General features: G+C 39.5%; 1 protein-coding gene across 1 annotated transcript; it reads left to right on the top strand.

Annotated features, from left to right (window-relative positions):
- The first annotated feature begins 71,943 nt into the window (after nt 1-71,943).
- On the top strand, nt 71,944-142,424 carry LOC118806392 (potassium voltage-gated channel subfamily H member 7-like). Its single transcript, XM_036567809.1, has 15 exons — nt 71,944-72,019; nt 73,544-73,774; nt 97,241-97,396; nt 109,714-110,139; nt 112,805-113,019; nt 116,716-117,141; nt 122,671-123,070; nt 124,383-124,582; nt 125,395-125,647; nt 131,792-131,997; nt 132,091-132,175; nt 133,315-133,518; nt 136,409-136,571; nt 140,026-140,206; nt 141,339-142,424. The coding sequence occupies exons 1-15, from the start codon at nt 71,944-71,946 to the stop codon at nt 141,660-141,662; spliced, it is 3,546 nt and encodes a 1,181-aa protein (XP_036423702.1). The 3' UTR covers nt 141,663-142,424.
- Nucleotides 142,425-144,179: the final 1,755 nt, after the last annotated feature.

Raw genomic sequence — 144,179 nt, 5'->3', positions numbered from 1 at the left:
TCCATGTTCTCTCCTTTTTCCTTTTCTCACACTTTTAGAATTTTCCCTATTCCTCTGTTCCTTCTTTCTTCTCTACACCTTTTTCTGCTCCTCTCTTGCCCTTTCCTCCTTTCTTCTCTTACTGTCTTCCACTCTTTTTTGCACTTATTTCCTCCCTCCTTCCTTTTCATCTTCTCTTTGCTCCTTTACTCTTCTCTTGTTATGATCTCATCTCAATTCCTCTCCTCTCCATGTTCTCCTCTTCCTATGCATTCTCCTTTCTCTTCTACTTCTTTCTCTGCTCCTCTTTTCTCCTCCTTTCTCCATTAATCATCACTGTCTCTAGTCCTATTCTTTTTTCCTTTCTTCTCCTCTCTACTCCTTTCTTTCCTATCCTTCTTCCCCGTACACTCATCTAGTCCTCTATGTGCTCCTCTTTACTACTTTGTTCTCCTCCTTTCTCCTCTTACATCTTACTGTTTTCAATCAACCTTTAATCCCCTCTTTTCTCCTTTCCTCTTCTCTTTTTCCTTCTCTTCTCCTCCCCTCTTGCATTTTACTGTCTTACTATCAACCACTCTCTAATCTTTTATATTCCTCATTCTCCCCCTCTTCCTATCCCCCACTCCTCTCCTCTCCTCTCCTCTCCTCTCCTCTCCTCTCCAGAGTCTGGGCACTGCTGCCAGCTCTCTGCTCATCTGACCAGATCAGCAGATGGTCAGCTACGTTCGGGGTCTGAGGAACAAGCTACCACGCAAACATTAGATGTCATTTTGCATTTTTAAATACACATTCGCCCCCTCTGCCCAGCCCCACCTGCAGAATGTCAAAGGCAGATAGCGAGGAACAGCAGCCACGGGTGCACAGCCCCCTATAATAGATTTATTTTGAAATGCCATCTTACAAAGAGCATGGGGGAACCTGTGCTAAATGAGGACAGATAAGCAAATCAGAAGCAGTCATGTGTTTGACTATATGAAACTGGCTTTGCAGAATGCACAAGTAGCCGTTCTTGTGTTGCGTTATCTATTGTGTTGCACTAAATTCATATTCATGTGCATGGATGTATATGTCACTTTTTCTTATGTTAAAAGCTCCTGTGCCACAGAGGCAGCAAGTATAGCAAGTACGTTTGACATATACAGAACGTTTTAAGTAGTTGGGAACTAATAATAGATGAATAAAGGCAAAAAGTTTTAACGTGATGAAAAATATTTTTAATGCTGAAGCATGTGAAGTGCGAGCATCCATGCATGCATGCTTGTGTGTTTGATATGCTGCCCTCATGCAGGGGGCCAGCAGGGATGTTTCACTGTCAGTGGATCCTGTCAGCTCTGCAGCCCATCCTGTGATGTTTCCTCTCTTTTTTTTTCCTTTCTTATACTCTACAACACTTTGTATGATAACCTTTTCCTTACCGAGTAACCCCTTCAGTTTCATCAAATCACAAAACCCTAAATATATATATTTTTAAATCAAGAAAATCAGGACTATTCTTTAAAAACCTTGCGTCTGTCTACTCGCCTCTGAATTTAAACGTGCAGGTCATGTTCACAACACACACTGCAAATCCTGCCAACATATCAGCCTGCTTTGACGAGCTTCTCCGCTTCAAGTATTTTGGCAATAATATAGATCACAGCGTCTTTCATAGCAGCATCTTAAAACCTCAAATGAGAAATCAATTGTAAGAAAGAGCGAGGTTTGAAAGCTTCCCATCATTTCAGAGCTGTTTAACAGCCCTTAGCCCTTAAAATAACACTACGGATAAAAGAGCGCAAGAACGAGAGCAGTCAAAGCCAAATGAACGAAGAAAAAAGAAAAAAAAAAACTCTTCTTTTCTAAAAGCCCAAACTAGGAGATGTGGTTTGGGGAGGGGTGTTTTAGGATTGAACAGCCGTCACTCTCTGTAAGGAATTCCATTCATCTAACGAGACTCCTCCAAATAGACGCAAGAAGAGCAGGATTCTGACACGCGTGCAGCGTGATGATAATTGCCTTTAAAGACAGAGGAAGGGAGAAAAGAGGGGAGAGGAAGGAAGATAAAAGATACGCACTAAAGAACACATTAGGCTGAGGGAGGGGCGCTAGGCCGCAGAGGCTGCTCATATAAATAGTCATGAAATGAGAAGTTTCTGTGGATTGAAGTCGGAGAGCAATACTCTAGGAGAGGCCAGCAGGCCAGACCAAATAATCCTTGACTTAGCGTCCCATTCTGAATCCCATATTAGCTACAGAGATTTTAATGTAAATATGCCATTACGCTGTCATTACAGTGATCAGTCCGTGTGCCGCACAGGTCAGCGCAGCCACTGTTAATTTTGCAGGCAAAAGCTTTTTTTTCTCTCTCTCTTGAAATGTTAATAACTTTCTATTAGTTAATGTAGCGTGACTAAAATTCAAATTAGACATAATTTATTTTAATATCTGTGACTAGCTAGCCTGACCATTTAGCAATGGTCTCCCGCAGAATACAAGATTGTAAATTGGAGTAATTTGCATTGGATGGTTGAGGCCCGCCTTGTCTCTGGGCTTTGCTATTGTGAAGTCAGGGATGATTCATTTCTCTTCCGTGAGGTACAAGTGTTCTGAATTGAATAAAGCCAACCGTCACATTTAATATACGTTGTTATGAGAGGGTTAGAAATACTGTGACGTTTTAGGGTGGATGATGGCACTGGAAGATTGCCCTGAAGACTCAGGGTTACTATTACACAAAAATAATCATTTTATATTTTGCATTTTTAATTGAGGCAGATTATTCAATGTTCTCAAATTATGAGGTATTTCACAATGATCCATGTCAATGTACTGATATATTTCATACGTTTAACGTTGCAATGTGTTTTTAGAACATTATTTTCTTGTACATGCAAGACTGCTTTGATTTAAAAAGCATAACTTTAATAATTTAGCAAAAAGTTATTACTACAGTGTACATTGCTTTGTACTGCAGTATGCGATACAGTGGTTTTCACAGTTGCATATATTTTATTGTTACTGTTGCTGTTTCTGTCTTTGCATTTCAGAACAACACCTTGCAGGCTTTTATGTAAAACTTTTATTCTAAGCAATTTTGGACCATTTCTATTTCTATAAATGATGTAAAAAAAAAGAAAGTAAAAATGGAGATATAAGGTTTTGTTTCTGACATCGATGATTTGTGCATGTTGGTATTTGTTTCTTATTCAGATCAGTGACTGTTTCTTCTTTATCCAGCTGGGGGGATCCAGCTGATGGGAAACAGCTGGGCGAGAGGAGGGGCCCTCCCACTTCAGACAGGGCTGGCTAAGATTTGACAGTGCCCTCTGAGTGACAGCTCTGACCTCCACTGGCATGTGTGTGTGTGTGTGTGTGTGTGTGTGTGTGTGTGTGTGTGTGTAGCCGCCAGAAGCAGAGCGGACTGTGACAGACCTCCAGACCAAAGCACAGGATGGTACCAACCAGCCTTCCAATACAAACTGCAGGACTACACCATCTTTCTCTCTGATCATCACTGCAAAATAAAGCTTGGGAGAATTTGGCTCTGAAAACATAATGTTGAAAAATCCCTTAAAGCTGTGTTTCACATGTTATGTAAAATTAATGAACAATGAGGATGCATATCAATTACAGCGTGTTATACTGACAATTGATAAGCATTATTGTATACTGAGATTTCTGAACAGGCCCATATTCTACTTTTTCCTTTTCTTTTTTACCCAACTGTTTGGGTTTATGTACGAAAAAGTCATGAATCATTTTCACATGATCATTTTCCAACCTTTCTTTATCCCACAAATTAAACAGGCCGGTTTGTTGCTGTGCCTTTAACATTGATATATTTATAAATTAGGTCTGTTATGATTGGCTGGCCTGTACTGGCCTGTATTGTGCCTCATTCAAAAAGATCTTTGTTGTCAATGGGTAAGACAAACATCTGTAAGCTAAATACATGTATATATGTAAATTCATAAGTTTTTGTGACATCACAAATTCAAAGTTCTTAATAAACTCAAAACAGGCTGTTTTTGCAGCTGTTTTTCTTTTTTGGGAAGTGATAACTTTAACAAAGCTTACATACTACATCAGACTGCTTTATTTAAAAATCATGAGAATTATTTAGTTTTCCATGATTTGGGGGCTCTAAGCATTGTTCTAAGGAGTAACCACTCAGAAAAGCAATAAATAAATCAATATATATAGGAGTCACTGTCCAAAGAAAAACATGTATCTCCATTTTTGTTTTTCTACATCATTTGAGCACAGCAGCTGCCCTTTACATTGTGAGAAACTTTAATGATGAATGGACAAACAGATATATTCCAAAATAAGTAAAATCTATTTACATTAACTTACATTGAAAGTAAAGAAGGTTTTTGCCCTCTCATGTAATATATATGTTGATCTATCCATTGTAAAATTCACACATTGTGAAGAGCAGCTGGTATTTAAAAAAAATGGAGATACTAGGATTTGTACAGACAGTATTGACATTCATACAGATGAGTTTTGTTTTTTAAAATACATAATCATCATGGTTGTTGCTTTTTAACTCTGCAAGTATTGTAGTAATTTCGTGGTTAAATTTTGGTTGAAAACAAAAAGGTTAAATACTTGAAACACAGACTGAGTATGAGTGGTAGCTTGACCAAAGCATTTCAGTCAGATGTTAAAAAACAGCGGCAAGACTCTTTACTGAAGGAGTCACTGTAGCACTGCTATATGCAAGATAGAATTTATATAAATGACTGTCACAAGCTTGAAATTAAACATAGAATGTATTTCATCTAGAAGAGCAAAAAAAAGTAAATGTGAAACTTGTTAGTTTAGCACAAATGTAGTATTAGAAGCTAGCAGAAATTAGCACTATTGTCATTTTTTCTGCTCATTTTAAATTGTTTTGACATTTATCACCTGAATTGAAGGTCTAGCTCTAATATATATATATGTCATGGCTGTCCAGAGCAAAACATGTATCTCCATTTTTGTAGATTTTTATGTTTCTACATCATTTTAACACAGCAGCTGTTTACACTGTGTGAATATTTCATAGTGATTGGGCCAACAGAAATTCTTCAAACTTACTCGGAATAAAACCTCTTAACATTGACTTTACATTGTCTTTACATTTACATGAAAGTTGAAAAGGTTTTGCCTTTTTCTGTAAAGGGTATTTTGGAGATACACATCTTTCTCCACGTATCTGCATTTTTGTTTTTAAATTTTTTTACAAATGCTGCTGCTCTTCCAATTGTGTCAAAATTTCATGAGGAATGGAGCAGTAGAAATGGTCCAAAATTACTTGACATAAATTATTTCTCCATTAACTTCCCTTAGAAGTTAAATGTGTTTTTACTTCTCTTGAAATATTATCTTTTTGAAGACTGGAAGTTTTGTTCAAACAGTAATGATGTATAACATACAATATACCAATCTAGTACTCAGTGCATCATCATCTTCTCCATTTAGGGAATGTATGTGTATTAAAGGCACATCTAGGGACAAACACTGCAAATTAGCATCTAATAATGAATGTTATGAATTACATCTGGCATCTGACTATTCCTTGGAATATACTCATGTGTCTGCTCCCTATTACTTAAATGTAAAATATGGCAAAAGAATCATAGTATCCATTTCGTACATGAATCATATGATTCCATGTAAATGATGCCCTCAGTATTAGAGAGACCAAACTTGTTTTTTAGCAAAACTGAGTTGTGTGTGTGCGTGTAAGTACACAGAGACAAACCACGTACAAAACAGATGGAACTGGGTTCTTTCAAATTCCTTTGATTATAAAGAGACTGGCCTGAATTCTGTTTGCTCCCAACCTAGACAGACACCATTCATCCAAATCTTTGTGCTGTGTGATATGAGTGTGTGGGAAGCAAATTTTATATTACTGTAATACAACTAAGCCACTTCATAACATCATGTTTGTAAAGAGTTCTTTCTCCCAGATGGTTGCAATGAATTGATTGACTGAAAAAGCAGCTGCTCCAAGGCTTTGTGAGCTTGCTTTGACCAAACAGTTTGTCTCTGTAAGTGATTTCAGATGTCTCTCTGGGAAAGCTAAGCTAAAGAATGAGAACCAAAAAGGGCCCTTTAAATTTCACCTGACAGCTGCAAGCTTAAGCAGACCTGGGGCAAAACACACACACACACAGACAAAGAAATGTGAACATGCATGCACCCACATGCACCCCTACTCATGCACCCACACATAAACAAAATAAAGAATTACAAAACATTTAGCTTCATCTTTTTTGCGAGGTGAACTAAAGGCACTAGTGAAGGTGAGTCAACCACAAAATTAAATAATGTTTGCGTGTTTTCTGTATTTTAACTAAACCACGTCTGGCATCTCTGATTACCCATAGAGAATGGAGAATGGAGGTGCTGTTTTGTGTGAACAGTGACGGCTCCAGCCGATGAGTCAGAGGGCTCGAACCATTCCTCCGGTGCCTCCTCAGACGTGCGGCTGCTCCTTAACATTCGCCCGCCTCATCTGCATACCAGTCATATTCTTTCTGAAGGATTAATCACGCTGCTGTTTTATTTCTCTGAGCCACGCTCTGCTATATGGTTTTGTATAAATTGCCAGATGCCACAATACAACTTACTGATTAAGAAGGTGTTTGCTTTTATATAGTCTGTACATTGTAGGCCTATGCCTAAAAACAAATCTGCATTGATATTAATATTAATGACTATGCTAATGAGTTAAGCTTGATGCGAGGGGGGGCGGAGGTGGAGGGACAGTTATTCATATTAGATTCATTAATGTAATGAATGCATGGAATTATCAGATACTATGTTCCAGTGTCCTTGGTATGCAATGAGGGGTTTAAGACTAAATATATGGGAAGATAGGAGAGCCTAAGCTTTGATAATCTGCGCCGGTGTATAACGTCTAAAGTGCACTTGGAAAAGATTTAAGAGAACGTGTAATGTTAAACATTAAACAAAACAGGCAGAAATTGAGTTCATTTGCATCAACCTCCTCTTTTCAGATGAGCTAAACTGCTTACCATTCAAAGATATCGCTCCAATAGGCCCCAAATAGGAGGGTGAAACCAATTTAACTACTGGCCACCAAAGTCGTTAGCGGAATGATCTATGTTGAGATTCTCCCGGTGTAAGCTTCTTATCAAGACTGCTGTGAAACACACGCCATTCCGTCCTCCCCTCAGAAATTCCGAGATATAGAAATACAATGCATTTGACATTTTCAAGCTTTGGCTTTACTTGTTAATTACAAACTCATTTCAGATTGAACTTGGGGAACTTAATAAGTACGTATTTGGGCTGGAGAGTGTTCTTAGCTGTGATGGGGGAGAGAGAAAAGGATCTTGGCGCCTGCTTTTCACATGAGCTTGACTAAAGGTCTAGAATTCTGGGTCATTTTATTTAACTCCTAATCAGGAGCTATTCCAGGTGGGTTCCTTTTAAGGTGATTTATAGCTTTCATATTGCTGCTTAATTTCTATGCGCTGTGAATTCATGCTCTTTTCATTTGCGTTAATATCACAGAACTCGCACTGCATTATCTCCCACCATTAAACAAAACGTGCGGCAAAGGCGCTTTGGTAAATTGACTGAGGGTCGGGCTGTGGAAATCATGTTCTGCAGCAGGCTGAGGGCATCCGGACCAGCTTCTCTCATGCGGGACACTCATTATTTTATGCACTATCCCAAGAACAGGCAATTAACGCAGCATCCCAGACCACGCGTAAGTAATCAGATTGTCTTTAAAGAAGGAGACATTTCTGAAATTTCACTACTCTTTTGTTAAGACACATCACAAAAGCTTTAGAGCATGAAAACATGTGAACCTACCTAATAAACAAAGTTCAACATACACCACTACATACATGACACCACTTTTCAAAACAGTGCATTATGAATTAATCTGCTTTAATACACAGTAAATGGAGTCATGCCATGTCTACAAAGCCACGAGTGGTCTGAGTATCTGAGCAGCTTTTCCACACCTCAATTAGAGGGACTTTCACTACCTTTAGCAAATTAAGATATCTAGAAATGGATCTTCTGACTGAAGTGAGCTAAGTGTTATGTTCATAAATGTCTAATTAACAGGGTTCCCTCCTGTGGTTTTTCAAGCTGCTGTCAGATGTGGTGGTCTGGCCCTGCTAGCCCCTCCCATAGAGCAGGCGAGCCCGTGACTAGTGCTGCTGGACTGGGAGAACACTATAATTTTACTGCCATGTTCTCCACCACACCCCCCTCACTAATGACTGGTGGAGCTAACCAATCAATTGTGTTGCTATTAACACTTTAATATCAGCAAACGTTACCCAGTCACATGAAACAAAAATACTCTTTTGCCTAATAGTAGGCCTGTTAAAAAGTTAAAAATCAACTGTCATCTTTACAAATGAGCCTCCCGCCTCCACTACACACACACATGCACCCCCACACATGCACCCACACACATTATATTCTTTATCCAATAAATATCTTCTAAGTACTGCAGTATGAAGCTTGATTAAAAATAAACATTCTATATAATTCCACACTGTGTTTACTTCAAAGCCACAAAACGCACAATTTCTGTTTCCTTTCCTTCAAGTCTACTTACGTTTGTATACTGCAAGGCATTTATTAAATGTGGTTAGTGCTTAAATTAGAAGCATTCAAATATTTACTTTGAATAATAAAATAATGCCTCAGCATCTAGTAAATATCAAATCATTCAAGGAGAGATAAACAGATTTTATGAGACTCTATTTTATCTTAATAGCCTAATAAAAGGTGAAAAGAGTGGAGTTTATTTTTGAGCTAATTTATTTCCTCTGATAATAACACTGGGGTGTGTTTTCTGTAATGTGATTGGCCTAATGTTCATATAAAAAACCAACACTGATCACTTTGATTAAATGAAGAGTTTTCCTCACGTGGGACGGACTTAAACTGTTAATAGCTGAGTTGTTAGTTCTTTATTAAGATGTATAAAGCAGCGTTGAGCTCGCGGTGGCTCCTCGCGCGTGTCCTGTGTGTCTGTTGTAAAGTGCTGGGCTCGCGGGCTCTGAGAAAGTGGCGCTCACTCTTTAAGATGGATGGGCGGTTGCTGAGCGCGCTGTTTATTTAAAGCAGGGCTGTTGCTGCTGAAGGATAATTCCGGGCAGCGGTTGGTACCCGGTTTAGGGGGGGAGAGGAGGACCACCGCCAGGCGCGTGACACTGATAGAGCGCGCAGCCCCGCGTCGCCAGATTCATCTTTAGCCGAGAGAAGCGAAAGCACGCGCACCCGCGCCGACTCGAGGACGCGACTGCGCGAGCAGCGGCTTACAAAGTGTTTCTCAAACCGAGCCGCTGTCCCGTATGTAGAAAACTAACCAATGAGTCAGCCTTCTAGAGTGACCCAATGCAGAAATTACACCAATGCATTGTAATACTTACCCCTCCAACACCTCCAGAGGACATGAGCACTAACCTATCCCATAAAGCACTGCAAATCAAACCAAAACACCAAAGTTAACAATCCATAAGTCAGAAAAAAGGTACTGCATTTCCTGTTCATCAAGGTGCAAACAACGTAAATGTAGCCTCAAAGGTACAAGAGTGGTTTTAAGGTCCAACTATGTACCTTAAATAAGTTTTGTCCAAGGAAAAGGTATGTATTTGTACATTTTCATAACCTAATGTTTTAAAAAAGAACAATAAAATAAATAGCCTGGAGTGAAAAGAGGGTGTATATAGTAGTGAAATATAGTATAATTGTGTTCCTTAATTAAAGGTACTAAAGAGGGTATTCCACGGGCGTGATGTATGAATGCACAACACGCCTGTGGAATCTAGTAAATTTACTTTATCATCTTTTTCTTTCCTTTACCTTAAAAATCAGTTAATATTTTAAATTAAAAAAATGTTTAAATCAAAAAATTGATTTGCAAAGACAAGGTGATATCAAAGCAAGTCAGTCAAGGCTAGTTTAATTAGTTATAGCCACCCTAACTGATATTGTTAATTAAGAATGCAATAAAGTTGAGTAAAAGCAACATAGCATTACTTAAGTCATGATAGAGAACCTCAACTGTGCACCAACTATCATTCTCAGTATCAGATAAAAATCATTAACGATAAACATTAACAATGTAGGCTCATAAAAACATTGTGTTCAATGATTATGACTTAAAATGCCCGGCACATACTCCTAACAGACAACAGCAAACATTCAGAATGCAAAGTTAGATAAAACGAAAATATTACAGAGTGTTAAAGACAATATCAATTAATGATAAAAAGGCTTTTGCCCACCTTTTTGCCAAGACTGAGGTTGTACCAACTGTAAAATATGGTGCAGACCACGGTATACAGTTAGCACTGGTACATTTTAATTTTTTCTGCTTTTAAATGTTGAAATATGTAATGTGTTGTCAAGCTTTTGGTTAACTTTTAGACTATTTGCCAGTCAGTTAGCAGTTAACTTGCTTCTCACATACATATCTGCCAATGCTGATACACAGATACATAATTTTTAACAAAATAAAAAAACTGGGACTAAATCTACCTGGATTAGCATTATGCAGAGAATGCTTGATAATTGTCGACAACAAAAAAATTAACTCGAAATTGCTGACAACCACAGCAGCATTTGTATATAGATTTATCACTGGTACTTAAATATTTTTAAATACGTTCTACATTCTGGTGTTTTTAATTAGTACGAAGTGTAAGATGCTGAGAAGCTTTTGTTAGCTCCCAGTCCCAGTTAGTTAACAGTTAACAGTGACACCTACACTATTAAAGCTGTACACAGTTTGTTTTAGTGTGATGTCACAGGTTTATTGGACGTGCTGAGTGTCCTAATATTCCAGTTAACTTTTACAACTGTTAGCCATTTGTTTGCTATTAAGTCATTTGATGTTTAAACATGTATTTCCTTCAAATGCAACATCAAAAGATTTTCCAAAGTGTTTAGTGCACCAGTGCTCTAGTAAATCTTGTCACTTTATTTCCTGGTCATCTCACTCACTTTCACTCCTTAGACAGTAGTTCACTTTGCATGGCTCCTTTTGAAAAACAACCACATTGTGTGGGCATTGCATTGTAGTCATGAGCTTGGGCTGTCACGAGATGTTATAGCAGGTTTTTGTAACAGACACACAAAGCCCAAAAAAACCAGATGAAACAGAATGGGACCAGGGAAATTCCCCAGTTTTATAACATCCCTTATAGCTGACTCCTTGCTCTGTCGCTGGGCCGTTAATGTCAATCACACTGCTCGCCTGTTGCTGCTAGGCTTTCAGCCAGGGCATCTCTAGCCATGGGCCAACTTGGACATGTAAAGGAGGCCAAGCTGCGGTGTGCGTATGATGTTAGGAAGTGCATATGTATGTATTTAAGCTGCCCTCTGCTGTTCACAATCTCAATGACAAGACAAAAGGATAGGAACAAAAGAAAAGCAGGGAGCTGTTGTTCTCTTGTGTTTGTGTAAGGTAGCTAACCCTCCACTAGACAAATAAACCTGCTCACACAGACAAGAGAACCCTGCCATGCAGTCAGTTAAAAGCTCTGTAAGCTACAAAACAGCTTCAAGCTTGAATTCCACACTAATATTACATATTTTACAAATTTAATGCAAAAATGTGGGCCAAAGCATCTAGAGGTATCCATGTACACATAGCATGGTTCAGAATAGTGGAAGGCCTGATGCAATATACATTCAGTTATAGTTTATTAGTCGGCCTGTCCTTGTGCAATATATGAAATCCCATCATGGTAAAATTACCAGTGCTACATGAACACAATGAGTTTGTTCGGAGCCACTTTGTGAGCAGTATGTAATGCAGTGTGTTCTCTTCATGCGGCGAAGCAGCTCAATTCATGCACTGCGCTCTGTACAATACAGTGTTTATGCAGTACTTCCAGGAACAGAGCACTTTATACAGTTTTCTATGTATGTTACACAGCATGATCTATTTATGCAGTGCTCCCTGTAATACAGTAATGTGATTACTTAGAATGCTTTTATGCAGCACTCTCTGTATGTAACATATTATACTCTGTCTATGCCTTATTCTCCAGATGTAAAGCAGTATTGTTTGTGCAGTATGCTGTTTGTAATTCTGTATGCTCTAGTTAAGTAGCATGTCCTGTATGTAATGCAGTATTCTGTTTATACAATATGCTTTTTATGTAATGCTGTATGCTTTATTTGCACAACATGCACTGACGATCCTTTTGGATCTCTATTCCATATGCTTGATTAACTTAGATTTTCACTTGTTTTGTATTTGATCGCACATGCATGTTTACAATATTTTTGTAACTTGGAAATTAAAACATTTTAAAATTTATATCATGCACTTCTGAGGAAATATTGACATTTTCACTAAGAAATTTGAAAATGCAATGCATTCCTTCATGCACATTAATGCACCCATGAAGCAAGGATAATTCTCAGGAAATATCTGGCCATTTTAGCCAGTAGGACTGAAACTGATACTCATGAATTTACAGAGCGGAGAAACGTCCCGATGCTATTTTTCCTCCCCTGTAGCAATGTAGCGGCTGCGTTAAGCACCTGTGGTATTGTGTAATGTAGACTGTAGGATAAAAGCGCTATTACTGATAGGGCTGATTGTAAACACAGGGATCAGGATTTCTCTCTGTGTAGTGGACAGCAGCCTCAGGCCACTTTATGTCTGCAGAATATTACTCTTACAAGCGTACACTCTGAGCTTCCGTCAAGGACACAAACACACAGACATTTTTCTCTCCAATGGACAGTGGAACCGCATCATTATGGTTTGGCTGTATTATTTAATGCTTTTAATTTCAAACGTTCTGACACTAGACATTGTGATGAGTCTAGGTTAAAGGGTGCACAGGTTGGTTTAAGTCTTTTGTTGCCACCTTCATCTTGGCTGGGGTTATTACCTCCTCCTTGAAGCTACAAATTTGACCCTAATAGACCTTTTTTTCTGACAATTAAATTATTATTGTGCTGTTCATAAATGTGTGCACAGAATTCTAATTAGGGTCTAGCTTTGCAGTTGTTCCATATGCTAACTAGGACAGCAAACCTCCACCCCCAACAACCCCATTACCATATCATCTGAATGCAGTTACCTGACACAATTGGGAGGAGATGTGTGGGGACGATGCGTCAGCTCCATGTATATGTTGGCATGAAAAGTCAGCTACACTCAAAGTCAAGTGGATCTTAATATGTCTAAAAAGGCCTGAGCCCTGCCGCTTTACTTCACAAAGCTTGGCTGTTTTAATATGATGGCTCCTTTAACTGGAGACCCTCTTTAAAGACGAAATTGTGGTTTTTAACCTCAGAATATTATCTTCTCTCTTCTTCTGTTCTTTGTACAGGCTGTGGGCAAGAGTCTGGGAGGAATTTGGCATAGCCCATACAGTGCGGTCTCTGATAATCCGAACTCTTTAAGCGCTGATAAGACAAGCAATTTAATGTAATTATAAACTGGGTGGCACAAATTGTGCTACAGTATCTTTAAATGGCGTAATGTAGTGAAGTACACTGGCGATGGGAATCACGCTCGGAGTCTGCTCACAATTACCTCCTGGATGACAATACGGCTGTAGAACTAATTTTGCTCAAAATTTGACATTATCAACATAATTGGCTCTTACTGAAAGCTTGCGTGACACATTCATCAAATCGCTGCCTGTAAATACGGCCACAGAACGCATTAAGAGGCAAGGCAAACACCACTCATCTCCGCAATAAATGCTGTTGACTAACACTATCATTACCTCCAAGCTTAATTACTTTTTGCTTTTTTGATTTAATTGCTTCAATAAAAAGATTCTGTAATGCATTTTTAATTACACTGTCCAAGTGACCTATGTAGAGAGAATTTTACAACAGTAAGCCAATAATTAGCCTGTCACACAGCAGTTAGCGGGTATTGTCTGCTTGTCCTCTTCCTGGCCTACTCCTGGCACGACCAGCAATCGGAGCCTGTTGTATTTTAGGTCCTGTGCCTTCCTTTTTTAAAAAAAGAGTCTGACAATAAGTGCAGCATGAGAAGATACGGGCTGTCTAATTTGGGTTGGTGTCAGCTATTCAGGGCCTCCGGTGTGGGAGAGCCTCTCTGGGGATCAGTGGTGACAGCAAAAGCACCCGAGCTCCACCAGACCTCAGTTTGAACTGCAAGTTCACTCACACTTTCAGATGGTTCAAACTTCAAGAACAAATATTCACATTTTAGAACTAGTCTAATATCCTGACTATCATCAATAATGTTTGCTATTTTGGCATACCAGTGGTAAGATTTGATCATACATACTCAATTAAAAAATAGGGTGATTATTGGCAGGATTACATTAAAGCAAGGATACAGTGTGACTCTTACATACCATGTTTTTTGCCTTTGGTTATCTCCACAGCCTACCTTAAGTATTGGGACTCTTAGGGAACAGTTTCTACACTATAAAAGAGTTAAACAAACCCCCTAAATAAAACTCCAGTAACAATAAAAATATGTTTTCTCAATGACGGCACAAAACCTGTTAAAAATACTTTCACTGCCTTTTACTGTAATTCAACACTTTTACTAGTTCAACTGACACAGTATTTTACCATAGTAATAGCAGTAACAACCATTAAAATAAATGCAGATATCTGTGAAATAAAGCTAATAATTTGTTTTTGTAAACTTCTGTAAATGAACTAGAACAGTGTTAAAATACAGTATATGTATAGCTTATTTACACGCATTTAACTTATTTTTCCACAACAAATGGGTACTGACCATTTAATTTGACAGCAAATTGAGAGTGAACATACTTTTTTTTTTTACACTGGCCATCAGTAAACAGTATCACATTGCACTGATGGCAGCACTGAGTATACTCTGCATTTCAAAGAATAATAATAAATTACAGCATGCAATTTTGTAATTATGTAGCATGTGTTTGTATGTTTTAGGCATTCTGCTTCATGTATGCACAACTTATAAATGCAAACACTGGTGTGGGTTTCCTTCCTTTTAATAATGCAAATAAAAGTGACTTGAGTACACAAAGCTGCCTGATAGGGGGAAATGATATGTCTTGCTAAAAGAGCATTTTGTTTGTTTTTGTCCAGGAAGCAATTTTTAGTCATTTAAACTCCTGTATATTCATTTCTACAGCACTTAAGTGAGCACTGAGTTAAGTATTTATTGTAATGTATGTACTGCACTTACTGAAATGTATTGCAATGCGCTGTGTTTAATTCTGGTCCTTTTTTTCTAGGTATCAACATGGGATTTTGTTTCTAGCAATATCTGAGCTCAGGACTAGCTTTCTCTCTAACTTATTTGTAACTAGCAAATATACTTTCTCTAGGTAGACAAAGCACTTTTTGTAAGTCGCTCTGGATAAGAGCGTCTGCTAAATGCTGTAAATGTAAATGTAAATTTTTGTGACCAGAAAATTCAGTGAGCAGAGGACCCATGTGCCTTATTCTTTCTTAAAACTGTAGTTTTTCTGTTTGCTTTGGGTTAAGTAAGAGCTTTTATTGAAAAGTTTATTTGAATATACAGTACATGTCCTTTATTATATCATCTAGGGGTAACAACAGCTGAGCCCAAAGTGCTAGCCCATACAAACTCATAAGCGGGGCTATCAAGTGCCAAAGCACAAAGCACACAAAAATTTCCTATCTTTTGTTGAATCACTCACTACAGAGTTCCAAACTGCCTCTGGAAGTCTGGAAGCAGTATCAACACAAGGAATGTGTATCGAGAGCTACATGAATATATTTCCTTGGCCGAGCAGCATGAACACAAGCCTAACTTCACTATGTACAATACCAAGTGTTGGCTGCAGTAGTGTAAAGCATGCTGCCACTGGACTCTGGAGCCGTGGAAACGTGTTCTCTGGAGTGATGAATCACGCTTCACTATCTGGTAGTCTGGCTGATGAATCTGGGTTTGGCGGATTTCAAGAGAACACTACCTACCTACTGCATGGGCTGGGGCTGTTTTTCAGGGTTTAGGCTTAGTGCCCCTGTGCACAAAGGGAGATCCATAAAGACAAGGTTTGACGAGTCTGGTGTGGAGGAACTCCAGTGGCCTGCACAAAGCCCTGTCCTCAACCCCACTGAACACCTCTGTGATGAAATAAAAAAACGTCAATTGTGAGCCATGCCTTCTCGTCTAACATCAGTGCCTGACCTCAGAAATGCTCTTTTGACAAAATGGGCACAAATTTACAAAGACACACTCCAAAATCTTGTGAAAAGTCATCCCAGTTGAGTGGAGGTTGTTATAATTGCAAACGTGGACTAAACTTCATATTAATGCCCATGGTTTTGGAATGGGATGTCCAACAAACTCATCTAGGCGATGACCTATATTTTCAGAGCAATCTGTAAGTAATGGAAAGTTTTCAGATTACATTCCTTTAAATTCAGTAGGTTAGGTTGGATACAACACTTTTAACAGAAAAACAGTAATCTGTGCAATTATAAACATTATGTCTGCACTTGTAATTAATTCTTCTTCACCTTCAGTAGTGTTTTAAGTTTACTTTAATTACTTTTATTGTATTATTTGCTCTATGTTTTAACATTTTATGTCTTAATTTTTGTGTGTTGCTTTCTTGGCCAGGGCTCACTTGGAAAAGAGATTTTTTAATCTCAATGTGACTACCCTGGTTAAGCAAAGGTTAAATAAAATAAAATATTCACCACGATCTTGTCTTGTATTTTGAACACTATCATTCTCTGCTTTTCTGTTGGCAACATGATGTTATCATGATTTGCTGCTATTTCTTACCGCATCTGGTCCATTCAACATGTAACTTCCACACAATGTAAAGAGTAGCTGGTTTTGCACCAAAAAGCAGGGGAAGCCAGACACTGAGCAACTGAGCAAGTGTCACACACAATGAGGGAGTTAACTTTCTAAGAGATCAACGCTTACGTAAGTAAACTCACACATTCATTTCTAGCTACCCCACTCAGTGAGTTCCATGTGCTTCCAAGACAATCACACCACACAGTTCTTCATTTTCAAGCTGCTCTGGACTACAAATAACATGCATCGTTGATCAAACACACACTCACACACACACACACATATACACACACATACCCCCACTCACACACTAATGTGGCCACAGCAAGCTGACCCTCACAGCTCCATATTCCTGAATATGATTGTTGATATAATAAATAAATCACTAAGGGGGGTTTGTAGTGCTGGGAAACAATGGTTTGTGCTCCTGCTGATGTACTGACTATTCATGGAATAGTCTCAGATCAGTGCACACAATCTGAGCAGAGCCGCAATAGAGCGCCATGTCAGCACACAAGCCAGCTTCTGCCTGTTTGTGCGTGGACTGGGTGACTGCTGGTATAGCCACTGCTATACCAGCAGTCTCCCAGTGGAGGATAAACTCAGCAGGAAGCCTCTCAAATGTTTTTGAAGTCTTAAAATGGTGGCCACATCAACCTTTGCCCGTCACCCAACACAACACTCACTAGCAATACCATAAACCTCTGTTTAGCCACGTCCTGAAGGCCTTTTCTCTCTGTCTCTCAGACCCATACACATTTACATGGACCAGTGGCATAGCCAGAATTTCATTTTAGGAGGGGTCTAGTTACAGCTTGAAGGGGGCTAGCTAGCAAGCATTAATGCTGCTTTCAAGTCATATATGAGATGAGCGCACATGGACAGCACCAGAATGTCATAATTAATAGTGGGAAACTCTTTTAATGAGCCTTGAATTTCTGAGTTGGGGGCATGTCAACAAAAAAGCACTGTTAGCATCTGATAGTTGTATTGAAAAATGGTTGTATTTTAGTTATGCAACTGCAACACATGCAGGCTGGCCTGGAGCCTAAAATCTTTTGTGCAAATGCTATGCGAAGCTTCTAACCAGATAAAAACATCACTTATCTAATGCGCATCCTCCGCTCTTTATTTTGTTGCAGATACGGCAAACTAAACCTACTTTCTTTGACAACAGAAAAAGTAAACAGAACTTCTCAGGAGGACATGAAGGCAGCATAAGTACTAGAGAAGCTACAGTGAGGATGAAGAGCACAAACTAACCAACTTCATTATAGCTAAATCAGTAGAAAATTACCCACTCATTACCATAATCAGAAGGAAACATTTTTAATGTTAATCACATCATGACTGCTCACCTCATGTTTAACTGGCTAGCGTTACAGTTTGTTACTATAACAAATGACAACACACTACAGCAAGTAAAGGCTGAGCACTAGGAGTAGATGTGTAGAGTGAAAGGCTGAAGACAGCAATTTTCATGTTAGCATCCACAGAAACATTCTGAGGATCTAAAGAGAGCGCAACCAGCATCCTATTTATTTAATATGGAAAAAAGGCACAAAGATGCAAGACCTCTATATACACTATGCACTATATGTCTAAAAGTCTATAGACTTGTGCTTATCCAAAATTTCTTCTTTTTAATTTGGGGTTTATCCCCTCTTTGCTGCAGTGACAACCTCTACTCTTCCGGTAAGGTTTTACACAAGATGTTGAAACATTTGATACCAGTTAGATATAAGAGATATAAGATACAAGATATAAGACATAAGAGAAGACATCAAATTTACACATCAAGAGTGAACATTTAAAAGGTTTTTTTGATATATGTTGTTGAGAATGGGCTTGATACATACAAGTAAAGTCAGTGTTATTAGGAATAATACCAATTTCATTATGTGCCAGCTGTTATTGTTTTTAAAATTGTTACAAATGGATACAGAGCATTTTGTAATGAAACTTTATTTATACTGTTTAACTAAAAATCAATATAAAGTGTAAACATTTACAGAGTATAAATATGGAATCACACAAAACATAGTCTTTATATAACCGTTTAAACTGCAGGCTCTTTACTCAGTTATCATTAATAACACTTACCATTCTGTACTACACATTATTTGTAACTACTGTGACTCTAATATGCAGGATATGTAGTAATGAGAGTGAAAATAATAAGCGTGGGGCCACATACTGGCCATTGATGTTTAAGGGCCTTAATATGCAATTCAAGTTTGAACATCAAGAGCAAACTTTAGATCAGTGTCCAAACTTGTCCTTTGTTAAATTTCATATTGGTACATCATTGCTTTCCATTAATTTAGAACAATGTGTTGCAAGTTTGGAGAAAAACTGAAAAAAGAGGAATAGAAAAGAAAGTGAGGTATGGAAATGTTCTCCTATGGGTGGTACAGTGAGCAGCAGCAGTAGTAGCATGGAGAGGGTCTGACCTTGTTATTCTGAGATGGCACTGGCACACCGCCATATTGATTGCAGTATTTCTGGGCTCTTCTCCACTATCTCCAGGTGGACTTGCGGGCTCTGGTCCCTAAGAACCTCAAACCAAACGGTCTATCTCTTAAAGGGGGAGGGGGGGCGAAAGAGTAAGAGAGAGAGAGAGAAGAAGAGGAACAAGGAGAGGAAGAGCAGGCCTGCTGTGGGACTGGGAGAGGAGGAGGAGGACTGTGGGGGGTGGAGGGGGGAGTCCACGTTTCATGCTGCGATGCTCAAGAGCTGCCGAGAGCATGGACAATTAGAGGAGTCCCCAGTGCCTCTTTGCTCTCTGGCTGCTTGGTGGGTTGCTCCACGGGCTGCTGGCAGAGGTAGCAGGCACCGACCAGGCCCGAGGCAGCAAGCTGGGGGAAGCCTACTCTCCATAATCCACCCCCCCACGCATCCCCATGAGGCTCTGAGGCCCTCCCAGCCCTGAGACCCTGCGAGAGAGAGTTGGGAGGGGGCAACTGGAGCTCATCTGGACAAAGACATGATCACTCTTTCTCTCAAGCTATAGACACTGACCGACACAGATTGACGTCCAGATTTTCCACATAATGGCTGCAGCTTTTTGTTGATTTCAGTTTTTATATTCTTAGTGATGAAATGAAAACTACACAAATGACAGAAACGACTTCAAGTAGTATTTATTCACTGTGCTTAGAATGTCGAATTAAAAGATTAATATATATATATATATATATATATATATATATATATATATATATATGTGTGTGTGTGTGTGTGTGTGTATATATATATATATATATATATATACACACACACACACACCCATTGTTATAAACCTATTGCTTGAAATCTACCTCAACGTGCTAGAAGCACTCAGCGCCACATTCAACTTCATAAGAGATTCTTCTCAGATTCAATGGAAGTAATCTTTTTTCTCTGTTTCTTTAACGATGCCATTTCACTGGCTATTTTCATAATATCTCATTTAGTATGTTGAGTCAATCATCTCAAATTGAATGTCTGCGTTTGTCATCTGAAGCGCAGGCTGAGAGCAGTCCCTCTTGGTTCCAGAGCCTGGGAGGCTTAAAATGAGCCCTGCTCTTTTTCTGCCTCTAACCAAACTAGAATCAGTTCTTTAAATTCCCCAGTTCCATGACATCATTTAACATTTCACCATCTATCTTTCTCTCTCTCTCTCTCTCTCTCTCTATATATATATATATATATATATATGTATATATATATATATATATATATACACACACACACACACACACACACACACTCTATAAAACCACGCTGTTGTACAACACAGGCTAAATTGCCCCGACTGAATATGACAACAGCCAAAACCATTGCCCTAATTAGGGGGCTACATGCCTAAGAATGTGCAGTGAAACTTAGTGCAAATGGGGAAAGGTGCTTTCATCCCGGCGTGGCTGGCCGTCTCAGTCCCTTAATGTATTACCACCAGCAGCTGCAATCACCAGAGCCAAATCTAAATGCTGATGATTCAGGAGAGAGCGGGCGCGGGCCGCTGCACAGCCACACGAGAGGTGATTTAAAACATTGGCTCTAATGAGGCTGACCGCTGGCCGTCTGATCTGAATGTGATGGTGGAAATTAGATGAAGGCAGGGGTCAGGGAACGGCGGCAGAGAGGGCAGCGCACAAACGAAACACACAGGACAAGTCTACTGTCAGCCGCTCTGTTTACCTCCGTTCAAGTAAATAGCAGCTAGTGGCTTTCCATCTCTGTACAGATGAGGTAATCAATGTGTTTGTGGCCGGGTGTGAGTGAGAGTGTGTATTGTTTGTTTGAGTATGTGTGTGTGTTTTGTGAGAGAGAGAGAGAGAGAGAGAGAGAGAGAGAGAGAGAGAGAGAAGGAAAGAAAAACATGGTCATATGTTTAGGTTGCGTGTTTTCACCAGCTGAGAGTTTGCTGTTTGTGGGGCCACAGCAGGTAGAGAATAGATTGCCTCGGTTCACTTCTTCAGGCTCGCTATCTCCTGCTTATGAACCCTGTGTACAAACGGCACATATCACACTGCCTACCCAGCAGCATGAACACCTCAGAAATGCACAATTAGAACACACCTGCCAGGCCCAACCCCGGGAAAATCTTCCCTTATGATTAGAACAAGAAAAAATATGAAAATGTGTACGGCTGGCTCCCAAACAAATCAACTGTGATTGTCAAAAATGAGCAGGACAGGATACGTTTATTTTTATTTCGCTTGTCAAGCAAAGATTTCGTCGGGTGCAATATCTGAAGAGATCAAAATCAAAAACTTCAACCAAATCCATTAGGAGCATTTCAACCATATCATATCCAGCCCAAGCAGAGCGGGGAGAGCCAGCGGTCTAACCTGGAGCTGCAGACGGACGGCAGCTAGCTGATCCCTGCCACAGTGATTGACAGCTACTGACCACCACTCAACTGGCCCCGGCTTCTCCACTCTGCTGAGCACAGCAGGTGCCGCGGAGGCTCGGGGAGATTCACAATCAACTGGACATTACAGAGATAAACAACGTTCACGTCTGAGAGGGCTGGATGTGAGGCACGTACTGCACACTTCCATCACACTGTGCTGCAGGGTTCACTGACTCCACTGTTTCAGAAATTGCAGGATGGATTCAAACTGAGGTGTGGACCTTATTGTTCTGTTTGGTAAAGGTGCAGAGCCAAGAAAATATTAGTCACAGTGCAGTGGGTTAGGCTTTGATGAAGGCTTTAACATCTGTACGAAATGACGGGTTTTACTCCAGATGCCCTTAATGAAGTGCGATCATTAGCCGAGGTGCAGTGTAATTATTTGTACAGTGTGCACTGGTGAGATGCTGTGTATGGATTATTTTCGCAGCATACAAAGGCTTACGTTAATCAATGAAGTGTTACCGGATTTAATTTGCAAAGAATTAAAGAGGCCATTTTAAGCAAAAGCTAATTTTCCTCACTTTGTAAAATAAAAGAGCTTGATATAGCATTAGATATCGATACAGTATACGAGATATAGTTTCAAAACATACTGTTCACTCCCCAGTCCATAGAGTCCATATGAGAAAACTAAACTGCAAAAACAGCCTGTTTTGAATTAACTGTTTTTGTGATGTCACGAAAAACCAAGCCATTTACATACATCCGCCTATTCAGCCTACAGCAGGTAAGCTCCATTCATGCTAAGTTATATGTGTTTCAGTCTGAACTACTTTTTGAATGAGGCACAAAACAGCGCAGCCAATCACAACAGAGGTCATTTACATATTATTGCTATATCTCCAAAATGATAACTTTACAGTAGAAAGAAAAAACATTTTAACTTTCAAAAGAAGTTCATGTAATTTTGGACCATTTGTGTTTGTCCTTTCATTGTGAAATTTTAATACAAGGCAAAGGGTAACTGTACTTTTCAAATTATGCAAAAAAATGAAAAACATTAAAAATGCGGATACAAGGTTTTTGTGAGAGGGGGCCGATATATCAGTCTTAAAGGCATAGTAACAGAAACAGCCTGTTTAATTCTATGGGATAAAGAGAGGCTGGAAAATGATCATGTACAAAATACTTAAGACTACTTTTGGAACCTAAACACACATAGACGTCATAGGCAGACCCAGTGGAAAAAGAAAATACAAAAAAAAAGGATATGGGCCCTTTAACACAGAAAGGCAGGCAAAATTGTTGCCCTTCAGTTGTTTTTTATTTATTTTTTTTTTTGGTTAAAATACAGCAACAACACATTTCAGATTCAGTGTAAGGACAAGGGAGATGTCAGCCATGTTTCTGCAACTAGGCCTATGGTGATACGGTTTGCTCTGTGTGTTTTAAGAATCCCACCAATATTATTTCCCTTATCTTTATATTTCATGTGCTGATTTCAACGTGATGCATTGCACAACTTCAGCAGTGTTTGTCCTTGAAACTGATTTTAGCAACCTAAAATAGCATTTGCATATTAAAAACAATCACCAAATAAATAAATAAGTAAAATGTGTATAATGCAGGTTACATAAGTGTCATCTTTATCTAGTAAACATTCCCACGAGCACTGGAAAGGAAAGCTCAAGTCCATTTACATCCATAATTTTCCCATCCATTAAAGAGACGAATGCTTTGATACTATTGCAGTGTTTATCGGTCGTCTCACGGGATTCATTAGGCCCAACACTCCCTTCAAAACATAATCTATTGCTTAATTAAACTCCCCAAATATGAAATTTGAACCCATGTATAAGGAGAGAAGTTATTGCTTTGTTGTTCCCTCATTTGCACAATATTTTAATGAACACGTAGCAGAGATATATTACCATCAGCATGTAAATAAAGCTTTTCCTCAGCCACTTAAGAGCTTTGATTTGACAGTCGCGGATCGCAAGTCATCTTTTTCATGCTTGAGGAATCTCTGAAGAATAAGAATTCAAGCTCATTGACTGCAGAGGGACATTTCACAGCTTGTGGCTCCAGCGCACATCGCTGCAATGTGTGAAATTTTAATCAGAGATGTTGTGAAGAAACAAGGATCATCTGACGACCATAATTAATGACTTCTGTCATAGAGATTATGATGGCAAATATGAATGTGCATGTGTTTTAAAGAGCAAGAGAAAATGCATTAGCTAAATTGCATAGCATGAAGCGCCAGTGAATTAGAGGCATCATGGTTGAGTGTCAGTATATGTATGCACTGATATCCTTTGTTGTATGGGATGCCATTAGTTTTCATTTAATTGAACAACGTTTTTTTTTAGGCACACTGCACGTGTTGTTCACCATGCATTAATTTCATGCATGGCTTATTGATGCATGACATCTTCCAAATGAACAGAAACATGTTGCTGGAACAATGAGCAAGTTTGAACTATAGCCTACTTGCTGCAGTTACCTCAGCATTTACCCATATGCGCTGGCTGCTATTAGAAAAACAGATCACATTGTTAGTTTGAATGCATTTATAGTATATGCACAACAATACATTTGCCATAATGAAAAGGCTGCTTGGTAACAATGACAGACCCAAGCTGCTGTTGTTTATGGGAGGCTAGCTGCTGTGTTTCCACTGCTATTTATTTACAGTGCTCACTAGCTCATTAAAATGCAAATTGTGCATATGCTTTCATTTTCTAGCACAGTAATCTAGTACTATTTATGCAATCACCAACTTTTACTTTACTGGCTACAACGAGAAACAGAGAGAGAGAGAGAGAGAGAGCGCTCAGAAGCATGCACACACTTTGAAGTGGCCACTAATCATAGATTGCAAACTCAAGTGTAGTCAGAAAGTGTTTGTGTCTGGCCCCCATTACAGAGTGCCGCTGGCCTCTTGGAGCCCTGAGTTGTGCTTCAGCTCCCGTTGTGACCCCAGGGCTAATACGTGCAATCAATATTTTAAGTGTTGCATGATTCATTTGTATCACATTCTCTGTCACAGATGTAATGTGTGATTAAATTGATGGTCAGAGAGTAATCTTTGTCTGTTAAAGTTGTAGCCTCTAATGGATGATGACTGATTGTTAATCAACTAATATCTTCATGCATGCATCACTGTGTGTGGCTTTATGTTGATTACACAGAGAACACATCGGATGAATTCAGGTCACCACTTTACCAAAGCAGTGATCACGACACTCTTCAGGCAATTTCAAGCTTCTTCGCAAACTTATATTTTCTTTCTTTTCTTCATTTTACATATCTGATACCGTGTTCTTTTCTAAGCATGCTTTCACACCTACCTCGTTTGATCCGGACCTTCAGACAGAATTTTGGCCCTATCCAGAATAGCAGGCGTGAAAGGTGCCTCGGACCCTGGTCTGGACCAAAGGGCCAAAATCTGGGCCGACCAAAAGAGTAGTCTTGGTCCTGATGAAACTGAACGCTCACCCGCAGTGTGAAAACATTTTATTGGATGGTTCAGACTTTTGTACCAATTACAGAAATTGAGGCAGGCTATCTTCACCCATTAAACGAAGTTATTAGGCTGTCAACCTTGGATTGAGTGGGGTCTGTTGATTTTTTTCATGGGAGAAAGTTTCTATTCTACTAGAACCAAACTATGTTGCATGTTCAGGTTCCTTATTTAGAACCTGTTTACATTTGCATTAACATGTGTTTCGTTTCCAGATCATATCTGGATAAATTTGGCCATATTCCACTTACTCTTTCCTCTAAAATGTGTCACCAGTGTGACCTGATGAGATCGTACTCTTCCCATGTATAAAGCACATCAACACAGATTATTTCGTTGTGCTTTTGTTTACTTTCTCCCATTATGATAATAGTCAAAAAAGCTTGGCTTGAACAAGTTCATCAGCTCAGAGTGAGAAAAGGCTCTTAATTTGGGGGTGACTTTGCGTGTATCCTCTATTTTTGTTTCATTATTTACCCTCTCACCAGCTAGTCAGCATCTGGCAGACGCATTTCCACTCATGTGATTGTATACAGATAATGAAAACACATTCCGTTTACACTTGTGTTCAATATGGTCAAGGTGTAAACAGGCCCTTAAAGTCCACTGTTTATTTCTAGTTTAGTTAAACAGTGATGAAAACCACTTAGACTGCAACCAGATTAAGGCCATGTAGACCTCTGAAGTACACTGTTCTGAGAGAAACTCAGAGTCTAATTTTAAACGGCGTTAAACTGCTTTAAACTGCGTTTTCGAAAATCATCTCTATCATGCCTGTGGTAAACAAAAAATGTTCCAAACCTGATACATTTTGTGTATTTGTTTTCCTCCTTGGTGTCACTCAGTCCTCCATAATCCATAGTCCTTCATTATGTGGCTGTTTAGCCGTCAAAATATCAATAATGTTACATACATGCTACAAACAAGCTAAAACTACTGCACACTGAAATGACATCACATGTCAAATATTAAACTTCAACTTTATTATATTACCAACACCAGCTACTCAAAATGCAGCCTAAAACTGCTAAAGCAATTTAACTACCACAATTGATGAAGCTTTTTGGTTTGTGTGGGGTATTTTGCTGAAGTTATATTATATGATACATCATATTATATGATGTCAAGTCAATGAGCAGAAGTGTTAGCTTGCACATAGCAACTGCATTTCAACGCCTTAACCTTGTATTCAGAGGATTCAGTGACATTCGAATGAAAAACGTCTGCAAGGCAAAACATAACAGCTCTGTAACATTTTTGTTTACTGTATTTTTGTCTACTACAGGATGTGATAACAGCAGTAAAAACGGCATTCATTTCACAAACAACTTCAGCGGTCCATCTTGGCTTGTCTTACACCAAGGCGTTTTAATGCAGTCAGGACCAAAGGAAGTAGAAACAGTTTTTAATGGTTATTTATTACACATTGCTTAAGTGAAATGTTAATTATAAGTATCAATACTTTTTTCACTCTATTTCAAAGCTACACTAAAGAACATTAGGGGATTCCGTCTCTCTGATGGAAATGTGTAATTGCTTTGAACCCCCCACCCCCTGTCGAGTGGATGGATCTGTAAAAAATTGGTAAAGGACGTGTTTTCCGAAGGAACGTAAGCCAAGTATCTACTATTGTCTTAATATCTTCATCTTTGTAATGTAGATTTTGCATTTGAGACCTAAACATTGAGCCAGATCTTCTTTTTCAGACTGTGCATGTGATGTTAATATGTTAAGATGTATGACGTTGTCCAAAAAACTCCAACCAAACATCTAGATTATTATTTCTGGCTATACAGGATGATTAGCAGCACTACATGGACACCATATTCTAGTGTGTTCTTTTGTTTGTCCTGTCTCAGTAATGCTAATTCTTTCAATTTTAACAAAAAATCTTACACAGTGCAGCTTTAATGTGAAAACATGTAGAAATATTGACTGTTCATCTAATAGAAACATTCCCTGTTACATTACCCAATTACATTATTCATACATTATTGACCCCAACCTGATTCTGTGCCTTACTTGGGCAGCAAAACTTGTCTGGACATTTCACTGGAAACAGGTATAGAAAAAATGCTCTCTACCTTTGCTCCTCAAAGTCATACGTAGGTGCAAATTTAGTTGAGGGCTGGTCCAAATAAGTATTAGCTACCACAGTGTACTGTCACTGTAAGTTATTTACTTTTTACACTTTCTAGATAATCCACAATGATTTAAACAGTTTACATTAACACACTATATTTACATATTTAAAATCTGTCTGAAAACACATTTTGTCCAGGAAATGCAGATTAGGTAGTTGGTCAATATATTACAGGTAAGTGTCCAGTTTGTGAGCTTGCTCTTTCTGATTTATATTGAAAGCACTTTTGCTGATGTAGGTGCACAGTCCTTGATGACAGAGCCGGGGTTTGGCTGGATTGGCTGATTTTACTGCAAATCGATAGGGATGGGACACCTCTGGGAATTCCTAACACTAGGTTAGTAATGCAGCTCAGTGCACACAGTAATTGATTGATTGATTGATTCTGAGTGTGAGAGATACCTCAGTTGAGTTTCAGGCCTCAGCTGGTCGCTAATAGAAGGTGTATCTTAAAATCCCTTGCATGCCCAGATGCTTCTGCAGCTGACAGCCAGCCTGAATCTGGCTTAGTGCGGACACTGAAGCAGCAAAGCCAACTCTCTGGTCTTTGGCATGTCTGTTAAGAGCTCTGACGGCTTGGCACGGGCTATACTCTGGGAGAGAGGATGACTCTGAGGCATCCTTCTGCCCGTCCCATTCACGCCTGTCACCACGATGTTGGCACAGAGTTGGGCCAACAGCGCGCCAGCGCTGCCTCTGGCACCATGCCCAGCTGTTACCAGCACCGTGCTCCCTCTTCTGACTCCAGCGTTTGTTTCACAAGCCTTCTAATCAATTGGAGAGCAGACCCTTTAGAATAGAGTTTGGCATGAGGCTGCGTTCTCCCATTGTGTCGCCTGTTCAATACACGGAGAATAGCGCGCGTCTGTCAGCACATGGTCCAATTTCCCCTGCGCTGAGCGTGGAGGAAATTAAACACATTGTACGTTATTGTACGCTGCTGCATGGAGGGCAGCATGTGGTTTTTGTTTGTAATGTACAGTACGGTGTGCGTAGCCTATTTGTCTGCGTCCATTTGCGCTAACACACTGCCAGGTGTGTGCCCCATTGTGTTTGGCTGACAAGTGGTGTTAATGAAATCACAGGCGCAGGTCCGGCGCATAAAGGAGCTTGTGCCAGAGGAATGCTTGTGCCATGAAGCGCGGTGGTTGTACGGCTATCCGCGAGTGACACTCGCTCTAATTTACCACGCACAGTCGTGGGGAGCAGCACTGCCATTAGTCCTCCTGATTCCTGCCTGAAGGATGCAAATTACTGATTCTTTTCTCGAAGGCTGGGACGCGTCGCGCTGCTGATAAAAGAGCGCAGAGGAGCGAGAAGACTGATCGGCCATCACACACACAACAACAGCACCAGTGGCCCTGCCATGTCTGTATGCCTCCTCAGACAAATTAAGGCCAAATCGTCTCTCACTGCCTCCAACGTAGCCCTGCCTAAAGATTCATCACTGCCTGCATTAGGGGCGGATAAAGCCACATGTAAAGACGTAAATACGCACACGCATTAGTGTCATGTTAAGCTGATAGAGAGAGTCACCCATTCAGTCCAACGAGAGCACCAGTGATGGTATCGATCCGAATTATATAAATCTTGTTTTCTGTCAACGGAAGTGAATCAGCTCTGACCTCCAGGGTTAACAAACATTGTCAGGGTTCTCAGGCCGTGTGTAGGCTCACACTGGCTCATGCATGGTAATGGCCATGCCCCGTCCCATCACCCCACTGCCTCCATGCCTCGGCTAATTGCTGACAATCCGCACACACAGTAACAGGCCCAGACCTGGCTAGCCAGCCGCGCTGCTGTGGCCTTAACGAGGGAGCCTGGGCTTCTGTGGCCAAAAACAATCAGCAGTGGATGGGAATCTACCAGCGGGAGGGACCAGAACCCAGAAGCTGCATTAATTGGCATGAGAGTTTCCTGCCTGGATAGCGCCACACAGCATTAAGCTGATTGAGGCTGTACCAGTAAACCCTGACAACAACTCGACAAAATTCTTTCAGTGGCAGCTTGAAAGCTGTGACTATTATCCTATTAGATTTCTCTGATAAGCAGTTGTTCTGCCTTACAGAATCAAGTCTCCACCAACACCAATTAAATTCTCGTGCTCTCTCCCTCTCTGACATATACACACGCACTACAAAATAGAGGCACTGTAAGAAATACAACAGTAGCAGCATGTCATTAGTAATCCATAATGACAAAAATAACACATTTAATTAAACCAAAGCCAAGCTTCCTCCGTGGAAAGATCACAGCACATTTTTTCAGTGGAAAAGAACTCAAACAGGTGAAATAAAGTTGTTTAATCTCTTGGCTGTATATGAAACCCATTTGTTTGCGACTTTTCGTACCCAGAATAGGATTTAGGATCATCATCATTACTCCACCCTATAGATTCCACTGTCTCACAGACCGTTCCTCAAATCCGCAGAGAGAAGGCACGCACTGAGAGGAAGCTTTTTCACCACAGATCCCATATTCCACACACAGAATGAAATAGTTTCGGTTCACACTGTCTTCTGGACTTTGCCTTGCTTGTGGACTGATGTCTTTGCACTATGTGTACATATGTTTAATATGTTTAATAATGTATACATATTCTCTATATAATGTTATATGTTCTACCATGTTGTACCCAAACATCCCACTGGGGAAATATATAATGTATATCCCTCTACTGCATTACTCTATGTCCAAAAGTGTCCAGACACAATTTAGCTACTTTAAGGTGCAACCATTGCATCCAGAACTAAACATACAACTTCAGTAGCTGACCTCATTGACTATCTTGTGGCTGAATGCAATCAAATCCAACATAAGGGTTTACACTAAGATAAAACAGTCCAGGCGGCCCACAAACACCTGTTATCCAACTTGGATGAAATGATGTAGCATTTGTTTTTTGTATGGTATGAGCTCATTTTTACCAAAGTAAAATTGTCATTCTGTTTTTTAACATATGATACACTAAATTCTGAACTCACTTCTGCCCACACCCGATTACATATAGCAGTGTGACATAGCAACGTTGTGAAAGAATCAAACTGGTTTGTACCAGAATTTTACTAAAGTTTTTCTACAAACTAAAACATTAGTTTGAGTGATTTTATTTAAAAATAGCGTTGTATTGCTGAATGGAGATAAAAAAAAAACATATAACGAGGAGGCCGGTTACTGGTTAAAATATCATTTGGAAAGCTTGTAACGCTCAACATGCAAAACTTTGCAGAGAAAGTCCTGCCCTTCAATTAAAAAGAGCCAATCAGCTTGCAGGTTATGCTGCTGACGAAGAGGGTCAATGATTTTGTAGCGCTAACAACAGAGATGTGACTGTGGAGATCTGCACAAGCAGAGCAGCCAAAACAAGCCAACAAGCCAAAAAATCATGTTTTTTGTGCATTGCTGAGTCAAACGCTACAAACTATTCATGAGGTTTTTGTCAGATTTCACTAGTGAGTTCATATCTGTTTTTGAAACAGTAATTTGACCTTCAGTTTTGGTCTCTCCCTGTTCTAAGAGACAGGAGCCTGGTCTTGTATGGTAGGAAATAACCGTTGCAAAGATGTCTGCAGGGTGAACAGATTTTCCTACAAGGACTACGGTGAAACTCAAGAATAGTGTTTCATCTTTGTCATTTTATCAATGAGTAAAACCAGTGAGAGCACCCCCTTCTGGATGTTTGCAAACATAACCACTGTCCTAAAGTAACCACCTATAACATTCTTCATACTAATAATCAAAAGGAGATCTTTTTGAGCTTTCCTACTGACTTGTTCAAACAGTATATAGTGCTGGTTTAAGAACCATTAACACTGTCCTTACACATTTTCACAGAAATATGTTTATATTATATTCTTTGGATCATTATGAAATGCCAGGCATTCAGTCACAAATGAATTCTTCTGATATAAACTAACTGACTATAAATTTACTCCTTAATAACACAATTGCACTTCTTGAAAATAAATGTATAGAAAGCTAAAATAAAAAAAAAGTGATGATACCACTCCGGCCCCGCACGTCTTTGATGACACCATCCCTAGTAGATTTGAAGGGCCTACCACCTAGCCTTAAAAAAATGCCTAGGGAAAACACTGAACATAAGTGTAAAGCCTTCCCAGAAGAGCAGAGGCTGTTACTGCAGCAAAGGGGGACAAACTCCCATTTAATACCATTGATTTTGGAAGAAATGGTCATATTTTGGACATCTACAGTTCTGGCTAAACTTACTAGAACCCTTGCTTTTTGGAATCTGATATACAATATCACATACAATAGAAAAAAGTGGGCAATTAAAATGTTTTGGTCTATATAAAGACATGCTTTGACACAGGGCAGTGCAGGATCAAGCAATTACAATTAAAAAAGGAAATGTGTGGAAATAGTTTAAAGCTCAAATGTTGCCATGGCACAATTATGGGCAGCTTTTTGAGCAATTCAAATCAGTACAATCAGTGGAAACAGATTTTCATTTGCTACAAGGTAATCTCCAGAAACTATGGCATCTCTTTTTCCACAGTGCACAATGGTATTAAGAAGTGTGATGCTCATGGAAATGTCAAATTGCTCCCAGGATGTGGTGAGAAAACTATCTACAAAAGGCCAGTGTGAACTACTGAAAAAAGCACCTTGTATAATATCCAAAGACTTTAATGCTGATCTGGAGCAATCTAGGGCGATGGTTTCAACTTGTACCATGTACACTATACCTAGAAGGGCTTCCTGACAGTCCTTATGGGAAAATGTTCTGCGGACTGATGAAACCAGAACTCCTTCTCAGTGCAGACAAGCGCAGATTTGTTTATAGGTGACGAAATGAAGCACATAAGGAGAAGAACACACTACATTCAGGTTCCATGCAGCTGTAAATGAAATCATGCAGACATTTAAGAGTTAAAACGAACTGAACTGCAAGAACCTACCAACAGAAAAGTGCAAGAATAAAGAAATAGCAACAAGAAATGTTTGGAGGCTGCCACCACTAAGCACTAATGCCAAGCATTGTGCAACCAAGTATTAGGTTAGAGTTCCTTTAACACTGTCAAGGTCATATTTTATTTTTCATTCTGTGAAAAAAAAAACAACATTTTACGTTGTATAACTTTGCATATCCTATCAAAATATTCTGATGATCAATGATCATCAATAGCAATAATTTTGACCAGATCCAGATCTATCTAGCTAGACTGAGATCAGTGTTGGACTGTTGGATTACACTGCAAGTAGGAATTTCCTGTTGAAAGACATTTTAGGCCAGCTTTAATCTCTGCCAAGAAAAAACTGGACCTCTAAATTACTAACATGTTCTGAGGCTTTTGATCCCTCTAATGTAACAAATCGTGTTTAATGAGTGCCAAAAATCAACAGGTTGGAAAGAAATGGGTTCATTAATGGTAAATCAAGATATATTCCACTCATGGAGCATCTCTGATGCTGTGCTATAAGAAGGATTCTATGACACAAGACAGCTGCGAAAGAGGTGTCAATCAAAAAGAAGAGGGGATCATGCAAAGCCATGAGATCAATGTCCATCAAGTAATATCACAACTGCAATACTTTACTGAATGGTGACAGCAAGGCACTTCAAATATATAGTGACTTGTTAGATGTTCCACCATTACTTATAATTGCTATAGACTTTATGACTAAGCTTGAGAGTTTAAGCTGGCGGGTACCGATAACCTTAGCACATAAAGAATTCAAAACACATTACATATTAGAAATGTCAGTAAAAAGGAGGATGTCAGTGAAAACAGCCTTTGCAGTTTTTAATTCATTTATATTTAACACTGGTGTCGATGAATCCTTCTGAAGGTAGAATAAACATACAAGGCTCAAAAGGTGACTTTGTCGTGTTCCACATACAGCATGGAATGACGCAGCTCTACAGGAAGTCTAACATCATTGCAAAACTTGCCAGAGGAAATTTCATTCAAGATGATCATATGCCTTTCTGGGTCTAATGAGAACACCAACCTTGGCTGGGGGGGTCTTTAGTCTTATCAAGGATGTGCTTAAGCATATATAGAGTATACTGCCAATTACTAAGAGTAAACTTATGAAAATGCATGTCCTGCAGCTACACATGTACCCAACATTTTAAATTAATGATCGTGCATGCGCCTTCAGAACATAATACTGTCTAAAAATATGGGTTTCCATGTCGCACACTAGTGTCTAGTTTCTCAAAAAGATACAACAAGAAACCCAACATAACACAACACAAAAAATGTGTACCATTCATTCTCAAAGCATAGAAGGGATCAAATTTAAAAGTCATAACTAAATTCATTAAAAATGGAAAAAATAATAATAATACAATTCTTGGTAACACTATTTGAAGACTACCCACATAAGGATTTCAAGCAAACATGAGCATTGAAAAAACATTTCAGTAGCACTTCACTGAAGGGCAGCATTCATAAGGCTACACTACACCTACATATTCTTTCATGATAACTGACATAAACTAAATATTCAGACCTTAGGCATTTACAAGGATTATGTTTATGTTTAGATCTATTTAAACCCAGGGCACTAACTGAAACAAAAAATAAGCTAAAGAAAGTCTCCCCTGGAAGTACTGGAATGGGAAGGCCAATTCTGTTGTGTGTGATATACACTGAAGACATTTGGGTTTGAGATCAAACAATGAATATGAGAAATCTAAAACCTTCCACTTTTTTCCCCCAATGAAGTCATGTGTTGTGTTGGCAATGTGGTTTGGGTCACAGTCATGCTGCATAATGAAGTTCCTCTTGATTAGATTGGATACATTTCTCTGTAAATTGACAATGTTTCTGTAAACTTCTGAATTCTTTCTGCTGCTACCATCATGAGTTACATCATCAATAAAGATTAATGAGCCCATTTCAGAAGCAGCCATGCAAACCCAAGACATGACACTACCTCCACCATGCTTTATCGATGAGCTTGTATGTTTTGGATCATAGTAGATTCTTTCTTTCTCTCCACTATGGTGTAGGTTAATCCTGGTCTCATCAGTCCATAAAACCTGTTCCAGAATTTTTGTGGCTCATGTTTGCATTTCTTTGCAAATTACATTCTAGCCTTCAGATTCTTACTGTTGAGGAGTGGTTTGCATCTTGCAGCATGTCTTCTATATTTCTGCTCTTGAAGTCTTCTTTGAACAGTGGATTGTGATGCCTTTACCCCTGTCCTGGGGAGGCTGTTGTCACTGACTGTTGTTTTTCAGTTTTTCTTCACAGCTTTTACACCGTTTCTGTTATTAACTGCTGTTGTTCTTCTTGGCTGACCTGTTTGGTGTTTAGTTGTTAGTACACCAGTGATTTCTGTTGTTCTTCTTGGCTAACCTGTTTGGTGTCTAGTTGTTAGTACACCAGTGGTTTCTTTTTCAGAATGTTCCCAATCTTTGTATTGGCTATGCCCAATGCTTGTGCAATGGTGCTGATTGATTTTCCCTCTTTTCTCAGCTTCAAAACAGCTTGCTTTCATCCTATAGACTACCTGGCCTTCATGTTGATTAATCCTATTTAACAACAAATGTCATTCACATGCTCCAATATTTTTGGTCATTTGAAAAATGGGTAGGTTTAAACAGAAGGTGCCTTAAGTTGCTTAACACATCTAGATGTAAATATCAGGAAAAAAAGCTGAAATTGTGATCTATTTAAAAACAAAATAACTGGCTTTGTATATATATATTCAGATATCTTTTCTGATGTGTTTTTAATTCTTCAAAAGTTACCTTTTTGTGCTTTAATAAAAAAATATTATGACTATGAATGTTTGTGAAAATTATCAGTACTGGAACACTTACTACCAAAACATTTGATAAAAGATGATTGTGGTAGTGGTGACAAAATGGAATGTTCAATCAATTTAATAAAATAGACACAATTAAGGCATAGGGTCACTCAAAGTAAAAGGATTTTAGTATAAAGTTAATGTCTTGTCCTACACTACTAACTGCAGCTCTGCTGAAGTTATTCTCAGGAATTTTCCTTACTGTATATATCAACGTTATGCCAAAAACAGAAAGCACAAGACAGAAACAAGGTACTCAATAACAACGATGGAGAGAGACATATAAAGGTGGAAATTTTTTGTGCCCAACAAATTAGGAGATGATTCAGTCATGGGTGCTTGCCTAAATGTGAGGCAGGGTGAGACTACACACCCAATCTATGTTGATTTTTCACACACATACAACAGTGGCAGTGATGCCAACAAGGCAGTAGCGTGTTATTGGGTGTTATTGGGTTTTAAAACTTTGGGTACATTTTCTGGCCATTTACTGGACACACCTATCATATTGACTAAAACACATCTTTTTCCATGCGCAAGTGGTCTGTTTCTGACCAAAGGCCCACTAGTGGCTGGACATGTTTGGTTGGTGAAGCATTCTAAACAACACACTACCATACCACTGCCATGTCAGTGTCACTACTGTGCTGAAAATGGTGTACCATCCATACGACAGCACCATGGAAAGCAGTCCTATGGTCGTCCCTTTCCATGGACAGCATAGGGTCTATTAGATATATGTACATATGGTCACCTAAGCACACTTAAGGCCATTCATCTGAGCTGTTTTTTTACTTCTAAAAACACAATGTATCATTAGAAAAAAATAAAAATAAATATAAATACAGCATATATATGTATTTACTGTACTATACATATTGTGACGGAAACTTGGACAACTCAAAGTTCTGGTCCATAACTCAACTTTACTTGACAGAAAGGGGAAAATCACAGTTCTTAGGCTGGCTCATGGTTCTCACTGTTAGCTGGCTCTAGCTCTGCTACAACCACCACTGATTTGGCAGATCCTAGCTGTGGCCTCTGCAACAAAAGTCCTCGCAAAAAAAAGGAGTCTAAGCATTTCTAATGAACTAAATAACCTAAGCTTGGCATGCTCAAGCATTCTGGTAACAGCTACCTGTTTACTAAACAGAACACAGGCATGCTCTGATGCCACTGTATATATGAAAAGTACTGATTAGCCCAGCAGCCAAACAGGTGTTGCTTCACAAAAAAATCACTACTTATTATATTAAGATTAGTTGTTTTTTTCTTTATCATTTTCTAAACAAATAAATGTTTACTGCTGCCCAGATAGCTTTTTAAATCTAATATTCACTAAACGTGCGTAGTACTTACACAGTACTGTAGACACTTAGTGTATATATTTGTTGTGCACAATTTCAGAATTCTGGTCTTGCTGGACACAGATTAGAGTATTTGGTCTACCCAACTGGAATTGAGCCACAGGCTGTTTGCGTTGTCTTCAGTCAGGCGGACACCCTCTTAACCCAATCTTATTCAGTGTTCCCTCAGAATGACTTGATAGGCATAATATCCTGCACCAGGGCACTATCTGGATTCCTAGAGTCAGACTTGGCCAAAGAAACTGTAATTATGGACTGCGGATGTAATACAAACAGGAAAAGGTCTGTTCCCTCTGCCTTATTGGACAAATTTACTCATATTGCCTTAAATAAATGAGCAAATCAATTCAGTGACTGGCTCTGAGCTGGAGCTGGGGCGACGCACACACATATACACACATGTTCACACTGTTATTAGCACTTCGAAAGCGAAGGAAGTTCATGAGCGGAGTCAGCTAGCATTAATCAGCCTACTGCACAGACTGGAGAAGAGACCCTGTGAGTGTGTGCGTGTATGTGTTAAAGAGAGATATGTGGATGTGGTTTGCTTTTGGTTGTATGAGTGTTCTGAATTTGTATAATATGGATGGATGGATGAATGGATGGATGGATGGATGGATGGATGAAGCATGAATGAATGGATGGAAAGATGGATGGATGGAACCTCAGGAGACTGGTAGCTTACACTGATGCAGATCTCACCCCGCTTACAGGCATGGTGCGCTCACCAGAGACGTTATTTGCTCAGCAGCCCCTGAAGCGTAGAGAGGTGTAGAGAGAGAGAGAAAAGAAAGAAAGAGGGAGAGAGAAGAAAGGAGAAATAGAAAGAGAGAGAGGGAAAAGAGAGAGATCTTATTTACTGAGAACTTGAGCCTGGCCAGTCACCAGATACTGAGGGGCTTCAGCCTACAGCTAGTGCAAATACCCCCACTTAAATCCAGAGAGAGAGAGAGAAAACTAGAGAGAGAAAGAGAGAGACTATGGCTATAGTCCTGGTCAAGCACTGATGTTTACTCTGGATAGACTCCATCTGAACAGCTCAAAGCCTCTCAGCACGCCCATTTTATTACAGCTCTAGCTGAGAGAAGAGATAGAGGGGACGAGTGGGCCTCTTCTGTCCGTTAAAGCTACAATGCCAGCAGTCTCAGTGATCAGTCTCGCTTCGCCCTGGGAAGCAGAGAGGAAGAGAGACAGGAAAAGATGGAGGCATGAGGAAGCGAGGGGGGGTGAAGAAGGAAAAAAGAGAGCTCAGCTAATGACTAGCTCTTATGCATCAGTGCTCTTACTAATGAGCTTCCAGGGAGAGTGAAGGAGCAGGAGCGCAGGGCTGCTCGGGGATGTGAGGGGCCCGGGCCATCTCCCCCCCACTGAGCACCCTGCCTCCCCAGTCTCAGGCAACCCTGACTCCTGCCCACTAATGAGAGAGAAAGAGAGAGAGAGAAAGAGAAAGAGTGAAGGAGAGAGAGAGGCAAAGAGAGAGAGAGCGCAAAAGAGCGAGAGAGGCCTCAACTCAGACTGCTGTTGGGGTCAGCTGCATTCCTCCACTCTTAATAATTTACATTGTATTGATTTCCTCCACTGGTCTGACACCATCTCTCTCTCTCTCTCTCTCTCTCTGTCTCACCTGGATGGGCTCACTCATTCTTTTTTACAGGAAAAACACAGTTTCCACCAGAAAGACAGGGATTATGACAAAAGAGAGCAAGACTTACCGCTCAGCCCACATCTAAACTAGTTAAACACAATGTTCACTTTAACCGTGACTCAGTCAGAGCCCAACGCTCCGCTGCGTTAGAGACCACAGAAAGCACTGAACGCTTTCTACTACAAAACTGGCTTTGGGGGGTTTTAAAACTGTAATTAAGATATTTCAACAAATTTCAAATGGACACAAATCTGACACATTCAGCGCTTAGTGTGAATCTCTTTGCGAGAGCAAAAAGTTCCACTGCCCTTAAATTGTTATGTAAAACACACTCAACCAAGGTGTTCTCTCATTTACATGCCATGCGTCCCAGATATTAATATTTCAGTGGAAAGTGTTCTTTTCTTTCCATTTTCTGATAAAATGTAGGATACACAGACATTGCCAGACCAAAAGAAGCCCATCAAAGGTGCAAATAAAAAAAGAGGAAGAAAGAAAATAAATTATGCAGTCAACGTCCTATTTAACCCCTCATCAGACACAGAGTGCACGAAATTAGTATTCATCCATTGTCAGTGTTCTGATCTGTAAACTGCATTCTTTAAATATTCATAAACTTGGACCATAGTCTTCCCCTTTCCCTGATTTATTATTCAAATGATATGAACATTACATACAGTGGCATTTCCAACACTTCAAAAGAGCTTCGATCTGTTATGGCCAGGAAAGCCTGGTTTTAAAAGACCTTAAAGTATTAAAATATTATCATAGCCATTAAGAATGCTTCATGGTGTCATTGGGCCAAGTTACATTGACAGGGCAAGGAAAATTCCTATGCTTTTTGTTCAGAGAACTGGTCAGCATAAGAGAAACTCTGTGGCTGTGTGTTGTTTGCTATACACTACCCCCTTGTGGAAAATGGCAGAATAGCGCAAGGTATCTCAGCAGTGTCTGAAAAGGCCCATATGGCAGATTCTGGCACCAGAGTCTCAGCTCACCACAGCATACTAATCTAATATTGTTACTCTATCCAACCAGAAAACACATCTGATAATGAGTCACACATTAGCAATGACTCAGAGGTCAAGTAAAGGTTACAGAAAGGCTAGCTGAGTTTTGGCTATTTTGGGGTGCTGGCATAATTTTGGCTATTCTGAGGAGTCAAATGAATTTGGATGTTTTGAGGAGCTGACTGATTTGTGGCTGCTTTGAGGGTCTGACTGAATTTTGGCTATTCTGAGGGGCTGGCTGAATTATTATAACGGGGAGGCGCTGATTAAAACTTGGCTATTTTAAGGGGGTGACTGGATTTTGACTCGTTTGCGAGAGTGACTGGATTTGGCTATTTTGAAGGGCTATCTGAATTGTGTCTGGTTTTTGGGGGGCAGTCTGGCTGAATTTTGGCTATTTTGACAGGCTGACTATATTTTGGCTGTCTTGAGAAACTGTGATTTTGGCTGTGTGGAGGGGGCTGACTGAATTATGACTGTTTTGGGGGGCTCGCTGAATTCTGGCTGATTTAAGAGAACGGCTGGAAGTTGGCATAAATTTTATCCATGAAGTACTGTTTTAGAGGACTGCTGGTGACAAAAAATTGTTTAAAACAAGACTGTTTTATGTCAAATTAAGTAGGGCTGTCATTACAATTACAATGTTGTTTATGTCAGTAAAGTTTGTTAACACACTCAACAGACTTGTGACAGGTAAAACGAGGATCTGAGAGAGACACCCGACTACCACCTAATGTTTTTCTTAAACAATTCCACCATCTACTGTTCACTCTCTGCTTCCTTTTTCAGAGCGTGCTCAGCAGCAGTCCGCTGTGACAAAACTAGTGCTATTCACACCACAAATCTAGAAACAATTACAAATGTAAACGATTACTTACCTGCTGCATTACATGTTATTCTGGTTAAGAACAGCTTGATCATCCTTTTTTCTTCTTTAACGCACTATCTGGCTGCATAAAGCACACAAAGCCAGGCTGGTTAATTATAGATACATTCATCTAAGTGTTATCATGTGTTAGCGATATGGATCTTGGCTTTGTGAAAGTGTGTGGATTATCATGGCTTACATCAGGGCTTTACAGTCTTGTCTCAGGCAGTCAGGATAAGACCCACTGCTTTAGCTAATGACCCTTCTCTTTCTGCTCCAGTGCATCGGAATATTAATTTTGGCTGCACAATGTCCTTAAAACAACCTAGTAAATTGCCCAAGCAGGACCGTAATTGTTTATGAAGCTGTAAATTGCTTTGCAGTGGGCGAAACTAATAGCCTTTTTGCTGGGGGGAAAATGAACTGTTCTGTAAGAGAGGCTATTTTCTTTATGACTGGTATTTTTCTTTTTTATTAAAAGTAATAGTTACAGGGTGTCAGTAAGCTGCGTGTGTTTCTACTAGGGTCGTGTGCTTTCTTTGGCCCTAGCAATGCATCAGAGTGCACTTTCATTGCTCTAATGGGGGTGATAGTACTACAGGGTAGCAATGAGCTACCCCATGTTCAATATTAACTTTGCATAACAACATAGCTGGAAATAAAATGATAATGCAGTGAAAATCAGAAGTAAACAATGCCTAGTTTTATGTAGTTGTGCATGAAGTACTGTTCATGATGGAAAAGCACAGTGGTATTTTATAGTGTTACATAGCATTTGAATTTGAGGGGCTGACCAGCCAACAAAAAGAAAAAAATCGTAACAATATTAACAACAACTACTTGACACAAAACAATCCATGCTTAATACTTTATCATTAGTCTATTCTTTCATTGGTTCCTTCATTTTACTAAAACATTTTATGTAATATCTTGATCATAAAGAATCACAGTATAGTGTTTCCAAATACACAATAATAAAGCTCTTTAGCAAAGTGTTAGCTAACTAAGTGTTAGCTTAGTGTTTGGCAGTCACTACAAAGTAGCGTTTGTCAAATTCATTCTGAGTTTTTGGCCTTGATTCACTGAAAACTATGACCAACAGCTGCACTTGGACAATGCCCAGCCATTTCCATCTAAGATTTTTCCAAATACACATTTGTTAATTTTTTTTTAATGAAAAGAAATAAACACAGTTTCTGCAGCAAACTATTTGAAAAATAACATTTTCTGCGAATGTTTATGCACAACTAATTTATATCTGCACAACTAAAAATTGTATAAAAATAGCAATTTTGGCATCTGCAAAACTTCGGACACTTCCAGTTGTAAAGCCTCAGAACTTACTTAAATCATTAGACATTAATTGACTTGCTGGGACTGGTTAGGCAGGTCAAGAACTGTCAATAGGAATTGTCAGCTGATGAAAACTCCAGAGAATGATAAATTCTCTAACTCTTTAAACTTTGTGCTAACACTCAACAACCATGGGCTCTTCTAAGCAGCTGGCTGAAGATCTGAAAATTAAGCTAACTGATGCATACTAAGCAGGGGAGACTATAAAAAGATATTAAAGACTTCCCAGCTTAAAATGTTCTAATAGTACTGAAAAATATCAAGTATCCAAACTTATTTTACTATTTTCTACTATTTAAGTCAATCAAGTGTAAAGTAACAAAATATGTAACTTAACTAAAGGTACCCAAACTTTTGCATACAATTTAACTAACTAGATTCTGCAATTTCTATCTCTCTTCTATAGTATACTTAATACCAGCTTTTCTTTGCATGACCTCATCTACAGACTGATTACATAAGTGACACAACATGAGGTCCATGCAGAGTGTAAAAGGCAGGTTTAATAATACCACACGCATAATACCACATCAGAATTACTCAAATAGGTTTTGACTGGAAAAACCCCTTCAAACAGCTCTCCCAGACAATTACCACATATACTATATGGACAAAAGTATTGGCACGTCTATGCATTACACCAACAGGATCTTTTATGACATCCATTCTAAATCCATAAGTAATAATATGGAGTTGGTCCCCCTTTGCAGCTATAACAGCCTCCACTCTTCTGGGAAGGTTTCTACAAGATTTTGGAGTGTGTCTGTGGGAATTTTTGGCCATTCATCCAGAGGAGCATTTGTGAGGTTAGACACTGTTGTTGGACGAGAGGGCCTGACTCACAACCTGTTCTAGTTCATCCCAAAGGTGTTTGATGGGGTTGAGGTCTGGGCTCTGTGCGGGCCAGTCAAGTTCTTCCATACCAAATTCACCTAACCATGCCTTTATGGAGCTGTTTTGTGCACTGAAGCTCAGTCATGATGGAACAGAAAAGGGTCTTCCCCAAACTGTTCCCACACAGTTGGAAGTATACAATTATCCAAAATGTCTTGGTATGCTGAAGCATTAAGATTTCCCTTCACTGGGGGCCTAGGCCAACCCCTGAAAAAAAATCCCATTGCATTATCCCTCCTCCACCAAACTTTACAGTTGGCACAATGCAGTCAGGCAGGTAACATTCTCCTGGCATTCACCAAACCCAGACTCATCCATCAGACTGCCAGATAGAGAAGCATGATTTGTCACTCCACAGAATATGTTTACACTGCTCCAGAGTGCCAGGAGAACATTACCTGCCTGACCGCATTGTGCCAACTGTAAAGGAGGAGGGATAATGCTATGGGCTATGGAGAATGTGTAGATGGTTCTATATAGCACCAAAAAGGGTTCTGCTGTTGTTACAATGCCAAGCCCGTAACACAATGGTGCTATATAGAACCCTTTTCTAAAAGGTTTTATATAAAATCTTCTACAGCACATTCTCCATCAATCTGAAGAACCATTTCACGATGCATATAACTCTTTAATTATGCAAACTGTTCTTCAATTTATTCATGGTTCTATATAGAACCATTTACTTTATTAAAGAACCCTTGAAGAGCCATTTTTTAAGTGTGTACCTTTAACACATGGGACTTGGTTCAAAATTTGTAAGCTAGCCTGTCTAAAGGATTTTCATGTTTAATACAATTTTATCTTGCAAACAGTTGGAATAAACCATAATGTTTGTTTTGCTGTGTTTGCAATTTGACACTTCAAACACACTTAGTCACACATTTTTCAGTTTTGCAGAAGAGTTGAGTTATTGGCATCTGCTTACTCCTGTTTTGGATGATTCATAGTGCACAACACACTCTGAATTTTAGATCAAAGACCGGCACCTTCACATTCCACTGCAGAGCCTCTGGATACAGCCTGGAATTCACTAGTTTCCTCAATTATTGAAAGCTATTTAGACTCTGAGGGAGCCAACAGCTTCATATCATTATACTCCTTCCTCTATGCTTCATGGTAGGATGGGATTTTGATGTTGGTATGTGAGTTTAGTTTCCCAAAAACTAATGTTGTGTATATTTGGATAAAGTCACTTTAAATTGGCTCAAAACCAGATTTCAAAAAAGGTTTAATTTCAGACCATTTCAGTCAGGCATGCTTAACGCAGTTAGGTAAAATTCTTTACATTGTGGAAAATTACAGGAAGTCAATAATTGTGTCTTTTAATCCCACCGGTCACAATTGTGACCAAAATTTTTAACAAAACAGTAAACTATAAATTAAAGTATTGGTTGTCTTGATTTCATATGACCAGAGCCATTTACCTCAACCTTGTACCTGAAAACGATGATGTCGCTATCAGAGCTCTAATAAGTTAGTAAAACATGTTAGAAAACAGCTATAACACACGAACTTTAAACAGTCTTTTACTGATTTAATAAGATTATATTACCGTATTTATATCATGCTCAAAGCAGATATAAATATGTAAATGATTGTAAAATGGTTGTCAACCAAAAAAAAAGCAAACTTAAATCCCTTTTTATACCTAATAGTATGCACAGCTTTTTCATTGCTAAGAGATTTAAGACACTCAGTACATAAAATAATTCAACTAAGATTGTGCAGTGCAAACCAGACAGTTGTGCAGTAACTATATCATGGAGGTCTGTTCACGTACTAGAACATTTTGCCGAAGATGTAGCTAACGTTACATCATCTGGGTATCTTCAGTTAACATTAGTTAAATCAAAATATGGCTAGGGGTCTTCATACTGGACAATCTCATGTTGGTCACATATTATTTCCTTTTTTACTAACTTATAGGTTTTTTTTTTTAACACTGCCTCAGTTTGGCTCCCTCAGAAAAAATGTGTTTTAAAATTCATTTTTGGACGCCACTGAATCATCACTGTAAACCTCAGGCCATGATGACAGTTCTTACCTGCTCTGTTTCAGAAAGACTTTCTTCCCTTTCGTCCAGTAAGTCATCTTTTCTTTTATAAATAACGCTGAAGGCACATCCTCCGTTTCTACTTGTTGCTGTGTATACTAAGACAAATTAGATACTGCAATGGCTATAATGAGAAGAAATGACATATAAATATCGTTAACTTACATATTAGCCAAACTCGCCTAAGTTAGCTAGCTAGCTAGCACTGTAATGCTAACGCTACAGCTAACGTCACACCCTGAAGGTTTCTGCTCTACATAAGCTGAAATAAGGTGTGTAAACTTTAATAACTTTCAACACACGTGTAAGTTAAACGTTAAACTGAGTTTGCAGTCGTTAAAAAGGTTGTTTAATAGAATGTAGTTGTCAATTCTGACCTAAACTTCTTAACAAGCGGGGAAGAGCTAATAGCTAAATGGCTCTGCATTGTAGGAAGTTTTTAGAATCACTTAACAGGAGCCTGCTGTTGACAATTGATGGTGAAAATGTGGCTTACGTTAATGTTCATGGGCAATGCAGCAGAGTTTGCGAGTTAATTATCTTTCTTTCTTTCTTTTCTTGTTTGCTTTCTAGCTTTCTTTGTGTGTCATCCTTGCAGGGAAGCAATAACAGAACTCTAGATTTACACCGTTAGTATGTGTGAAGAGTTCTGTCATCCACTAGAGGGCAGCAAAAATCTTTTTTACTCAGACGTTTCCTTCTTTTGAATAATGTAAGGGGAAATAGAGAAATGCATGGATTGAAAACCACTGATTACAAGGATTAAACTGAAACTAAACTATCACAAAAAACCTTCTTGTATCAAACATTAGCCTGGTTGTGATTCAGTGATGCTCACTGTTTGTGAGGTGGAGTTTTGTTACAGATAGTAATTAACTGTCACAGGCAATAGCCATCTTTTATTAACCATGAGCGAGTTAATTACACTCTCATGGCACAGTGATTAGATATATGCAGCTAAAATTAAAACGTTAACTGCACAATTAACTGATTTTTTTTAATCTCATCTGAAAGGCTGCTCAAATTTATTGCTTCAATCTACTCGTAGAACAAAGCAGGCAAACTTTGAATAATTAATCCTTTTATTGCATGCAAAAAGAGTAAAAACGTTTTAGTGTTTTAAAAGTTCATCATTGTGTTAGTTATTAGTTATTAATCAAACAAGGCTGTTAGAATATTTTTTATTTAATTCATTTCCTTATTACAACGTTTTCAGGTTAGCCAATGTCAATGGCAAAAGACTGACACCAAGATGACAACGTGTCAAATAAGGTTACCGTCAATGCCACAGCCTTTTTACTGCACTGTGCCTGAAACAATGATAACACCTGCATTTATCCTCATGTTAAACATCTCCTAGACTGACAACAAAATCGCAGCCTAGCATGACAAGGGTGTTAACTATAGATTTCTGTAGGTTTGCTGCTCTGTCGAGGAGCTGATCGCTGATGGGAAATGAAGGAGGCAGCTCTCTTCAAACAGAACAAAGAGAGAGACAGATGGATCAGAGAGATGTGTGTTTGGCTGCCAGCCAGACGTGCTGTTGTGGAGACAGACAACACACAGCCGCCATCCCCTCTTGAGGACTGCTACTGAGAGCGAGGGAGAGAGGTGTGTGTCTCCTGATTAATACACTTATTATTCCAGCTAGTAGAAGATCTGTGGAAAACCGTTTTGACCTCGGAGCTTCCACTCTGTTGCAGCGTTGAGTATTAGATGAGGCCTCATGTCAAGCCTCGTTATACTATTCATGAGCTTCATGGCAATAGCACATTCTCTCTCTCCCTCTTTCTCTCTCCATCTGTCTCACACACATGCAATCGCTAAAGAACATGCACATCTCTGCATAAACACTGACAGAACCATCCGATTGTTAAATTATGACTCTGTTTGTGTATTGTCTTTTCTTCCAGCCACCCTGATAGCTGATGTGGATACAGGGCCCTTTTGAAGCACAGTCCATTTACATTGAGAAAAAGCAGGCTGAGGTGGCCGAGGACCGTTACTATGGTTACGTGTGATGGCAGAGGCCTGGTCGGCCAGGGATAAGTGTGAGGTAATAAGTCCATTGAGCAAACACACACACATGCAGCCACAGAGCCCAGTGAGCTCAGTGTGTGCTGTAATGAATGTGCTTAGTCTTCAAACTTCCCAGTGGGACGCTCATCTCAGCTCTTCTGTTGTCTCATTGTGGCAGCATTACAGACATCTTTCCCCAAATGACCCAAGGCACTGCTATCACTGCCTTTATTTACTCTTAAGTGATCTGTAAAAACATGGACTTGGATGGAACACAAACCTCACCTGGGTAGAGACACTAACCCTTAGTCTTACGTTGATAGCGCATACTCCTCTGTCTAAAAAAATAAAATAATCCCCCTTTGCAGTAAAATAAAGCTCTGCTGATCATTCTAACACAGTTTTAACAAAAAAATGGTCTTAAATACTGGAGCAAAGTAGCCTACAACTGCTAATTTACCAACATTTAACCCTGAAGATTGGGCGCAGACTGCTGGTCACCATAGCAACGCAGACACTGCTTTGTTTAATTTCCTGACATGTTTAATCTGCAGCAAGAAACTGTCAAACACTAAAAATTCATGAAGTTGAAGTCAACTTCTTGTTCACCAGCTGCTGGTTCAAATTTTCCCGTTCCACCTTAAATGGTGCAACAGTTACATTCTGGCGCCTCAGGCACCACTTAAGGTGGAACAGAGAAATTTGAACAAGAAGCTGGCTAATGAGAAGCTGACTTCAGCCTTGTAAAATGCTGAATGTTAATTTTTTTTCACGAAACTCCTCTACTTTTGTGGAAAAGTTTCCTGCCAGAGATGCGAAAAAAGCAGCTATAGCTGAGCTTAAGCTTAAAGCAGAGCAAAGTAATTAAAGTAAGCAAAGTAATTTTTAGCCTATACTAGTACTTTAGCTTACTAAGATGGTAAAATGGACATAAAATGTTGTGACTCCCAAGGTGGTTTGATTTTTGTTGGAAGGACAAAATGGCTCTTCTTAACATTTGGGTTACCAACCCCTGCACTAGGCCAAAGTTTTGCAGTGGAGCTTCAAGGCTAATTTTGGTACAAGAAATGGAAATGTGTGCCCTACTAATTAGCATTGTGCAAACTGAATGCCTAAATAATTTCCTGCTTCCTTATAAAGTTTCTCACACTGTATGACATGCTGCTTTCTATAAAAACAAACAAAAGCATATTGCTTAACTGAAATCAGTTGTAGCAGTATTCTTTTGTTCATTTTTATAGATCACCACATGTTAAACAGTGTCAGACATCCAACAAGCGTGTGTGATTTGGGCATGTAGTTTGTGTGATTGTAATTTGTAGGGTCTTAAGCTTTCATCTCTTGTTAATTAAATTAGTTTCAGTGCAGAGTTTAAGAATAAAACTTGAGATACCATACATGTCTTGGCCGATCGAGTACATTTGGGATCATTTTTGTTGGACTAACGCTTTTAAGCATATTATTTAGAAAGTACTTTGAGCTACTCAAACGGATATGTAACCCATGTTTTTATTATAGTGAGAAAGGTGAGTCTGGCTGTGAATGGGTTCCAGAGATTAAAGCTATACTCAAGTAGAAGTATTGTTTCTTTAGTGAAATAAAGACCTATGTAAAAGTAGCTTTTTTTAAAAGAGCTTGAGTAGAAGTGCAAGCACACAAGGTCAATAAAAATACTTGAATGCTGAGTAACTTACAGAACTACAGTGGATCTTTTTGGCACATCCAGTATCAGCCAGAAACTGAAGTGTTTTCCATCTAATATAAAATGATAAACCTCAAAAGGTGTGATTAATCAGAAAGCAGTGCAGATGGTGTCAATAAAATTAAACACAAAAATGGATTATGATACATACATACATATGAATACATACATATGTGATCATAACTCAGTTTACTTAACCTGTTTGCAGATGCTCTCATGTTAAATATGGTTAGGGTTAAAGGAGGGTAAGATGATTTGGCAGAGCTAAATCCTTTACTAAATGAAGAATTACATTAGAGTTTATATATAGCTGCTCATTATGACAAGAGCGCTCTGCGTCAGCATAAGGGTGTGCCTTCAGCTCCGTACAGCCCATACACTCTGCCTTATTCACATGTTTAATGAATGAAGCTATAAAAGGCTGCCATATACTCATCTATCTACAGACAGACCTCACTGTCATATAGCCATAATCCCCCAAATAATCTCATTTACACACCAATCACTGTTCTGCAGAGAGCGAGAGAGAGAGAGAGAGAGAGAGAGAGAGAGAGAGAGAGGCCTTTAGAGGACCTTAGTATATCTGACCTCATTGTTTATCGCAGAATCATTTCCAATCCGATGTCTTCATAATCCAGGGATGAATCCATTTGCAGTAAAAGTGGCACAGATGTTTGTGACAGTTAATTTTCAAAGAGACTGCATGGCAATTAGAGTGAATTTCAGTGACAGTAAATGTTTCAGCTCTTTGCTACAGCAAAAGCTTTACTGTAACAAATGCAAAATAAATTATTAAATGAAACAAACATGCAGATGATAACAGTAAACTGCATTTGATGTAGTAAATGTATGATGTGCACGGGAAGTCTGTGCTCTGCACTGACAAGTGACTGAATTTGCTTGTTTCAAGTATCTGCATCTTTTCCACATTAATGAAATATTACATCAACACATTTTTTGTGCTTCAGTTTCCTTACTGAAGAACAAATCTTTCACTGAGACAATAATTTTAATTATTTTACTAAGTATTAAGTAGATATTAATAGTAGTTACTAGTTAAGTGGGTGTTCATAGTAGTTATGCACCAATATGAGAATTATGGGCCAATTCCAATACACAGTATTTTTAGAGAGTTGGGGGTGAATTTGCTAGCTAGATCACATCTGCAGACCGTAGCTTCTCCAAGTTAAAACTCATGAAGACTTCTCAGATCATGTATGTCACAGGAACATCTGCATAGACTTGTCTTCATGTGCATTAACCCCTTGAAATCCCAGGCTTATTACATACTAAGGCTTATTATTGAGTAACTACAGGGACTTCAGTGCAAACAGGTTGAGCTATTCTCAGATTATAGAAGTGTGTAATAAAACTTTGGGCCCACCAGTGGTAAGGACTTCATCATGAGGTTAGCCAAAAGCTTTTTGTATGATGATATCATGGACATTTACCTCCAGAAAATGTAGAAAAGCTCAATTCTATAGGTAGGATTTTTTCAAACATTATAATAGAAGAGCTACATGCTTCACATGATGATAAACAGCAGATGATTATAAGGGGAATTAAGGGGTGTGCGCAAAGGTTTATTACTTTGGTAGATCATAAAGGTATGTGGTGTAGGTGGGGGTGAGGAACCAGGTTTTGCTTAGGGCCCAGGGAGGCTAGGATCAGCACTGAGTAAAACAAATAAAATCCAGACATTTTAGCACAGTAATTCAGCGTCACCTAAACATTCCGCTCTTCTGGATTACAATAAATACATCATCAAATATCGGTTTGAAATAACAGTCAGATCTAACCATGTAAACATCTTTGCTGCAGTTACAGACTACACTCTTCTGAGAACACTTAGATGTTGGAACATTGGTGTGAGCATTTAATTGCATTCATCCACAAGAGCAGTAATGAGGTAATGTAGTGACCCCATCCCAAAGGTGTTGGATGGAGCTCTATCACTCCAGAGAACACAGTTCCACTGTGTCCCACTTTATATCCATCTTGCAGACACACAGCATGGGCTTCGGGTGCCATACGGCGGCCTCAGAGCATCCTATTCTATTGGCAATGCTTTTCATTGGGTGCATGTTAAAGTAGCTGAGTTCACTAATTAGAAGAAATGTCTGAATACTTTTGGACATATAGTGTATTTTGTTCATGTTTAAATTATGTGCACATTTACAGTTCCAAAGCGGAATACTACTTGGTCTGTGTTGTAAGCCAAAAGAACGCCAACAGTTCATCAGTTGTTATGTGAAGTGCATACATATGTTTTCACTCTGATGGAACATTTGGCCTGGGTGGCAGCATTGGAGAAATGCCAGCGCTGAGAACTGTGAACTGATGAGTGCCCTAACCAGCACAGTGCAGGCACTGATAGTAACTGCCTATGAGTTCAGCTCGGCTTAACATGTGAGGAGCAGGAACTCACAGAATGCTAAACCAGCAAGTGACAGTGATAAAACACAAAACAGTGAGTGATAGAGACGGATGGGGGAAGAGTCCTATCTGTGGAGAACAGAAAAACAAAGAGAGAGAGACAAAGAGGAAAAGAGAAAAGGAGAGGGTGAGAACATTTCTGTGTGGTATCAGCGGGTATCAGGCAGGGTGTATCAGTGCTGCAGAGAGCCTGCACTGTGCCCTTTATCCCACAGGACACATACTCATCTCCCTAAAGATAGAAGCACTCAGGCCCAGGGCTGCTGTATTTATCACCTCTGCAAATGAGTGGAAAAATGCATGCAGAAGGGAGCTTTGTGTGCCATGGCCTCAAAACAAGTTCAGCACCCATGACAATAAAGTGGTTTTGTGTTGCTGGGTGTTAGACCAAGTCCTAATGTGTTTGTAACAATAGCCCTAGTTAAGCCTAGAACAGTGCACGTGTAGCAGTTGCTTAGACTGTGTTTATAGCTCACAGTCTGATGTTGCTTTGCATTCTGCTGTGAAAAACACATTTAAAATACATATCCTAATAAATATAGTTATTAACAAATTCATTGTTATTTCTAAATTAAGTTGTTTTTTGGTCATGTTGCTGTAATTTATGTTCTCAGTGGTGTGCTAGAGACCTTCTTACATTATTTTTTTAAGAGTGCCTGGCATTTCTTTGATTATAGAGGGAGGGAGCTGCAGACTTTTCATCCCTGAATGAAAAAGCATTAATTTCACATCATATATATATATATTTTTAAAATAATTTTTCAAACCGTCTTCAGGTCTTCAAAGCAGAGGAATCTTCACCCCTCCTCCCTGGCCCCCACCACCCACCAATATGTGATGAGTAGAAGTGCATGGACCTTAATTTTATTGTAATTTTAATGAATTTTAAAGATGTTATTTTCCTTGCATTAAACAAAATGATTTTTTTTTCACAAAAAACAGTTTATTTGCATACAATACCGTCTGAAGGTCAGTCACTCTTTCTTAATTTCTAAGCAAAACAACCATTACATACAAGTTATTCATTTTTAGGAGATATATTTGATAAGAATACTTATAAAATAATCAAGTGTTTCCCACAGGTCTGAAATAAACCTGGGCGGAGCATCAGTGGGGGGTGGGGTGGGGGTATTATGCCCAAGAATAGCCTACGTGTGAGAAACACTGTAATCCACTTGCATAAGGCATAAAAAACTCAAATCATCCCTCAAATCATCCCTTCTTGGTTACAACAGTTGCCATCAAATCTAAACAAACTGGCAAGCACTTAGCACATTCTTGCTCCAAAAACTGGTTGCCACTAACAGTTTATCTGTTCTTCATTATCTGTTTTTAGTACTAATCTGATTTAACTGGATACTTTTGTGATTAATCAAAATTTCACAGGCTTACATGTTTATTGTATCAGAAACAAATAATGCTTTCAGCATGCATTTTGCATGATACTCCTAAGCTTAACCTAAGTTTTTGCACCAAACATACACTAGCGTTCAAAAGTTCATAATCATTTGTCATAAAAATAATTGTTATTCAATGTTAACTTAAACAGTGTAGATTTTGGGAAAAACACATGTCCTGCCATAGAAAAAATACTATAAAATAACAAGTAAATAGTTATTTATAGTAATTTCTTGACCATTTATAGTAATTTCTTGATCAGCGAGATTTGGTCACTGCTTTTTGAATTAGAGGTATTATAGGTATTCATTTTATTATAAGTGCATTCCTAATGCCATACAGCTTACTCAATAATGGAATCTTAATCTGCAACAAAAATGATTTTATATTATTGAAAACAGTGATTCCAAACTTTTGAACGCTAGTGTACATTGGCAGAGTGGCAACATCAGGCTAAAGTTTGCTTTTTATGTATACTACTTGCTTCGGAGCATAAACTTTTAAAAACCAATGCAACTTGAGAGGCACTGCACTCTTGTTTGATTCAAGGCTATAGGCACAGGACCACATAGTGTATAAAAACATAGTATATAAAAAAAAAGGAACTGATTACAGTCACCCTCACCCTAACTCATTTTTAGGGTGTTGTTAATATGCTGATGTAATATAAAAAATGTAAAGGCTTTTTAAGACCTATCTGAAATGACAAAAACCCAACATGCAATCTATTATATTATCCACCTCAAGGCTCTGTACATGTGTAGTACTAAAAACATACCTTTCTCTGAGTTGCTGGAGCACGTGGGCCATGGAATTTGAAATGTGACTCATCAGCATCACTGTCATCATCCTTAAAAACAGAGAGGAAAGGGATAGTTGCATTCACAGAAAGACATAAATTAACAAAATGAAATAAAAGTAAATGGTTAGAAAAAGTTGTAAATAATGTACATTTTCAAGAGCTTCTGGGCTTTTCTGCTCAAACATGTCAATATTTGTGTCAACCATTTCAATATTCGTCTCACCAGAACTATCTTGAGTGGATGTCGGGGCCTTTTTTTGTCTAAGGGTAGTCTTCAGATTCTGCATCACTTCAGTCATTGCTGCCTGGGTAAGCTTTGCATTCTTTGCCTAAAAATGAATAAAAATGAAAAAAAAAAAAACATTAAAATGTGAAATTCTGATTCACATATTCTCTTTCTCTCACATACACAAACACAATTAGCTCATCTCATTTTTTAGGGTCAGTTTACATCATTCAAGGTGAAAAAACATTTATGAAGTAAACATCTTACTAAATAAGAGTTGATATACACAATAACGTGAAATATAACCTGTTTAGGTTATCAATGGCTCCAAGAAAAAATAACTACCAAACTACTGGCAGACAATTCTGAACTGCAAAAATATCCAGAATGTCTGTGCCCATTAGCTGAAGATTTACAACCATTTATATAACATTAGAACAAAAATAACATTAAATAATATTTATATTTACCGGCATGTGGTGATCAGACTCTACTGTCCCTGACTTAGATGCTTCGTTGGTTTCTAGTAAGTAACGTCACACCAACTGCTTTTCCTACAAGATTAGCCTGGCTAACACACAAGATTAACTTACAATATTCAGTTGCCTAATTTACGTTAGCTAGTCAACTTTCATATAATCAAGCTAACGTTAACATTAACTACCTATGACTGGCGTCAAGTTCCCATGGCAAGCTAGCCAGCTAGTGCCAGCTAGCTTTAACCAAAGTACTAACGTTAGTACGAAGCTAAAATTGGCTTCTTAATCGAATTTTCCGTTCCACCTTAAGTGGTACAGCAGTTACCTTCTGACGCCTTAGCCTCAGGCGCCAGGCTGTAGCTGTTGCACTATTTAAGGTGTAACGGAAAATTCGAATAAGAAGTTGGCGAATAAGAAGCCAACTTCGGCCTCGCAAAGTTAGTTATCTAAAATGCACACACCTCCAAACAGTAGCACTTTGGCTGCAACAGTCCTCTTCGGGTCTTTGCGAGTGGGCCACTTAATTTCTATCCATCCATCATCACTGTCCAGGTCGGGGCGAGACTTGATTTGTGCAAATTGGTCTGCACTTTGGTCTTTAATAACCGTGGTATTTTCGACTTTGACACTTTTGTCACAGAAATAAAAAATGGCAAACTTGAATTTCCCCATGATCCAGACTTTGAACTCGACGAGTCTTAAGTTGCAAACGTATGGCTAGTTTTTGGGCTGAGGGGAAGATCCTCCTGATAGAGGGCTCTGATTGGCTCGAGTAAAAACACACGGCGTATTATCGGTCAGACGTCTTCGCGCCCGAACAGTTCAAAATTTTTCGCATTTTGCTGGTCAAACTGAATCTTATACCCATGGCGTCAACCCGAAGTTGCAAGAGACATTTGACTTTAAATGACACAGAACCGACAACACCAACAACAACTAAATACAGACGACTACAAAACAAACAGGTAAATACAATAATTAAAAACTGTTACAGTTCCGCACATATTATATAGCTTGCGTGTCTTCCGTACGTCAAACATGACTCAAATTAGGCTATATTGAATAAGTATTACGTTTTGTTGTTATTTTGTAGTTAACTTTGTATGTAATCTCACTGCAGAATCAGAAAAAAAGGGCAGCCAAAAACTACAAGACATTTATTCACACACGTTGTGATGTTCCTCGAACAACTGCATACAGGAGAAAAGTTCTTAATGCGGTAAGTTGAGACAAATCAAAGTGTTTAAGTTGTTGGTTTTTGTCTCCTTAGTAGATACATATACTCCAGTTTGGGGGGGTTTGCCCAGGGAAATTTTAGCACCATAGATGTCATACTGTAGTACAATCTGTAATTAAACCGCACACCAAGCTCCACCACCACCACTGGAAATGGTGGTTTTGGCCCCACTAAAAATTTCATTCTGCTCTGCTTTATGCTGGTCTGCTGCTGGTTTAGAGGGTCAACCAGCTTGTGACCTATTATGCTGGTCTATGAGTTTCTTGTAGAATGAGACGATTTCATATTATTTACTGACCTGTCTTAAAGGGAATTACACTGATTTTTAAAATTTTCTGCATAATTAAATGGCTGAAATGAAAACAAAGGCATTCAGAGTGGTTTGATGTGAAATGCTCCATTCTAGAGTCAGAATTACGCACAGTGGTGATAGGAACGTCTGAAGAGTTTAATACCTTTAAAATCCCAGGAAGTTGTTACATATAATGGCTACTAAAGCCTAATGCATGAGACATTGTTTTACGATCGGTTTGAGAATGTTTAGACCCAGAATGGATGTCTTATAAACCATTCATGGTGGAGAGGTACATGCAGGGTGTTGTAAGGCAAAGCATTTTCCCATCATCAACATTCCATATAAACTCAGAAGACACGTGTAGGTTCACTGGTGGTTTTGGATAGTAAATAAAATGTCTATATTTGTGTTGTGGTCATGGCGACACCTGGTTCCTATCACCACCACTGTAAAGACATCTGAACCATTTCACACCAAACCACTCTGAATCACTCTATTTACATCTCAGTGATTGTTGAGAATTATGCAGAAACATGCAGAAATTCCCCTGTAACTAACAGGAACACTTGTGCTGTTTTACATGTTTTAAAGACAGTAACCCTGAAGATACATTTATTTAATTGCTATAATATTTGTCTCAGATTCATCTTGCAGACAAACACCGTGGTGCAGCTAATCACCTGGAGGAAAAGAAAGAGGAAGAAAAGGACCAGGAAGACAATGAGGACCACAAGGAGGAGTGGGGACAACAGGGGAGAGTAGGAGAGAAGAGAGGCCCAGTTGAGAAAGTAATAAGAAGAATCCAGGAGGTAAGAAAAGTGGAAGAAAAGGGCCAGAGAGGTAGAGAAGAGAAGGAAGGCAATCAAGGAGAGGAAGCAAGAGAAGAAATGAACCAAGATGACAGAGAAGGAGAAGAAAGGACCCAGGAGAAGACAGAAGGAAAGGAAAGGACCCAAGAGGAGAGAGAAGGAGAAGAAAGGACCCAAGAAGAAAGAGAAGGAGAAGAAAGGACCCAAGAGGAGAGAGAAGGGGAAGAAATGAGCCAGGAGCAAAGAGAAGGAGAAGAAAGGACCCAGGAGGAGAGAGAAGGAGAGGAAAGGACCCAAGAGGAGAGAGAAGAGGAAGAAATGAGCCAGGAGCAAAGAGAAGGAGAAGAAAGGACTTGAGGAGAGAGAAGGGGAAGAAATGAGCCAGGAGCAAAGAGAAGGAGAAGAAAGGACCCAGGAGGAGAGAGAAGGAGAGGAAAGGACCCAAGAGGAGAGAGAAGGGGACGAAATGAGCCAGGAGCAAAGAGAAGGAGAAGAAAGGACCCAGGAGGAGTGAAAAAGGGACGAAAGGAGCCAGGAGGAGAGAGACCTTCCAGGAGCAACTATGCATGAGAATCAACATTTAACCTCATTTAAGGTATATCAATATTATGACAGATGATCATTTGTGGGCACTTTAGGTAAACTCAGTGTGAGCCTTCAGTATTACAGCTAATATGGACATAACATTTCATATTGCATGTTGCTGCTCTTCTTGTAAATATGAATTTGACATTAACTATAATCTAAGAGTTGGCTCTTATTTTCTTGTACTTAGTCTGGCAAGCCAGATAGTAGACATTTTGGAGAAAACTAAGATGAATTTAAATGAAGAACAATCAACAACAGGCATTATTTGTGACATACAATGTGGCGTAGAATATAAAAACCTGAAACAGAGTGGCAAAAAAGGGGGAATAATGACATCTCAATCATTTGGAACTGTGATGGAGTTCCAGTTTTTGAAAGTAGTAATTATCAGATATGGCCTATTCAGTGCCAAATCATAGAACTTTCGCCAAAAGATCGTCAAGCTAACATATGCATCCCGTGCATCACATTCTTGACTGCTTTTGTGGCAGAGCTCAAAGATCTGGAACAAACTGGAATTAAATGGAAAGACTCCGAAAACAGAGAACACACAGGTAAAGTCCATTCACTGATCTGTTATGCAGATTCTGTTGCATGTCCCCTCCTGAAAAATACAAAACAATTCAATGGGAAATATGGGTGTGACTTCTGCCTCCACACTGGTGGTGGCCCATATGCCTGGGAGACACCGGAACCACCTCTTAGGACAGAACAAGATCATTTTGAACATGCAATGTTAGCAACCACTGCTGAACCAGTAATGGGTGTGAAAGGTCCATCCCCTTTGATGGAACTTGAGAACTTTAACATTATCACAGGTTTTGTTCCTGAGTACCAACACAGTGTCTGCTTAGGGACCATGAGACAGCTGCATCTCTCTGGCTAGACAGCAAGCACCACAAGGAAGACTGGTACTTGGGCACAACAACCAGCATTATAGACATGCAACTGCTTGCCTTTAAACCACCTGTAGAGGTCACAAGGGCACCAAGGTCAATTAATGACCGGAAATATTGGAAAGCAAGTGAATGGAGGTCGTTTTTGCTCTTTTATGCATTGCCTGTCTTAAACGGCATTTTGAAGAAGTATTGGAATCATCTTTTTTTACTAGTTTTTGCAGTGCACATTCTTCTCCAGGATGCCATCAAAGTGAGTCATGTGGATATGTGGATGTGGCAGAACAAGCGCTTCACAAGTTTGTGTTTAACTTTGAGAAACTATATGGTGCTGCTAGTGTTTCATTCAATGTGCATTTGTTGATGCACATGGCAGAAAGTGTGCGCAACTGGGGACCATTGTGGGCAACATCAACATTTCCATTTGAGTCGTTTAATGGAACTCTACTTAGGTTTTTCAATGGAACAACGCATGTGCCCACTCAGATAGTAAGAAGATTCCTCAGGTGGAGAAGCCTCTCCAAAAAAGCTGATAAAATCATGGCCAGTGCAAGTGTGAACGTGAGGCAACTGTTTGATACCCTCCAAAGTATCTCTACCCAAACAAAGAGGTCTTCAGAGTTTCCAGGTCATGTGAGAGGCTTTGGCTGCCCAAAAAAGGAGAGTACATCTGTGTTACAGAGGATGGCTATTGAAAATTTAATTGGAGTAACAGTTCATTCAGGTTTATTTTACAGCCGTTTCATTTCTAACAGTGTTGTATATCATTCTTATAATAGCACAACTCTTACAAAAAGAAATAATTCAGTTGTACAGCTAATAGACGGAACCTTCTGCAAAATCATTAGTTTGGTGGCCTTTAAATCAGAAGATGGAGCTTCCGCTACAAATATCTCCTGTGTTTTAGTAAAGGAGCTTGCAAACAGCAGAGAACTTTGCAGAGATATTCAACTGAATATATCCTCTATATTTATGATTGAAGTGGCTGACACCAACGATGTATTTGCAGTGCATCCTCACTCACTCAAAAGAAAATGTGTAATGGTTATGTCAAAAGACAAAATGTATGTTATTCACTACCAAACAGTGTTGAAAGGGACTAATCCTAGGCACATACAGGGTTAGAATCCTTTCTGTATGACATTAGAGATTTGTATCAGCTTGTTGTTTGGATATATAGTTTGTCCTGAATACATAATTATGTTACTTTTCAAAGAGCACACACTATCAGTTCTTATATGGAAAGATTAAATATCAATGGCAAAAGCAAACAATGTAGTAATCCAAACCAACCAAATATGTCTTTCTCCAATGACCTTCCAGTCTTCCAGTTTGCTGAAGTGAATGTTTGTATATATTAATAAAATCTACATGAATTGATATCAAATTGATCTGTAATACTTTTGGTATGTGAAATAAACTGGTTAGCATTGATTAATATGAGTTCTGCTAACTTCAGAACACACCTGAACGAATGTATATTTGTGTAGTGTATTCTTTGCAAGTGTAATTACAGCATGATGTGAAATGCACATTTATATATTAAAGTTAAATTACATAACAATATTTTAAAGGTTCCTGAAAAATATGTTCTTTAATATATAATAAAGTTTCCCCGTTATAGTTAAAGAACATTGAATTTGTTTTAAATTAAATATTTTAATATAATACGTAAAAGTGTTTTCAAAACATATTTTACCATTGTAGTAATAACATTCTCTTTCTAAAAAATACTCTTATTTAAAACTTTTGTATAGTGTTTTGTATGGTGTGGTGTGGTACGTGTTATAAGTAAACTTTGATATAGTGTGCTTTAAGTGAATTACTGTAGTACACTTTGCCAAAATATACAGACAGCTATTTGAAAACAAGTATTTGAAAAGTATATTAGATTAAATTAAACTAAATTTTAACTAAAAGTGTACTTCATAGAAATGAATTTATAAAAAAGTATACTGTTATAATTTTTTTAAAGTGTGATCAAAGTTTACTTGCAAGCATTTGATGAAAGCATAATATTAAGTAATTTTTAACATATTTAAAGTAAGTACATAAATTTGTTAGTATATTTACAACATACTTAGACAAATCTCAGTATATTTTAAATTCAATGAAGTACATTTTTTTCACCAGGGAAGTCTTTCGAAAATAATGAAAAGCTATAATAAAGGCAAAAGGTGGACAGAGTGAATACTGAAATGTTGTATATATATTGATTATATTTAGTGGCTGAAGCTTCCGTTTGATGGCTGATCTCTGACTTTTGTGCAGTACTGTACCTAAAACTAGATCAGAAGCATTAAAGCCTCCAGCCTTACGGAAGTTCTTTAAATTACAAAGAAATGGCCGAGCAGCTTGCTCTTTAGATTTGGAGGTTTTTAATCTGGTCTTTCGTTTTATTCAGGGCAGATGGTTTTGTGTACAAGTGGAGTAGAGGCCTAGTGGAGAGAGAGAGAGACATATGAGAAGTGATAGAGTTGTAGGGAGAGAGAGAAAATCTGGCTTGCTCTGCTTTTGAAAAGGCGGATCCTAATCTGGGTGGACGTGAGAGCGGCAGAAGGAGAGAAGGAAATCAAGTTGGAGTTAGATGTTAGAATGAGAGAAAGGGGGAGAGAATGCAGGGTTAGGATATGTGAGAGAGAGAAGAATTGAGGGAGAGAGTGAGTAATGAGTGGTGTAATAGAGTGAGAGAGAAACAGTGAGGTACAGCAGTGTGTGTGGGTAGCCCGGCCTGGTGGTATTCCCTGCCGTGCGAGTTGGATTAGGCGCTCCTCTCTCTCCCTGCTGCTAGAAAAATTGCTCTACATTCGTCCAGATTAAGGGAGAAATGAATGGGCGGCGGCAGGCGGTCGCGGGGGAGTGCTGGCTTTTTTAAAACAATCAGGAGCAGCAGAAACCACAAGACTTCCTCTATATTTAGAAATATTTAGTTTATGAATCAGACCCCCCACCCTTGCAAATGATGTGCAGAAATGCACTCTACTACTGTTGTTTATGAGCAGAGGTGGGTAGGAACTAGTTACATTTGCTCTGTTACATGTAATCAAGTAATAATTTGATGGCTTTGCAAGGTTTTATAATTTTAATACTTTTTCGACTCAAGTATATTCATGTGGAGGATAATTACTTTTTACTCAGATAAATTTGTCATTAACATTTAGTTATTAGTTGCTTTTTGTGGTTAATTATGGTTAATATTTGTGGTTAATATTTTATTTTGTAAGTTTGGTGACAGCACTTTTACTGTACATTATTTGTCACATTTCTCATTTTCAGGCTTTAGCATTTATTTTAGATGAAAAAAAGAAGAACAGAGCCTAACAAACTTCAGTTCCTGAGATAGATGCTGGCTACTCTGTTCACCACCTTTTTTCATCTGCTAGCTAACTCTTCCTTCACCGCATGATGCTACCACGTATGGAATGATAAAGGCCAGCATGTGCGTCCACAGAGACACGTGAAGCACCACCGCATTTTGACAATTCTGTTACATTAGCTAAGAGACGCCCATGTTAGTTAACACCACGTTAAGTGATGGGGGAGAGAGGGGGAGAGGGAGGACCACCCTACTCACTCAGAGAGAGGAGGCCATTTATGATCTCTTAGACTTATGGCCACGGGTGGTTGTGGTATTTCTGGAGAACGCATTCGCAATTTTCTGACAATAGAGCCAATGCTTAGACAGTAGGCCCCTTTTCACCTCTTTTTATCATTTCAAAGTCTGAAAATATTTACTTAGGACAGTTGATGAACATTGTTTGATGACATGAGAGTTAAAACCATATGCAGATCTTAATCATCGAAAGCAGCATTTGGATCACAATCTAAAAAGCCTCAGTGATCTCCTAACTGCTGTTATTTACAGCCCAGATGGCAGTTTGGAGCTGGATCAATCAAGCTTCCCTAAGACAATCTACCATGCACAAACACAGCATGCATGAGAGGGGGTTGGGCGAAGGAAGCTGGTAATTAGGGAAATGTCTTATATCTGTGTAGCAATGCAAGCTAATGGAGTATTACTCTCTTGTCAAACCCACCCATACAGAAAAGAAATACATGAGCAATGAGCATGTATAATTTTATATGAGATAAATGTCAAATACATTATTTCATTTAAAAGTATATTCCAGTCACTGAAGTACATTAAACAACAATATTAAAAATGGGCTATTTTCATACTATTTCATATGTATTTGATAATTACATTTTACCTGTATTTCTTGTCCATATGGGCAGCCTGATTCCAGTATGCTGCCATCTGAGTGAGTACATCAAACCATTTTCATCTCTTTAAAGATGCCACTCTAAATAATGTAAGGCCATTAGACCAGACTGCTCATTCACTGTAACATCAAGCTAGTAGAGCACTACTAGTGTAAGATGGAGTGGACAGCAGCTCTGTAACTGGTAGCCTGAAATCACCCCACAGCTTGGGCTAGTCATCATAGTCATCTGTGGGTGAGCAGCATGACAGTCATAGTTCAGCTGTTAGTGACGGGGGGCTTGACGTGTGAGAAAAGTTGCAAAAATCTTGCCAGAAGTTTTTATACAGTACAGTGCAAACGTCTGAGGCAGCCATGAAAACTGTTTAAAACTGTTTATCTCATTGGTAAGAGTGTTTTTGTCGGTAAAACACTATATAACATTAGAATGAATACAAATAAACATAAATACTATAAAAACTAAAGGGATTTTTAAAAAGTGATTGATATCTTGGTTAGAAAAATACAGTTAGGAGAACACAGGTTTGGTTCCTGACTTATTGCTGCACTTCACTCATTGCATGGATTTGTTTAATTCCATCAGCGATAAACCTGATTTAATTTAATGAAGGACTGAATAATTAGGTTTGGGTAATAGCTGTAAATACTGGACTTCCTCACGTAGAGGTTTGGAAATGGCTAAGTTAACATTCTGATGGATATAAAATCACAAAATATTGTTTATCTGTACACTTTATGTTATATACTAAATTATCCGCTTCTAATTAGTGAAACTTTAAAGTGCACCTGTTGCAGTTTGTATAATCTCCATGGAAAAGCTTTGCCAGTTGAATGAGATGCTCTGAAGCAGACGCACGTGCGCCTACGGTCACCATTCCCAATGCCAAGTGTGGGCTAGAGCCTAGTGCTCCCAACGCTGGGCCGTGGTGCAGTGGAACTGTGTTTTCTAGAGTGATGGAGCACCATAAGATGGAGTGGAGCTTGTGACCTAATCATCCAACATCAGTATCTGACCCCACTAATGCTCTTGTGGCTGAATGCAATCAAATCCACATGGAAGTGTTCCAACATCTGGTGTAACATCTAGACCTCACAGAAGAGTAGAGGCTGTAGCAAGAAACATTAAATGAGCAGGTGTCAACAAACGTTTGGACAAATAGTGTATTTATTTTAAACAAATACCCTCTTCCTGTCCAGATAAATGACTTTACATATCCCTCTCTAAGATGGCCTAAGACTTTTGCACAGTACTATAGATTACTAAATGGTGACTTAACAGAGCAACCTCTTGGTGTACTCAAATGCATTACAATGCCTATAGCAACTCACAAAGTTTCGGTTTAGCTCTGTTCTGTCTCTGGCGAACATTCGATCTCTCTCTTTCTTCATGCTCTCTCAGTGGTTGGTATTATTAGCTGAGAGAATGGGGTATGTGGTAATTATTCTCTTGGCTATAATAAATGGAGAGGTGGTAAGTGCCTATAGCACGGAGATCACTTTATGGCACTTTAGGGCGCTCTCTCTCATCCAGATTGTCTCAGCGCAGCGGCAGCTGCTCCTCACTACATCCATAATGCCTCTCTGCTGCCTCTTCTGCACATCTCCTCTAGAAAGAGCCAAGAGGGGAATTCACTTACCTCTGTTACTGTTATATCATCCCTTAGATCACTGGAAAGCATGCTTTCACATTCTAACTCCTTAAAGTGAGTCATGAGCTGCTCATCTATCACTTATCTATTGTGATGTCTAATGTTTATATTGTATATATGGCCACCTGCTCATCTAACCATCATCTAAAATCAAGGACATTAATAGGGAGTTTGTCTCCCTTTGCTGCAGTAACTGCTTCTATTCTTCTAGAGAGTCTTCACACTAGATGTTGGAACATAGCATTCAGCCACAATAGCATAAGTGAGCTCAGGTAGTAAGGTTGATGATTAGTTTTGAGTTAGAAACACCACCCCAACTCATTCTAAAGCTTTTGAATGGTATTCCATCACTTTGGAGAATGTAATAAACTGCTCCTCGGACAAATGCCGGGGAGCTTTATACCCCTCTAGATGGAGCTTGGCATTGGGCATGGTGACCTTAGGCTCATATGTGGGCACTCCAGAGCATCTCATTCCATTGGCAACACTTTTCTATGAAGACCATACTAGCTGAGTGCCTGTGTCAGCAAAGTGTGCACCTTAAAGTAGCAGAATTCACGAAGGAGTAAGGGGAGTCTAGATACATTTGGACACATAGTGTATTTTGCTGGTTATAGAATAGGCGAAGCACATAAGATGCTGACTCTGCCCATAGGCCTTGTGCTCTCTAATGGAGACAGTTTGCCTTTGTGAGTCTGCGAGTCAGTTTGAAAACCCAAATAGGCCGAGCAAATATCACCCCTCACCCAACATCACCCTAACCCACAGGCCTTACAGAACATCAAAAATCACATTCTTTGAACATGAAGTAGCAGCATTAAAAATTTTATTTATGTGTAATGTGTATTTCCACACCTCAATTCCAAAAAAGTTGGTACAATATGTGACATGCTAAAAAAACATGAAAGCAGTGATTAGTACTTCCTGTTTGACTTGTGTTAAATTGAAAACAGTACAAAAACACTATATTTGATATACTTTTGCTTTTTTACTGGAAATATATGCTTATTCTAAATTTAATGCCTGCAACACGTTTCAAAAAAAGTTGGGACAGGAGCATGTTTACCACTGTGTTACATCACCTTTCCTTTTAACAATAATGAACACACCAATTTGATTCAGTTTTGAAAGTGGAATTTTTAACCATTTTTCTATTCTAAAAGTCTTCAGCTGTGCAACTGTACAAGGCCTTCTTATTTTGAGCTTCATAATGAGCCACACATTTTCAATGGGAGACAGGTAGGGGCTGCAGCAAGGCCAGTCTAGCACCCGCACTCTGATTATGCAGTCACACTATTATAACATGCAAAATCTGGCTTGCCATTGTCATGTTGAAAAAAGCATGGATGTCCCTGAAAATGATGTCATCTAGAAGGCAGCATATGTTGCTCCAAAATGTGTATGTCTTTCAGTGTTAATGGTGCATTCACAGATGTGCAAGTTACCCATGCCATGGGCACTAATACACCCCCATAACATGACCGACCCTTTGAACTTTTTGCGCTTGCACTTGTCTGGATGGTCCTGTTTCTCTTTGGCCCACAGAACATAGTACATCAGAACTTGCATTTGTGTTTTTTGACAGTGGTTTGTCAAGGTATTCCTGAGCCCATCACAGAAGCATGCAGGTTTTTAATCCAGTAAGTCCTGAGGGATCGAAGGTCAGGGGCATTCAGTTGTGGTTTTTGGCCTTGCAATTGCTCATTGAGTAACACTGTTCCTAAACTTTTGGATCATTCACTGACACATTTTTTGGCAAAGTGACGAGCCGTGACCCATCCATGTTCATAAAGGAAGCCTTTTGTGGATGCTTCTTTAATACCCAAGCATGACTGCATCAACTGTTAAAGGTGTTTTTTTTGGATATTTCTCAACATTCCTAGTCCTTAATTGCTCCTGTCCTACCTTTTTTGTAGTATTTCAGAATGAGCGTATATTTGCAAAAAACAATAAAACTGATAAGGTAAAACATTAAATATCTTGTCTTTGTATTGTTTTTGTTTAAATAGAAGTCAAAAGGGGTCCTTTTATTTGCATTTCTTATGCTGTTTTAACATTTTTGGAATTGAGGTTTGTATTTATTTGTTTATTATATTATTATTTTATTCATTTTGTGTGTAGTTGTCTCTCTTTTTTAAAGAAATATGTATAAATACATATTTAATATCTGTCTAATTGATCTTTTTCCAGAAAAACATTCCCATCTGATTACTCTATTAATCATCAAAATACTCAGTAGATTATTTAATTACTAAAATAACTGAAAGAAAAAGCCCTCATTCTTTTATTTATTTTCATTTTACTGCCTCTGACTTTTTTTCACTCTGGCAGGCGTGAGCTAGTGTGCTGGGTTGAGATTGAGGGCCACATGGTGAGTATCAGGAGCACGAGGAGGGAATGGTAAACACTGCGCTGACTCTGAGTGGTGCTGATTTGAACGCTCCAGTAGCCAGTCTGCAGGGCAGTGCTGGGGTCACTGTGTGTGTGAGTAATTGGTCAAATGCAGCAGTGGCCTCAGTGCCAGAGTGTGATTTAATAAGAGAGCACAGATGAAGCTGTGAAGCCCGAGGAGGACGTAGCACTGACCGGGAGCCTTACTGAGAGATCTGCAACCGCAAAGACTCAGACGGATCCAAACACACACACTGTCAAACATACATTCATTACACAAGCATTCTGAATTGATCTCTTACACATCTCTCTCTCTCTCTCTCTCTCTCTGTGTCACTCACTTACTCTCTGCTCACTGAGGGCATGTGGGGCGTCATTCATTTTCTCTGTGCAAGTCTCATCTCAAGTCAGGAGAAAATTACAGCTTTCCAAACCTCTAAAGAACCATCTTCTCTCATGAATTAACATTACTGACACTGCAGTGATAGAACACAGCAGCAGAGCGCTCTCTGATCATCAGGGAAAACACTTCTCATTTTTCTTGTTTAATGAAGGAGAGCACTGGTGGCAAATTCTGGCATCATGGAACTCTGTGTAACACCATCATCACCTTCATCTTCTGAAGGGACCTCTCTACTGTACAGTTGTATACAAAAGTTTGCACACCCCTGGTAATGCACAATTACTGTTTATTTGCTGATTTTAATATACTGGGGAAAAAATAAAACATGAAGTAATGCATGTAAAAAACTTTCATTTTGATTTTTTTCCAGCATGTTAAACTCACCGATCAAAAGAAATGAAAAATGCCATATTTATGTTTGTTTCCTGTACAGGATGTGTTAACATGGTTTCACTTAGAAAATCAACAGAACCTGTCATTTGACCAATGGTGTTCAAACTTTTGCATACAGCTGCAAGTATTTTGGGGCCATATTGAACCATTAAAAAAGAGCAACAGGCTCTTTATCATGGAGAAGCATTACTAAATCATGGAAGGAACCATTAGGCATTCAGATGGTTCTTTGTGTTGTTATAACCATTTCCTTTACTAAAGATACTCTGAGAACCCCCTTTTTACAAAAGGTGTACTTCAGACCAGCTCAGGAGAACATGCTGTAGGATCTACTGTCAGTACGTTTTTGAAAAAGGGGTTCTTAAATGTTCTTTAGTGACAAAAACTATTTTAAAAAGAAATTAAAATATAAGACTTTATTTAACTTCAAATAATAAGTTGACCAAATGTAGCACACCAAATATTGTTCTGGTAACTTGAGCGAATGCTTCAATGGTTCTTTGCAGTTTGGAAAATCTCTCTTTTTGTGTGTGTTATTCTAATTATGCTGCAGTTATAATTATTCTAAGGTTATGATGGTCAAGAATTGTATTCTCCTTTGAATCTATTATTATTATTATTATTATTATTATTATTATCATTACTGCATATAATCTTAATTATGCACTGTAAAAAATCCAACTGAAAATATGTTGGACTATGTAATATTAAAGCAATAAGCCACGAGAGGTTGTGGGTTACTTATCACGGGGAAAGGAGTTCAACAGCACTCTTCCCCGTGATAAAATCGCAGTAACGCACTGCCTCAAGTGGCTTATTGCTTTTATAAAATGGTGGCCAACATAAAATATATTTAAATACACAATGTTTTAGATAATTATTTAAGTTATTATTAATAATAATCGACTTAAACAAGTATTTCCTTTTGGGTATGGTATCATTGCTAAGCAACCATGGACCGCTGAATGAGGAGAAGGACTTTCGGTCGCCAGTCACTGTATACTGCAGACATTTCATGATTTTTTAAAACCTTTTTTTGTATAACAGTGAACATACTGTAACATAGCACTGTTTAATACAAAAACTTTCAGGTCATAAGTACTTTTTGGTCACCAAATTACCATCGGAAGTCTTCTTCTGCCAGTCTGACGACGCCACTTTTCTCACACTGGGCCCGAATGTCAAACGGCTCCCTGCTCCTGACATAGTGCGCTAGCTACATACTTACTCCTGCACCCCAACAATGCAAAATATCGCTAAAAAATGGTCATTTGGGATTCATCCACATTCATACTCGACGAGCTTTGCACTATTTCTAAACTTAATGTTACACAGAACACTATTTAGCTGGGGAATACGAAGCCATTTGGGATTCAGCCGGGATTTGATGCTACTTCTGACTGAAACATGAACATTTGAAGCGTATAAGCCATTCAGGTGACATTCTTTAGACTTTCATATTGCCGTTTTTCAGTGAATCATATCGTAAGTACTTTAATTGAAGCCTTTGATGTTAATGTTGAAGTTGTTAAGCATGTTTGCTACCTTTTAGCTTGTTGGCTAGCTGATCAGCCTAGTTCTAGTTAAGTTTTCAGCCACTCAGTTTAATCAAAAATGGGTTCTTACTTAATCACTACACTCGGCGCTCCGTGTCCATGCTCCTTGAGCATTAAAGTCAAAGATTAATCCATTAACAGCAGAAGGGTTTTTCGTGCCATGGCGCAGTAATACAGAGTTCAGTTGTAGTGAGGCGGTCATAGCCGTGGTATATTGTGGATTATACAACAGTTAGTTCCGGCCATGCAAGCTGATTGGTTGAGAAGCGTTCTAACCATGCTATTATTTCGCCATAACAGCAGTTTTTTCAGAAACACTGTATCACTCCACTGAGATGCTGTTGCTAAGCAACGAGTTTCACAGCTCTAGAAGACGCTGAAGCCATTTGAATGTTTTTACTTCTTACTTTGCGCACAAACAGAAAATGGATACTTTTAAGATCACATTTGATGGACAGCCAATTTGGTCAGACTCTGAAGATGAGACTGCACTAAATTCTGAAACTGTCATCACCACTGAGCAAGCTTTTCAGTTGGCAGCTGTGACAGAACAACACCTAAACAACCTGGAATTAGCCAGAAATGGACCGAATACCATTTGCCAAACAAAATGGGCTGTAAGATGCTTTACAGACTGGCTGGAACAAAACAATTATAGCAAAAATTATAAAAAAAAAATGACATCACTGAGCTAAACTTGATATTGTGGCAGTTTTATGGCTCAGTCCGTACTTCAAGAGGCTTACAGCATACTGTGCAGCGAGTGAGCGACGTTCGTTACTCTGACGTAGCAACATGCTGCTTGTTAAGAAACTATAATTTGGTGGAAGGAATTGCTAACATTAAAATATATTAAATGCCACGTTCACAGCCCAGTTTATTTGTTTTGTACTTTATTTATTTAACTGTTGTATAAAAGCAATCGAACACTTTAGGTTGTGTGTTATCGCGAATAACATCATGGCTGTGATGATCTATGGCACTCGCCTTCGGCTTGTGCCTGCGACCAAATCACAGTCTTGATGTTATTTGCAAATTGGAAAAAAAAAATGGTGCAAATTTTGAACTACTCCCCATCATCAGGTGATCCTGAGTTTGAATCCCAGAAATGCCACAGCATTCCACAGTTATAATCCAAAAGGAGGAGTCTGAGTCTCTAGTGGAAATAGCAGAGCGGGAGTGAAAATTCAACAAAAAGTGATCAATTTCAGCTTATAAGGAGGCAACCAAATTCATGTTTATTAAGTAAGCTGAAACTATATTATTTACTTAACTGAGATGAAGTACAAAAGCATTAGGAGAACCTTTGTCTAAACTAAGTAACTCAGAAAGCTGTCCTTGGTATGGAGAATTTGCTGTATATAGTTGCATATAACCTTTTAAAAATGGTTCTATGTAGCATAAAAAATGGTTCATATGCTATTGTTAATCACATAACCTTTTTCGCTACTATGTAGAACCAGTTGCGTAGCCATGGGTAGGCCTGGGCCTTACCAGATTGGTTACAGGCCTACCCAATCAAGTGTGGGAAGAATATTTATTAAACCAAACTTTTTGAGATAATACAATTTGTTTGCTTTCTTTGAGTGCTGTCAATGTATTATTGCCAATCAAATCATCATGCTCTCTGCCAAACTCTACCTTTTTTTCCTTAGCCCTCCAATTACTACTTGGCACTCGTTGCTTACCAACCACCATTGCCACAAGCCTTCAGTTTGTTGTCATCATGCCAGTGTTTGAGTTTAAAGCTCCAGTTGTGGTTAAAAGACATTTAAAGCAAGATTCCATCCTGTGAGGTATGTCGTTTTCTACTCATCTAAAGCCAAAAACAAATTTTAAAAAACATCGCCATTAGTTTTCTACGACTTTAGAACTTACCGTGCTCTTTTATTACAAAGGCTGACACAGGCATTGTCAAAATATCAAAGCAAATGTCTAACATTACTTCAAGGCATCGAATCATCAAAGGTAAGACATAAATGGACCTTAAGCATTTTTCATGACTGCTGTGCATGAAAGTATGCTTTTGCCTATGATGATTAGGTTTGGGTTTCATGTTTGCTTTGTTTTTTCTTCAGCTTTGCACATCTGATGTGTTATTTTATCTCAGACATATTATCTTCTTTGGGTCTGCCCATTGTGCCAGTATGATTTAGCCTCTGATGATTATGTTTAGGTTTTTACATTTGCTGTGTTTTCCTTTGTACATCTCAGTTGTCATCTTCATTGGGCAAACATGCCTGCGGTGATGCTTTATAGTGAAGCGTGTTGCAGTGTTGGATATGTTTATGTGAATCCAGTGTTCTGGTTGATTGCTGTTGTTTTGTGTCACCATGGGATGGAAGCATTGGAATAGGTTGGGTAATCACTACACAGCTGTCAGGAATAGGCTATAGGCTGATGTATTGACAATGCAGGACATTAGCACGTTTAGAAATTGCAACTACCATGCTAGCCTACACACTTTTTCACAGGCCTACCCAAAAAGGTATTTCTGTTTACGCCACAGTGAGTGTGGTAAAAAGCAAACACCTTTTATGTATTTAGCTATAGCTCATCATGTCTAGCCTACAATGCAAACAATGATGATAAAGCAGTGCTGTAACTGGAATGAGTACATCAAAAGTCAACAGCGAAGCAGTCTGTGACCTCTGGGTTCACCTCTGTCCTCTAAATATCCCACGGCAACCTGGACCACATTGAACTGGTTTTGCGACAGTCACGACGCCACCTACAGGCCTGCACTGATTTGAGTCAGAGTTAATCCTGACCTCAGACCAGCACAAGTATCTCTGCCTTTCCGTCTGTCATTAGTGATACATCAGTGCTTACTGCAGACGTAATTAAGCTGTCGAGAGTTAGGCAGCGCTTGCAGCATGCACTTTGTCAAAATGTGGATGCAGCACAGTTTTGAGGAAATGGGCTTGTAACAGAATCCAAAATAAGACTCATTCTACCTTCCTTCACCCAGACCTCTCTGTAGTCGCTTGCCCTTTGATCTTGTAGATACTTTGTTCATGCCATTATTTTATTCATCTGCTGTGATGGAAAATGTGAGAAAAGGTGGTTTCCCGCCCAACTTCATCACAAGGTGGAAAACATTCTTTATATAGTAAAGACTGCTGCTGTTTACATCTTCATGCCCTGAGTCCACTTTTTCCTTTTCATTTTTTTTTCTGAATGGAGCAGATGGATGTTGAGATCCTTTGAAATACTGGGACAGATGTTACAGTCAGACAGGCCTTTCCATTCTGCACACATTTGCATGTTTTTAAGAGCAAGTAGCAGCAGCAGCAGTAGCAGCGAGGAGAGATTAGCTGCGTGCTGTCAGCAGGACATGTATGGATTAATGCCTATAGGAATGCCCTGGGGGTGAAAAAACCCATTCACTAAATATGCATGGTGTTTACTCGACCCACACAGGCATTAAATGTTTAGAAAAAAAATGTAGGTCTGTTCTTCATGCGAGCCCGTATACGCTGCGTGCTGGAAGATCAGCACCATGGACAGGGGCACAAAGCGCTTTACTGTACGCCAGCAGGACTCTCCTCTTTTAGCAGGCCATCAGGTGTTTCCCTCCTAATCTATTAGCGCTCTATTGGGTTTGTTAAACGTTTGACAACCTCCTCCGTCTTGTAGGCACTACCTGGCCTGCTCAGTGTCGGTGGAAAACAAAGCCACGTGTCGTGTCATGAGAGCATGGCCTCACCTCCCCCACCTCCTCCTCCTTCCCCTCCCCTTCCCCTCCTCTACGTATCACCGACGACATGTGCGCCGTGAACCCCGGCTTGACTCCTTAACCGCGGCTGCAGAGCTGAGCGCACCGTGCTAAAAAGCCCCCCCAGAGGCAGCGGCGCGTGCTCTCCTCCGCCACATGAACCTCAGTCTTCCGCTCGCGCTCAGCACGACAGGAGCTCCTCCGTCTCCATCAAAAGCGATGGTCCTCGGACTGAACCCGGCGCGCCTCGTCCTCCGCGGTTGTTTCTCGTTGCGCGCGAGGAGTCCGGAATGCAGCTGCCTGCCACCGCGCTTAAATAACGCCAGCAAAGGTCTCTGAAAAGGTGGAGAGATTCAGCGCGAGGCGAGCATGATAGCTGGCCGAAGCAAGAGCATCCGGCAGCCGCGTTAACTTTACTGGGGAGCGGGGGGTCGAGGAGCAGCAGACGCGCCCGCGGACCCGGACAAAAGTGAAGATTTTCTAACCATGCCGGTGCGAAGAGGTCATGTGGCGCCACAGAACACTTTTCTGGGAATAATAATACGAAAATTCGAGGGACAGAGTGAGTATGAGCATGAGAGGATGGAGCGCAGTGAATTCTGCACTGTTTGGGGACGAGTTGGAGATGTTTCTGTCGCGCTGGTTTCGCTTTTATGAAAGAGTAAAGTGACAGGATAGCTTAACATTTAACAGCGAGTTAGTATGAACAAATACACAGCACCACTGTGGTGAACAGAAAGCGTGTTACACGGCATGTTTCAGTTTAACGTGAGGAGCTTGACGTGAAAAACAAGAGCAGACAATGAGCACCAGCGTGAGACTGAGAGCAGCAACCGAGAGAGAGGGTGATACTTTAAACGCGGTGTTTTTAAATGTCTAACTGGTGTGAGAGTTATTGAAAAGTAATGCAGGCAGATATGAGAGTGAGTGAGCGCTGTGTTTCATGTTGTGGTGAGAGGTTTCGCTCAGTTTTCCAGCGTATTGAGCACAAAGAACGATGAGCATAGTTAGCATCCTGTTCACTGTAGCAGAGTGAGGACCGCTCAGTCGCTCATATCAAGAACAGTAACACCGCACGAAATGTTCTAAATTGTGTGAATTTACGTGATTGAAACGTGTCAATAAGTTTGCAATTGGATAAAATGTGTTTAAGTGAACTGAAAAACGACAGGTGTTTGATGCTGCATGTACTTATGTGACACTGACTGACACATTAAATCATGTAAAATCAAAGCATAATTTTCCAATGTTTATAACCAGTTTTCTTGGCTGCATTGTCTGTCAATATGTTTGAATGTATACTAAAAGAGGCGTCATAAACAGGAGGAGGAGTGTGCTCTGCAGTTTTTTGTACAATGTGTACACCTTTTCACAGCAATAGAGCAATAGTGGTATATATACAGCCAATATTGGATAGTGGAATATACAGCTAATGTTTCTCTCTCATCTGACATACTCAGTGTTTACTATATTTGAAATAACTAAAGCAGACTATATGTACGTGTTTGTAACTTACAAAGTGACAGAAGTGGGACAGCATTGGACAATGTGTATATTAATACAGTTATTCTAGTATTAGAATGGATTAAGTCTTTGCTAAGAAAATGAGTAGTGTCATATAGACAGTGTGTATATGACAGCTCTGTCATTTCTGGTCCAGTCTTCAAAGTGTCTCACTTTGTCAGAATGATACATTCTTTTTGACATTATGACATGAAATAGTAAAATAATGTTGTTGTTTTCCATTTCTAATATAACTTGAGAAAGCGCTCTCTCTCTCTCTCTCTCTCTCTCTCTCTCTCATAAAAATGAAGATCTCTGAATTATTTGGGTGAATGTTTAACTTGGTAGTGCAACTGAAAGAACCCTTACAGTCAAAAAACATCACTAAATGATAAAATAACACCTTCCTGTAATTTCTGTTGACCTCATGCATCCAAATTTGTGCACAACCATATGGAAACTGCTTAAGTCTCTTGAGAAGGAACAGTGTGACAAGGTCAGGATAAGCTGGAAAGAAACCAAAAAAAAAAATTCAATGTATCTGGGATGAAGAGTGACCTTCACTGTCTTTTGTCCTCTGCAGATAAGAAATTCATCATAGCCAATGCCCGTGTGCAGAACTGTGCTATTATCTACTGTAATGATGGCTTCTGCGAGATGACGGGTTTCTCCCGGCCGGACATCATGCAGAGACCCTGTACGTGTGACTTCCTGCACGGCGCGCAGACCACGCGGCATGCCATCGCCCAGGTGGCCCAGGCCCTGCTGGGCTCCGAGGAGCGCAAGGTGGAGATCACCTACCACCGCAAAGACGGTCAGTCTGCCACACGCTGCCTAGCTTCTGGCTCTGGGATTCAATATTGTTCTCCTGGAAATGTTAATCAGTGCTGTTGGTTCTAAATGGAAAGCAGAGAGAGAGACAGAAAGAGAGAGAGAGAGAGAAATGTCTCAATAGTGTGACCTCTTTCAGAGGTAATGTGGTATCATTACAGAACACTTTGAATGAAATGAAAGAGCAAGACAGAGAGAGAGACTGTGAGCATAACCTTTTCATATGGGTAGCATACTAACTCTTATGTCTCTGGTGAACGTTTTCTCTTTCTCTCTCTCTCTCACTTCTCCTCTGGTCTGGTCCCATAACGTCTAATTTTGTCTGGAGCCTGTTTTCTGCTGATTTGTTCAGTGAAGCGGGTACGGCTGAAGCTCTAATGTGAGCGTCCGCGCTCATGCCAAAAGCTCCTCAGACAAATTCAGCCCCAGTCTGTGTTGTCCTGCCAAACACAGTGGATTAAAGAAAACACATCCCCGTATCTGCTTTCCGCGCTCCTCCATCAGCACCCTCCATTCCCCCCACCATTCCCTACATAAGTGTCTGCAGAGCTAACAGAGAGGCAGCATTATTGATGAGCTATTGCTTCTGTTACCAGCTCCTGAAATATTGATTAACCATTGCATATTGTGTTCCAAATGGTCTGTAGGTTCTGGGTGTTGATAATAGCAGCACCATAGTAGCGACTGTAACATGCTTATGGAACGTAAATGGTAATTCAAGCCAGTGCATTATTGCATACGCTGGTTAATTGTGCTCTTTAACTTGTGCAGTACCTCATACAACTGTGTGTTTTTTCTGGCCTTTCAGATATTCGTTGACAGTTGTAAGAAGGGCTCATCTCTTTAATACTTCATGTGTTAACTGCTCCCTGGGCACATTACTGTACGCAGGCCTTCTGTGTTTTTTTTATAAATTATGAGATACTGTGCTGAAGGAACATTTCAGAGCGAGAGAGGACCTCTAACAATGATCTCTAGCTGAGGAATAACACAGACATTGCATAACAGTGGAGGTGTAATCACTGGCTTTGGCAGGTAGAGCAGCTCTCAGCTGAACACTGCAATTTAACAGCACCTGGCGTAGGGGGAGGAAAGAGAATTACACTGCAATTCAGCAGCTATCTCCGCTAGTTATGGATTTTAATAAGCAGCAGCCTTGCCTCCTCATATGTACAAAAAACGAGAGAAAGAGAATGACTGTGCTTCATTATAGTGCCATTATTATTGCTATTACTGCTATTAAGAATCTTACTAGGCCGAGAAGACACAACACAACATTCGATGCAGCTAACAAGACATCAGCAGCATATTCGAGAGTAATCTGGATCAATTGAGAATGCATTACTACTGGACAGCTTGCAGCGGCTATTCATAATAAAGAAATGAATTATGAATAAGGACATTCAGTAATTTGATTTTGGGCTGAGGCGCTTCAATGAAGACAGACAGGCCTGTTTGAGGCAAATTTGCACAATATGTTTTGTGGCAGGAGTTCACCAGCTCGACAGATGGAAGCATCAGAGTCTTTGTGCTTTACTCGTGCTGCACGTGTCGGGCTCGGGAGCTGTCTGTGGCTGCTAAGTGTTCTAAGAGCAGCTTAGCACTAAAATGCAGGGCAGATTCTCTTGTGTGAAGCATTAGGCTGTTTTCCAGCCTTCACAGTCAATACACATATAGCATGCACTAGGTTCTGGTCATTGTGTGGTTGAGTTAAGTGAGTCTTGGTCAGTGGATGTAGATGAATTGGTTTGGAGTGAGGGGTTCCAGAGGAGAAGTTCTTACTCTCTCCGTCTCTCTGTATGAGCTGCAATTCACCTGCGGCAGAACACTGTTTTAATGAGGATACAAATAGCTTACTGCAAATCGATTTGCAATCCCCATGTCACTGTGAGACTAAATCAATGGGTGACTGCAGGCTCCTTGTCTGTAGCTGTAAAGCCCTTTGTGCACTCCAGCAATAAGCCAGATGCACATTCGCAGCCTTCCTGGGCCTGTCCCACCATGCTGTTCATGCTGGTGAGCTGTCATGACCCAGTGATGAGAGAGGGGAGGGGGTACATTTGTTTAGCTGTCCCAGGGCAGGAATGGGGAAGGAAGATGTTTGTGTATAATTGGCTCCAGTGACAGACCGGCACTGTACAGCATATGGAGATGTCAGCTCCTGAGCTGCTTTAATTGACTCATTACACCTGCGGGCCCTGACACCGCTCCTCGCGAATTCAAAATGGATTTTAGCACTCACGCGAGGATGATGGATCTTTTTTTAAAATTATTTTCCTGTCTTTTTTACGTAATTCCTGCACAGAACCTTGTGCAGTTCTGTTTAGAGTGGACCCTCAAACACTGCTCTACAAATGCCTTTCAAACCTCTCAGATGGCATAGGATCCATAGAGACACGCTCAAATTTCCATTTATTCCCTCTTTTCTACAGCTCTATTGATGTTTTTGTCTTGGCTGAATGTCGTTCTGCAGCACCCAGCACGCCTGTCCCGGGCGTGATGAGAGAGAGGAGACAGACGCTGCTGCAGCTCGCACTGAAGTCACGCTGAATTAAAGCCATCCTGCGAAGCTGCATGCAGATGTGACGCGCTGTCATTCACCAACCCTGAGAAGCTCTGGCACACAAATGCTTCCCACTGTTGTTCTTCCAGCAGAAGACCATAAATCATGCCTGCGAACAACCAGGATGATTTTCTATTGTCTGCCACTGCAAATGAAATGTGGACTATGGTCATAGTCAGTAACCAGCATTTACTAAGGAAGAATAGGTCATTGCGCTCAGAAGAGGCCTGTTCTGACAGCAGGATATCTGCAGACAGTTCCATATTTTTTGTTGTACATAGCAGTATCTAGAAATGTTGCGGAGCTTTCTTCAAAATGCTGCCAGAAGGTGCTATGCATTGAGATCGGTAGTGAAGAATTACAGGTCTGGTTAATAGAGAACCATAGCCAGAGATGAGAGAGAGAGAGGTGGGGGGTGGGGGTGAGTGGCATGCATGAGTGAGAGAATGAAGGAAAGACAGGCAGTAAGAGAGTGCAGGAGAGAGAAGAGGGAACCAGGACAGATAGAGGAAGGAGAAGAGAAGGAAAGAGAGAAAGGATGATTGATGATTTTCTTGAACGTAATGAACTTGTTGATCCAGCCCAATACACCACATTCTGACACTGACGGTAAAAAGGACCTACAGCCTGAGAGGAACAGGAGGGGAAGGAGTGCGCTTATCAATCCAGCTCCCTTACTGTGCTGCTAGACAAACTATAGCACATTGGCAGAGTGTCATGCAAGCAAAATGTTTGGGGTAGCCACCACTCTTCCAGCTAGCTCCAAGCTAACCTAGCAAGATTTGAAGACACACATCCAGTATTTCTTCTGAAATCAAAGGTATTCATAAGGATTTTGCCCCCCTTTGTTCCAGTAACAGCTTCTATTGTTCTAGGAAGAACAAACACTAGATATCGGGACGTTGCTGTGAGCATTTGATTGGATTCGGTCACAAGAGCATTAGTGAGGTCAGGTACTGATGTACACTGTAAAAAATGGCTAAAGTAAATTAACTAGTTTTATTCAACCTAAATAAATACTTTGAATGAACGATTCTTTCAAACTAATTTTGAATAAAACTAGTTCAATTGCTTGTTACCCCATGAAGTAATTTTTTTTTACAGCGTAGAATGACCACAATCACCACTCCAGCTTACTCCAATGGTATTGGCACTCTGTCTCTCCAGAGAGCACTGTTTCACTGTTCTACAGCCCAGTGCTGGGGAGCTTTGTATGCTTGGTATGGCTTATATATGGTTTCTTCACAGTCCCATTGTATTGACAATTCTTTTTAGTATACAATATTATACAAACTGAATGCTGGTGTCAGCAATATGTGCACCTTAAAGTAGCTTCACTCACTAAGTAGATGGTGTGCCTGGAAACGTTTGGACATAGACTGTAACTATTATGATGTAAATAAATTTTTTATTGCAGCTTGTCTATAGTGTCTACTTTAACACTCCTGTTTGCAGAGGCTAAGTGGGTATTGTGCATGGTAAATAGTATTAATAGTACAGCTAGGATATGTACGCTACAGATAGAGCGAGAGGGAGAAAGCCTAAACTCTTAAAAATAAAGGTGCCAAAAAAGGATTCTACAATGGTTCCCCTTTCAGTTCTCTTTTGGAGTGACTTTAACTTCTGTTTTTTTAAAGAACTATACACTAAAAGGTTTTGTCAGAAACTAAAAGTGGGTTTTCCACAGCATTGCTACAAAGAACCTTTTGGCATCTTTATTGTAAGAGTGTATCCCCAGTCACTCTTGCTGTCTCAATTAAAATCTCATTTTTTGAGGAAAAGTGGAGAGATATCTCTACGTACTTGTTTCATGTTCTATGTTGAAAGCTATTTATTGATTTATTTATTTAATTTCCACAATATGTCGATGGGCATGTTGCCACTGCACAGGTGTTGCAGTGAAGCTGTGTGGCCTGGCATCCTCCACTATGCTTCAAACTGTGGCTTCTTATCTGATGTGGCTTTTTATCTTCTTATACTATCACATGCACATGAACCATATGACCTCTTGTGTTTACCCACTCGCATCTGTCACTTAGCGATCGTTTTGATACAATTTTCCTGCATCATCACTAATTCATGTTTTCTTGGCATGGTTCATGGTTAATGAGTTAAATGTGTACATTTGTCTCTTTGGTAGGAGTAGCTATCTTGCAGGTGGTGTAATAATATGTTCTAGCATAATGTGTTTCCCAAAAGGGGAAGCTGACACTTGATCATCTGTGTGTGTGTGTGTGTGTGTGTGTAGGAGCTAAAGGGATAATGGGTTGGTAACAGACATGCTGAGGGGGGAGATGCTGATAGATATAAAGCATGTGGTGAGCGAGAGTGCAGAATTTCACTACTCTGGGTCCCTGGGGCTCCAGGCCCATGGCGCCACGCTCGTGGTGCAGGGGAGGTCTACAGGTTCAGCAGAGTAGGTGTGCTTCATGAGAGCCGGACGGTTGCTTCTAAAAGGACAGCATGAATTATTAGTGCAGTCCAGCCTCTTTGGTTACTTCTGTGGCTGTTGTAAAACAATGATGTGTTTGGCTCGATCAGCATCTAGGCAGGTTGAGATGTGAAGTCAGACTGAGAGAGTAATGAGGTTAGTGTGTAAATTAAAATCATATTGGCTTTCTTCCGAGATCAGGTTATGTGTCTGCAGGGAATCTCCTGCTTATTGTGGAATAAAACTATAGCTCTGTTACAAACGCATACATCACAGTTCATCACCGTCATTACAAAGCCACTTTTGCACAGTTGTATCTGGTCTTGATTAGCATGGTCTTAGGCTAATAGTTTTTCAACCCAATGATGTACTGGTAGGAAAAGTTCTTATAAGAGTAAAAATAAAACTAAAAGTTCTTAAAAGTCACTTCCAGAATTTGATTTTAGAAATGTCAGTGTCAGTGTAGCTGTCTTGCGCAGATTAATTCCATTGTTACTGATTTGATGGTTACTGGTTTATAGATGGTGATGTTTGATTAGCTAGTTGTAGATGGTGATGTTCAGTGGTGAACCATGATTATTAGAGCTAGGCCTTCAGTTGTCCTAAGCCTTCATCATACATGTCAAAAATCAAGAAAAATATAAAACAGGGCATAGTATCGCTTGATGAAATCCAGTATTGAGTTTACAGGGTCACTATAAAACCAAATACAAAAATTAAAAAAAGAGAGATAAACAAAACTAAATGAAAGTATGATTAGCAGATTGTAGATGGTGATGTTTAGTTAGTAGTTTATAGATGGTGATGTTCAGGGTAGTAGTTTGTAGATGGATAGTGTTTGGATAGTAGATTGGAGATGGATGATATTTGGTTAGTAGTTTGTAGATGGTGATGTTTGGTTAATAGTATGTTGATGAATTTTAGTTAATTGTTTTATAGATAGTGTTTAGTAGCTTGTAAATTGCTGATGTCTGGTTACTAATTTGCAGATGCTGAAGTTTGGTTAGTAGCTTGTACATGGCTGATGTTTGGTTAGTAATGTGTACATGGCTGATGTTTGGTTAGTAATGTGTACATGGCTGATGTTTGGTTAGTAATGTGTACATGGCTAATGTTTGGTTAGTAGCTTGTACATGGCTGATGTTTGGTTAGTAGTTTGTACATGGCTGATGTTTGGTTAGTAATTTGCAGATGGAGATGTTTGGTTAGCAGCTTGTACATGGCTGATGTTTGGTTAATAGCTTATACCTGGCTGATGTTTGGCTAGTAGCTTGAACATATGGTTGCCACCTTAGCCCTGTAAAATTCCTGCACCTTTGATCAGTGGCTTGATTTTTCATTAAATTAAGTGGATGGATAGCTATGCTCACAATGCAGTGTAAGAGAGACAGATGTCAATTTATTTACAGAGCCTAATCTCAGTTGTCGTGTTTATTGCTGCCTAGTGCTTAAATTTCAGATGCTCCAAAATCACTTTCGTTACACCTCTTTTCATTAACTTACATTAAAGTTAAGGAACATTTTTGCCCTATCCTGTAAAATTACTACTTTGGAGTCATTTGTTCTGCTTTGGACAGTGATCATATGATGGATTCCTGGACATTTTGTGGAATTACTTTTTTCCTGGACAGACAACTGTATGCCAGGACAATCCAGGGAAATCCTGGACAGGTGGCAACCCTACTTGTACATGGCTGATGTTGAGTTAGTAGCTTGTACGTGGATGATGTTTGGTAGATGGCATTGTTCGATTAGTAGCTTGCACATCGTTGATGTTTGGTTAGTAATTTGCAGATGGAGATGTTTGATTAGTAGCTTGTATGGCTGATGTTTGGTTAGTAATTTGTAGATGGCATTGTTCAGTTAGTAGTTGTACATGGCTGATGTTTGGTTAGTAATTTGCAGATGGAGATGTTTGGTTAGCAGCTTGTATGGCTGATGTTTGGTTAGTAATTTGTAGATGGCATTGTTCAGTTAGACATTGTACATGGCTGATGTTTGGTTAGTAATTTGCAGATGGAGATGTTTGGTTTATAGCTTGTACGTTCATGAGAGATGTTAGGCTAGTATTTAGAAGTTTGACTAGTTCTACGGTGGAGAACTGTAGCAAAACTCTCCTGCTGTCTTTCACTCTGCTGTCATGGTTGTTAGCATGCAAAGGTGTGGTGTGTATTGTTCATTACAGATTTATGTCACTGATGCCACACAAGGTACTGTTAATGAAGCAGAAAAAGAGTACAGAGTTTTTCACAGAGTCTGTAAAACTCTTGAAATGGGTTCAAATGTAAATTTATAGAGTTCTTTAGCATCACATTAATGTTATGCAACTCTAGAGCACTTAGAGCACCATTACCAATAGCTTGTGGTTAAATATTGATCTTGTGCATTTTAAACTTACTGATTCTTGTTGATGCTGTATGTGAGTGTTAAAGAAAATAAAGAATTCCAGTAAAAATCAGTGTGTTTACAGATGTCTCAGATATGGAAAATAGTGGAATCACCAGTTTTTCATCACGTGTCTGCAAGCACTTTTTTACGACGTTTATGACAGAATAGGAATGAAATTTCAGCACAGCAGGATATATTTTGCCTGTTTTCTCCAGTTGTGATTCATCTCACGCATTTCTCTTGATCAGCAGCCATAATGAAGCCTTCAGACAACTCTGCATGAGTGGCAGATGGGGGAAGTGATAGCTCATCAAGGGCATATGCCTGTCCAAAACAGCACTATACTACTGCATATGAAACAGTGCTGGTCAGCTCAGGGAGGACCTCTTGAAAGCCATCCAGAGGCATCCTGGCCATCTGTTCCACCAGTTCTGCCAGGGCTAACTCCCATCCCTCTTTCCTCCTTTCGCTCTCGCTGATTTCAGTGGACTGAAACCAGCAGTGAATGGGCCTCTAATCTGGCTCACACGCTGTAGTAAATCTCAGCTAGGAGCTTGAAATGTTGACAACCGAGATGTAGACTATAAAATCTGTTGAATCTAGAAGACAAAAAACAGATTTCCTCTTCTCAATACACAATGTATCATCACTCACAGTAGGATATACCACTAATCAAGGTTTGGCACAATGAACCTGCCCTGGTGTCTGCATATTAAACAGTGGGCGTAGTGGAGCACTGCCACTAGTCACTCAGTAGTCCATGCAATGACTTCAAGCGACACTGATTAAAAATGAAAGTAGGCCGCAGCGTCTGGCTTGCAGCAACCCCAGTAAGACTAGAGAGCCACATGGCCATCAGACCGCAAACAAAGGGTTAGTCTCTCTCCTTCCTCCCCTGCATCACTAAGCTCTGATTGGTCCATTCCCAGAATGGTTGTGCATTAGTTCCAGCAAAACAGCCCTGCAACGCTAACCCTGTCAAAATGGATCAGAGAGACACGAGGGGCACAGAGACGACTCTCATGTCTCCTAGGATCCCACTGAGGATTCGTCCACCCGCTTACATCCATATGATTGTCAAACGTAATGAAGAAACGCTTAATTAGAGAGCAGATTTATTTGGTGGTTTTACCTTCAAAATTAGATCATGCCATCCCTAGTGTAGTAGGAAGACTACCTGACCACGTGGCACTCATGCTCGTGGTCTGTGTTTGTCTTCTGGAGGCTGAATGTGTTTGGCAGTTAAATAATGAGATTTGATGTCTCCCTGTTCCATTTGGTCCTATTTCTTGACCGTTGTGATCTGTGAGCTGATTGGGACATTCTAAAACGAACTAGTCAGGCCTTTGTTGAACTGCAGATTGTCCTTGATGTCCTGCATGCTGTCATGGCTTTGTGAACCATACAGCATTTGCATTGTGTTATGATGCTGGTATATTATCTCTGTAGTGTTCAAAGGAACTGGTTTAAAATGACCATCTGGTGGAGATTAAGTTAGTGTACTCTTCAGTCACTCATAAAACCCATTCATTCAGAAGTGTGCTGCCCACGACAAAGCCAAGCTACACAGACATCTCTGTTCTGTCTCTTTGCTGATGCAACATTAAAATGCCCCCCTTTAAATTGAATTACACGTAAGAGAGCAGCCGTGAAACATATAGCTGCGACCTTTCGCCTGAGTCATTATGCTCTGATGGCTTGTATGCTGACTGATATGGCTTTGTGTGGTGGAGAGTCAAATGGAGACCCATCCGTCAGCTTCGTAATGACTTAACACAGCCTTTCCTGAAGGCACAGCTACAATGGGGCTATTTTTAGCCCTAATGCCTTAAAACGCCTGTAACTCTCATGGCAAATGAAACACAATCTTTTCTCCCTCGGGATGCAGAAAATCAATCGCGAACATTTGAAGCAAATGGGGGAGGTTCTTTCAGGATATTGGCTGCAATTACAGGCAATCCATAAAGATCTGAAGAGTACTGAAGTATCTTTGAACCTTCTTTTTAACAAATGCCATGTGATTATGTTGCATTCTGAGGAAATTGCTTTGGCACCTTATAATGATCTGATTTGTACTTCAGTAAGGCTATGCTTAAGATAGCACAGGTTATGAGAACACAACACGTTTTAATGCTTTGTCCAGAGTCCATTTTAACACCCTTGACAGTAATGAAACAGATTTGACTGCTATTGAAGACTACATGTTTGCACATGCCCTGCTCCACTATCTTAGATCAAATTTAAAATCAAACTGCATTATAAAACTTAACAGGTCGGTTCTATCTTCCTATGCACAGTGGTGTTGCAGTATTACACCGTCACAGTAAATGATGCCCTGTAAATTTTGCTGACATACTGTTGTACCAATGTCAGGTAGTACTTCTGTGAAGAACCTAGAAGCTCATAGTGAAGATCAGCAATATCGTCATCATGATCATCATTATCATCATCATCATCAGTGTCATCACGTTTTTTTACTTCAGGTTTACAATGAGGGGAATCCTCATTTACCATGCAGCTGATTGTCACAAGGGGAGTAAAAGCAACAAAATGATAACAGATTAAAAAATAGACTTGTATGACAGTAAACCCCCCCCCCCAAAAAAAACAGAACTACTAAAAATAATCAACTACAACAATTACAATTTACATTTTTACAATTACAGTTTCCCAAACTGATTTATGATATGACACAGTGATAGTGTAGCAATTGAGTGTTTTGAACCTGCTCTTTAACTTGTTTTTAACATGTGTTTTTAGATTTTTTTGGCCACGTAAAGCACTTATTCCTCGTGATGTTGCATTATGCAGCTGAATTTGACACGGCTCCATAGTTGACACAGAGCAGGCTAATCACATTTACACCCTGTATAGTGCACTAAATATCAAATAAGGAACCATTATGTGCAAAGATGGATGTTGGCTATGAGCCTTATAGTGTTTCATTGCAGTTAGTACTTCAGGATGCTTTCATAAGCAGGGAATACAGCCTCTGTGCTCAATCAAGAGTATAGAAAGTCCTCCATCTGAGAAAGAAATGCAAGACGTGTTATTTTCTATTTTCTGCTGTAGGTTTATGGATTTTGGCTGCTACTTATGCATCTGCATCTGTTCTTTTTATAGCAGCCATAATTCTGTCTGTGAGATACATTTTACTAACTATACTGCTTGTGTAATATTTCAGTGAGGATGGGAACTCATATGGCCCAAGCTGTAAACACTTCTTTGAGAAGTTCCTCAGTGAGGGCCAGACTGAGCCATTAATGGCTTTTTGGGCAGCTATGGTTTAATTATTGATGGTGGAAATAAGAATCTAATTAAATTTCCATCATCATGAAAGGACAACAGGTCTCAGATCAGTGGCCAAGTACAGTATATGCAGCACAAGCTGAAATGACGAGCCAGGAGCCATACTGTAATTAGTCTGAGAATCCCTCACCTCATCTCTCTGTTTCACCATGGGACTAATTCACACTTAAGGCCTCTAACTAGAACACTGTTCCAAAAGTAGTTTAATTTTAGACTGGACATGAATTATGCTTTTGCTTTGCACTGGTATATTGATCCCTGATGAGAATACATGTTTGATTCAGCTCATGTCACTAATTATAAAGCCCTTGGTTGGCTGAATCAGATATTTTTGGTGTGGGAAAACACTCAGTTATGTGATGCTATAGCCCGTGAGTACAGGGAGCGAGGAATGCTGCAGTAAGGTATTTCAGAATGCAGGAGAAAGACAGGTTGTGCTCCACCTGAAGTATTTTAGGATGAGAATGAAAAGACAGCCTAGGCTCTCAGTTGCTTACTGACCCCAGAGCAGCTTTTAAAAGAGAGAGGAGGTCTTTTGACAGGCGAGTGCTTGCTCTGAAGGGAAAGGCTTTTCCTTCAGAGTGATGTACACAATGCTAAATGGCCCAGGAGGGTAGGTGTAGTCGAGTGGAAAAATGAGTCGATAAGATTTGCATCCCTTTGCGGCCCAGACCATTCGACATTCCATCAGTCCCAGGTAGAGAGGAGGGTAGCTAAAAAACGTAATGCACTTTGTATGTATGTGTTTGAGTGTGTGTACATGTGAGCATGAGAGAGAGAGAGAGAGAGAGAGAGAGAGAGAGAGATTATTTTCATTCATTTTCAGGACAAAAATGTTCTGACTGTAGAAAAAAACAGGAAAAACAGAAAACAAGGTGAACCTTCAGTGGGACCTAACCAGCAGAATGATCTGAATTTGTTTTTTTGTTTCTTTTTGGTCTTTTGTTTGTTTAACAAAAACTAAAAAACATTATTTTCTGGTTACTGAGATTAAGGTTAATGTTTAGGGTGGGACTGCCCAAAGTATGGCCTGCAGGCCTATGACAGATGTTTAATTTGGACCACCAGAAAGTAACCCCCTTACCCAGTGAGCGAACAAACAAATTTTTATACTATATTAAAATCATGTAATTCTTATATTACTTTTAAAACTGTATTTCAAGTGTTTTTACTAACAAAATATAATGTTATAAAATAGTTTTTAAAAACTTTTTAAAACTTTAAAAACTGTTTTGATACCCACTTTATTTGTATACAGTTTTGTCTTTTTGACCACTAGACCATCACAAACATTGCTCTTTGACCTCCCAAGACAAAACATATGGGCACCCTGGTGTAAGCTTAGGCTAAGCTGTGTAAATTCTTATTACATAGTTAGTAGCATAGTTAGTTAGTTACATAATACTGTGCAAAATCAGAGACCACCCTTCACTTATTTAATTTCCAGTCAAGACAGCCATTAAGTACAAGTCAGTCATTTTTCAGGAGATATTTCTAAGGAGATTAAATAAGATAATCCACTTGCATAAAGAAAAGGAAAGTCAAAGGAAACATGTTGTTTTCAAAACTAAAGATAAGAAAAAGTATTAAAAAATAGAGAGAAGATGGGGCCCCTAACAACCTGTCAGACCACCAAATCTGTCAACATCAGATAAACAAAACTTTGACAGATAGAAAATCAAGCTCCACTCTTGATTCAGGTCTGAAAAAATACACAGGTGTTTCTGTCCATCCTTTCACTTTGAGAAGACAATTAAATGCAATGGGTCTGAAAGGATGTGTAGCTTTCAAGAAGCTGTAACTGAAAAAGAAGATAGACTTAAAAGAAGAAAATGTGCTAATCAAAGAAGCTGCTGGTGTTCTCAGAACAATGTACTGACCACCCCAGAGTCCACAACGTCACAGAATGTGTCTGATCATGAGAAGCAGAATTTGCAACCGTCTTTTAATACTTAACTTTAGAGGTATAGAAAAATATCCCTGCAGATTTCTTTGAAAAACTGAAGCAAGTCTCCCACAAAGAATGGAAGCTGTAATAAAGGGAAAGAATGGACACGCGTAATACATTAGGACATAACCCTGTGTCTTGACATTATATAGAAATAAACGTGTTTGTGTGTGTTCGTTTGGATGTCTGTCAGTATGTGTGTGTGTGCTTGTGTGTTGTGTGTGATCGTAAATGAGATATGAGTAGTGTGTAATGAACACTTTGGACCAGGATTTACCCTCTCTCGACTGACGCATTCTGTGAAACGTGACTCGGGTTAAAGTCAGTGTAGTGTAGGGAGGTTAGTTGTGGATGACGTACGTGCCGGCTCGCCGTAACAGATACTATCCCTGACACTCTAAGTGCTTTCAGGTCTCGAGCCTTTAGCTTGATTGTTAACATGTAGGATTTTCAGTAGGAAGACCCTAATGGGAAACAGAGACTCTAGTCTAAAGCACCTATTAACCCTGCTGAGATGGTGTAGTAAGGTTCAACTGCAGTGGTGTGGGCTAAATAGGGGAAGAAGGCATTAAGAGATAAAGAATGTTAGCCTATCTGAAATTTAAACTATGAAAGGGCAATTTGCAGTCGAATTACTGTAGTTTCAATTGTCCAATGAAACAGGCAGTATAATAAAAAACATGGAATTAATTTTTAGTGTTCAAGGTTGATTTACCGTAATAAACTGTTAGAAACAGTGTTTCTTCTTGTGATCCATCTAATTCATTCTGGCAGTGTGACAAATTAATTTTATACACTTATGACATAAGCCTTACAGAGGAGGAACAATCCACTGTGTTGACAATGAGACAGTAAATTGAGTGTGTGTGAGAGTCTGATCATGGCAGGAAATTCATGCAGGAGAGTAGGATGACATGCCAAGTTGAGGTATGAAAATTTGCATTCTATTCTCTTTGCATGTATGATAAAAACTGGGCAGCACAATATAAACGTATGATGTTATGACCATACTGTGACGTATTAGAATATGCACAGTTAATCGTACAGCTAAAATGGATCCACTGTATATATAAATGTCAAACAGAAAATGTTCTGTTCCCACAGCGTGTCAAATTCAGCCTGCCTCACACTGACTTTGCAACAACTATAAACCACTGAAAATGAGTAAGTCTTATGTGCTCATTTTAATTTAAATGTGATTCAGGAAGATAAACAGATGGAGGAAGACAACTGCTGTAGTTCCAACACAGCATTGTTTGAAGTTTTCACTCAGCGTGAATTAATAATACTTTAATTTGATGACTTTTTAGTTCATCTGCAGCACTGAACTAGAAAAGAGTGCCTTAAAGAGAGAATGCATTAATTGATTAATGCAAAATATATAAAGAAGAAACAAAGAGACAACGCTTAAGAATGTAAAGGTAGGCCAGCAGTTTTTTTTGTTGACATCTACAACAGTTTTTTTTTACAACCTTTTTTTGGGGGGGTAAAAAGTATTTTGCAACCCCCTCTTCAACCCCTACTCTGTCCTCCCATCCACACAGGCCGGCCCATACACACTACCATACGTATTAATAAAATTACTGAACATTACAGAAAAATAATCCAATAATAAGTCTACTCAATTACTGCACCTGCAATCCACAGATTTTTAGCCCGGTGCTGAAAAAGGGCTTTAAGTTTAGCGGTCAATCAGTACCCTCCCTCTGTAACGAGCTCACTAAATACAAATTCAAAATCAGTGTTAACCTGTCTTCTGTAGCCTGTGGGTGAAGCCATTCAGCAGCGCTTGAGCAGCAGCGATTTTTTCAAAATGTTTTTCTCTGAGTTTAATAAGTTATATGTCTTGTAGCACCACTCTTGCTAACCTTGTGAGACCATGCCATAAAGCCCAAGAGGGTCTCAACACCCAGGTTAAAAACCCCTGATTGCTCCTGAGTGGCACAATCATGTAAGCGTTGACCCTGTCATCAAGGGATCGTGAGGTTCAAGAGAGCACAATTGGCCCCGCTCTCTCTAGGTCAGTAGGATGGCCCTCCCACTTCCCCCAGCGCAGGCATCTGTTAGCTGACGTAACAGAACTGGCAGTTAGCGTTCTCCTCCAAATGCATTCAGCTGTCCAATGATGTTGCGTTAGTGGTAGTTTGGACAGAAGCTGTGGCTGGCTTCACATGACTCAGAGGAAACTTGTATTTGCCTTTGCCCTCCTAACAGTGGTGATATCATGTGATTGGGTGGAGTCCTAACTAGTGGGTGGAATTGGATACAACTAAACTAGGGGGAAAACTTGTGATCTAGAGGCACATGACTGTTACTTAAAGGCAAACTAACTGAAATACTGAACATTACTTACCAGCAATAAGTGTGTGAGGACTCATCATGTTTGTCAACTGGAAAAAAGTAATTTTTTCTTAGGTAAGTAGTAAGTAGTAAGTAAAGGAAGTAGTAAGTAGTAAGTAAAGGAAGAAACCTTGAGAGGAACCAAGACTCAAAAGGGGAACCCATCCTCCTCTGGTCAACACCGGATAGTAAACATTGTTTGTACAAAAAACAGGGAAAACAGGTGGAGCAATGATTAATTTGATTAGTTTAGTTTATGCAGCAGCAGCGGCGGCAGCATCAGCATCAGTGGGGTCAGGTTGTGAGGGTGAGGTTTGCACGGCGTAGTACAGCATGGAGCTTGATGGTGGTCAAGCCGGTCCAGAGGGCTGGAGAGCAGTGGCACCCAATCAAGGCAGAAGAGGCAGCAACATCAGACGCACAGAATGGGCAGCTGTTCAACTCGGCAAGGAAAGAAAGAAAGGAAAAACATACAGAGAGTCAGTTCTGTAATGGGTGATTGATTAATTTGATTAGTTTAAATGATTGATTAGTTCAAATGATTAATTTGTTTAGTTTAGTTTATGCAACAGCAGCATCAGTGGGGTCGGGATTGTGAGGGTGAGGTTTGCACGGCGTTGTACAGCAATAAGCTCAATGGTGGTCAAGCCGGTCCAGAGGGCTGGCGAGCAGTGGCACCCGATCAAGGCAGAGAGGCAGCACCATCAGAATGAACAGGATGGGCAGCTGTTCAACTCAGCAAAGGAAAGAAAGAAAGGAAAAACACACAGAGAGTCAGTTCTGTAATGGGTGACTGACAGAACTGAGAGTCAGTTCTGTAATGGGTGTCAGTTCTGTAATGAGCAACTGATTACAGATTACAGTGTTAGCAGAGCAGCAGAGACTCTGGCAGGTATAGAACTGACAGGGAAAACTAATTACCAAAGGCTTGACTATAAAAGTTTTTAGCCTAGACTTAAAGACTGAGGCTGTGTCTGAGTCCCGAACACTAACAGGAAGATTATTCCAAAGCTGGGGGGCTTTGTATGAGAAAGCTCTCCCCCCCTGACCTAACTTTATTAATTCTAGGTACTAATAGTAAGCCAGTACCTTGTGATCTAAGTAGGCGTGATGGTTCATAGTGAGAGAGAAGTTCACTCAGGTGCTGAGGGGCGAGTCCGTTTAGAGCTTTATAAGTCAGTAAGAGAATTTTATAATCAATCCGAAATTTAACTGGTGACCAGTGTAAGGTTGATAAAACTGGGCTGATTTGGTCAAACTTTCGGGTTCTAGTAAGAACTCGGGCTGCAGCGTTCTGGACTAGCTGAAGCTTGTTAAGGCTTTTGCTGGGACATCCAGACAGCAGGGCATTATAGTAATCTAGCCTTGAAGTAATAAATGCATGAACTAACTTTTCTGCATCCTGTAGAGATAATGCATTTCTCAATTTAGCAATATTGCGGAGATGCAGGAAGGCTGTTCTAGTAATATTAGTTATGTGTGAGTCGAAGGACAGATCAAGGTCGATAATGACACCAAGGCTTTTTACAGATGACCTTGATGCAACTGAGAAATTGTTAAGTTTAAGTGTTAAATTAAACAGTCTGTTCCTAGCCGCTTTTGGACCAAGAAGTAGAACCTCTGTTTTATCAGAGTTAAGAAGGAGAAAGTTACTCGACATCCAGTCTTTTACGTCTTTTATACAGTCTTCAATCTTGCTAAGTTTAATTTTATCATCCGGTTTGCTTGCTAAGTATAACTGAGTGTCATCTGCATAACAGTGGAAATTTATGCCGTGTTTACTGATAATGGTGCCCAGTGGTAGCATATATAATGTGAATAATACAGGTCCTAAAACAGAGCCTTGTGGAACACCATACTTTACTTTTGTGAGGGCAGATGATTCACCGTTTATATTAACAAACTGATAGTGATCATTGAGGTAGGACCTGAACGAGGAAAGAGCTGTTCCTGTTACTCCTACAGTGTTTTCTAGTCTGTCTAGTAAGATAGAGTGATCTATTGTGTCAAATGCTGCACTAAGGTCGAGAAGGACTAACAAGAACACATTTTCTTGGTCGGAGAATAATAATAGATCATTTACAATTTTTACTAGTGCTGTCTATGTACTATGATGTGGCCTAAAGCCAGATTGGAATTTTTCATGGATTTGATTCCTATGCAAATAGGAACTTAATTGTTTTACAACAACTTTTTCCAAGATTTTATATATAAAGGGGAGATGCATGCTCAGATTTCTTTACAGGGGTGGTGACAGAAATCTGGGGTCACAATAACAACACAAATTTAGCCATTTATTTTGCTATCCAAAATGACCAGTGAACCTACAAGTGTCTTCTGAGTGTTTATGTAATGTTGATCTTTTCTAAAGTAAAAAAAAGGCATCAGACAGCATATTCAAAACCATTTCATGTTATAACTTTCTGTGAGGGAGCTCTTAGAGGCTTTAAATGCATCCAATGTCTGGTTCCTTTCATCACCACTGTAAACTATTTTGACTCGGTAAGTTTCTCTACAGTGGAGCATTTCATGGTAAACCACTCTATGGCTCTGATATGACTTTGTTTACATCTTAATCATTTATTTTTGCTGGAATTTTGAAAAATCAGTGGAATTCCCCTTGAAGTGAAGGAAGAAATAATTGCTTTTAGTGTGAAAAATATATAAAGATAACAAACAATTAAAGCAAAAACATGATGTACACTGCAGTTACCCGGTGCTGCTTTTTTTCTCTACCTCCGTCAACTCACACAAACACATATGCACACTAAAGCTTAAGTAAAGTGCATGAGTGAAGATGGTTCAAACATTAGCAGAAGAAAGGTGACTTTCAGCATGGTACAGGATGTACAGGATAGTGGATGTTCCTTGCTAACCTCTTCAGTGAACTATTCTTTCTCCATCTGCTCCAGTGTTGAATGGGCTTTTGACTGTATATGGCACTCAGGCCAGGTAACCGCAGGAGACTCTTGCTCACTGCTACTTCACCTTAAATCAGACTGATGATGCAGTGTTGGCTGTAATGATCAGTTAGAATCAACAGACTACATTGCTGAAAAGAGAGTAGTTCATTAGTAAAGTTTGAGTTACAAAAAGAGTAGTTTCATTTAAGCACATGCTATGTTAGCTATGTTACAGATGACAGTATGGAAGCTAGTATTGATGGATGGATGTAATCATGGATGTACAGTACTGTGCAAAGGTCAGAGAACACTTTTCCCAGTCAAAATGACCATTCAAAAGAATTGGAAAACGTTTATAAGAATGCATTTGAAGTTGAATAACCTATAGAAGGAATGTTATAATTTGCCATTTCTTATAACATGCTGGGATATAATGTGGTGGACTTAAATTCTTATGTGCACTCTCCATGACTTATTGACTTGCTGTGTTGAGCCAAGACACTGGAGATGAACTTCTCATGTGTCTGTCCCTCACCTCCATGGTGTCCCTTATCGCAGGATGGCGCTACACAAGTTTGAGTGATATCTGATCCCATCTATACACCGCTCATTGTCTACAACGCTGATCACACAGCCTTCATTAATGATGTTAAATGTCAAGGCTATGGGATAGCTTAAAGGTGATAACATTTCTACATTATCTCCTCATGATTATAGAGGAATTAACAGAACTGAGTAGCAGTGCTGCTTTTAAAATATGGTTTGCTCATTAGAGGCTCTGAAGTGTTTCCAAAAACCATTACAGACATCTTCCCTTGATGAACTATGAGCTTTGCTTGAAGATAATTACAGCATGACAATTCAGTAACCGTAATGGGTGAAAACATTCATAGACATATTACAGCATAAATCCTATATTTGGGAAAATATAAGCCTGGTCACGCTTCATCCTTAGAAGATAGTTGTAGATCCTCACTGTATGGTTTGTACAAAGTTGAAATGTGGCCCAAACCCTTAAAACAACAAACTGGCACAGTGTCACCAGATCCTTGTTTGGATTAATTATGTATGGCAGAATGAAGAACCTTAATGTCTATAGTGAACGTAATTGCTGTGAAACTTAATGGCGGAATTTTGACACCATAAATATTTAAAGTTGCATTCTGTAGGGCTGAATCCTTTTCTTCTTAGGATTAGCTCAAACAAATCTAATATAAAAAGATAACATTTTGAAAAAAACAAGAAGAAAATAAGCCATAAACATATATATTAAAGAAAATACTAAGTATAATATCAAACCTATCAGCATTTACCACAGTATCACTCATTTCTTTTGTGCAGCCTACTGCCACTTTTACATTTCCATCCTTCCAGTCTTGAAACCAGCAGGTTACAGCTATGTCCTACCAACAAAAGCTGTTCCCAAAAGTGTCACTTACATTATTCATCTATTAGATAAACAGTATTTAAAGCTTTCATCCTTGAGTGAGAGGAGAAAATCAAGCTCCACTTTTACTTTAGACCTGAAAAACTCCACAGGTGTTTCTGTCCATTCTTCTCCAAGCTGAAAGCAGGTTTCAAAACACTGTTCCTGAGAAAAAGAAATAGACGAGAAGAAAATTTGCACTAGAAGGCTGAAACTGGACATCTGAGATGTGGAATAAGGTGCAATGGACTGATGATTCTGAATTTGTGATTTGGGATTGCTTGGATCATGTGAAACAGTAAATGCAACCAACTTCTAAGACTGAACTTCGGAAGTGTGGAAAATTATGCCAGCAGATTGAATTGAGAAACTGAAAACGAGTTTCCCAATAAGAGTAAGAGCTGTAATTAAGGCAAAGGGTGGACACCCTGAATACTAAACAAGTTATATATTTTGTATATATTTCTTTTTTTTCCTGATGTTCAAAAATGAATAAGTTGTAGGCTACTTAATGGCCATTTTGAATAGAAACTATAGAGGAAATACACAAAATAAAACGAAAGTGCCTAGTACTGTATATGTGATGTAGTTGTACCATATATATGGCACTGCTGTAGTCTGCTTCAAAATAGAGCAGAGTATTACTTGTAATTCCCCAAAATGAAAAAGCTTAGTCCTTTTTTTTAACATTTCCAGAGGATTTCAGCTTTCAGCACTTAGCTTCTACATCTCTGTAGTGTCCAGGCGTTTAACAGAGCTTTCTCCGGCACTGAGCGGACCTATTAGAGTCTGACGCAGCTAATGTGCTCCAACAGGAGCTGGTTATATTTAGTCAGACAGCCAGCGTACTGCTAATGAAGAGAGAGGGGTGAGGTAGCTGTTAACGTGTATGCAGGAGTCTGCAAGCCTGGGCTACCGGCAGCAGAGATACAAGATTTGCATTTGCAGCAGCAGGAATCTTTTGATCTGCCCACTTATTGCACGTCAGGTGTCCTCCCTGAAGGACAAAGAGAGAGACAGAGAGAGATAAGGGTGAAAGAAAGGCTCTAAAAGCCCTACCAGATAGTCCGCATTGTAAATATTATCTTTTTAAAAGCTAGCACGGCTTATTCATTCTTTGCTTCCAGGCAGTTGTTCCTGTCCTGAGGCGACACTCATTTAGGTCAACTTTATAAAGACAGTCAGTGCACAGTATGCATGTATGTTTACATGTTTATATATGAACGTCCCGGATAAGGTTACCAGATAAGATAATCAGGTTAAATAATTAATACAGCCAGATAGTAAGTCATCTGTAAGAACATGTATACTGAGAATATGTAATGTAGGGGTGGGGGGTTCCCAATTATGCTGATGAACAGTGTCTAATCTCTGATATTCATTTGATTATGTTTGATAAACTTATTTAGTTATTGTGCATAAGATTACAGGATAAACTCATGAGAGTCTTTTTAATAATATTTACCAATTGAGATGCTGTCATTGTCTTGCTTTAGCATTACAGTGCTAAGCAATGCATATACAATAAGCTTTAAATACAGCTGTGAATTATGTTAGTTATTGCTTTTTAGAAAAGGTCTCTGAGGTAACCTGCTTTCCTGTAACTTGCATGTAGCTGCTCTCCATGCTAAACGCTCCAGGCTATCATAGTAATCATGTAGTCTAAAAAAGACTAGCTGCATCACATTTGTTTCTGTTGTTTGGATGATGTTTTTATATATTTAAGAGTATGTCTAAAATTTATGACACTGTCTAGATCACTGCACTGAAAGGGACACTGGTATTATATGAGTGGGTGCTTGATACATTCCAAATCCACTTCATCACACTGGGATGATGTAGATTCATCAACGGATTTTGCTGCTAAATCAACAAAGAATCCAAGTGCCTGCTGGAGAGAAGAATAGCACTTCAGTGGGGTTACGGGTTGTTTTAATGTATGCGTTTGAGACACAGCAACCTCAATCATCTCTGCAATCACATCAGTCTCTTTGGTTATTAAGCACCAGAGGTTGATTTATAATGTAATCTAAGTTCCTATCATACTTTATGGACAAATGTGTCTATGCTTCATAACGCGCCACTCAGCAATTCTGCAAGAGGAGAATATAGCTGTTCCTGTCTTGTTCCGGGCACCTAAACACTTTATGAGCCTCCTGGGCTCCAGATATCTCCTCATCAGGGGCGACAGGCAGGAGGGGCTTTTTGCTAATGGATTCCTTCGTCTCTAAAGGGGCGCTGCGAGAGAGCTGAGCGGATGAACAATAGGGGCTGGATTGGACTCAGAACAGAAGTAGACAAAAGGGGAACATTAATGTCAAAGGGGACAGATTCATGGTGCTCTTTTGTACTATTTTCTCTTTGTTTCATCTTCATGCGGGGCTGAGCCTGCAGCGCTCTGACGTAGCCAGGGCAGCTGTGTGCAGCCGCTGGGTCATGGCTGCACCCACAGAAAAAAAAGCCCAGGACAGGTCATAACCTTTGACTTATCTCTCCGCTTTACTGCTTCTATCACCAGTCACACTCATCACCCACCAGCATGGCTTACATCACTCCCTCGCTGACTACCAGACATATTCAGAACGCTGTCTCTCAAAGCACTGCTGAACTTAGTAGTGTGAAAGCCTTAGTCGCTACTGGCTTGCGCAACCGTAGGAACACAGGAGGCATGGCTGTGCAGAGTAGCCACACGCACAGGCTCTCGGGAGCACCACGCTCGCAGTAGGAGAGACTTTAATGTGTAAATTAGTGTGCAAAGTTGTTGTTGTTAGCGTGATGATGTAAACGTGTTATTTGTGCTATTCTGTGCTGGGCTGTAGTGTAGTAGTGTCAGTGTTTCTGCCTACAGATAAGTAGAAGTGTATGGCTAGAGGTGACCTGCCTGCGATCTTGGCTGTTTCAGCAGCACTGAGTGATGGATTTCCCTTGCTACCTTTTTAATAAAAGAGCATTTGCCTTTAAAGCCCAACGTTTCCTGCATTTTCCTCTTCGCTGACCCCACAGTATGTTTGTATATGCATGGTACAAAGAAAAGCTTCATAGAAATGTTTCACTTTGCTAGTAATGCTGCATCACTTCTGCGCAGTAGCAGCCATGCATGTTCAAGGGGCAGATTTTGCCGCTTCTCTTGAGAGGTTTGCCACTAGAATCATGTACAGAATAAATTTGGGTAATGTGTTTCACTCACAAAACCTGAAAACTCAATTAAAAAACAAAATGAAACAATTAGTTTTGCTGTTTGTAATCAAGATCATCAAGATCAAGATCATCATTTTCCTGGTGATGAATCAGTTTCTGTTCACAACAGTGCCCTCCCTGTAATTTTGCAGGAATTGTACTCATCCAGGTTAATTGTTGCATCAGTCTTACTGGGATTTTGCCTCTGGCTTGTGTTCACACTTAATCCCTTCCTGTTTAATTCCCATTAAATTCCCACGTAAAAGTGTGTGTGTGTGAAAGCAAATATTTTGATTTTTAGAATCGAGAGAACACTATTGTGTGGAATTGGATGCTTCATCGATTTCTATCGCTTGGAGTTGGAATCAGAGTTTACTCCAGAATTTCTGAAATTGAACTGCCCTAATCAGCACCTGCCTGCATGATGCATGAACTCAAATCTTGCAGCAAAGAGAATCTGCACTGCTTTTGTTCTAAAACATCACTTGTTTTTGGGATGGTTTATAAAAATGTATAATTTTGTATAAAGTTGTGCTCATTAAAGTTATATTTTTTGTATAAAGTTGTGTTTAGTTTTTCCTTTGGGTAACAAATAGGGAAGCAAAGATGTATACTTGTTCACCCTGCAGATAAAAAGTGAGGGTGCAGATCCACTTGCTGCAATGTGCCTATGATTGATTCCTTTTAAGTACTGATTATAAAGTGATGAAGTAAAAGTGCTGGTTTCATTTTATTTAACTGTTTCCTCTCCTGCTCTTCTCCTCTCCTCTACCGTCCTACTCAGATATCTAGACTCGTGTTCATTAGTGGACTCATTGCAATTAAAGCAGCAGATGGGGGTTATAAGAGAGATAAATTAATTAGGGAGGACTGAGCAGGATGGAGTGAGGTTTGAAGGAACGACAGATGTCTTTATTCCTCTCTTCTCACTCTCTTTCTCTCTCTCGCTTTTCTTTCTTTCCAGGTTCAGAGTTTCTCTGCAATACACACATCATCCCAGTGAAGAACGAGGAGGGCGTGGTGATGATGTTCATTCTGAACTTTGACTACGTGCTGGAGGAGGGGAGCAGTGATTCGCTGCAGAGACTCAACATTACTCCTCCTGCCAAAACAGAGTACAGTGAGTTCAGCTTCATTTATCATTTCAGGCTTTTTCATACCTTTAACCAAACTGTTTTCATACTTCTACTTGAGCTTTTAACTAATGGGGCCAGAGTGTATTTAAATGGAATTCTGAAATTAGGTCTATGAAGTCCAGTCCCTTGAACCCTAGGATCATTCTGCTATTAATCTTTAGACATCGTTTTCATGAACTACTAAGAATTATTGGTAAGTAATGGAATATTACAAATCCATTGTTTCACTCTCAATATTTTAATTTCCTTTTTTGAATTCTAACTCTAATGTAGCCAATCAGAACAGGCCTAATATAATAAAATAGCAGGGTTAAAAAGCTTTTAGACCCGGCGGTTGTTTGCATAGATAAGGACGTGTCAGCACACACACACACACAGGTAATAGAATAGGTGTAAGCTGTTCCTATATATAGCTATGAAATAATTTACTGAAGCCTATGATAATTTCCTGAAGGCTGGTGTGCTCAAAATAAGCCCAAATGCAACATTACACATAGTCAACAGAGTTAGCAAATTCTCTTTTTGGAAATGCATAGACATGCTACATGGCTAAATGGTTTCTCACATCACAAAAGGTGATACAAACAAAATCATGTGAGAGTACAGAAAAAGCACATTCAGACATCCAGACCTATTCTCTATTCATAGGTGGCAATTATTAAGTAAATCTATAATTTAAGCAAAAAATACTGTATTTATGCCAAATAATCTTAACAAAATAAATACAGAATTGAAATATACCAAAAATATTCACAGAATGAATGAAATCATATAAGACATTATTCTGATCCAAGAACATTTGGGAGATTGGAAGTTAAGTACAAATAATAAGCTAGTGGTCAACGGGGGAAAAAGGTTATTAACCCTTTTAAAACATGTATCAGTGATCTATTCTAATGCATTCCTCCACGTTTAACTCAAATAAATGTTTTGCCAGAGGAGCTACAAAGCGTGCAAGCATGAGGCTTCCTTTGCTGTTGAATGCATTGTGATTTTTTTTAACAAACGTACAACCTCATTCAGAGCATAAATCATATCTGGTAAGCACTAATTATTGTTTTGTTTAATCAGAACGATGAAACACTTCTTATGTGTGACTATTCCTATTAATGTGTTTTCTTGTTTAAAAAGAGAGTTTGTGACAGAAATTAAAGAAACAGATTTTCTGCAATGTTCTCTGCACATCAAATAAATGCAACAGCACTGAGACATCACCTGATTAACAGAGAAAACCAGATTGAACAGCAGAAATAGCCACGTCGGCCGTAAAGAGTTAACTAAAAAGAGACAGTTCTGTTCCAGAACAATAAGGCATGATTACGTTTTGCATTTTTGTTCTTAGCTAAATACCGATTTTTGTTTTCATTCCTCAAACTAGTTCGTCAACTGTAACTAATGTAACTAATCAGATGAGAGTAAGGAACTGAAGAGCAATTTGGGGTTTGAAGGGTTACGTACACTCTGAAAAATGATGCGTCAGTTAACCGCACCTTTTTGTATTATGTATTTTAACACATTTTTGTCATATTGTGTTAGGTATGTGTTAAAAGTAACACAAAATGTGTTGTCCTTAGCTGGATATACAGATGTGTTAAAAAGAAGGTGTTTTTAACACATCTGTTTTAAGAATGGAAAACTGTCCTCACTTATCAGTATGAGATGATTTAGCCCATTAGTGTAGTGTATATGGTGCAGTGTATATAAGGACTTTGTCACACTCAGGGTGCCTGAGGTTAAAGGATTAGACATCAGAAGACAATGTTACCACAGCAAGAGTGGCTTTGCTTTTGTCCAGCACTTTACAGTGCTAATAGGCTTAGTGAACACTCTGCTGACACCGCATTCTACCCTAATTGTGCCATTATCTTTTTTGTAGCCTCAGCCTCAACCAATCTTTATTAAGATGTCACCCAGTAATGTGCAGAAGGGTGCTTTCGCTTGGACCATAGGTGTGTTCCCTGGCGAGTCCTTCACAGCTGAATCACTCTCTCGTGTTAATGCAGCTGTTATGCCGGGGCCTGTCAGGCGCTCCCTTGGGTCAGAACCTGCTGGATGGGGCTCACTGAGCCGGTGTAAAGCACAGGCAGCGTGGCCCAGTGTACTGCGGCACAACAGGAGGTCAGCGCTGGAGCGTGCTAATTGGACAGGAGGCTTTCAGAGAGGCTGCACAGGGAGAGACAGGGACAGAGCTGTCATCCTCCCCTCCTTGCTCAATACACAAGCAATTGCAGAATTGGCTTCAGTACTAATAAAGGATTAGGCATGCTCATCTGCGTGAGGAGAATTAGTTGTCGTGCCAGAGAACAAGATTAACTCAGATGATGTATTCTTTTTGTTTCCCCAGTGAACATACTGTAAGTCACCTTGGCTGATCTTTCCGTTGCTCTGGGTGGGAAAGCGGAATTAAAGCACCGTGTCACAGTGTGTGCTCACAACCCAACCCAACCCAATCTAACGCCTAAATCACTACAAATCAATTGCTGTGTTTCCTTCTGCTTTGGCAATTTGGCATCTATAGGGATGCTGATCATAATGGTGTATGATAAATATCACGTATCTCAATGTCGCAAGATATAGTAGCTCTAAATATTTAACACGTTACATTATAGAGCGAAGGCAACACACACAGAAATAATTCCATTCTATAAATCTACTGCATAAAATATGAATGACCTAGCTAGAGAAGTGTGAGGACATGTGCCAGCAAGGGCACAGAAACGCAACACATGAGAATGGTGTGATTTTCCCAGGAGGGAACTGTTTATTAGCAGGTTCATTTTTGGAAGAGTGAAAGATCTCTGAAGTTCTTCGAGCCAAATATAAAAAAGAGTGAAAAATAAAGTAGTGTTTTGGCTCACCAAGGTTTGCTAGTGGTAGCAGAAGGGACTTGCTGTCTCTGATGGCAATCAGTATCATTTTTCTGGTGCGACTTTTGTCTCAGAGTCTGTGAAAAAGGAAGTGAGAGATGTCATTGCTCCCTCAATTTCACTTGCCTTTGGGGTGCGCTGGTTTTTGTCCCCTCTGAGGGAGGAAGACGAGAAACCGCAGCTGCTCCTGCTGATGAGGATCCAGCTGGTGCTGAATTCACAGCTTCGCCTTGGCACGTGCAGATCAGATGGCCAAAAAACGGGTGCTGAATTTGGGCCATGGGTGCAGTTTCTGGACCTGGGACAGTGGGTGTCAGACACAGTTTTTTTCCTTTGTGAGGAAAAAATTGGTGCTATACTGTATGTCCAAAGTATTCGGACACGCCTTGTAATTTGTGAATTCAGCTATTTTAAGGTGCACCCCGTGCTGACACAGGTGTTCCATTGTGCATACACAGCTTGTCTAATCTACACAGAAAAGTTGCCAGTAGAATGGGACATTCTGGAACAGCCACACATGAGCCAAGCCCAATGCCAAATGTCAGCTAGAGGGGTATAAAGCCCCCCAGCATTGGGCTGTGGAGCAGTGGAACTGTATAGTTTGGCATGACGGAGCTTTATCCAATATCTTTAGATTGATTTTAATGACGATTGTGATCCAGAACTAGTCATCCAACATCAGTACCTGAGCTCACTAATGCTCTTCTGGCTGACTGCAATCAAATCCTCACAGAAATGTTACAACATCTTGTGGAAAGCCTTCCCAAAGGAGTAGAGGCTCCAATATTTCGATAATTTATTTTTTTTAAAGTTATAATCATGCATAACATATGACAAAACTGCATTGTGGCACTGGTCCTGTGCCATGATATCAGCATATTTTTACATAATCTAACCTCATACTAATATTTCAGCAGTTGAAACTCACTGTTTATCCACAATTTACCTCCATCATCGGGCGAGTATAGTGTCCCCTGTTTCTGCTTCCTTATGAGAGCAGAGAGGACTGCAGTGAGGATGGGGAGAAGGATGATGTTGCATATCTTCGCAGCCTCAGGCTTTTTAACCGTTTATCATTGCTTTGCTCACAGTTGACTTCGTCATTTCTGGAATTCCACTCTCAGTGTGGCATGTTCTTTGGGGCAGTTGCTATTTTTAGCTCTGTGTGTGTGTGTGTGTGTGTGTATTTAATTCTGGGCAAAATCGCAGCAGGCTTCCCAAGCTGTAGTGCTCTTGGGTCTTTTTGGGAGTGAATGTCAACAAGGCATCATGACTGAGCCCTGATTGGAGGCGTTAAAGCAAGGCGTCAGTCTGCGCAAAGCACACCACAGCTATGCTTCACACTGCAGTGTGTTTTTGCTCACTGTGTATGTGTATGTGCATTTCTGCACGAACGTGTACAATTCTGTGTGAATTACCGTGAAAACACTTTCGTATCCGTTGGTTATTTTGTGTGTATGTGTGTATGTGTTACGGCCTAATTGATATGAAAGGTTTGTGAACAACAATAATAATGAGCCAAAAACTAAAACTCAAAAAAAAACTAAAAAAATGTGAAATGATTTAATATGGTCAACAGTGAACTGTCAAATATGATTTGGCACTTTTCCACAGGGCAGTGTGGTTCAATACAGTACAATTACAAATTCATGTGGTTTGTTGTCATTTCCCCTGCCAAGTTACATGTATTGAACATGTGTGAATGTAACAATGTTAATGTAACAATCCATTAAACTGTATTGATGTATCAACCAAACAGAAAACAATCTGATGTCATTGATGTGCCGCATAAACATTGATGCATTTTCACACCTTTTCCAACATTATCTGCATGATTCCTGTCTGTACACTTCTACACTGTAGGTAAAGGCATGCAGTGTAAGCTTGTTGCAGTTTGCCAAATAAAGCCTTGCTAGCGTGCTTGTGTTCACATTAAAGCAAAGATTAGATATAAGGTAAATATATCCTTTCTGATTAAAGCACTTAACCATGTAGCAGCAGTCTACCAATTGTCCGAGTAGTAGCAGGCAAGAATATTAATTTTTACTCTTTCCTGCTGATAACACATCACAGGTGTAGAAACATTTAGAAAAAGTAACAGATAGACAAGACCTTTGCCATTTGCAAGGAATGTAAGTGTGAATTAAGATGCTCAGGTAATACCACAAACTTATCAGCTCACCTGAAAGGATGACACAGTATTGAAGCTGGTGGCTCAACTCTGTGGAGTTTCATCATATTGTAGTGTCGGGGAGGGTTTCTTCAAGGAACTCAGGGAAGTTGTAGATCTGGTCAATAAGTTGGCTTTACTGAAAAATAAAAATATAATAATTCTAAAAAACACTAGTTAGCCAGACTCCTGAGTATAAGGTAACTCAGGAGCCTGTCTCTCAAAGCAGGATTTCTTGCTTAGCCAGCTACCTTTATGGTTAGTTAGGTCTTACCCTGGATTTTCTGTTTCACGATGGTGAGTCACTTCATTTCAGAATAGATCACCATATCAAATTATGCGGCATGCCTGACCTGCTCCAGGGCAGGTTAAGTTCAAGATTTCGGGTCATAAAAAAACCTCTTATACTTATACAGGCCAAGCTTCTGACCAGCCAGGGGTGATGGAGGTGGACCCCTCCTTTGACTTTTTTTTCTTTAATGTTTGCGGCATCAATCACATGAACAATATTGCTTTTTCGCAGAAGAAGTAAATCATACTACATAGATGTTGAGAATACAAAGCAATTATTACTTGAGTAAGCACTAGTGCAGTGGCAGTAGAGACAGCATTGCTTTTGATTTTTTTTATTTTTTAAGAATGTGTGGCATTAACCATAACTGAAATAAAAACTATTGGCGGTGCCTTAGTTATCTAACATTAAATAAATTAGCCAGTGAACTGTGTGGACTTGCTGCAGGGTTATGTGTGCCGATTGTGTTGATCAGTATGTTTTGATGGTTTTCTATGCTTAACGTTTATAGTTCCTTACTCTATTAAATGAAAACTGCTCCACCAAACAAATTACATTTCTTGTGGAAAACTCATAAAGAATGTAAAAATAAGTGATTCCTCTACATTCTCATTCATAAATTCCACCACTGCGTTAATGTTTTTCCTACTGCTTCACATATGGTATAAGTGTTAAAGGGTCCATTAGCTCTTTTTTGTCTTATTTTTCATCATAGAAAATATTTTTCATCATATTTTTCATCTCTCTTCATAGTATTTATCAGTCAGTATCATAGGCCAAGTGATACATTAGTCGAGCCCTATTGTGTATGTGTGCTTGTGTGTGTGTTGATCTGTATAGATCTTGACAGTCTTAATCAAAGCTGACTGCTTGCTCCTACAGCTGAGGTCTCCTCAGAGGATGAAGAAAGGACAGCAAAGGCGTGAGAGATAAGCATGTAGCATGACAGCTCATTACAGCCCTGACTTCACACACATATATCTGCCTTGTTTAATGCCCCCTCATTTAATGCCGTACGCTCATTTTGAAAGAATATCCATATGGCAAATTCAGGCTCATTGAAAAGTCACTTAGAGAGCAATGAAAAAGTAATTACGTCTATACATTTTTCCTATATCATAGCAACAAATGGAAGAGTGTAAATAATGTAGAGTAATCCCTCAGGTTCTTGTGCTTGCAGAAATAACTGCACCTCCACTTCAGTCTCCCAGGCTATAGAGAAATTCTATTATGCAGAGCAGGGATAAGAACATTGCATGAAATTCATTTACATGTAAATCGATACCATAAGCTTTCTAACTAATAATGGTGTGACCTTTTAAAATGGAGTAAACACATGCTGCAGCATATAGGTACAGTCTTACATACAGTCTTACTGTTAGCATACACAGTCTTAGTGTAAAAGACTTTATACAGTACTGTGCAAAAGTCACACTATTTTTTTCCTGTCAAAATGGCAAAACAGCAGTACAAATTATTCCTTTTTCAGTGTGAGGGAAAAACAGAGAACATATACTTAATGTGATTTAGAGGCCTGCTATCATTTTTTTAAAGAAACCTGCAGGTATATCTTCCTGCATCTCCAGTGTTCAGTCTTTGGTTGCATTTTCTGCTTCTTATGTTCAGAGTAATGCCAAACTCATTAATTGAGCACAATGATGTTGAGGTCAGTGTTCTGAGAACACCAGCAGCTTTTTTGTGTTATTGGAAATTTTTCTTCTTTTTTGTCTATTTTCTTTTCCGGGTTTTCTTGGAAGTAGAAAAATGGACAGAAACACCTATGGCCTGAAGCAAGGGTGGAGCTTCATTTTCTCCTCTCTCTCAAAAATGAAAGCTTTAAGAACTGTTCATCTGATGGTGACAGCTTTGACAGTTTTGGAGGTCTACTAGGTCTTGCATGGTTGTAAGAAGTCCCAATTTCTCTGTATCATTTCATCATTTTTTGAACTCTATTTTTGGAAACTCTTGTTTTTTTTGCTTATTTTCCTTTGAATTTCCCTCTTCTTTTGCAAGTGGATTATCTTATATCTAATCTCCTAAGAAATACCTCCTTAAAAACCTGCACCTAAAGTTTTGACTGACAATTAAATAAATGTAGGTTGTATCTGACTCTTGCACACTACTGTATATTTTCCTCTCTGTGGTCACGGTCACTTTTTGAGCAGCAGTTTCTGCTATATCCGCTAAAATGCGGCGTTGTGATTTTTGCTTGTGGATTACAAGTCGGTGTAGTAGGGAAACAAGGAAACTGAATGTGGTGGGGCAGAGTGACTCGTGTGTGTGCTCCTGCTGCACATTACATATGACACACACTTCTCCAGGAAACACTATTGAGCGCCTCTTGCAGTGGTTAATGCTGTGCTTATAGTGGTTTTTAGTGCTAAGGTGAGGGTTAGTGTTGAGCTTGTGGTTAGGGTTTTGTTTGATTAGGGCAAGGTTGGGTTTTGTGTTAGTCAGGATTGTGATTGGATTTTAGATTAGGGTCATGGGTCAGGATGAAGGACACATTGTGTGAAATGCTCCCCATTAAAATGTTGTTAAAATTTTACACTGCTGCTGGACCCAATAAGGCAACTAGCCAACAGCATCAGCCAACCAGCTTACTGCTGTTTTGTTTCATGGTTTACAAAGCATCTGCAACAGCACATTTCCACTGCTCTCATCATCTGCCTGTTAGAGCTCAACACAGAGCCGGAACACCATTTCTAAATACAGGCCAATCAGCCAGGAACAGCACAGAACAGCATTTGTAGCTCCAACTTGCAATTTTTTTTTCTTGCCAGCCAAGACGAGAGAGCACACTCATAAGGGAGTTTAGATTGCAGTGTAGAGCGTAATGCACTTGGCATAACAGTAAATCGAGGCTATAAAGAGGCTCCTTAGTGCTAGACCTGATTGAGTGTGAAAGGATGACAGACACAGGAAGAGAAAGGAGGTGGCCATGATAGTTTAATATCTCATAATACATTATTAACCTCCTCTGCTCCACTCTGCATGACCCTCTGTCAGCATCACTCGGAATCACACAGACCCGCATTAGGATCTGTAGCTCTTGAGAAGCTGCTGTGTGTTAAATAAGTTGTTGAAGAATCTGGAAAATGTGTCTCTTGTCACGATACAAGATAATGTTGCCACATTTAAGGTCTCTATTCACATGGCTTAAAGATTATGTCAGGCTGTAAATCACCAATTTGTCAGCAAATGCATACCTTCCAGAGAAACCATCTGTGATGTCTACATTATCCATGTTTTAAGGGTGTGAAAAGCAGAAAAGCAGTTTTGAAAAAAATCTATCAAAGCCATATTTGAGATTCTCATTAGCAATGCTACCTCAGTTATTACATGACTTTAAAAAATTCACACTTGAAATCTTCTTGGTTAAAGTTTGTTGAACATGTATATCCCTGTATATTTAACAGTATGTTTTTGTAAAGTCTTTCAGAGGTGTGTGATGAAGACTGGCTTTTCTCCCTGCACACCCTTCAGCTGCACAAGATGACATATTTGCTGACTCAGAGTAAAGCTGTGTTAATTTTGTGGAAAATATAGCTCCTTACCAAAGTAGGAAAGCTAAACTAGTGATTCACTATAGAATCCAGCAGTATTCCATGTTGTTTTGGTTTAGGTGGGGATGTCTGTGCAGTGCAGACATAATCCCACCCCCAATAAACCAAAACAAAGAAACTCTGGGAGATATATAAACAATACAGTGAAGAGTCTAGAATAAAAGAGTTTACTACAATTTTTTGTAAACCTTTTATCAGTGAACTGGACAATCAGTCAAGATTTTCATGACCTGTCCCTTGTTAGTAATCAGCAATCCCTGAAACTGAAAAAGTCCTGCTTGTCACATCCTGACAATGAGATTCTTGGCCCATAGCCTGTGGAGGTGGTCTTTATGTATGTGTGTAAGGGCATGTGAGAGAGAGCGAGTCACCTGCCTCATATGTAGCACTTGTTGAAAAATGAGCACATGTGACTGCAGAATGGCTGTTGAGTGAAGATTTCTTGTACTGCCCTGTGAGGGCTTGTTGTCATTGTGGCTGAGCGGCCATTTCTGCCCTCCCAAGGAGTTTTTCCACCCAGGCTGCAACACGGTACTACTGCATGGAAGTGGATCCAACCCCCTCAGAGGCAGCAGTCAGGAGAAATTCTTTCAGTCCCTAACTGAACACAACTCTGCCTAATTAACAGATTATTTAACACCTCTCATTTGGATCCTAATTATCTTTAAGAATGTGACATCATAACACAGTGCTTTATGGGAGATCTGCCATTGTGGAAGAGTTAGTCCAGGCTGGTTTGGAATAGTTGAAAACTACTAACTTTTCTACCTGCTTTCTTTAAATTTTGGCAGCTCTGTAGCTTATTGTGTCACTAAATACATATGCAGAGATGACTAGCATGTAGATCTACATGACTCACAGATCAGATCAAAATCAAGGAAAACAGGTCAGAAAGGAAGGTTTAATCAGATATTTAGATACAGCTCTAGTTCAACAGCACATATGAAGCATCTCAGTGAGAATGCAGATCAACACAAAGCTCATTTTAGTCCCTAATTATATAGATTTAATGGAATAAAACCTTTATAATTTAGTGGATTTATCACGTTTGGATCCAGCTAACTAGCTCTTCACATACACCTCATGGGTGTTGGAAAAAGAATCTGGCAAGTAAGAAGCAGTTGTCAGTTTCATCATGAGGTGTGCAGTGATAATACCACTACTGACTAACAAACCTAACAGTTTACCTCCGAGGTGATATAAGCAAGCTAGCAACATTAGCTGAACAGCCAGACCATTAGTGTTTATTTGTCTGCTTCTCTTAACATTGATTTAGACAATTTTAACAAGACTTAACATTGATTGTCTCTTCTTTGTAAACGTAAGATTCATGAGATCTAAAATGGATTTTGTGGGCTTTAAAATTGCACAGCACAGCAATCGTGTCATTAGTTTGCTAATTAGCCAGGCAAGGCAAGCAGGGTTTGCCAAAAAATCTCCTTTAAGTGAAATATGACAAAACCATGTGATATACAGCACAGTTAAATCAAAGATTGTATGAATCCTCTGTATCTTCAGATATGCCAGTGGCTGAGTGAAATACAGCAGTAAGTTAATGTAACTGAAGAAAATAACCATTCGTAAGCTGTACATGGGCTTCGAGTGGCTTAAACTAATTGAAGGAACAGGCACTTAAGACTCACACCTGCTAGGAGAGTCTAGCTAAGTCTGTGAAGGAAAAAGCAGGTAACATTAACAAATGCACATCATTACTCCCCTCGTTGTTTGGGAGCTTGTGTGGATCAGGACGCCAATAAAGCTAATTTTACCATTATATAGTTGTTTGAAAACCCACTTGAGTTAGTTGAGATGAGTACCTTCAGCATGTAAACAAAAAACAAATTCTTCCAACATGGCAGAACGATCCCATAATGCAGCACGATGTGACGTACCTTCCCAAGCTCTATCAATATAAAAGTCTATGGCATTAAGGGGTGATGATCTAGGCTCAAGTAAGTCTCAGTACCAGATGCCTTGAGGTCTGCAAGGACATCCAATGACATGAAATGTCAATTTTGGAATTAATAAGACTGGTATCTGATTGGGTGAAATGACAGTGACAGTGAAGAGACAGCAGAAAGTCCTGGCTATACACCTGCTCGGAGAGCTTTCCTCAAATAAGGTCTGTAGACAGTGGTGTTAGCTTTAGCTCTACTTTCCTTGGTTTCATTCCCACTTTGTTTTGTAGGTGTGATTTGTAAGGAAAACGACAGGCATCACTCACACAGGGGGGGCTGATTATACAACAGTGTCTATGCTCTAGCCTATACTCGAAACTAGACTCAGATCTACACAGGGACAGACTGCTTTCACCTACTTAAAAGCTTCACATTTCCACAGGCTGTAGCTGAAATGCTGGGATCAGCTATTCATATAAAGTAGGCTCTGTTTCTTCAACTCTTTCTGGGTTTTTCTTTAAAGAATGCAAAGCCCTATTAAAAATCTCCAGAGGGTGCCTTAGTCAATACATTTTTCCAATATCAACAAAATGATGAATGCAGCAGTCTTCAAAGTGGCGACACATAGGGAACATTCAATACCATGGGAGTTGGTGTTTTTGTTTGATCATGTCTTGATTAACAAAAACCCAAATTAAAAGGAAACCCTTAATTAAAACTAGCTGCTAAAAGCATCAGGAGTAAGGGCAGAATTAGGAGCAAAGCCCAGCCAGACGTGTATAATTGGATGCTGAGGAGATTGTGTTAGACTTTAGTTCACTTACTTTTGCTTCTCTGAAGGCCCTTTGATGCTCAGCATGCACCTGCAAATTCAATCTAGCCTTTTCATTCCCATGAGAATAAATATGCTTCATTTAGCTGTAGTGTATAACTGTGATTGTGTAGTGAGGGGTTTCTCCCCTTTGAAACCCCTTTAAGGTGACTCGAGGTGGGCTAATCAGATTTGTTCTCTGTGAAGATCTTTAGAAATATAAGCCCTCTCACCTCTATCTCACTAGACCAATCTTATGCATGACTTTCTATTTCAAGAAAGAGAAAATGTCTCGTACTTTGAGAATGATGTGAATTAATGTGATTCAGATTCCAGTTTCTTATTAAATAAATCTCTTTGTGCAGTGTAAATCTTTGTTCTCTTTATGTCTTTTATTGGAAATGTGCAAACTGAAAGCTTAAGAGACACTGCAGAGGGATGCATTGTGCTTCTGTGCTTTGGCCACCTATTTTTTGGTTTCATATCTTTCTTTATGAAGAAATAGAATGTATTCCAGGCGAGAGCCAAGGACATTTGCCCATTGTTCCATCTCCATATGAAAAACCTACTTTCCGCTGCAATTGTTAAAATCCATCTCCATTTCTTTCAAGGTGATTGCACAGAATGCACAAAAGCTGCAAGCTACACCTCTTGAAATTGCCTACATATTTTTTGACCTTGTCTCCTTTAGGAAAAGGGAGATTCTTCAGGTTCCGTCTGCCGTCACTGAACCTGCTGGGTTCCAGCAAGCAGACTTTGCCCCAAGAGGACCCTGACACAGTGATGGTGGACTCCCCGAGAGCCAGCGATGACTCAGTGGCCTTGAGGGACTTCCAGTCGCCCACCAAGGACAGCTGCAGCCCAGCCGATGCCAACGACACGCGAGCCCTAATCAGCTCCAGTCCCCACTCCTCCCCTGTAAGTGTGTCTGGACCACTTGACCACTCATCCCCCAAGCAGCTGTGGGACCGTCCTAGCCCATCTCAGGCCCAGTCCACTGCCTGCTTGGCCCAGTCCATCTCCAGAGACAGTGTATGTAGCAGAAGACGGGCCTCATCTGTGCATGACATTGAAGGCCTCAGCAACTCCAAGCGGCATTTCAGGGACAGGCACGCCAGTGAAGGTAAATAAATCCTATTACATTTTTACTCTGAAAAAGAGACCTCTGCTGCCTTGTTAAGATGCAATGGAGCTACAGTAGCACAGATCTTTGGGTATAAATGCATGTATTTGATTTATTATTTAGCTTGATCTGCAAGACTGAAATATGACAAATCATATATATATATATATATATATATATATATATATATATATATATATATATATATATATGTTTTTTTTTTGTTTTTTGTTTTTTTTACCAAGGGTCAGTTCCCCAGACAAGGATTAAACTAAGTCTTGAGCCAAGCTGCAGTGCCAGTTGTGAATCACCATTAGAAGTTCTTTTTAGTTTAGGCTTAGGCCTAATCTGGGTTTTGGAGACTGATCTCAAGTGTATGAATATATAGACTAAGTGTTTCTTGATGCATATGCCATACTTAATAAAATAGTAAACAGATTAAATGCAAAATCAGAATAAATAAAAACTAAAACAATGTAGAAATGTAGTGTGTAGATTGATTATAAGATAAATAAGAAACTCCTATTTGGGGCTTTAACATAGTTTAGCGACAGAAATGAAGGTTGCATAAATGTGTTTATACAGGTCATAAAGCATTCACATATTGCCCTGTAATGTTGTTTCTTATATATAGATTATGTCCAGGGCTGCACAATATATTGGCTGTGACTGAAATGGATCCTTACTCCCTCATTAGTGTATAGGGGCGAGCTATTTAGCATAATAAGTAGCATTAAAAATGCATGTATCATTAAATTATTTTGGGAACTTTATCATTAACCTGTGTAAGGATTCACCAGTTACATAAACAAACCAAACAGTTACGCAAGTGAGACTGAGGTTTGCTTCTTATTCATAGCCAAAGTTGTTCGAAAATTGTTTTCAAAAATGCAGGGTACAAGGTCTGGGGGGAAAAGTACACTGAGTTGTCTAGACATTTAATTCTTGGTCCATAATTGCAGTAACGTGCAGTTACCATTCAGTGTTTTTGCTGTATGAAGAGCAACAGGCAGTAAACATGTAGTATCTTTGTTTTTACTGTACTGAGCGTCCACCAGAAACTTAGTGACATCTGTTGCTTAGTAACAAGAAACTCACAGTGCATTTTCGTATACCTTCAGCTGATGTAGTGATCTACGGTGTTCACTAGAAATTATGAATGCATTGTGGGAGGTTGTAGTGCCTTCAAAATCACCCTTGAATTAAATTTTCTGATTTGGACACTCAGAGAAAAAATAGCTATAACAGTGCCCTAAAATGCAAATATGGATCCATTTTGGTTACAGATATTGTTTGTTAATCATTATTACAATCCTAGGCATTCCAGATAGACTTTCTGTGGAATTAAGGCATTTAGGTGATAAAAACAAATAATCATTTGCATAAATAGTTTTCATAAATAATGCAGGCCAGTCTTTAGTCTGGCAAGTGTTAAGTGTTCACTAATGTATTTTTGAATAATCTGCAAGCATATTGCTGCCTCAGACTATAAGATTAACCTAAATGCAGTTTGGTTGAATGTTGGACCTAATCTGAATCTGGTTCCTCTAATAACTTTTGACTGTTCTCCTGCATTCCAGACCATGGCCGCAGTCTGAAAGGTAACAGTATGTTATGATGGAATGCTTTACTGTCTTGGACTGCTTGTTGCATGTATTTAAAGCAGGACAGTTTGGCAATTAGTGGTGCCATTTCACCAAGCAGTATAACTCCAGTAAAACTCTCTCAGTGATAACAGGCTCAATCTTAAATCATCCCAGCACCCAATGCTAGACTGTATTTGCAGATTTAAAAAGGCTGGATTGGTTGAACAAAAGAAAATACAAAGACTTTCTTGCAGTCTTTGCAGGAAGGGTTGAGAGGGGAGGCCCCAGTCAAAGTCTGCAGGGAACCATTCCACAGTTTCTGCTTGATTTCACTTCTCAACTTAACATCAATCCCTTTGTTCATTCAGGTGTACTGTTGGTACAATAATGCCAATACAGTACATGGAGTAACTAGGATGTGTCTGAGGACATTCTGTTCTAGTGTGGGGGTTGTAGGGGATGGTGGTGAATGAGCCTACTGAGGCCTAATGAGCCTGGTGAATGTACCTTAGGTTTGAAGTTGTTAACTAGGTCTCCGAGTGATGGTTTGCTCTAAGCTCTGATTGACTGGAGGAAGTTCCCCCTCCCCATACTACTTCCTCGCATGAGATTGATGTGTTCTTAGCCTGCAGTCTGACAGGAAATCAATGCTACATGTGAATGCTCTGTATCTGCTGTTTCTTGCAAATCAATCCTACCATTTTTCCTCTTTAAAAATTCTCTTTTCCCCACATATTTCCCCCAGTTGGAGTTTGACTACTCTCACTTGATCTTTATTTGTCAAAACCATGTATGCCATTTTAAAGCCATGAACACATGAAACATGTCAACATGATTTGTATTTTTATGTGGAATAAATGTATCTTTTCAATCTTGTAAAGCTTTTAAATTACATGGTGCCATGCTGCGCTTCACTGTTGTTTGTTCTAGTGCAACATTAAATTTCCATTCAGCACCATTCATTAGGCACTGTGCAGCTTGTACAGGAAAAGCATACTTTAAGAGGCTATGTCGTTTAATGAGCTGCATCTCAGTGCCTTTTAAGAGTGTTTCTAATTGAGCTGCTTTCTGTCCTTCAGGTCCTTTTAACCATCTCAAATCCAGTCTGCTGGGCTCCACTTCAGATTCCAATCTGAACAAATACAGTACTATTAACAAGATCCCCCTCATTGCGCTCAACTTCTCTGAGACCAATAACGACAAGAAAGTCCCCTCACCTCCTGCCTCTGAGAAGACCATTATTGCTCCCAAGGTCAAAGACCGTACGCACAACGTCACTGAGAAAGTCACACAGGTGAGATCTATGATGTTGTGGCACATTGCCAAACCAAAATGTTGCTTTTGCTGAATGATTTTTGGTGGGTTTTTTTGTGTAAAATTGAATGCAGTACTGATGTAATTTAGTTTCAAACACTTTGATGTTTTCTTCTGTTGCTGACGTGTGAATGCGTTCCTCAGGATTAGAATGGAAAGATTTCCTTTTTTATCTTGGATGTATGTAAATCTGTATTTTCCCACTGTAGGGCTACACTGCCCTACAAGAAAAAAATATGTCAATAGCATGAGACAATTTCACTAGATAAAATTGTTAAAATTGGTTTAATACTTATACAAAAAATTAAGAAATAGGTTTAATATACCTTGCTCTTTCTGGTTTGGTAGGATGGCCCACCCAAAAAGAGCAAGGTATATTAGCACGACGATAGTAGCAAGTAGATGCAGCCATAACACAACAGAACTGGCAGTTAATGTTCTCTTCCAAGCTCACTCTGAGTCTAATGACATTTGGTAGTGGCAATTCAAAAAGATGTGGTGGCTGTCTTCATGTTATTTGGAAGAAGTTTTTGTTCATGCCTTTACCCTCCCAGCATATATATATTTATATATATCTAGTCACATATCCGCTCATTAGCTAGGTCTCCCCCATCACACAATACTATCAGTGCTGGGAGGGATTGGTGTATGTGTGGCATGTTCCACCTGGACATGATGTCCTCAAAACAGTTTAAGGCTTTTTTCCACTGCAGGGTCAAACAGTTACTGCACTAGTGTGAACTCATGACCAATTACACCAATTTGTCATCCCACCAAACAGCACTGTTGCACTGATTGGCTAATTGTGTGTAGAAAACTGTGCTGGGCATGGTTTGTAACCATTTTCTGCTGTACAATTAAGAATCATCAGTCAGTTCAATGGAGAGTAATGACAACTTATTACATATATAGAACAACGTTGCTGACCCACCATCATCTCTGTTTTTTATTCAGTACTTCCTAGATGTAATTTAACAGCACATCAGCTTGAAAAAGAGGCTGTAACTGGTCACACGTCGATGTGGGATGGGATAATGCAGCTGTTTTAAACATTTGGACTTACATTGGAAAAGAAGCTGTGTGTTCTGTATATAATATTTTGATTTATCACAAGTGTTAAGTGCTGCATGATTTTATTGCAAGGTCAATAGTCTCCTGTACCAGGCAAAATCTTTCATAAAATTGTGTACACTGGTTAAAGTTCCCATGTGTTATTTTATGGTGTACAGAAATTTGTATGCAAATGTACACTAATAAGTATAAAGCTTAACCCTGCAGATATTAAGGGTGAGAGAGTTTTTAAAGAAAGCATAATTAATTTTCTCTGGATTCATATACTATGGTCTTTTCCAATACAACAGTCTCTAGATTCTTTCTTACAGTATTCAACATCTATCTCTCACTGTCTCTCTCTCTGGCGCTTGCGATGCATCAAAAGACCATCCGGGCATGAAGATGGATTTCCTACTGCTGTGAGGAAATATATGTCCCAGTATTGGCAAAACAGAATTCGATAGCGCTGTGGCAGCCTCAAAATGTGAGACAGTGCGAATTAACCCTCCTTCCTCAACCTTTTTTTTGCCTCGCCTGCAACTCGAAAATTAGATTTGGGTGCTTGCACAGACGTACGATTGGCTCCGAGGGTAGATAACTGCTGAAAGTGTCCTCCAGTGAAAGTCAGAGTCATTGTGCAGGCTCGGGGGCGTTGGGTTAGAGCCCCACTCACGTGTACCACTCTCGTAGACAGCTGGAGGAGGAAATGAGAAACGCTTAAGACATTGACAGCCCATCTAGAAAAACACAAGTGCTCACCTCAAGGAAGCCCAGGCAGCTCTTGTTCCTTGAGTCTTTCTTGCTTGAGGATTCTGTCATTTGGCTTGTCAACCTTTGAGTGATTCTCGCATTACCTCACTGCGCCCAACTGTGTGTGTGAAAGGCAGATAAGAGGAAACAGATCCATTCTTCAGCCTTTTCTGATCAGGGAGAAAAGTGCTGAGGAGGCAACACAAAACAGGCTCCCCTTCATGCTGTCATGATGGCTAATGAAGTATTAATCAGGCAGAGAGGCCTCATTTGCTGTCTGTCAGTGCCGATGAGAGCCACAGGAGGTGTGCGCATCCATTTGTGCACGTGTGGCAATGTGTGTGTGTGAGCTCTCTGCAGGCTCAGTCCCAGTCACTCCCTAGTCTGCTCCAGTGTCTTTCAGGAACACAACAGGACTTTAAATCTTTTTCATTTTGATAGTATGGCAACTGCTTCTTTGCTGACCTTGTAAAACAAGGAATGTTGAGGCATGGAAAAAAAGTAGTACAAATCCTACTACACTTCCTGGAGGCATTGTAAATTGCTGGATGTCTAGCAAAAAAACATGCACAGTTCACCGTCCCAGCCTTTTTCAACATTTTGAAATCCCAGAAATCATATTCTTGCAGTCTCCTTAGAAACGCAGGGTGCATTGTCAGTCCCTATTTTGAAAATGATCATCATACATCCATGCACTGCAACCCACAGGGAAGAATCTGCAAACTCTGAAAATCAAAGGTGACCATCCAATCTGACAGAGCAAGTTTTCTCTCCATAAATCCCCAAATGCTCAATCAAATCACAGTGTTTGTTCAGTGCTACAGCTTTTTATCTCGTGGTTTTAGTTTGTTCTTTTGTTGACCAGTGAATAGGAAGTCCACAAACAGCAGTTAATGCAGGTGAAATGAGATTGAAGTACAAAAAGTATGCAATCTCTTTACCTTAGCAGACTTCATCTTTCTCTTTTTGGAGAAAGAGGAACACACCTGCACTCACAGACTTTCAGCTCAGAATCATTTTTTTGTCAGTTTTGTAAAATCCTTTCTGCTGCTATGCCCTTGAGCAGGGCACTTAAACCCAGATCACTCTAGCAATAACCCCGAGATGGACGGCTTGGACGCTTGCTCTTCTAAACGTTCTGTAAATGATAAATGTTTTTGGACAGTAAAAGGAGTTATGGCAGGGCCTGAGAATATTTATGTTATGTTTTGGAGCTCCTTGAGACTGCGTGAGTAAAATTTGGAAGATTTGTAGTCAGCATTACTGACACAATGAAACCTTGCATCATAAGAGATGGAAATATGAATCGTGTCTGCAAATAAATCTGCTGTGAAGGAGAGACATAAAATAAACTGAAATTAAGGAGAGGAGAACTTAACACTGGTTTTTGCTTAATAATTTTTACCATTTGAGCAAAATTGTATATAACCAACACCTCTCTGCTACAAATTAAACATGAACTTTGTAAACCATTTGTGAACAATTCAGTCTGTGGCAGGAATGCACATGTTACAGCTAACCCCATAGGTGGCGTAACCCCATAGCTGCCATAAAGCAATTCAGGGAAATATAGAGAATGTCATTTAGTGCCTTGTGATATGTTAGTTGTCTGTTGTTGGTAATTGATTGTCAGTTACAAAATAGCTAAGTTTTAAAAAGTGTCTTGTTTATTGTTTAGGTTGAATTACAACATATATTCTACATGTTATTTAAATTATTTCACTTTGATTTACATTACTTCACTACCATCTATCAATTTGTCTTGTTTAGGGAGTGGCCAGTACAACTGATCTGATGAACAGCTGAAGTTCACATTATTATCTGTCACAGTCATTTGATATTACAATAACCTTTCTTTTTTTTCACTGTCCAGGTATTGTCCCTGGGTGCAGATGTATTACCAGAGTATAAGCTCCAAGCTCCACGCATAGATAAGTTCACCATCCTCCACTATAGCCCGTTTAAAGCTGTGTGGGACTGGCTCATACTGCTGCTAGTCATCTACACAGCCATCTTCACACCCTATTCTGCTGCCTTCCTGCTCAACGACCGTGAGGAGCAGAAGAGGAGAGAGTGTGGCTACTCTTGCAGCCCACTCAATGTGGTGGATTTAATGGTGGACATCATGTTCATCATAGACATCCTCATAAACTTCCGCACCACATATGTGAACTCCAACGAGGAGGTGGTCAGTCACCCAGGGAAGATCGCTGTTCACTATTTCAAGGGGTGGTTCCTTATAGACATGGTGGCAGCCATTCCCTTCGACCTACTCATCTTTGGCTCAGGCTCGGATGAAGTAAGTAATCAGTTAAAAGGGCTTTCTATTTCTGTCTGCTCCTGCAATCAGTATATTGATTATATATGATAAATCAGTCTCTGAAAGTACATACAGTACTGTACAAAAGTCCACCCTTCATTTGTTTAATTTGTAGGCAAAACGGCCATTATTATGTATAAATCTTTCTTTTTTCATGAGATGTTTCTCAGGGGATTAGATATAACACCACCAAAACTTGTCACCATCAGATTAAATGTACTTAAAACTTTCACCTTTGTGAGATATGAGAAAATAATGATTTGGGTCTGAGCAGATGTGTAGATGTCAAGACGTTGTCAATGATAAAAGTAGAAATAATAGGTAAAATTAGACCCCCAAAAATAAATAAATAAAAAAAGAGGCCACCTCAGAGACTAGACCTCAACATCGCTGAATGTGATTACCTGGATCATGAGAAGCACAACTTTAGAAGTGCAGATTTCTTTGAAAAACTGAAAACAAGACACCTGAAAAAAATAAAAGCTGTAATAAAGGCAAAGGCACAGTAAACACAAAGGAATTAGATACTGCATTTAATTGTTAGGCTTCTGTGTAGCCTTCTGTTAAACATATGATTTCTGGCTTTTTTCTAACGCTGAAAAATGAATAACTTGTGTGTATTGGCCATATTGGCTGGAAACCAAAGAAATCAAGGGTGGTCTCTGACTTTTGCACAGTACTGTTTGTTTATTTATTTATTTATTTGTCACAGCAAGGTCTTCTATATCCCTTTAGGATCAAGGCCCACTCTGTTTATATTCACTAAATATAGTCTTACTGCCATGAGCTGCTTCTTAAAAGCTGAATGTATTTGTCGTGGTCAGAGAGGGATTAATTTTTTTTTCCTTCCTTTTTTTCTGAATGGTATGTAATTCAGAATCCATTTATTTGGATTAATGGCTTACCAAATGGCGATCAATGATGCATTTAGATGAGAAGAGGGAAGCCAAGCCGTTGTTTGTGCAGCTTAAGGGCCACTGGCAGACTGGCCGGCGCGCTGGCATGTCCACTTGTTTATTTGCATGGGAATGTTTCAGCAGTGGCTTATGACGAGCTACTAGCACATCAGCCTCAATCAGCATTTGGATCCATCTTTAGAACCTGCACCATGAGCAGCTTTTTGGCTGGCAGTGAATGAATACATTGAAGTAATATTACTTATCTTTATTTAGGGTGTGAATGAACGTCAGGAAGTCAGATATTAATTTCTGCTCTTATGTAGTCTGATTTAAACACTTTTTTAATCCACATTTTACACTTGGAGCCCTGCTACTTTCTCTTTTGTGCTTCTCTCATCTATGTGAAAGTAATTGCACAGTTGAGCAAAACCCCTTGCCAACCTCCATCGAGCTCCAACAGTGAAGATTGCCTGAAGCCCAATTAAAGAAGAAGAATTCTGCTTCTCTAATTCAGAGCAGATCCTATTGAGGAGTGGTTTTGAAGCGACACCTTCAGTTACCCTGACAAATGCCTGATTCTCTGTTTAGCTAGCCGACCCAGGCTCAATGGAAAGGGTAATTGGAGACTATTTGGACGCGTTTACTTTATTGACTAGGCCAGAGTGAGGCAGTGGGATTTATCTGTCGGGGACTGTGAGGGGTAATGCATTCATGCTGCTGCCCTTTGAGAGCCTGCCTGGTATCTAGGAGAACAATGACCCAGGTGCTAACGGGAAGGACTGCATGTTGCTGTTGCCTGCTAGCCTCATCTGTCAAATCTCCTCCCACAGACTGAAACCTCCACTTTGCTGTGCTATGCTGTGCCAAGCCCCCACTTTCCCCTACATCCTCCAAAATGAACAAAGCCAGTTTAATGGCTGTAATTGGATTGAGGGAGTAGGTCAGGCCACTAATATGAATTGTTCATTGATGCTCCATTGAGTTTTAGCTCTATTTATTGAATAGGGCTTGCTGTAACCCTAATCTTAAAAGTAGTATTATTAAGCATATTGTAACTCAAATAACAGTTCTAATCCATGTGTATAATGTACTGGACAATACTGTGTGCAGTTGTAACCCAGTCTGCCTATTTTAAATGGGTTCAAATGACAAACCTAAAGTGGCCTGCATGAGGAAAGCCCATTCTCGCTGGACTGGTTTAGGTTTGTCTGCATTGTGTGCATTTGTTTTTGTGTCTGTGTCTGCAATTGAACAGATGGGACTGTGGCGTGTGTAGGGGTGTGTTTTGTGATTGTTTGTGTCTGTGGCTGGGGAGACAGGGCTGCTGTGCAGCCTGTGGTCACTGCACTGTGTGGTTTGTATAGTAGAAAAAGAATGGGTCCTAGACAGATGGCAGGTGGTTTCAGGACTTGTCTCATTTACAGCATGGACATGAAGTGACTTTAGGTCTCACTGCAAATTAGGTCTTCACTCATTTGTCCTTAACACTTATTCATTTTGCTTTTCCACAGAGTTTCTTGTGCCTGTACAGCTATTTATAGCATATCCTTCTTTAGAATTGCAGTGCAAGTACCTTTTTTACTTACTTTGTTTTCTACAATGACCTTTACCAACACTGACGCTTTCATGTGTTCATATGACATATACACAGAATACAGAATGCATACTGTAGTGTATACAGAATGAATACTGCAGATCTACTTAGCTGGTTTAGCCTTGTGAAATGGAACGCACATGCTGGTAATTGCAATATTTGCTAGTATTTTGCTTGATTTGGCCTTAATTGCAGCTAGGCCGCACAAACCACCGCTTCAATTAAAACTATTCCAGAGCGCTGCAGGATGCACATTATCCAAAGGTTATTGAGAATTATGTTGAGTAGTCTGATTAATTGATTATTTTGACTCTGAGACTGTGTTCATATCTGATGTTAAACCTTTTCCACAGTAGCCATTAAATGCAACTTCCACCTAGCTGTTCTCGGGAGTCCTCAGTTGAATGGTGCTTTTTTTCCTGTCATTAACATTGATGGAATAGATTTTGATGGAAATGTGCATGGTTTATTGTGGCAGAGTTACAGGGAAAAACATTCTGTTTGATTATATTAATTAAAAATATCAAAGTCAATTTCCATTTTGCCAGCAGACATTGAAACATGCAGCCATTTACACTTGGCATTTCCATGGATCTCGCTGCATTTGGTGTCAGACAAAAGGGCTGCGAGTCCTTGTTCTTGTTCTTGAGTATGAGCTATTAAAAATGTTTAGATAGCATGGACTGCTAACACAACTTACAAATAAATGGGAGAGGAGATGAATAGAGAAAATATGCAGCTACTTTCTCTGCTAAAGTCTCTGCTGTGATGACACAGTTGGTTAAGGTGCTCCTTTGTCGTTGTCTGGAAGGTATCAGGAGGCTTTAACATTCACATTACAGATGTTATGTTGTTTTATGTTATGTTGTGTGATGCATCCCTGACCACCTGTACTTAATGCTGTCCACTTATGATCAGGTCAGTTAGGACATATGTTAATGTCAAGTGTGAATGGGACCTGTGATTTAGCCTAACCCATTTTAACCTGTTTGCTTCATGTACATATAAATAAATATAAATTTTGTTATATAACTTCACTTTTTTGGCTAGTTTGGGTCTTAGATAAGCTGTTTTTACTTTTATTTCGGTAAAAGTTAGTTAGTCTGTGTCTTTGAGTTAGTGTGGGGTTTTGGTTTGTTACTTTGTTCTTGGCTGTTTTGTTCTTGGTTTTAACTCATGTTGTTTTGCTGTAAAGAATTTGAAGATAAACAGTTTACGTATAATAGAAAACAATTTTATTTCTATAATAAACATAGTATTAATTATAATATAGCACTGATTTGTCTTTATATGTGTAAAGCCCACTCCCAACTCTGTATATCATAAAAAACTGTCTATACAGTACACATAATAAAAACATTTACCAAGCATGTAAATATGAGCACCCATCCAGTGATGAAAATGTGGTGGTTTCTCAGTAGCGCTGATGGTCCCTGTCGTCCTTATGAGCATATATAACTCTGTAACTTATAACTGCAGAATCACTGTGCATCACTGTGAGCAGTAGCTGCTAATGAGCTTTTAATGGCTTGCTCGTGACTTACGCAGCATACTCTGTCTGCTAGCTCTCTGCAGCTCAAATTGAAGATGAAAACACAGACCGCTCACTAACATGCTGTCAACTCTCATATGCAGGCTAAACTTTAGTGCCAGACTTAGCCTTCCAGATGAGCACTAAAAATACCCACAGCCCTTGTTCACTCTGTACAGTCACCATGTAATTGCCAGGTAAATAAATGATCTCCTGCCAGGGGCTAGTTTAAAGTGTAGCAGGAGCCTTGTAAACTCCAAGGGACTCATTCAGAGGTTTTACTGAAAGAGGGAAAGCCTTCCACAAATGAGAATTTATGTCTGCTCGCCTCTACAGTACTGTTCATTGACCCATGACCTGGTTGCAGTCAAAACTTGCTGAGTTGAAGATATCTGAAGATATCTGAATCAGAGGGAAAGTAGATCTTGAGTGCTTCTCATATGCCGATTTCTTTTCTTTCAGCGGCCTGGGTATTGCTGGATTTTGCTTAGATTGCGCTGGTCTCTAGTGGTAAAGCACATGCACAGCAGTGTGTAATGGGCCATAATTAAACATCTTAATGAAACAGTTAATCAGTGCAGCAATTGCTTAAACACATTACTACGGAAATAGGCACCAGAAATGCGACCACTAGGCAAATTAGTTCACATAATACAATATGTCTGAGGGAATTTGCAGCCCTTTCAGTTCCCTGTAATTGTGCATTGTTGCTATCAAATAAACAGAGGAAGTGAAAAAGATTATCTTGGGCTTTTAAGATGAGAAGTGATAAATTAATTGCATGTGCTGTTTGTTGTTTTGCAGTCTTATTTGTCACAACGCAGGATTCAGTGGCACAAATTCTGTAAATTCATTCCCATCAGTTCAGTTTGCCTCTTGTATTGTGTGCTCAAAGCTGATAAAAGCATTACTGTGAGGGATGCATGATTGGAATTAGCCAAGATCGGAATGGGCAGAGTTTTATTCCAAACACGCAGTCAGCAATCAGCTTGTTTGTTTTAATTTGGCTGATCTGCGTTGCAATATTTTGACAAATATAACATGGCAAAGTGCACTCATTTAAATGCTGCTGCTACATCTATACTAAAATATCTTCACATAATTATACATGGCTCATTGTGCTAAATAGCCAGTTCCCTCTTACTTTCGATGATTTATTTGATGTTGTATTATTAAATAGGCAATTGATTTTTTTTATTCACAAATTTAAAATGCCAGTTTGGCCCATTAAAGTGCAAATAGTGTTATTTATATTGTGGCTAATAGAAAGTACAGGAAATGTGCTAGTGTGTTTCATATGTTCATTTACCCCACATAGTGAAAGCTTCAGGTCAAAAAGGCCAATATAAAATGGACAAAAAAAAGGCACATTGGCCAATTTGGCTGTAAAAAAAATGGAATCTGCCATAAAAATTTCTGATCAGTGCATGTCCAATTACAGTTTTTATGCATCCCTTCTAAACTGCTGTTTCTCATGTTTTTAGACAACTACTCTGATTGGCCTGTTGAAGACGGCCCGGCTGCTGCGTTTGGTCCGTGTTGCCAGGAAGCTGGACCGCTACTCTGAGTACGGAGCAGCAGTGCTCATGCTCCTCATGTGCATCTTCGCACTCATTGCCCATTGGTTGGCCTGCATCTGGTACGCCATTGGCAACGTGGAGAAGCCTTATCTAAAGGACAAGATTGGCTGGCTAGATAATCTTGGGGTGTCTATTGGAAAGCGGTATAACTACAGTGACCCCTCTTCTGGACCCTCCATAAAGGACAAATATGTCACAGCATTGTATTTCACATTTAGCAGTCTGACCAGCGTAGGCTTTGGCAACGTCTCACCAAATACCAACTCTGAGAAGATCTTTTCTATCTGTGTGATGCTCATCGGATGTGAGTATGAGTATGAAGCACTATGAGCAAAGAGCAGTACATGTGCTATACAGAATTATTTTATTTATATGATTTACGAGCATTACTGTAATATGAACATGTTAACAAAAATCCATAAAATACATGTTATACAGCAAGGGACAAGAGATTGTAACTTTGTGTCATTACGATTGCTTTATATTGCATCTGAGGGACAATGCATTTATGAGATAGTATTAATAATAATTAGAGAAGTGTTATTAATAAACTGTTGATAATTCATGCATTACTAATTGCAGCACGACATGTGCTACCCCAGGCTCAAGGAGGACGCTGGAGGCAGGCTTCAGTGCTGCAGCAGCCATATTTATTAACAAATAAACAAACGTCAAACAACTCAAACTATGCTGGCCACTTTTCGGTGGCTTAAGCAGCCTAGACTTTTCAGTCCTCCTAAATAAGCTTTTCAGCTCCTCAGTCTTTTGCTGCTGCCGCTCGTCCCTCTCTCGCTCTCTGCTCCCTCTCAGCTCTTTTAAAAGGCGCTCACGCTGCCAGCCAGATCAGCAACAGCTGGCTCTCATTAAGAGCACCCGAGCCGAGAGGAAACGAGAGCTCGCCGCTCCGCCTCCTCGTCACCGCCACCAGCTCGCAGCTCAGCCGCCCGGGTCGAAGGTGAGGTGTAGTGGAGCAGCCTCGCTGTGTAACAGGGGGCGGGGCCCAGGCGGCGGAGCTCGGGACTCACTCCTTGCCGGCACCGTCGTCGTCTTCCTCCTCCTCCCGCCGTCACTCGCGTCACTCGGGTTACTCCGAGGAGCTCGGGCTTTGCGCTCCGCCCCCTCCCCACTCGCGGCTCTCTCCCCGCCGTCCTGGCCGAGGTTTGTCGCCGCTGGGTGTTCGGGCCCCGCGCATGCCACACTAATACATTAGCAATAGTTCGTTTCGATTAGTTTTTACTGGATTCACAATTTGATATATGTTTGATATTTTGAACAAAATTTGAATTAAGAAAAATGACTATAATCATGTTGTTGCTAACTAGCTAAAGATGATAAAGCTGGGAGGCAGGAATGCTGGTGTGAGTTGTTGATTGCTGGTACTGCTTGTTTGCAAACAATGCAGTTGCATTAGATAGCATAATTAATAGAGTACTCGTCTCCATAATGCATTGTCACGTCCCCATGATGCTCATTGGCACAGTTTTGCATTGCAATATCACAATGTCACAATGCACTGTTGCACCCCTAATGCATATATATGTTTATTTATTGTGTGACATTTTCAAATATAGCGTGGTCATGTGTAAGATAACTCTCATCCCCTCTGTCCTGGTTAGCTCTAATGTATGCCAGCATCTTTGGGAATGTGTCGGCCATCATTCAGCGGCTGTACTCAGGAACAGCGCGCTACCACATGCAAATGCTGCGGGTGAAAGAGTTTATCCGCTTCCACCAGATTCCAAACCCTCTCAGGCAGAGGCTGGAGGAGTACTTCCAGCACTCCTGGACCTACACCAATGGCATTGACATGAACATGGTGCGTTTGAGTGGGGGGAACCCTCTGAGCTTATCTCATTCTCAGCATCATTGCCTTCATTATGTAGCCAAATTTATGTAGTTTTTGTTTCAGATTGATTTTTTTATGTCAATAAAAGATAATTTACAAAGTGAGATTGAGAGCTATGCTAAACCAATAACAAATCTACTATACATTTGAATTTGCTTCTCTCAGACGTGTGAATAGAATAAATGAAATGTATAAATGAGAATATGCATTTGTGAGTGTGCATACTGAACGCAACACCTGTCTCTCTCCTTTTTTGCCCCATATGAAATGGAATGACCTCATCACCCTGGAACGAGCAGGAGGTATTTATATAAACACAGGATTCTTTATAGTCATTGTCATTCTCGTCTCCCCTGCTGCCTGTTATGTGCCAGCTCTGGACTCTTCCTTCATAGAGCACCTTTTCATCTTGTTTCATAATCTTATTTCATATGCTGCTTTCAATTAGAATTCCATTTCAGTTGTGCAGAACGCAGATGCATCTGCTTTGATGTTTCATCTGAAGGTCATTTAGAACAAAGACCATTATATGTGAGATGCTTGTGAAAGAAGGAACATATATTCCCTAAGCTTGTAAGATTTTGAGGCTGCTAGCTGGTTCAGCAATAGCACTTTTTTTCTCTATAGTTGTCATGTTCAGCTTCTGTATATTTAACTTTTGGTGGGATGTCTACCCACTTTAGTGTTAGCAGTACACACACAGTTATACACATATGTATACATATTGTTACCAAAGTTAACCCTTCCTGTTTTTCTCCTTTTCCCTTTTTCCCTCTATCTAGGTGTTAAAGGGCTTTCCTGAGTGCTTGCAGGCAGATATATGTCTCCATCTGAATCAGAGCCTGCTACAGGGCTGTAAGGCATTCCGGGGGGCCACTAAAGGCTGCCTGCGGGCCCTGGCCATGCGCTTTAAAACCACTCACGCTCCCCCAGGAGATACACTCGTCCACTGTGGAGATGTCCTCACAGCGCTCTACTTCCTCTCCCGAGGTTCCATCGAGATCCTGAAGGATGATGTTGTGGTGGCAATTCTGGGTAAGTGGGTGCTGGTTTGTTTGATTGGGGTGGTTAGGAGTAGTTGATTTTATTGAACTGACACACTGTGTCAGCAAAAAAATGGTGCCACTTTTAAAAAAGGCTATGACGACATATAAGGAAAAAAAAGTTGGATTATTTCTATTCAATATTTGATTTAAACCTTTTTTTCCCAGTAGTAGTGTTTTGGAGGACCCTCAGGTGAACTACACAATATTTTTCTTCTTCAGTTACATTGATGGAAATATGAATGATTTACGAAACAGGAAGTGGATTTTTGTCTTCGTAGCTGAGCAAGCAAGTCAACCTTTAATGAGTTTTGTTCCAAAATGCATTGCATTTATATGCTTTGTTAAGAGTGGGCTTTACACATACAAGAAATATCAATACTATATTATGATTAATACCACTTTATTAAAGAAATAAATATGTGTTTTCCATTATACAACAACTCATTGTGTCCAAAATTGTTACAGATTGGCATTTTGAAGTTAAATTCTTCATTTATAAAAGTGTATTGTTGTGTTTAAATGCTAGTTATCATTGTGACAGTTGTACACGATATTTTGATATAAAGAAGTTGCAGTTGTGTTGTCTCTTTTATCTCAACCTAGCCGTTTTTGTAGAGAGGTGTGAATTGTTTTCACACCTTCAGAGGTTCTCTTCCTCCTCTCCTCATTACTTACTAGCAGCCTAACACAATGTCACTCACAGAAAGCCAGCAGTGTCCTAGTTAGTCTAATAACAGAATTACAGGGGAAAATATTTTATTTGATTATATTAATTGAAATATTTGAGTCAGTTTCCACAGAGACTGAACATCCAGTGAGATAATTTGGCAGGGCTGCCCCACTGGCTGTTGTTAACAAGCTCTCTATAATTGCTGTGTGCCAGTCCAGCGTGTCCGCATTCTGATGTCACTTTCCTGATTTGCCTAAAATGAATTTGCACAATGTAGACATGATGGCTGCTGAGAAACATAGGTATGGCACTAAATGCACTCTTTGGCAGAGAAAAAAGTCCAGAGAAACAATAATTAATATCCTGAAATTGATGGGAATATTGATATAAGAATATTGACTGATAATATGATTAGGGCAGTGGTGGAATAAAGGTTTGAAATCATTCACCCATCACCGCATTAGAGTAAAAAAGGTTTTCTGTTAGCTGCAACAAACTGCCTCATAGTGAGTGCAATCTTGTTTGTAGTAATGGAGCATTGCAGTGGATATGTGCTAAGGCAAACCTATAACAGCTGGATTGGGTCAAGATTGCAATTACTTCAATAAATAAATAAATAAATTTTAAAAACACTTAAATGCTATGTAAATTAGTGAGTGCAACTTTAACAATGACTGTAATTGCATATACGTTTTCCCCACAGGTTAATAATTAAGTCATAATTTGAATGTTTTTTTTAACTTCGGCCATGCCTTGCTTAAATTAACCAGGCTTTGTCAGCTTGAACATGAGGCCTCTGATTATTCTCTTGGTGGGTCACTTATGTATGATAATTAAGATTGCACCACTCACCACTCTTTAACACATGGATGTAAAAAGCTTGCACAGTGCCATGCTTTTACAGTGCTTTTTCTAATGGCAATTTTGCATTAACAAATCACTCCCTTGTGCACTGTTCTGTGCTTCTGAAAGAGAACAGCACTAGCATGAATATTTAAATTTATTCTGTTTTGTCTCAAGTTTTATTTAACCAGTTTGACATTTAAATAATGGTACATCGGAACGCTGTTAGGCTGTGCTATTGTGAAATTTATTCCACTTAGTCCTGTGGAGGTTTCTCTGCCTGGAAATGATGTTTACCGCTGTGGGGGTGTGGCTAGCAACTGCAGAATCTGTATACACAGACGTCCCCAGTGGAAAGTAATGTTCTCAAACACCGCAACACTTTGGCCAAGCACAGAGGATTTTTGCATCTTGCACATCCAAAGGCTGACTCTAATTAATAGCCTGTTTTTGTGTCAAAACACATTTTGAAACAACACCCAAATAACACAGATATGCCCTTGAACTGGATGCTGGCCTTTTATCTCTAACAATACTTTTGAGCCCAAGCCTTCAGCCTGATGGTGAAGGGCTTCTGACATTTCTGTTAAGTGGCTCTCCTTGAGTCTGTTTGGTTTCTTCAAAGAGCAGAGAGAGAACTAGCTGCACAAAGCTGGAAAGAGCTTTTTATAGCAAAGGGTGTGAAGGGTGAAGGCAGCAGGACATTAGACAGAGAGAGAGAGAGAGAGAGAGTGAGTGGGAGACAGAGAGAGTGAGAGACAGTGAGAGAGAATGAGAAGAACAACAGCTGACAAAGAGTGTGATTTAGTAGGTTTATTGAGCTGTTTATTCTATCCAATCTCCAGCCCTGTAAATGCTAACTCTCTTAGTTAGGCATCAATATTGACATCAGTAATTAGCAGTGTGTTTCCTCATAATGTCAGAGGCTCAGCATGTGTTTGGCCGGTGAGCCATGCCCTGCCACCTTTAAACGCACTTGTTTCTCACCCACTGAACACTTGCCCTGCTGACTGGCTGACACAATTAGGTCACATGCAGGAGGCACAGTGGGACTCTGCTCAGAAAACCATACTATTAATATGACCAGCCATGTTTCAGTTGTTCAGGATGTTAAATTAGATACCCATAAGAAAGGAAGTTTAGCTACACTCAAAATGGCCCTTAAATATGAGTCCTATTGTGTTACTATAGCTGGCATCGTAAGCTATTCTTTCTTTGCGGGTCTTTTGTGACATCTGGGCTTGTTTTTGAACTCCAAGGCCTTTTCAGCAGGCTGTGGAAAGGTATCTGTTCCCAAATGAACAGGAGTCATTTCAGAAACTCTGGCCATTTCACTTTAAGGTCACCTGAAGCCACAGTGATGCACAGTCAGGTCTGCTGTATATAAAGTAGAATGGCTCTCGGGGCTTGACATTTCCCTGGCACTGGCACCACTGAGATGCCTCCCATACTGTAAGGTGCCCTTTCCACTGCACTCACCACACACGGCTGTTTTGAATAAGAGCAAATTTCCTCTTTTCTTCTTCGCGCATTGTGCAGCGCAATGCGAACAGTTGTTTGAAAGTACAGCTGAAGGCATTTACAAAGTGAGAATGAATTAAGCTTGATTATCAAAAGTATTTCTATTCTTTTTGAAGCAAGGACAGCAAAGCCTGTCAGTCACATATGATGGTGTGTCTGTGGACATCAAAGTGGGAGCAGGCAGCAGGCCAGAGAGTGTTTAAATAATGAATGAGACGAGAAGAGTTGAGAGGAGAGGGAAGGAGGAGAGAGAGGGGGCCAGCTGATTTTGAGCCTTGTTTCCCAAAAGTGTGGTAGCAACATGGTCACAGTAAGATGGCTGAGTCTCAGTCTGGCACAGGCTCTCTCTACCATCTTATGATGATCGTCAGGCTGCTATGCTTTTGTGAAACAGGACCCAGATGTGTCCTTATAATCCCTGCAGAGAACGAGCTCTGATAATCCGCATACACAGAAGTTGGCCTGGACTGACCCAAAAATGTACACACCCACCCTCAGGCAAAGATGCAAAACAAGTCCACTAAAATGCATATGTCGTTCATTTTGTAAGCAGTGACATAGTTTTCCATTTTTAACAGACCCTGTGCACATAACAGCAGTACATCTTGTGGAGACCTACTTATGTTATTTCCAAAGATTGCTTAGGTTTACTTATCTTGCCTAATTACAGTGGTGGACAGTAACAAAGTAAATGTAGTTCGTTACTGTACTTAAATAGGTTTTTCGTGTATCTGTACTTTACTGAAGTATTTCCATTTTGGGCGACTTTTACTTTCACTCCACTACATTTCAAAATCAAATATCTTACTTTTTACTCCACTACATTATGCGAAATCTGTCGTTCCTTTGGGCTTATGTGTGCATAAAAACGTATCATGTTGAAACGAAAGAAGCACAAAGCAAGAACACCAATCAGGGCACAGCGCACACTTTGTTTTGAGCTTGTGTTGACCTGTTGGACATACCGACCCAGTGCAAGCATATACGGTTCAACATCAGTGCAGCAACATAAAAGTTTGGGAGTGTCTATTCCAACATAAATGATGGAACTAACCTAACTTTGTGTAAATAGACCACAATATAGAAATATGTACACATATGCAGTTGTGACTGTCATGTTTCGTTTTTCTGAATTTATACAAACACTTTTTTTATGAACAGAGACCTACAGATGCAATATAGTAAAGGAAAACTCATTTGTGAACCTGAGTTTAAAGCAAGTTTCTATTAAACTTAAACTTGTAACTAAGTTGCAAATAAACCTTAAACTGAAACTTTGCTTGTTTGCAAAAAGTTATTTCATAGCCAGTTGGTTCTACCTAATGGAAATTGTTTGCCTTCAGTATTTTGTGCTTATGATAATTTTAATAGACATCAGTGTCAGACTAATTAATGACATTCTGTTAAAATATTGGTGTTACAAGAGTGACACTGGAGTATTTTTACCTAAAATGAGTTAATGAAGCAAGAGTCTTGTTATAAAAATGATAATAGTTAATAGTTAATTTACTGGAGTAATATTTTACCTTGGGTATCTCTGCTTTAACTCAAGTAAATTGTTTGTGTACTTCGTCCACCACTGCTTAATTACCCTTTTAACTACCTTAATCTAGAGTTATTGTCAGTTTGCTATACATAAAATTTATGTTACATCATGTTTTAAAAATACATAATTACGTACAGATGGTAACAAACCAGGACAGCTTCAGTTTACCTTGGCATAGGTTTAACAATTCTTAGAAATTCCAAAAGATATTCAGTCAGTTGGTGTTTTGATGGTGGTGGTCGAGAGAGCTGTCTAACATGTCAGTCCAAAACCTCTCATAGGGCCTTAATTGGTTTGAGATCTGGTCACTGTGAAGGCACATGACTTACATCGTTTTCATACTTATCAAAACATTCAGTGACCCTTCAGGCACTGAGGTTAGAGGCACTATCATCCTGGAAGAGATCACTTCCATCAGGATAGAGATATTTCATCATAGGATGAAGGTGATGAGTCTGAATAATTTTACCTCTAAGGCGACAAGTGGACCCAGACCATCCCAGCAAAATGCCCCCCAAAGAATAACAATCACTGGACATCCCCCCCACTCTAGGAGCCAAGCATTCACGTTTCTCTTGTTGTACCTGACCATATCATTTTTCCACATCTCTGCCTGTGTTTTTTGCACTACTCTCAGATGTGCTTTCTTCATTGTAATGAGGGCTTTCTGCACTGCAACTCTACTGCAGAATCACCCTCTGTGCAGCTGTGGACTCACTGTTCTTGTTCACACAGTCTGATCACATTCTGCATTGATAGTTTCAGTCATCTGAGGAACAGTCACTCCTCTGTTTTTCTTACATATCACACTAATGCACAAGCGTCGAACATGTCCTTTTGACCATCATTTCTAAGCATATTTTTTGATGTCTTTCCCATAGATCTAAATGCAGTTGCCACTTTAGTCACTGCCTTATTGAAACACTAGCCAGGTGATCAGTCTTTATGACTGAAGCTTATGCCATCTCAACCCAATTGAACACCTATAGAAGAGTTTAGACAAGTTAGACAGCTCTCTCCACCACCATCATAATCATCAAAATACCAATTGCAGGAATACCTTTTGGAATAATGATGTTCCGTCCCTTGTTCAAGGTCTCTTAAATCTTTTCCTCTTGCCTGCTCAGCATTTTTGTGCATGCCACAGAGCATGGTAGGACGTTATTTGCTTAACTGTATTATGCAGCACTCCTGACTAGAATTTGCACTCATTATGTTTCTTAACTCATTTATTCAGTTTTTTGTCACTGTTATTTTGTCAATTGTCTTCACTTACACAATTAATTATAGTTCAAATTCAAATTACATTCTTTATCAACATAGTCTGCTCTTCTGACTTTTTCCTGTTTGTAATAATGTCAAAATATTGTGCTGTGTACACAATAAATTAAAACGATAAAAAAATATCTTCTTTTACTTACAAATGTAGATGTGGTATTTAAAATTTGGTCAGAATTCTGTTTCAACAACAGGGAAAGATGCATTTCACAGTGTATACTCAATGGGGGACCTAGGAGGGTTCATTTCACTGAACATTTTCCTTCCCATATCAGGAAAGAATGACATCTTTGGAGAGATGATCCACCTGTATGCCAAGCCAGGGAAGTCCAACGCAGACGTGCGGGCACTGAGCTACTGTGATCTGCACACCATCAACCGAGAGGAGCTGCTGGAGGTGCTGGACATGTACCCTGAGTTCTCTGACCACTTTCTCACCAACCTGGAGCTCACCTTTAACCTGAGAGATGAGAACGCTAAGGTAAGTTTCTACCAATGGTGTGGGACACCTGTGCTGAGATGTAAACTTGAGCCACTTGAGACTGATTGTATGCTAATTCTTATCTCAACACAGGTGAGCTACTCACAGCTCAGTGACTCAGATGGAGAAGATAATAAAGGCAAGAGGAAGATTTCCTTCAAGCGTAAACCATCCAAAGGTAATGTGATAACACATCTCCTTGTCATCAAAGCTTTTGGTAGTATACGGTGCATTAAAAGCTAAGCTTTCTCAATGGAGTATAACTTTCTCTCTAAGCTTGTCTGTTGTCTACATAGCACAGTTATAGGCTATATTTTGTCATGGCATGTGTAGTTATAGTTTTTAGTAGATGGTAATAATTATGTGTAAATCTACACTATAAATCTAAACACTCCTAACACTATTTAAACATGTCACAGTTTTAGTTGAGTTGTTCCCCCACTTGAAAATAAAAGTGGAAAACTGTGGAAAGCTTGACTGTAATGCAGGAAGTTTGATGGATGTTGGATGTTTCCAAATCTCCTACTTCCACCTAAAACCTTTCACTATTTGAGGTGACAGTAAGATAGCACTTGTTTGGCTGCTGTGTGAAAAAAAATATGTTTACATTTGAATTAAAGAGTTGTTGGTAAGTGCTTAATGTTTTTTAAAAGTAGATGTAAGCCATGGAAATCCACCATTATTATAGTGCCCAAAATGACATAAAAGTTTGATCTTACACAGAACCTTACAGTTTTCCAAGCATCCCTGTAATTATCAGCATCACACTCAACTAGCATATGATACACAAACAGAAACTTCAAAGTCTGTTTTAGAAGCATAAAACAAGCTATTATTTCCTGTTTAATTGACAATGTTGAAATGGTGTCACAGAATTGCAACTCTTGAAAATCGAGTTGGAAGGATGTTCAGTTGGGTTTTTCCCACTTAAAGGTTGGAAACCTCCCAGGTCCTTTTTGGTCTTGAACACAGCATAATATCAAGTAAAGACCAGCATTTAAAACTCAAAGGCTACATGAATATTTTTGAAAATGTGTTTTCTTCTTTACTGATTTGTTTATACCCTAAACGTTACCTGACTGTTCTCTTTTTTATCACAGATGTTTATTTGAAACCATCACGGTTTCTTCAATTTCTACACACCGTGACACATTTAAAAACTGTTAAAGGAAAGGGCTTAAAACATAAACATTTGGATTTACAATGTACTGTGTCTGTGTGCATATTGTTATTTTCTGTGTAAGCTCCCTGTGGAGGCTGGGTCTCTGTGCTGCAGCACAGTGTGTTCCTTTAACCGGTGTTGATCACATCCCACAGGGGGAAGCGTCAAGGACAGTAAAAGTGAGAGTAGAAAAGAGCGGCGCGAGTCACGGCTCAGCTCAAAGAGAGGCTCGGACGACTGCAGGGCTTCCAAGGAAGAGCCACAGAGGATGCTGGGATACCCATGCATAGAGGGTTACACCCCAACCCCTGACTGCAGCCCGTCTGTGGGCGAGCTGGAGAGTGAGCCGTATTACGATGGTAAGACCAAACTTCCGCCCTAAAGCCTTCGCCCTACAGGCCAGATCAAATCCCCTGTGGGCGGACATCCAAGAAGAATGTAGCTGGCCACATTCCCATGGGGAGTGAACTGGACACTCGTGGGTGGGATGACATTTGACACTGAATTCTAGCTGCCCTACAGAGGGTTTTGATGCTGTAATAATTGGGTCATTGGTGTGCTTGTAGGTGCTGGACGTTTTGTTCCTGTGTTACTCTGTTCTCCCCAGTGTCTCTTTCTTTTTCCCTAACATGCCCTCCCCAAGTCATTCTATTTCCACTGGCTGCTTACAACTCTCTGCAGGATCAGAACTCAGGAAGGGGACAGTGAGGTTGTCATGACTTCTCATGCCTAGCTTACGTATGCCATCTTTTATGTAGTGGACTGCTCATTGATTAAAAAAAATTGGATCTTTTAGTTGGATTGACACAGAAACCATAAAAATGCCCTCAAAATAACTGACTTCCCATCATGATTGTAAAAATGACCCCTTCCATGTAGTGTTCCTATTAACTTGAAAACAGGCTTTTACCGTGATTGATTCACCATAAGAGGAGCTGCTTTACATTTGTTTGAAAAAAAAAATACTCTGAAACACTGATTGACAGAGTACACAAGAAAAACAGCACAGAGACAGTAAAACACAGTAGCGATCAAATCAGCCTTTGTTAATCCATGATAAAGAAACACAATGAAAAGAGACAGAGAGAGAGAGTTGGCAAGAGACAGAAAGAGAGAGAGAGAGAGAGAGACAGAGAGAGCGAGAGAGCAGTGGAGGTCTCGGTGGAACAGGTCTTTCAGAAGCTTAGGTCACAGCATAGCTCTTTTTACAGGCTTTAGGAAAATCCGCTGGCTTACTGTCCCCATCGAGCTCCCCCAATGTGCACATAATGTCCCACATCTCTGCCGCAGCCCAGCAAGTTAATGCCACACAGCCATCCAGGGGCCAGCATAGCCCTCCCCTGCTTACTCTGACCAAAAGAGAGTGGATTGTACTTTGAATGTGACCTATCTTAACTTATAATAGGAATGACTGCTCACAGCACAAACCGCACTGTGCAGAGGCCACACTTTACTTATTTAATTTACAGTAAAAATGGCCGTTAATCACAGTTTATTTTTTCAGCTTTAGAAAAAAAGCAGAAAACACATACTTAACAGAAAACTACACAGAATCCTCAGTTACTAAATAGAACTCTGTAATTTTTCATGATTTAATGTGTCCTTTGCCTTCAATATAGCTTTCATTCTTTTTTGATAGACTAGCTTTAAGTTTTAGTCGAATTGCTTTCAAGAAATCTGCAGGGATATTTTTCCCCATCTCCAAAGTTCAGTCTTAGAAGTTGTTTTGATTTGTGTTTTCAGCACAATTCAAGTAATCCTAAATACATTCAGTGATGCTGAGGTCTGGACTCTGGTGTGGTCATTCCATTGTTCTGAGAACACCAGCAGCTTCTTTGTTTGATTTGTTTTTCTTTTCTTTTCTTTCCTCCTTTTAAAAGCTTCTCGACAGCTACACATCTTTTTAGACCCATTGTGTTGGAGCTTGACCCTTAGAGCCCTAAGACCTATCCGTAACATTAAAAGTGCCCATATCCTAGAGTTTTTCTGTACTTAACTTTTTTTCTTTAGATCTACTTATTTACATTTATGTGATTTAATGTACCAAAAACATAGTTCATTTTTACATGAACATTCCACAACTCCTCTTTATTCCTTCAAAATAATCAGGCTGTTTCTAGCACAGTGCCTTTGGGACCGATATACGCAAATAAACTCATTTACACTCAGTTACGTTTAACTGGTGCACACATACAACCATAATTTGAGGCCTATTGCGCAATTCCATAAGGCAATGATAACAAATTATGAACCCCTAGGTCCCACTGAACTATGAAAACAGCACAAAAATGTCTTTGATGTGATGGTCACTCAGGGCGCTATTGTCCATTCTCTCTTCATAGGTTTGACAGTTGTAGATATAAAGAAAAAAACGCAAGCCTTTTAGACATTGCGCTGATGGATTATCCGAAAAGCAGAACAGCTTTCTTTTCAGAACCATTTCAGACATAACAGCGCAATATTTATAGCAAATACGAGATTTACTCTCACGTTGCAAATTTGATGCATTTGATGAGACACATGTGTTCCCAAACTCACTCTGCCTGGACAATATGACCTCTTAGCTGCTGACTGAGAGAACAGAACTGCAGCAAAACTAAAATAGCTCTGCCTGCATTTGCTGTATGTGTTCAGTTTTGTATGGTTTCACTGTGGGAGAACTTTCTGGACGAGGGGACTGGTCAGAAGCTTCTTAAATGTTAGATTCGTATTTGATTTTGCAAGCTCATTTGATAAACACGTTAACACTATCTTAGTTCAGTTTTAACTGATAGTAGCATAAAGAACATAGAAATGTATTTTTATGGCATGCATCAATGTGCGCTTGGATCATTTTGTGGTATCCTGCAGCATAGTGTGTTTCTAGGCTTACAGATCAGTATCTCTAGCCCCAAGTGGCATTTTTCCAGAAGAAACTGAATGACTAGTGTAACTCACCTCTTGTCTGACCTCTCAGATCAGCTGTAAGGTAACAGTGCCCAGTGTGCTCTTGGCTGCTGCACATGCAGGTGGCAGTAGAAGATAACCCTTTGGCTGTAGTGTCTGTGTTAGCCCTGCTGCTGCAGAGATAGGAGCACTTCAGCTGCACAATACGTGGTAAAGGAGGGATGAGGGATAACACACTAAACAGTAATGGAGCTCTGTTTCTGCCACCTCAGTGATTTTCATAGTCTGTTTATGAAATATAGGAAATGTGATCTCGGCTCTGTATTGAAATTACTCAAGTATGTGATTTTTTTATGTGTGCAGACATGCAGACTACTGACTGGGAGAGTGTAAGGCCGAGGGAGGCTGTGGAAGACTCGGCTCAAAAACAGAAGCTCAGAGGGGAAGAAGAAGATGAGATGGAAAGTGAGCTCACATATGGAGAGGTGGAGCAGAGACTGGACCACCTGCAGGAGCACCTGAACAGGTACCAGATCTGAACCTGAGAGCCTTATAGAAACCTACAGAGCTTATGAAAGAGTCTAGAATTTTGGTGTATGGAGTGGCAGTACAACTATTACTTACAATTACTTATTATTTGTACTGGCTCATTTTATAGAGTAGATCAGAGGTAGCCTAAATGCATACTCAAAGAAAAACATTGTTACTTTGATGAAATAGTGACTTGAATAAAAGTACAAGGATGTTTCCAAAAAACAAACAACTCTTTCTAGAAAACAGCAGATTAAAAAACTACTCAAGTACTAAATAACTTATAGAATTTCAGTGGAGCTTCTTATTTCATTCAGCATCTATCAGCGTAGGAACTGTGAAGTTTGTAATGCACTGTTCTTTTCTTTTTGTTAAACTCTTGATCTGATAAGCGATAAGCTTAAAAATCAGAGTCATGACCATTCACAAAGCAGCGCAGATAATGTCACCAGTACAACAATGAAATGAAATAGAGAAATGGTATCAGTGACTAAATCGTAACAACTGAAATGTGACTGAGAAAATAACATTGAGTAGACGTATAATCATTTGAAGATATCCTGAATATTTTGAATATTTGTATTCAGCTTTTTTTTTCTCAGTCTCATTTTAGTACAAAACCATTAAAAATCCATTGCTGTATGAAACTGTGTATGTATACAGTTGTATGCAAGGGTGTGAAGATCCCTGTTTTGTTTGTTAACATATTGGAAAAATATAGTAAAGTACAAAATGTGCTGTATGATATGTAATTATTAGGATATGTAATTATTTTCACATAGAAAATTAAGAAAACATGATAATACACCAGAGATGCCCACACGTTTGCTTTGATATCACTGCATTGACTTGATTCAAGTAAAACGTAATTCTCACATTAATAAAATATATTACATCAACATAGTTTTTGCAAAAAATAAGCTAAAGACAAAATTGGCATAAAATACTTATGTGCAATTCCATGCATTTCCTTTTTAGTGAGTCATACTGAAAACTAAAATGAATCCATCCACTTATGCATCATACAAATATAAAACATAAAGTTCATAGCAATTACTAGTGCTAGTAGTGGTGCTAGTCTTCTGTGGGAAGAAAATGAAAAAATGCATTGTTTCTGAATGTGCTAAATGTGTACTCAAGCATGGTTTCAGTGTGAAAAATACTTTTGGGAAAATTCATTTTACAATGCATTAATTTTTTTAGCAATAATAAACTGTAAATTAAATTTACCACCCAACTGTGTATCACATATGTTGCCTATTTTCCTATCAGAATAAGAAAGTGGTGAGAAAGTAATAAAGCCTGTTTCTGTTAGCAGCACCCCTGAGAGAAAAAAACAACTTCATACACTAATCCAGAAACATACCCACTCACACCTTTACTCTCCAACAAATTTATCTAAGCGCCGTAACAGAAGAGTGCTCTGGGTTATCGCTCATCTGCGCGTGAAAATCAGACTCAGTGTACAAAACAGGCTGAGCTCAGCGATATCAACACACACACGCTAGCAGGCAGCAGGCTGTGCGGACTAACAGCAGGTGGTATTTTTAGCTGAATTGCTGGCAGAGGGGAAAAGAGGCATCAGGCTGCAGAAATCCTGCACCAGCTGAGCCTCACATCTCTGATCTCCATTAGAGATCTACACCCTCATCTCTCTCTCTCGCTCTTGCTCTTGTGTGTCTCTTGTGTGTCTCACTATCATTCTCTTCCTGCTATTTCCTTCTCATCTCTCTCTCTCTCTCTCTCTCTCTCTCTCTCTCTCTCTTTCTCTCTCTCTCTCTCTCTCTCTTTCTCTCTCTGTCTATCTCTCTGTGACCTCTCCTTCTATTCTTTCACATTTGTTTTGTAGTTGGACAAATAACAGTGGGCAGGCAGTCCTGCTGTGTGGTGATGCTGAATAGAGAACTGTTTGTAGCACAACTCTCTACTAAAGCACAGGAGGTGTACTGTTGAAGAAATAGCACATTTAAAAAACAAAACACACACACACACACACACACACACACACACACACACACACACACACACACACAAACACACACACACAAATATAATCCAGAAGGCATCCTGCAAGTTTGTGTAAGAATAAGCAGTACAGTTACAATTTATTATTGTTTTTTCACTTTTAGATTAGGTCCAGAGAAAATGGGCATAGTAAAAGCCAAAATAAATCTGTTGTCTACTGCTTTGTACAAGTACCTGGGAACTTGACATTCGTAACCAATACTAGTGCATCTCTCCTTCTATCCAAGAAACGGGCTTCTTTTCTTGTGCTTTCTAGGAACCAGTGATTATTTTTGCAAATTAACTTTCAGATCAGTATGCATTTCATCAGAGCAGAGGCTCCCTCTAGAGTTGTGTTTTAGTTCTTACAATTCAAAAACACTGCTTTATGAATGTGCTTATTGCATTACTATATAATAAATACTGTGTTTATATATAAATAAATACTATATTTTTAAAGGGATCAAAAATGTTATTTAAGGTCCAACTTGTGTGTGTGCATATGTGTGAAAAGAAGCAAACACAACCTCTGCACACTAATATGCAGTTTATATTTGATGAACTTGAGAAAAAAATGTGTATTTTATAATAAATAAAATAATAATTGTGACATGAGCAAAAGTTTAGACTAACTACTAACACTATTGCTATTACTACTACTACTACCTAGTAGTATCTAGTACCAGCCCATTTGGTAAACATCACAGCTTATAAGCACTTTTTGTAGCCAGCTAGGAGTCTTTCAGTTCTTAATTTAAGAATCTTTACCCACTGTTCTCTAGAGAACGCCTCTAGTTCTGCAGCAGTCTTGGACTGTCTTGCACTGCACAGATTTCCAGTGATGTTCAGGTCAGGGGACTGTGAAGGCCATTTCAGAAGTTCCAATTTGCATTCCTTGAAGTAGTTTGTGATGGATTTTGAGGGATCATTTTTCTGTTGTAGAAGCCAGCCTCTTTTCAGCCTCAGTTTCCTCACTGAATGTGTCGCATTTGATTCCAGAATATTTAGTTGAATCCAATATTATATTTAGTTGATATGATATTTAGTTGAATCCATTCTTCCATCTACTCATGCAATGGTTTCTGTGCCACTGGCTGGCACAACCCCAAATAGATTCAGTCCCATTTTTCTCCAGATATACCTTTGGTGATTGTGGTTAAATGGTTCCATTTTAACTTTGCCAGTCCACAGCACTTGATTCCATAATGCCTCTGGTGTTTTTGTGCTTACTTCGAAAAGAGTCATACTCTGGAATTATCATTAGTTGGCATTTCCTAATGATGATTCTTGATCAGTCTTAACAAATCAGTTTAGGCCTAATGATTTCTGAGGCTTTACAACTGGGTGTCCAAAACGTTTGCACATGGCACAACAAGCACATTTATATAGTTTCAGTTTCAAAATGATAATCTTATGTCTCATACTGAGATCTGTGTTGTTGCCAGGTTGGAGTCTCAGATGACATCAGACATCCAGGCAATTCTGCAGTTACTACAGAAGCAGTCCTGCATAGGCCCCCCAGCGTACAGTGCAGTCACAGCCAACCTGGAGTACAGAAAACCCGCCATTAGAGTGCAGCCTGTCTCTGCAATTAGCACCAGCCACACCCTCAGCCCAGCCCCACAGGTACCACAGCTACCACAGCTTGTACATCATCCACAAATCATACACAAATAAGAATGGACGTGCCAGTCAGCAGAAAGGCAGACTCACAATTCTTTGTAGTAGCACCAAGACAATGCTTTATTCCTGTATTATACAGATATTTAAGAATGCAACCAAACCAGCTGAGGGGTTCATTTTTGCAAGATCTCCATCTATTTCAAGTAAAGGAAAAATGGACTGTATCCCAGTATCATATTTCTGTTTACACATGCTGCCCAGTTGACCACTGTTAAACTATCCTGTTTTATAGCACTCAGTCATTTGCTGACTCAGAATTTCTTGATATCCCTCATTACATAGTTATAACACCTATTCAGCTGCTGAAATGTCTTACTCAGCTACCAACCAGTGTTACAAGGAACACTTAAAAACAATGACACATGCCTAAACTCTAAAAAATATAACAAAAATAAGTACGCAAGCAAATTCATGACATATTATGCAATGTTGGTATATGCCTGAGAAATAATAACATACTTTTTTCCTCCTTTTCCCAATCCATCGCACATTTATACAATATATAAAGAGCATGTATTCCGCTACAGTTCCTTTCTGATGCTTCAGCTGCCAAGTATGACTGTAATAAATCTATTCCATCATTAGGACTTTTCATAAAAAGTTTTTCATAAATGCAGTGCCAGTGATAATCAATTTGCAGCTCTAAAATCCTTTATTGTGACTTTAACACAGTAGCATTCATATATCTATGTTTATTCAGACATATATATTTCCATATATTTGTTGCTGTCTGTCTGCAATCTGTTCTATAAAATTATTGCTGTTGGAACTAAACCTAATTTCTACAAAATGGTAATTCACAGGAGAAGGAAAAAGCATTTTTAATGTAACTTACTATAACAAGATTTTATTCCAAGTAATTTTGGACTATTTCCATTGATCCATTCATCATGAAATCATAAAAAAAATAAAAAGATGCAATAATATATACTTATTTCTATTATTGTTCTGTTGGTCAACATGTCACTGTTTAGACAGTGATTATAACTATAACCAGCTTTCCAAACTATTGCAACACCAAAAACATCACTGTTCTTAGTGTAAATTGTGTATTAATGTACACCTTTTTTTCCAGAATGCTGAGTTGTTCAGCATGGTGAAGGCTTACCCCATATCCAAAGATTCAGTATCAGGACTGGCTCATCCCATGTCCAAAGATTCAGTGTTAGACGCAACTCACACAGACTCTCTCCCTGAGCAGAACAAGGAGACGGTCCAACTCCACGGCCCCACGTCGCTCCAGGCTGTTCTCTCAAGACACCAATATTCCAGATCGCTTCTTCCAATTCACCTCTCCTCACCCCCTGAGACACCCGTCAGTAGCACTGGGGCCGTGGGCCTCCACAGGCCTCAGTCCGATCCTGGACTGCCTAGAAGTAGCACTGAGTCTCATCCATGACTATGGGATTTCATTTCCATATCCTGTGTGGGATTGGACTGCCGATTTCACGCTGACAAGCATCAGAGCATCAAGAGGATGATCTTCTTTTGAACTGCTAGGAGAATAATGATGAAAGTAGAGGACAGTCTAGAATTCTAAAGTCTGTAACTATGAAGCTGAAACTTTAGTTTGTTTTGGTGCAGCTGAACATTCTGTTAGGTTTGTGTGAGGGTTTTATAACTTCCTACATGTCATCACTGACCTCTTCTGTAGCTTTTGCTCTTTGCTGGCCTTCTGGCAGTGGATGAATCACCTCCCTTCCTCCCTCAAGGACTCAGGGTCTGGTTAGTGACTGCATTATGAAGTGCATGGTATTGGGTGGTTTCTTCTTGCAGCTATGCTGCGCTTCGTTTCCTCCATGTAAATTCTACTGCTGTATTTTCTCAGACTTGCAGATCCTTGTTCATGGCACCATGTAGCATCAGGATACTTAGCAAAACCTGAGATCTGAGATTCTTAACTAGCTGGGGGTGTGGTACTTGGCACTTGTGTGAGGGTGAGGAGTGGCTGGGTAATAGGCGGATGTGCTACACCCGATCCTTGTTTGGTTTTGGTTTATTTATTTATTCCCGTTCTCCCCTCAGTAGGGACACAACCCTGGAGAGATGCAGCAGATGGGAGAGTTTTATTTCTCTTTTTCACCCCACTCAGGGTAACAACCAAATACGATAAACAATAAAACTCAATGAAAGCAGCTTTGCAGCATATTTTCTGTCTTATGTCTTCTGAGCTTGTTGCCTGTTCCCACTGTAAAAGGGGAATAAAAAAAGGTGGGGTTGGATAAATAAACCAAAAACAGCGTGTTTGGGTTAAGCACATCGCCTATTTACCCAGGCACTCTCACAACCCCTTCTCCTTGTTGCAGCCCATGTTAAACCATGCCTCTATCTGCTATAATACAATACTGGAAGAATATTTACTGTAGAAACAGCACTTTTGCAAGTATCAGAGCCACTGAAGATATTTTCTGCCCCAGTCTGGTCATTATATATAACTAAAAATGTGAGGAAGAAGTGAGAGAATGGCATTTGAGAACATTAGTATTTATAGGTCTGCAGATCAGCAGTCTTGTCTCACACATGTAACCCACCGTATTACAGGTCAAGCAGCATGTGGTGGGTATATCCCTAGAAAAGTGCATGTCTGAAAGAGTTATCTGTTGCATGCTTACTGCAACATACTGGAAAGCAAGTGTAATTCTGGCATGTTTTTAAAAAATATTTACAGATTTTTTTTACTTTATTTGGGTCACTTTTATTTGCACATGATCATGCTAGCTAGAACCAAACTACAGAAGGCCTAGAACTATCTTGATGACCAAAGCTTTGGTACCATAGTTCAGTTTCATATGTAGCTTTGAATATATATGCACATTTACACATCCTTTTAATAAGTAAGCTAAAATGATTCTGGCCTAGACTGTATTTTAAGAAGGCATGACAAAACCGTTTAGTTTCTGAGCAACAAAATCAGTTTGTTTTCCAATCCATACTTCTGGTCAGAATAGTAATATCTGGAATATGGTACATTTTGCATTATAAGCTTCCATTTCCGATCGTGGCAGCAATAAGCAGTCAAGCTCGTATAAGTCTTATTTTATCTATTTATGAAGTATTAATATGCTAAAAAAGACTTTATATTGAGTTCTAACAACACATTTTGTAATGCACTAAAGCATGGTGCAGAGCGCATATTTCTTAATGTGTGAAGTGGCCTGCACTATGTTACATAACAGTCTGTTGTAAACCAGGAGAAATTCTAATTAATGGGTACTTGAGAGATGTGGCACATGCATTATTTCTCAGAAAAGATCCTATCCCAACTAAATTTCCATCAAGAATGAAGAACCTGAGGGACAATGAAAGATGCAGCACTGAACTGGTTTTTATTTTCATCTGGGTGAATACAAGGACCACCTGTTCCTGCTAAAAGAAAATTTAAAGCTGTATTAACACACCAGACATCTGAAAGTAGCCGAATATCATGAGGAAAGTGCATCGTGTTGTATACTGTTACTTGCTGGATCAAGTGCTGTGTGAAAACATATCTTTGTTGACACCAATAGTGGAATAGTTTGTCATGCTCCTTCCTTTCATGTGTGATCAGTACATTCACCATAAAACATCAGAAGTCACCTACTCATAATGAGAGAAAGTGTGGGCTAGTTGACAGAACATTATTGTGAACTTACATATTTAAAAAATTGCAACCTTTTGCACATATTCTCCAAACTTGTACAAGACAGTCACTTTTTAACCAGGTGTGTTTCACAGGTTATTTTAATTTATTTTATTTTTTACGCATTTTTAAAGTTTGCCACCGTATATTTTATACACTGCAAAAATATACAGGTTATTTGAATGTGTCAGTTATTTAATGAATTAATATAAATATATATAGTGTATATATCACATTTGCTTTAGGAGATTACTTTTGAATAATTGTATAAATGAATACATAAATAAAACAAATACT

The sequence above is a fragment of the Colossoma macropomum genome, unplaced genomic scaffold (assembly GCF_904425465.1).
Source record: "Colossoma macropomum unplaced genomic scaffold, Colossoma_macropomum, whole genome shotgun sequence".
Classification (NCBI taxonomy): domain Eukaryota; kingdom Metazoa; phylum Chordata; class Actinopteri; order Characiformes; family Serrasalmidae; genus Colossoma; species Colossoma macropomum.
Note: the sequence above shows the minus strand (reverse complement) of the source record. Positions and strands in the feature narration are given on the sequence as shown.

Bases quoted from the DNA above. Each gene is read 5' to 3' on its own strand.
- LOC118806392 (XM_036567809.1), top strand. From the start codon at position 71,944: ATGCCGGTGCGAAGAGGTCATGTGGCGCCACAGAACACTTTTCTGGGA. The intron at 110,140-112,804 runs GTAAATAAATCC...TCTGTCCTTCAG, and splicing joins GGACAGGCACGCCAGTGAAG to GTCCTTTTAACCATCTCAAA. The intron at 132,176-133,314 runs GTAATGTGATAA...CACATCCCACAG, and splicing joins CAAGCGTAAACCATCCAAAG to GGGGAAGCGTCAAGGACAGT.